Source organism: Malus sylvestris, chromosome 14 (genome assembly GCF_916048215.2).
Source record: "Malus sylvestris chromosome 14, drMalSylv7.2, whole genome shotgun sequence".
In the NCBI taxonomy this organism is placed as follows: domain Eukaryota; kingdom Viridiplantae; phylum Streptophyta; class Magnoliopsida; order Rosales; family Rosaceae; genus Malus; species Malus sylvestris.
Window position 1 is genome coordinate 28,232,788 of NC_062273.1, and position 108,490 is coordinate 28,341,277.

General features: G+C 38.7%; 11 protein-coding genes, 1 long non-coding RNA gene and 2 pseudogenes across 14 annotated transcripts; 4 read left to right on the forward strand and 10 right to left on the reverse strand.

Annotated features, from left to right (window-relative positions):
- Nucleotides 1-7,945: 7,945 nt before the first annotated feature.
- Nucleotides 7,946-9,641, reverse strand: LOC126599182 (uncharacterized). The gene is made up of 5 exons (XM_050265513.1): nt 9,548-9,641; nt 9,262-9,424; nt 9,065-9,158; nt 8,739-8,938; nt 7,946-8,052 (listed from the first exon to the last, which is right to left on the reverse strand). The coding sequence occupies exons 1-5, from the start codon at nt 9,605-9,607 to the stop codon at nt 7,946-7,948; spliced, it is 624 nt and encodes a 207-aa protein (XP_050121470.1). The 5' UTR covers nt 9,608-9,641.
- Nucleotides 9,642-10,269: 628 nt separating this feature from the next.
- Nucleotides 10,270-16,534, forward strand: LOC126600329 (uncharacterized). 2 transcript variants are annotated; one of them, XM_050266911.1, is made up of 22 exons: nt 10,270-10,411; nt 10,557-10,658; nt 10,787-10,863; nt 10,958-11,035; nt 11,159-11,290; nt 11,420-11,470; nt 11,550-11,690; nt 11,805-11,927; nt 12,082-12,159; nt 12,316-12,408; nt 12,480-12,602; nt 12,760-12,843; nt 13,188-13,286; nt 13,425-13,613; nt 14,334-14,409; nt 14,547-14,650; nt 14,732-14,991; nt 15,079-15,165; nt 15,241-15,474; nt 15,575-15,653; nt 15,759-15,822; nt 15,998-16,534. In XM_050266911.1, exons 2-22 carry the CDS (start codon nt 10,574-10,576, stop codon nt 16,114-16,116), a joined length of 2,376 nt encoding a protein of 791 aa, XP_050122868.1. In that variant the 5' UTR covers nt 10,270-10,411; nt 10,557-10,573; the 3' UTR covers nt 16,117-16,534. The 2 variants fall into 2 exon arrangements, with proteins under 2 accessions (XP_050122868.1, XP_050122869.1); XM_050266912.1 differs by lacking the exon at nt 10,270-10,411 and having other exon boundaries at nt 10,792-10,863.
- Nucleotides 16,535-17,239: 705 nt separating this feature from the next.
- LOC126600330 (uncharacterized) lies at nt 17,240-17,795 on the reverse strand. Its single transcript, XM_050266913.1, has 2 exons — nt 17,621-17,795; nt 17,240-17,442 (listed from the first exon to the last, which is right to left on the reverse strand). The coding sequence occupies exons 1-2, from the start codon at nt 17,720-17,722 to the stop codon at nt 17,359-17,361; spliced, it is 186 nt and encodes a 61-aa protein (XP_050122870.1). The 5' UTR covers nt 17,723-17,795; the 3' UTR covers nt 17,240-17,358.
- A 4,370-nt stretch (nt 17,796-22,165) lies between these two features.
- LOC126599974 (uncharacterized) lies at nt 22,166-26,421 on the reverse strand. Its single transcript, XM_050266464.1, has 9 exons — nt 26,093-26,421; nt 25,805-25,978; nt 24,847-25,258; nt 24,473-24,756; nt 24,303-24,371; nt 24,155-24,211; nt 23,825-23,877; nt 23,663-23,738; nt 22,166-23,482 (listed from the first exon to the last, which is right to left on the reverse strand). The coding sequence occupies exons 1-9, from the start codon at nt 26,134-26,136 to the stop codon at nt 22,546-22,548; spliced, it is 2,106 nt and encodes a 701-aa protein (XP_050122421.1). The 5' UTR covers nt 26,137-26,421; the 3' UTR covers nt 22,166-22,545.
- A 1,458-nt stretch (nt 26,422-27,879) lies between these two features.
- LOC126599407 (cytochrome P450 94A2-like) lies at nt 27,880-29,824 on the reverse strand. Its single transcript, XM_050265783.1, has one exon. It carries the CDS (start codon nt 29,787-29,789, stop codon nt 28,227-28,229), a length of 1,563 nt encoding a protein of 520 aa, XP_050121740.1. The 5' UTR covers nt 29,790-29,824; the 3' UTR covers nt 27,880-28,226.
- LOC126599410 (ATP-dependent Clp protease adapter protein CLPS1, chloroplastic-like) lies at nt 29,813-31,273 on the forward strand. 2 transcript variants are annotated; one of them, XM_050265786.1, is made up of 3 exons: nt 29,813-30,171; nt 30,734-30,884; nt 31,044-31,273. In XM_050265786.1, exons 1-3 carry the CDS (start codon nt 30,108-30,110, stop codon nt 31,090-31,092), a joined length of 264 nt encoding a protein of 87 aa, XP_050121743.1. In that variant the 5' UTR covers nt 29,813-30,107; the 3' UTR covers nt 31,093-31,273. The 2 variants fall into 2 exon arrangements, with proteins under 2 accessions (XP_050121743.1, XP_050121744.1); XM_050265787.1 differs by having other exon boundaries at nt 30,737-30,884.
- Nucleotides 31,274-31,445: 172 nt separating this feature from the next.
- On the reverse strand, nt 31,446-49,266 carry LOC126599408 (cytochrome P450-like; annotated as a pseudogene).
- On the reverse strand, nt 44,855-46,553 carry LOC126599411 (uncharacterized). The gene is made up of 3 exons (XR_007615107.1): nt 46,286-46,553; nt 45,355-45,415; nt 44,855-45,260 (listed from the first exon to the last, which is right to left on the reverse strand). It is a non-coding gene; the product is annotated as an uncharacterized LOC126599411 (long non-coding RNA).
- Nucleotides 49,267-54,320: 5,054 nt separating the features above from the next.
- LOC126599406 (cytochrome P450 94A2-like) lies at nt 54,321-56,192 on the reverse strand (annotated as a pseudogene).
- A 528-nt stretch (nt 56,193-56,720) lies between these two features.
- LOC126599409 (ATP-dependent Clp protease adapter protein CLPS1, chloroplastic-like) lies at nt 56,721-58,561 on the forward strand. The gene is made up of 3 exons (XM_050265785.1): nt 56,721-56,888; nt 57,378-57,525; nt 58,150-58,561. The coding sequence occupies exons 1-3, from the start codon at nt 56,825-56,827 to the stop codon at nt 58,409-58,411; spliced, it is 474 nt and encodes a 157-aa protein (XP_050121742.1). The 5' UTR covers nt 56,721-56,824; the 3' UTR covers nt 58,412-58,561.
- Nucleotides 58,562-66,753: 8,192 nt separating this feature from the next.
- LOC126599183 (putative pentatricopeptide repeat-containing protein At1g53330) lies at nt 66,754-67,807 on the reverse strand. The gene is made up of 3 exons (XM_050265515.1): nt 67,602-67,807; nt 67,313-67,381; nt 66,754-67,255 (listed from the first exon to the last, which is right to left on the reverse strand). The coding sequence occupies exons 1-3, from the start codon at nt 67,805-67,807 to the stop codon at nt 66,754-66,756; spliced, it is 777 nt and encodes a 258-aa protein (XP_050121472.1).
- Nucleotides 67,808-77,727: 9,920 nt separating this feature from the next.
- On the forward strand, nt 77,728-79,557 carry LOC126599885 (protein ASPARTIC PROTEASE IN GUARD CELL 1-like). Its single transcript, XM_050266346.1, has one exon. The coding sequence runs from the start codon at nt 77,794-77,796 to the stop codon at nt 79,255-79,257; it is 1,464 nt and encodes a 487-aa protein (XP_050122303.1). The 5' UTR covers nt 77,728-77,793; the 3' UTR covers nt 79,258-79,557.
- A 4,032-nt stretch (nt 79,558-83,589) lies between these two features.
- On the reverse strand, nt 83,590-85,920 carry LOC126598336 (peptidyl-tRNA hydrolase, mitochondrial-like). Its single transcript, XM_050264692.1, has 8 exons — nt 85,524-85,920; nt 85,282-85,366; nt 84,827-84,894; nt 84,693-84,743; nt 84,493-84,566; nt 84,312-84,370; nt 84,120-84,196; nt 83,590-84,036 (listed from the first exon to the last, which is right to left on the reverse strand). The coding sequence occupies exons 1-8, from the start codon at nt 85,788-85,790 to the stop codon at nt 83,923-83,925; spliced, it is 795 nt and encodes a 264-aa protein (XP_050120649.1). The 5' UTR covers nt 85,791-85,920; the 3' UTR covers nt 83,590-83,922.
- A 7,868-nt stretch (nt 85,921-93,788) lies between these two features.
- On the reverse strand, nt 93,789-96,037 carry LOC126598681 (uncharacterized). The gene has a single exon (XM_050265039.1). The coding sequence runs from the start codon at nt 95,888-95,890 to the stop codon at nt 93,911-93,913; it is 1,980 nt and encodes a 659-aa protein (XP_050120996.1). The 5' UTR covers nt 95,891-96,037; the 3' UTR covers nt 93,789-93,910.
- Nucleotides 96,038-108,490: the final 12,453 nt, after the last annotated feature.

The window sequence follows — 108,490 nt, forward strand, 5'->3', positions numbered from 1 at the left end:
ATGGCTTTCGTCACCCTTTGGGTGTCGGCCAGCACGTGATCATCCCGATGTCACGAGGACATCGGAATCGGGGCGTGTCAGATTGGTATCAGAGCCTAACCCTGGCCGTGGTGTGTCGACGAGGACGTCGGGCCCCTAAGGGGGGTGGATTGTAACATCCCACATCGCCCAGGGGAGTGATCCTTAAATGTATATTCTCATCCCTACCTAGCTACGAGGCCTTTCCCTACCAGTGATCCAGTGTTATATTTCTTCTGCTTCGATATCTATTGTAATATAACACATCTCTATCTTAAATTCTGTTTGTACTCTGTAATAGATGTATGCTCTGACATTATGCGTTGATCCAAATGTTATAAATTAGAAGTTGAATTTGTAGTATTATTGTGGCTAGTCTTGCTGCCTGTTTTAGATTATTTTTTAGTGTTTACTTAAATTAATGGCTTTCGTCACCCTTTGGGTGTCGGCCAGCACGTGATCATCCCGATGTCACGAGGACATCGAGATTGGGGCGTGTCAAAAGCAAATCACATCATTCTGGTGGGGTGTTTATTCCTTGTTTTTGCTTTCTCTTTTGCTTTCTGCTTTGCTTTTGCTTTTGCTTTTGTTTCCTTTTTTGCTTTTTTCTTTTCCGTTGTCCGCCGTGTGCTCCCCCATGATTCTCCCTCCCGTTCAAATGATTCTCCTCGCTGGCCTCCACATGCACGTTCATCTCCCTCACGTGCAGCTCCCCACCTTCGGTCATCTGCCCGAGGTACATCTTTTCTCTGTGTGTGATTGAAAGCATCAGAATCTGGCCTGAGAAAACTCAAATAATAATATCTCTTTATCAGACAAAATACCGATGAGGATCCGGAAATGAAAGGTGTCATGTCTCTTTCTCATGTACCTTTATCAGACGACAGCAGAGATATGCATCTTGTAACACAAGAGGAGGAGTTGAGGATGAAGATGACGAACGACGTCGCTAGAGTAAGCTCAAAGAAGCTTTCAAAATCAAGTTATTCAAGCGCATAATCAGCGCCTACCTCAACTACTCACCACCACCCGTGGTGCAACTCAACCACCGCCATGATCCTCCAAATCCCTCAAATCACATCCTTGTTCTGCTTCTTGATCTCCATGGGCAGGTCCAGCAAAGATCTGACCACTGATTTCATCTCCGACATCAGAGCCGGTGAGATTATGTGGTTCGCTGGCCTGAAGCATCCTCATGTCTCTGATGATTCCCTTAGCTTCATGTACTCTTCTGCGTCTGAATAAATTTTCAGATCAATGGCTGGTATTGTCCTGCAATCTTACATATTATAAGTGAGGAGCCAGAGAGTTGGCTAATCTCACCACGATCCCCATCTTCACCTGACCCATTTTCGGACTTGGCTGGCCGGAAAATCTCCTCGACAAATCTCCGTCGTTCATCATCGTTCTCCCGACGATAGCAGTGGTTACGGAACCTTCCATCTTATCTAGCTCTTCTTCTTGTATAAAACCCTCTGAACTTTCTATGTTTTTGCGAAGTTCTGATGCAAAGTACAACACAAGTTGGTTTTGGGAGAAAACGCAGGAGATTTGACCGGAAACGATGCAGGGGATTGCGCCCCAGTCGAGGCCACCGAGAGGGATGCCATTAGGACCCAAAACGACGTCGTTGAATCGAGCCATTTGTAGAGAGAGAAACTCAAACAGAGATTTAGAGAGAGAAAGAGAGGAATCTAGTGAGGGTAAGAGTTGAGAGGCGAGATGCTGATGGTGTTCGGATCAAAGGTGATTTCTAACATGTTTGTGGTCCTCTTCATCGGAAGCCTTGGTCTTTTCCCTAACAACATTCTTCTCTTCTCTGCTGAGATTTCTAGCAACTCCAAAAGGCTACAACTGCAATTCTCTCTAAAATCTAGAGAGAGAAAGAAGTAAGATGGATAGACAGAGAGGATGAGGGAATGTGGCTGTATTCCATCGATGCTGCTGTGACCGAGAGCTGAAGCGGAAGATCTGGGTTTTGCAGTGACTGTGCAGGTGTTTGGTTCTTGGGTTTTTGCAGATTTACAGTGGAGGTGAAAAAAAATGAAAGAGAACTGACACAACTTTTCGTATTGATTCCCATAGACAGAGCCAAATGTTGATACACAAAACCGGAGGTCTTGGAACAACGTAAATCCGACCGTGAATCTGCAAGTAATGTAAATAACACAAGATGTATCATGGTTCACCCCAATGTTCGGGCTACGTCCACACTGATATTGTATTTCTAAGGGAGAGAGAGCTTTGAGAGGATAAGAGGGCCTAAGAATTGGCCTTCCCTAATTCTGAGGGTGATGAGTCCTTTTATAGAACAAGGGCTCCTCAGTTATTACATATTTGCCCCTTCCTTTATTACATAATTACATTCAAGGAAGAAAATATCTGTAATATCGGAAATATCGATAGTTCGAAAACACGGAAATATCGATGGAAATATCGGGATAATATTGATATCGATAAAAATTACATGGAAACCACGGAAATTGTAAGAAAAATTTGGAAATTTTTATTGAAACTTTGCAGGATGTTTATTTAGTCAATTATCTATTAGTTTATCACAAAAAATTGGAAGGAAATGCATTGTATGATAGATTTAACATTATCAAGTTGATTATATAGCGATCTGACAAACATTGTGAGTGTAGAAAATATGTAGTAATTAATGAAAGAAGTCTAAACACATCATAATCATTTATATATAATGAATTCGTACAATATTTTACACTTTATACATTGCACGGTAAGATACATGAGTGACTTAGTACCACATAGAGTTCCTATGAGGTTCAAAATTTTCACTATCTTCATCATCTCTATGTGTAGAGTAAGTGTATTGTGAAGAGTAGTCAGCAACCATGGCAATGGTTTTCAAGAACCAAAACCCAAAAGTCAATAGGAAACCGAATACTTCGGTATTTTTCGGGATTACCAAACAAATGGGATTTGGAAACCAATCCCATATCGAAAATTTCGGTATTTTTCGAGATGGGATTCCCGAACTTCATGATGGTTTTGGTTTGGGATTTTTCGGTTTGGGACTTTTTCGGTTTGGTTTGGGATTTTCGGGAATTTTTTCCAACCCTACCATGTAAGTCACCAAATAAAAAATAGAAAAATTAAAAACCACATGCCATTGACTAAGTAATTAATTGACACAATTTAAAATATAATACCACAAAAAATTTGGAATATGTGCAAATTTGTTTCTTGTAAAAAGAATTCAAAACAAAACCATATATATAAATATTTTGGCATATTATTGCAACAACATAAGTGATATGGTGGTTAAGGCGTTAAAGAGTTAAATGGGAGGGGTTCGAATCCCTCTAGTTCAAAACTGAGACTTTTCAAACAATTTTAAGTTATTTTTGGATTTCATATCGCAATATTATCGATAATTTACAGATTGCGTGCCAACGATGATTGCTAGCAACGGAACTCGAACTTTGGTAGGGTGACACACAAGATAGGGACCTTACCAACTAAGACAACCCTTGTTGGCATTTACTAATAATGAATTCTTCTTGAAGTAATGATGGAAATTATATATATCTGCAAAAAAAAAAATTGTATAAAAGAGAATATGAAAGTCGTTATCCATAAGATCTTCAACATCGTTTTTCAGATCTCACACTCAAGAGCTTACGGATCGAGAAATCTAGACCGTTTGAAAGAGAGAGATTTACATTAGAGAGACATATGTATAAGGTAGGATCGCAAAATTTAAATTAAACAGTCAAGATTTCTCGATTGGTGAGATCCAGAGAGAATCTCCTTTCCAAATTGAGAGGATCTGCCAGCGTGACCAGATCCACAGAGATAAAAAAATGAACCTTGTGTCCTGATTGGAAGATGCACCGTCACCATCTTTATTGGCTCTTTTTTTTCCCCAAAACAAGGTCACATACACGAGTGCATGGTGGTGATGTGTCCAGACAATACATGCACAAGGCCCATGCTGCTCATCATCATGTGGCTGAGGTTACCATTGCTCAACATTAGTCCCACCGACTATGATGACCTAACCTGCGAATCATCGTTAGCTAGGTTGTGTGCCCGATGATAATTTATGTGGCACTTATACATTGTTACGGAATATCTTATTCTAATAAAAAGAAAACATTTGGACAAACCAAACTTACACATTTTATCTTATTGACACAAAATGCTAACATAGATGTACACTATGCCATGTAAGTCTTTATTCATGTGCCCACCTCCTTCATTCAACTTCCAATAAATTAACGTAGTTTAAAATATCGTCTCAAAAAAAAAAAAACTTTAAAGGCACTAGGTTTATTTGGCATGGATGATATTCCACAAGGATGAAAATGAAGCATTAACTCTATGGAAAATTACAATTAGCATCATATTTCAAAAGGAAGTATAACAAAGAGTTGAAATGCCTTTCTTTTTGGTCTTTGAAAGAATGAACTGTGTGGCAACTAGCTGCTTTTAGAAAAAAAAAAAAAAACCAGAGGGATTCAATAACAATTCTATTGGAAGATATGATGAAAGTACCAAAATTTTATAATATCCAAATAAGAAATGAAAGTCGGTACAGATAGTTCATATTAACATTGAAAAATGAAAGAAAAATGAAGAAATAAGTGATTTTCAGAGGCGAATAGCTCGAAAAAATACACCAAATACTCGTCCTAAATTCCTAATCATGCCAACAAAGAAGCATAACAATGCATCTTCTAAAAACGTAGAGCCTTCCTCTTCCTTCTTTAAGAAACCCGCAACCCCGCTTCGACGAAAACCTTCTTTTCGAGGCTTCAACGGTGTTGGTATCGCTACTCTTCATCTCCATCTCTCTATTTCCAGAAAACTCTTTGAATTAGTTCTATGGCTCTTTCAGTTCAGTAGCTCTTCTGGGTGAGCTATTTTTGGATACAGGAAGGAAGGTTTCTTATAGAGAGGAAGGAAGGTTTCTTATAGGGAGAAGATAGTGTGGGATCAGCCAGACCCAATTTGGGGGGTCCCAAAAAAAGGTATGAATAGATAATTAGTGGCTCTATTACTGGTCAGTAGTCAATAGTCATGCACCTTGGTCCTTTGGGGCCCTACTCTCTGGGCATGCCAATGTGCCAACCTAGAAATAGAGAGATACACTAACTAGGTCACATAGGAACTCCAATCACAAGAGTGTTAATGAATGATTCACTTTGGATCTCTGTGTTTAGAGCTCTGCATCATTCAATTTCAATCATACAATATTTATTAGTCTATTTTACTGGTTCACTACACAAAAATTCAAAAACTTAAACGGCTTGAACCTCTTTCTCTTTCTTGAACGGTCCAGATCTCTTGGTTTGCAGGCTTCAGGCACAAAGATCCAAAGTTAATCTCATTCTGTTAATGGCGAGAATGAGATACAGCTAGTAATAAGTGATATGTTCCTCTATTCCTATTTGAGTGATGAGAGAGGTAGAGAGAGCATACACAACTCATTGCTCGCATGATAGAAATTATTCTGTTTTAAAAGAAAAATATTCGGTTTCTTATATGTAACTGTAAGAAGCCGTTTCTCCTGGATCAAACTTAGTGTTAAGTACCACAATTAGCCCCAATTATAAGTTTTTAATTGACAACTTAGGCACTTTTGAACACCCTAAACTAAAACATGGATGAAATTGTGAACGAACCAAACCCTACATGGCAAATTGGCAAAGGACCCACCCAGCTTCTCTTTTCTTTTCTGCTTTCTAATCATCAGAGGACCAGTTGAGTTTTATAACTTGTGTGGCCTGGATAATTGACAATTGAGAAGACTTGAACCAACAACCACAATATCATCAGACAACAAAAGCGACATAGCTGTATGGAACGGTCGGGGGCCAGTGCGCACGTGATATTCACCAGAGTGATATGGTCACTGTCCGTGACATGGAAGACAAACTCAAAGGTTTTACTCAATGGTCACATTTTTTGTTAGGTCGAACAACTATATCTTGAGTTGAGATCATTTTCGGATCTCTGTGTTGAGGGACATTAAAATTCGAACTTTTCAGAAAAGAGAGACTTGGACTGTTCAAGAGCTTGGTTTTGAGTGAGTTAAGCTAGTAAAATAGACTAATAGAAACCGCAAAATTTAAATTACTAGATCTGAATTTTCGAGTCTGTCGTTTCCGAACGCAGGAATCCAAAAATGATCTGAATTCCTATATCTTTATCGATGGCTATCACCTATCTACGACTCTACTTTTGTATTTGATATGGGAGCTTCGGAGTAATTTCCATTTTATTCCCTATGCTTTTTCTACCTTAACAATCAGATATGGGAAATACTAGATAAAGAAATGAAAGCTGGACCCCCTACCTAAAGTTGAAAGTGAGAGAACAATAGAAAATTTTAGGGTTGGTTTTGGTTACCGTGACAATAGCGTATCGGGTAGAGTTTCATATGATTTGAGATACGTATATTGGATACACCAGTGTAGCGCGATATTGTTAATCAATAACTTATTGCTACATGAAAAATTTAAAACACGCGACATTGTTTTGCGCTATTAGTTCAGATAGGTAAGTCTTTCTCCTAATGCAGGGGTCATAAACTCATAAATTCATAATGGACATATATGAGAAAGAAAGTTGGAACTTTTAAGCATTGTTTTGAGAGATTCTCTCATGCAATCAAATTTTAATATCATTGGCTTTATCACCATGTATATAAAAAGTGCACTAGTCGTTCAATGGACAATTACCACGTGAGTTAGTGATATGAAAGAATCTCGCATTCGGAAGAAAATAAAATTTTAGTTCGACTAGCATTCTTCCACTTGACACAAGTACTGGCGGATGCATTAAGAGCAAGGGGTCAGCTGACCCCCCCCCCCCGGCCGACGAACTTCAGTAAATGTCCAGGGATAACTTGAGTGCTGATCCTTCGAACTTCGGTGAATGTCCATGGATGACTTAGGTGCTGCCCCTTTAAAGGTTGGAGTTGCCCTTCATATATGCCCTTCAACTACTTGATAAAATGCATTAGAGAGGTGTTGCCCCTTTACAGTTTAGTCTTAAAATTATTTATCTCTGGCTTGTTTGTTGGTTATGATTACAATTGTAAGCAGAAAAAAAGAACCAAGTAAAAAACTATCCAAAAATGCAAAGTAAATGAAATGGTGATCTCAGAGAATAACAAAACATCATCGTTATTGGATAAACATATTAATGGAATGCAATGATATCAAACATTGTTAGTGTGTTCAAGATAAGTGTGTTTCTTTGTTAAGTATTCATATGGGAGCAGCCTTAGAATATGTTAGTTATTCACGCAAATGATGCATTAACAAGTGTGCAGTATGCCTTTCCAAATGACTTCAGGCCTACCAAGACTCGATGAAATGACGATATATATGCTATTTCAGTTAAAAAAAATTTACACGCGCAGCGCGCTATTCTTACTGACCTCCCTAATATTATTTCCTGGATTCACCACTGGACACAAGAATCCAAGCCGACAGTATGCAAATAACAAATGCTGCATGCATGACTGCAAAAGCCTGATGCCAGAAACTATTCAGGAAGAAAAGAGATTTCAGCAGTACAAGTAAGGCCTACCAATCTAATTGGATTCGGAGGACACCTTTTTGTTTGGCTAGAAACGGAGGAGGGTACACCTTCAAGTTACTGTCCAGTCTGTCCCTTCCACGATCTTGCACCTGGTTCGAAACTGTAAATTGATGCGTGGGGTTACAAATTATAAATTCCAAGTCACTGTAAGCCGCTAAAATGGAATGAGGATAATGTAGGTATCAAAGCAAATCTTGCATATGGTCATCCATACACTTGTATATACTCTTACATGTACGGATCAAAGATCGCATCGATGCATCTGTCTTAATCTTCGATCAAAAGATCACAATGCATCGATGCATGAACATGTCATTTAGTGTATGTAAAAGGCTTACCACTGACATCATCAATCGCAGTAGTTGAAACTCGAAAGCAATGAAGTTGTCATATTATCGATATCCTTCAGCAGCTTCTCGTTCTCCTGGTTCCCCCTCCGTATCCCAACTTGTAAAGCTGCATACCGACATTATATTAGCCACTTAGAAAGACTCATTATCTTATTAGAAAGACTCATTATCTTATCACAGTGCATCCAAGGGGCAAAAGCTATACTATAACGAGCCACTTAATCAAAAGTCTACCGCTGCATTAGAACAAGCTGAATTGAGAAGTGAGAATTTTTCAGAAGCTGAAATATGCTTCATGGAATAACTGAATTCTGTCGCGGGTTATAAATTTACAAATGGTAAAACTTGGCATGGGCCTCGCACAACTAGTTGCGATTTTCACGGTATACTTGCAGTCTCAAGTAAGTATTTTATCAGCGTGACAACATCGTTAAAGAATATCGTCCAAGTTTGGATCAAAACACGTAGTATACTAGCACAAATCCTAGTATGTATATGCAATTCGAAGACGTTAGAACATCTCTTTTTAGTCAAAGAACAAGAGTACTTTCATATAAAAACCCATTGCACTTCCGTTCCTATTCTCTTACTCTTTTGACATCTTAACCGGAAGAGAAAGTGGCATGATAATGTTAGGGGCTCGTTCAGTGCATACGATTGAACTGGATAACTCACTAGATTCAACTACAAGAGTAATATATGTGTTTAATACCAACTATTGACAGGAGACTTGGTACCTAAGCCGTAAAAGAACAAATTAAAGTGTGCAAAAATAGGTAAAGGTATATGTACCGGAGTTGCAACTATTAAGATCTTCGAGAATTCCTTCAACAAATGCCAGCATTGAGTTCTTCAGACCATTGTTCTTCTCTTCCAATAAGCGAATTTCATTTTCGAGGAACTCTTTTTCCGACATAAGAGCTTGTAATTCGTTATCGTTACCATTCTCGATGTCCTTCTGGAACTCTAAGCACAATGCGATAAACCTTTCCCTGTAACAAAACAAATCATTCAGCTAGCCTTTAGTACCTAAAATGCCGATATCAATTACGCTCCTAAGTTCTTTCGAAATCCTTAAACATTCGTATGAAATCGAAACTGAAATGCTCGTTGTATACCGCTGGTCATGGATTCTGCGAAGAGTCTCATCGCGATTTGCTCTTAGACAATGCAATTCCTTCTCCAAAACCTCAACCGAGTTCCTCAAATCCTCTATTAATAAATACACAAATAAATCAAAAAATTAAGTGATTGATTAGCTAATAATACTCCAATTACGGGTAATCAAACGAGATAATCTGGGAAGGGAACTTACTGGCGACGGTGAGTAGTCCGGTGAGCTCAAAGTGCGAAAGGTAGAGCGTCTTGGTGAGGTCGGATTCTTTAGCGGACAGAGCGCTTTCGATTTCGGAGCATTTGACGATCTCCGACTCGATCTCCCGCGTTATCTGAATATTCGCTTCGATTTCTTCGTTCACCTGATTTCACAATCGCAAGAAGTTTCTTTTTCGATCGATGACGATGTGGTACTAAAAAGGGGGAGAATTGGGGGAATGGAAACGTTGAATGGCATTGGAGATGGCGGAGGAGATGGAGTGTACCTGGTCGAGCATGTCCTTGTAGGTTGAGATTTGGCAGAGGATCGCACCGGAATCCTCCATTTCTCTATCTTTTCCGGTGACTCTGCGACTCTGTGTTCAGTTCAACGGTCGTTTCTATTTCCAGGTCTCCCGCCTTTTTATATCTACAAAATATTCCAATCATTAAGCCAAAACGCAGCGTTTTCACCGGGATTGGACTGGTTTTCCTTTACGGTTTCAATACAAATCGGTTTTTCTTAATTTTGACTACGAGAACCGAGTTGAACCGGACTGGACCGGACCAGTTCTAATTTGGTTCGATTTCCCGCCGTTCTTGGTCTTCGCCCACGTGTTTCCTCAAGAGATTCTCTCCTTTTAGTCTCCCTCCTCTTCTATTTGAACGATTATGGTTTAACCACGCACAAACCACGCACAAACTCAACCAATCACCTCAACTTGTCCCTTCTCGCTCCTTGACTCAGCTCCTTCATCCTTAGCTCCTCCTTTGCCCTCTCTCTAACCAATCCTCATTCTCCGTCCTGCTCAACCTAAGATTTCGAGAGAATTAGATTAATCTCTATTAAAATCCATAAATTTATAAATTTATTAAAATATCTCAAAATCTCAATTAATACACCCACGTAACGAAGCGGAATTCCGCCAAAACTAGATACGCTATAGTTTAAAACCATGATATGGCCAAAGTGCATTAAGTTAAACGCTGCGTTTTGAGGAAGCCCTGCCCAACCCTACGTTGAAAGAAATTGAAGCCCAAAATTTCATAAACATAGTACCGCCTCTCTGCTTCACTCCCTCCCTTCTTCTCCACCATTCCCTCTCTTTTGGCGGCACGGCACTGAGTGATCGACTGCGGCGGCGAGTACGGTAAGCTTTTTCCACCCATCGCTTCCTCTGTTTCTCTGTCTGTCTGTCTGCCTCTCTCTATATATATATCTAATATATATAGAGCTCAGCGGTGCTGTTTACTCGCTATATTCCTAAACTCTATTGCACTCGCCGCCGTGTGCAGCGTTTCCCCGCGTCGTGATGGGAGGCTCGCGAGCTCAAGTGAATAAGCAGCACAAGACGCGCTTCGCCTCCAAATCTTCTCGCAATCTCCACAAAACTTTAGGTTCTCTTTTTATATGCTTCTACTCTCTCACGCTTCCTTTTGATGGAACCTCCTTTTCGTCGAGAATTTGAGAAAACTGCTATGAATTGCAATCGCTGTGTGTAAAGGGAGTGTTTTTGGTGTTTCAGAGAAGAGTAGGATCGGTAAACCGGAGCGCAATGTCACTAAGGGGGCTCGGGCTGCTCGCGTTCAGCGGAGCAAGATGGTAATTGATTTCAAAAGTTCGTCTTTCTGTCATTTCGGTTTTCGGTATGTATGTCTGATTTGTATGTCTAATTCACAATTTTGATACTGTGTAGCTTCGGGAGCAGAAGAGGGCGGCTGTTTTGAAAGAGAAGAGGGCTTCGAGTGGATCAGCAAGTCCTCCCCGTGTGATTGTGAGTTTTTGTTTTTCAGTTGGAATTGATGGAGGAAAGTGTTTCGAATGGATTAATAATTTAATACACAATTAGGATGTTTTTACTCAGCTTTCTTATCTTTCTAACTTTCAACAATGGCAGGTTTTGTTCGGACTTTCTGCTGATGCGAACCTGAATTCACTTGCTGGGGATCTTTTATCGTTGCTATCTCCACAAGGTTATGAAGCCGCATTTCCAACGGTTGCTTCTCCTGAGTACAAGCTCAGAACAACGGTACCCTGCCTCTGTTGCTGTATTCTAAATTCTAATGGAATGACTCTCATATAAATGTTTTGTCTGGGCCGAGTATTTAACATTGATGACTGATGTGAATAATTGTATCCAACTCATGTTATTTTTTAGGTATTGAAAGCACCTCATGGCGATCTTCCAACATGTATGGAAATGGCTAAGGTAAAAAAGTCTGACACTTGTGTACTCTTCCAAATTTTGCTGGTGTTTTTTCTGACATCGTAAACTCTTTGACTTGTAGGTTGCTGATCTCATTGCTTTTGTGGCATCAGCGAGCTCTTCACATGAAGGAAGCACGTCTGACTACATTGACTCTTTTGGAAGTCAATGTCTTTCTGTTTTTAGGTCCCTTGGTTTACCAAGCACTGTGGTGCTAATTCGTGTACGTTGTTCATATGCTTTATATATTCCTGGAAATACTAAGAAAATAGGAAAGGTTGTGCTCAACTTGACATAGGATTTATTCTTCTTTCTTTTTGACGTTTCGTGCATATAGGATCTACCTGCTGATGTGAAAAGAAGACATGATTCTAAGAAAATATGTACGTCTAGTCTTGCTTCTGAATTTCCTGAGGATTGTAAATATTATCCAGCTGATACAAAGGATGATTTGCACAAGGTAACTGTTGACTCTAGATTCTTTATCTTAGGCTAATGCTTTCAAAGTTAAAATTCAGAGTGGGTTACAGTTCAAATGACATTTATATTGTTTCATATTTTACATAATTTGATGCCTCTCATAGATTTCCTTTGTCATCTTACTATAATTGCAGTTCATGTGGCTCTTTAAGGAACAAAGGCTTTCAATTCCTCACTGGCGAAGTCAACGGCCTTACCTGATGGCCCAGAAGGTGTTCATTTAAGTTTTCGCTATCATTCTTTTTAGGTAGAGGTAGAAACCATAAGAAATTTTAGGGGTGAAGTTTTTGTAGCTTGTTGAGGCATATTCGCCTTGTCGAAGAACAACTAGTTTCATCAGTGTAACAACACATTTTGTATTTTGATAGGTTGATATGGTAGCAGATGATTCCAGTTCGGGAAAGTGCACCCTTCTTCTTACTGGATATATACGTGCTCGCAGTCTTTCTGTGAACCAACTGGTGATTAGTTCATCCAAAGACTTGTCCTTGGTCACATGATTTGGAAGTTGTCTTATTTTACTTTATATCAGGTTCATGTTTCTGGTGCGGGGGATTTCCAGCTGTCCAAAATGGAAATTCTCAAGGATCCATTTCCTTTGAATGCAAGAAAAGAGCAAGATGCCATGGACTCAGATGAAGTGGGTGATAGAGAGGTATTAGCCTTTTCATTTGTATATAAGCACGATGTCTCTAGAATAAATGATTTCCTTTTTAATGATAAGATTTGATGCGATTAATTTATTTTGTGAAGTGTTTCTCATTTGAAATTTTAATATTCAAGTTCCTTCTGTCCTCTTTTTCTTCTTCAAGGTCCTTCGTTCTTTGGTTCCCAATCCTATGAAGCAGGAGGTTTTACTAGTTGAGAATGTTCCTGATCCCCTTGCAGGTGAACAGGTAACAAGATTACATTTGTTCTATTAATTATGTCTTGCTTATTTCCATTAACATAAATGTGGGTTGATATTAAGAATATGGCTTGTATATTGCATTATTGCTAATCCAAGAATGAATAAAACAAAAATAGGGGGATTTCAGTGGAATTGCATGAACTATGAAAGTAGAATGTCATGCTATTAAAAATTTTCACTAGAGCATTTTCAGACTTCAGAGTTGTATACCGCTCGGCTAGTATGATATACTTCTGGATTTTCTTAAATTTACTATTAGGTTTGGTGAATTATTGGATTGGTTGTGGGACAAGTTACAACTTGACTCAAACATAAATTCTTTTTTGTCAGACATGGCCAACAGAAGCAGAAATGGCTGAGGCTGAAGAAAGTCAGAAGCAAAAAAAGAAGAAAAAGAGGGCTCTTCCTCGAGGCACTTCAGAATACCAGGTCTGCATTTTTTCTTCTCAGTTCTCGTAAGTCTGAATGTTTCTTTCTTATATGTTAGTCACATCTTTGTTTGTTTGTGTTGAGAGGTAATGGACAAACTTTAGTGATATATCAGAGGCATGATTTCGGTTCTTGCAGGCTGCTTGGATTGTGGATGATACAGATGAAGAGGAGTCAAGTACTGATGATGAAGCTGATGGTATGGTATTGGATGAGAGGGACAGTGGTTATCCTGGTCAAGATGACAATAATTATTCAGATGAGAGTGACGATCAAGCTTCAATAAGGGACGCTGATGGAGAAACTGATATTGATTCAGTGATGATGGTGAGGTTAACATGTATATTATTTGTGCATCAAGTGATCTTTATTGTGTTACCAGAATTAGTCACTCTCTCTGTTCTCATTGAAAGTGTTTCTGATCTAATATGAAGCACAATAATTAATACGGAATACTATTTTGGTGTTACTGTCATTTTCAAATGCGAAGAACCGTAAGATTTAAGAATATCAAAATACTAACCACACCCTCTAGCCATGGAATTGCAAAGGTAAACTCTGGTCAGTTGCTTTTGGTCAAATATTACTTCTTAATGGTCAGAATCCTAGTGTTTCTCTAGGGAAGCTGAGTCACTGACATACTACAGACAATAGGTTTTAAACAAGGTGTGTGAACCACTCACCGTAGTTATTTGAATTAGAATGTTGCATAGGAGGATTCACTCATGAGTTTTTCTATGTCGTTTGTTCTTTCTCTATCCAACCCCACTTAGTGGGAAAAGGCTTTGTTGTTGTTGTTGTTGGTTCTTTCTCTATCTATGAGCATTTTCATTAATATGTAAAGAATTCATCTGCGATCATTTAAGGTTTAAGTAAATTTTTCAAAAGGGAAAGGGGCACAATGCGTATTTGTCTGTAAGAATTCAATTGTCGCTGTACTTGTACTGGTCAGAATGGTAATATTTATGTGCTGCCATTAAGAAGTTTATTTTGTTTGTTCGAGTTCTGTACATTATAAGACTTACCTTTTTAGTATTTGTTTTACAGGAAGGTGAAAACCTGACTAAGGAACAGTTGGAGAATGAGATCCAAAAAATAAAGCAAGCACATGCTGATGACGAGGGTACTTGTCTTTTTAGCTTTGTTCTTTCTGTCGCTATATGATTTATATTATAAAAACTGTATCTGTAGCACCTTTAAGTCAATGTATTAGTGCTGCATTCTCTAGTTGGCTTATAATGGTTATATGTTATGTTTCAGAATTTCCGGATGAAGTCGATACACCATTAGATATTCCAGCAAGAAAACGTTTTGCTAAATATAGGGGCCTGAAGTCCTTCAGGACCTCTTCATGGGATCCCAAAGTAATATTCTTGTAATTGTGTAATACTCGTTCACCCTACTTGCATCAAATTAAACTGACATACGTCTATGATGAACTTCAGGAGTCTCTGCCTGCAGAGTATGCCAGAATATTTGCATTCGATAATTTCAACAGAACACAGAAAAATGTCCTTGCTAAAGCGTTAGAAATGGACCAAGAAAACAGTGATGAGTGTGCCACAGCTAGCTCATATGCAAGGCTGTATATTAGTGAAGTGCCAAGTAGCGTCGCTTCTAAATTATGTATGCGTGCAAAGACAATTCCTGTCATAGCATGTGGTCTTTTGCAGCATGAGTCCAAGATGTCTGTACTTCATTTCAGGTATCTTCTAGCTGAGAAAAATTTGCAGTTTTGTTGTCTTCTTAAGGGTAGGTTTTCTCATGATTCCCGGTGATCTATGTTTTGCAGCATAAAGAAGCACGACACGTACAGTGCTCCTATCAAATCCAAGGACGAATTAATATTTCATGTTGGCTTTCGCCAATTCATTGCCAGGTAGTATCTCTGATGCCACCAACTCTTCTATTTATTGAATTTTAGTGATTGACACTTTCGCTCTTCACTTTGCAGGCCAATATATTCTACTGACAACATGAACTCAGACAAGCATAAGATGGAGAGGTTTCTACATCCAGGACGTTTTTCCATGGCTTCAATTTATGCCCCAATCTCTTTTCCTCCACTTCCTTTGATAGCTTTGAAGAGTTCTGAAGGGGTGGCCGCTCCACTTACCATAGCTGCTGTTGGTGCACTGAAATGCGTTGACCCTGACCGAATTATACTAAAGAAGATTACTTTAACCGGGTATGATTCATTCTTGACTCTTGGGGGTGGCGACCTTTGTGGTACAAATGTTTTCCTTTGAAAGTTTTGACGTATTGAACCATAAGCATATTTGATGCAGTTACCCTCAACGAGTATCAAAACTGAAGGCTTCTGTAAGATACATGTTCCATAACCCAGAGGACGTTAAATGGTTCAAGGTGAGATTGCAGATAATCTTTTATTTTTTAAACTTGTGTTGTTGTATCGAGAAAATTCAATACAATCACTACGGGTATGTTTTTTAATGTCCTTGGTGGTGGCAGCCTGTTGAAGTATGGACCAAATGTGGTCGTCGTGGTCGCATCAAGGAGCCTCTTGGTACACATGGTAAGATTACATAGCAATCTGTTTCTCTTTTCGTCTCACCTCTTTTTGTTACATCGAATTTTCTTCAAGTCGCTGAAATCTCCGACAATGCCCAAATAGTTCAGTATAGATTGTGCTCTGTTGTTGCATTTAGTGAGTTATGAAGTGCGTTTTCTTCCGTACGATTTTGTTTCAGGGGCACTGAAGTGCATCTTCAACGGGGTCCTCCAGCAGAGTGACACCGTATGCATGAGTCTGTACAAGCGTGCGTATCCCAAGTGGCCGGAACACCGCTTCCCAATTCTCGATGCTTGATACGATTGTGTGCGGGCACGCGACACTCATCCTTAAGAGTGCTTCCCGATTCTTGATGCTTGATAAGATGGCGTCTTGGACGCGTGAAACTTCCTTCAGAGACGGCTTTCCAGCGCAGAAGAAAAGTCACGCGTCTTGTATATGGGAATGAAGCTCTGGTTCAGATTATTGTTTCCAGTTTTCAGTTTTGCCCTGCTCGGACACCCGAATCGGGTGTCGAGGACGTAGCTGTAAGATCACTCCTGCTTTTCTTCGTTTGGACATTTTACGAGAACGAAGATTTGTTTGTGTGTTGTATTGGTTCTCCATTCTAAATTTCTAAGTAATACCAGTGTGCCATATATGTTAGCGTCGGGGTTCAGCAAAACGATTTAGCTGAAGGTATATCAACTATGTTATAAAAATTCTCTCATATCTAGCGATTGCTCTGATTGGTCTCTAAGCGTTTACAAATCAAGAAATTGCGCTTTGACTGCTGAGGCGTCCGCCTAGTGTGCTTATTCGCCCACCTGAACCCACCTAATCATATATCTAGATTGTGGTTCTCACTTAAACAAAGAAGTGATAACTTATATTTTGCATTTTATTTTGTCAATAATGTAAGACTTATTTCAATGAAATGTAAGTAACTTTATCATTTTGCTAAGGTCATTTTTATCAACCTTGTCAGAATTTTGTCAGAACGAGTTATGTTGGAATGACTATTGCTCCAATTGGGTTAAAATTGAGGGATCATTTCTCCGGTTGGATTAAAGTTGATAGACTAATGGTAATTGATTTTTAGTTGAGGGACGATATCTGCATGTTTTGATGAGTTGAAGGACTAATGGTAATGAATTTTTAATTAAAGGATCATTGCTCCAATTGAGTTAAAGTCAAGGAACCATTACTACAATTTACTTGACTTATTAAATACTTGGATGATTATCACAATACAATTATGTATTTTAAAATAAAAAAACGTACTTATTTACCCAATAAATGATAAAGTTACTTAAAGCTGGTAGGTCCCGCCTAAGCGATGGATCCAAACCCGCCGCTCGACTAACACCGAGTATCTTTTAGAACCTTAACTATCCATCATTTTATTATTTTTAGCTTCTAAAGTAGTAATAACAGTACGTAATTCAATTGTGATATTGCCCAAAACAGAAAATTTCAAATACAAATGTTATAAGCCTTGAAAATGGTTCAAAACTATAATTTCTCAGCAAAAGCAGAAGAAAAATAAAAAGATAAAATCTACTGAGACTCTTCAAACTCATCCAATTTCTCTCTCTTCTTCATTTCAATTTCATACTTCCTCAGCCTCTCCTGCACTTTCTCCTGCAATCACAAAAACCCAACAAATAAATCAGATTAACAAATAAATTAGAAATTCGATAAATTCATGCTATTAATCCAGTGTTTGGCAGCTGAGAAAGCTGTAATTTTCTTTTGCGAGGAATTCCCGGAAACCAAACAGAGACAGAGAGCGAATTAAGAATATGAATATTCCAGTGACCTTGTAGCTTTTCTCGGCGCGGTCCATGACGTAGAAGCCGAGAATGCCACCGAGAATGGTGCCGGAGATGATCCGGACATAGGCCCAAGTATTCCCTGCCATTTTCCCTCTCGCTTTCTTTCCTTGATTTTCTCGGAAAAGTTTCAAGCTGCGCCCCCAGACGGTGGACGTGGATCTCTTGACTTGTAAATGTGTCGAGTCGGACGGGTCAGTGAACCGGTTAAAAGATCCAATAGGCCTACCATGGTTGTGGGCTTATTTATTTGAGCTTCTCTCAATTGGGTTTGGCTTGAGTTTGGGTCGAAAAAAAATGGCAATGATTTTGTAAGGGTTATCTCGACATCGGCATGTCACTCGGGGCACAAGTTATAGTTAAAGTGGGTTAGTGGTGGCACTTCAACATATATGTCATGTGATGTTACGGTTATAATCAAAACGTATGGTGACAATGCTACAAATTGGAAGTTTCACTATTCGTCCCTTGCATTCATAACACGACATTGGCAAGTTAAGCATGGCATTTGTTATAGTTTGAGTGGATATTGATATTACTTTGGCATGTATATCACGTGATGTTACGATTACTATTAAAACATTTTTGTGTCACGGCTGTAACTCGTATGTTAACTATTTGTCTTTCTTATTCATTACACGACATCAGCGTGTCACGCATGTCATGAATTATAGTTTGAGTGGATATTAATACCACTCCAGCATGTATGTCATGTGGTGTTGTGGTTACTATTAAAACATTTTTGTGTCATGGCTGTAAATCGCACGTTAACTATTTGTCTCTCTTATTTATTACATAACATTAGCATGTCACGCATGTCATGAATTATAATTTGAGTGGATACTAACACCACTTCGGCATGTATATCATGTGGTGTTGCAATTACTATTAAAACGTTTTTGTCTCACGGTTTTAAATCGTACGTTCACTATTTGTCTCTCTTATTCATTACACGACATCAGCGTGTCACACAGGTCATGAATTATAGTTTGAGTAGATATTGTCACCACTTCGGCATGTATGTCACTTGGTGTTGCGGTTACTATTAAAACGTTTTCGTGTCACATCTGTGAATCGTACGTTCATTATTCGTCTCTTGTATTCATAACACGACATCAACATGTCAGGCGAGGCACGAGTTATAGTTTGAGTGGATACTTGACACCACTTCAATATGTATGCCACATGGTCTTACAGTTACAATTTAAAATGTTTTTGTGTCAGGGCTGTAAATCGTATGTTCAGTATTCGTCTCTCGTATTCATAACATGACATCGACATGTCATGCAAAAAATAAGTTATAGTTTGAGTGGATACTGACACCACTTCGGCATGTAAACCACATGTTGTTACGATTACATAAAATGTTTCCTTGAGAGTGCTATAAATCATAAGTTCATTATTCATCTCTTGAATACGGAAATCAACAGAAAGACTGTATCTCCTTAGATTTGATTTTCAATACATTTCTATAATCTACTCATTACTTTTCCAAAGAAAGTAATTGTTAGAGCAGCTCCAGCGGGAGCTTGTGCTCGAGGGACAGGATGCGGAACATGGCCAGATAACCCGAGTGGGGAGGTCCAGCTTGTGCTGGCGATGGAGCTCGAGTGGCCCCGAAGGAGAGGCCCACCAGGAGTTGCCAGCCCGAGAGCCCGAGGTGGAGGTGATGCATGTTGACGTCAGGGTGAAGATGCAAGGATTTTCTCATGGATTTTCTGGTCCAGGAGGAGCCTGGAGTCTCAGTTTTGGTCGTCGGACATCATCTCGTCGAAGGTTTGGGACTGGGTCGGTCGAGTCAGAGACTGATTTGTCCCGGCAAGTTGCGGCGGCGACGGTTTGGGAGAAGGAGGGGAGGAGAGGGGCTTGGAGGGCGAGGAGGTTAGAGAGGGATCTTGACTGCGAGAAGGAGAGGGTTTGACTGGAGATGAAGCTCAGGTTAAAAGATATGGGTTTTTTTTTATGGGAAACAGAGGACTGAGAGCTCTGAGAGCTTGGTGGGGGAATTAAGTGAATGGGAAAGAAAACCTAGAAGTGGGATTTTGTGGGGATGCAAGGATTGAAAGAAAGTAGAATATTTTGTATTATTTTATAAATAAAAAAAATACTATTATTTTATTGCCTATTGCCAAGGCTATTCAAGTGTAGGGGTGAAGATGTAAAAAGTGATTACTGTTAATTAAAGGCGGTTATTGTTCACTGGGTGGATAGCATAGTGGATAGCCCTAGGGGGCCTCCACCACACTGGAACTGCTCTTAGCATGAAGTAAAAATTTATGGGAACAGAAAACACATAATTTCTTTCAAATACTGAGATATTTGCAAACCTTGCTCATTTCCCATCATTTTTATTTTTGTTATTTTGATTGATATAATTAAAACTCATTAACGTACAATTGGCTTCTTGTGGTTGAACTACATTTAAGTTATGTGAGTATAAAGCTGATGATAAATGCAGAGTTGAAGGAAGAAATTGAAGTATATATTCGAAGCTGCTTACTGCTAAAGGAGTGTTATGCGGTCGAGGTCGAGGTCGAGATCGATCGGAAGTTGAGAATAGCAAGAACTGCACCGTGTCATTTGTCCATTCAAAAATTAATCCGACAGAACTTGCTATACTTAACACACAATCTGCTAAATATACTCACGTTTAATTAAGTGAGTATTTGGCAGATTGTGTGTAATTAGCAAGTTTTGTCATATTTTTTGCATGGCCAGAGGTCACTTGGTGAAGTTCTTCTGCCATTCTCAACGTCCTCGATCGAAGAATCCTATTGCAGTAAACCGGTCCGAATACTTCCAATCATCCTCCAACTCTGCATGCATATATCATCACTTTATACTCACATTTCTTGTGTGACCTCTGCAATTGATTCAAAAGAGACCTCTTTAGCTTCTCCAGTTCTTACTAGGATGAGCAAAATACCCATGGCTATGAGTAACTACGGTTACCTGCTCATTTAAAATTCACGGTTATAGTTATAGGTGACCATTTAAATAAATAAACGGTTATAGGTATAACCGTTTACCCGTGAAATTTAAATGGGTGATTATGGATAATACATGCGGTTACAGGTATAACCGTTTAAATTTCTTGTTTAAGAACTTCTTACACTACCATACCCACAGCATCCACCAAAATTACAATTCTGTTCAATCCAAGTATCAGTTATAAGGTAGTACACCAGTCCATGTTCTTATGGAGAATTTTTCAGAACATGGTTACTATTTTACTCAAACTAGATATGTTTTTAATTAATATACTCTAGAAGTGGAATATTTATATATCCACTATGTCATTCATCTGTATTATAACACGTGAAATAATAGCTTATATATCAACCTATATCTCGCTACACTGAAACTTGCCAGCACTGTAATAACAAATTAAAGTGAGATGGCGAAGAGCAATCCACCCGGCACCACCTAGTGAATAGTGGCATGCACGGACGACGAGTATATTAGTGAGAGAGAGAGTGAGAGCGTAGAAACACAAGCCTCTCTCAAAGCGTTAGAAACACAAACCAAAGCCTCTCTCAAGAGATCACTGATTCAGTAGAGATAACTCAGTCAGGCTTTTCTTACATATTTCTGTGCAGGTATTTTCATGTGATCAGAAGGAAGAATCAATGGCAGCACCAGCAGCAAGGTATCTTGTCGTGGTGGTTGACGGATCAGCAGCTATGGGACCCTACTGGAACACCAAATTCTCAGATTACCTTGAAATTCAAGAAATTCAAACAATGAGACTTGGGGGGCAAGTCACACATCCAAACATGGAATACCTATGCATTCCGCGACCCTTTTCAGGTACTCAAGGACCAATAAGCCTTGGTCCTCTGCGCCCTAGAGCAAGCCAAAGAAATTTCTCAGGAGAGTGTGGAACAAAATTAATTGGTGCCTTTGTTGCAGGACAGCAGTTGCAATAGCAAGTATAATACCTCGCAGATTATATGGTGGGGTGGAGCTTGCTGCTAGTTCTAACAAGACACCCCAAGACGAAACATACGTTCCAGCATAGGAGGTAAAAATACAGTTTCATGCATAGGATAATCAGTCTAATTTAGCTTCAGTTCAACAAATCATTTTTTGAGTTTCCTGATTAAGTGTGATCAGACTTGTTGGTTAATTTACCTTTGCCTGCTTTCAGGGAACGATATCTGCTATGTATCCCGATCAACTAATTCCGGTCGGCCGAGCCAAGGTATGACTAAGTAATCATCTGCACTTGTTCATCTGCAATGAAGCGCTTGTCCATCTGCACTTGCTCAAAACCGACTATTTCGCTAAACATATGATACGAGACTTTAGTGCTTACTGTAACAGGCTTATAGGAAGGCCTCAACACCACAGCAGTATGCCCCGACCGATACAACGATTGAGAGGAGAGGACATCGAATCCCCACGAGTTTTAGGGTTTCGGGAACACAAAACCGAACGAAATGGACTCCGCAATGATTTGTAGAGTCTAGTAAGAAATAGGGCTCGGTCGAACACACGAAATTATACCAACATAATGTAAACAGTTCTCATAGTACCAATTGTTTGTGGATCTTCGCAATGTAAAAGGAAATGTTTGAGTGTTCGCTTGACAAAACATCCTATGCAGTATTAACGTTACAAGACACACAACATGATTCTTAGATCCATTACAAAATATACACAAAAGGGTTTTTGTACAAAGCTCAATCCAAGGTATTTATATAAGCCTTCGGACGGTCAACTTTCGGCGAAAAAAATAGGAGGAGAAGAAACCATGGCAGCAACTCTCACAACAGACTGCCCTGGGGTAAGACGTATCGACATGTTCAATCATCTATAACAGACTAACAGTAATCTGCGGCTGAGTATGTAGCACATGCCAAATCCTGAAGAAAAAAGGACGGATATGCATGGGCTTTCTCGAACTTAATCAACTATTGGCCGGGGTTTTCTTCTTCAACCTTACGGCCTTCTGACTGGATTGCTGCTGCGGAGTTGGCTCAACAAGCAGCAAGCGTGACATGGCATACGCCAATAGTTCTTCTCGGTGTGAAAATGTGAAGTCCAGATGGGCGTACTCAAATTCACCATATGATACATCGACACCTGATTCATCCATCAACTTATAATGCTTTCTGACCATTGATGGCCGAATTACCTTGTCCTTTCGTCCAGCAACCAGATCAACTGGAACATCAATAAGCCCATAGTACTCCCCCAAGTCGAATGGCTCTGGAGATCCATACACCTCCATATTAGCAGAACCACTCCCGTAATCGAACATTCTAAACTTTCCAGCACGCTTGATTTGTGCAAGATGGAGAGCCACTCGGAATGATACGCCCGGCATGTCGTTCATGTTATAATGTGGTATCCCTAACACACCAACCCAATTTGAGCTATCCCCACCAACAGAATAACTCATCAGGGTCTGAACCAGTCCTCCGACCGCAGGATAGTTATGAAAGTCTCGCGCCAACTTGTTCAGAAGCATGCGAAAGAACCTGGTTGGTATGTAAAAGGCAGGCACAAGAGGAGCCAGAAGAGGAGCCAATAGAAGAAAGACATTCTCCACAACCGTAAACATAAAGGTAGAATCACCATGGAAGCCAGCAGGTGACAGTAAAACCAGCCTAGAGAGTCTGTGGGGTTTCTCTTCTATTCTCTGCGTTATAACGTACATAAGTATTGCTGCTCCTCCCAAGCTATGGCAAATTGCACAGAGCTTGTATGGTTGACCATCATTTGTTTCTTCGTCAACATCAGGTTGACTAAGTTTCAATTCAGCAGTTTTAACTTGGTGAATCTTCTCTATCATTGCAGGAATATCCTGAGTCCCATGCTCATTGATGGAGTACTGCCAATACCTGCATTGTTTGCTATGTTCAGTAACTCAGCTTGTACTGAAGTACTTTATGGAAATTGCTACTTTGTGTTTAACAAATCTGAAATATTGCAACCTCATTCCTCCCCTGCTGAAAATTTAAATCAGAAGGAATCAAGGATGAATATTTCATAAACAATATAACATGCAGATGCCAACTTACTGTCGTGATGAGATATTTTTGTTCACATGTTCCCTAGAAATCAAGCCACGAAAGTTACCAAGAAAAACATCATATCCTGTAAAAATACAAAACATTAGCATATTTCTAACCAATAAAACTGTCTGTACTACAAGCATATACTTTCGAATGAAACATGCAAACCTTGATCATAGGCAGCAAATGCCGGTGAACCAACAACCCCATTAGACACCCAACTGGATAAGGGAAACAACGCATTAAAAATCATTCATAAAGCTCACTATATATCAAGCAAATTTTTTTGCAAAGGGTGCAAAATACAAGAGATAAGAACACTACTAGTAATGAGCGGATTGCCTTTTCATAAAGTAAATAAGTTATACCACTCTGAAATTGTAGCAGGAAGGACTATGTATCATTCTGATAGCCAGCGCCGCAAGCAAACCTCCACTCAACATTTATGGCATAGTTTCTAGAACACTTGGGGAAGGAAGGATAAAAGAAATAACTTACCCCATAGATGAATCCAAAATTCCATGTTGTAGATAAACAGCTTTCCGGGAATCACGTCTGCAGCATCACAATACAATATTAGACACCATATATTAAAAAAAAAGTTATTGTCTATGGAAGGAAAAAAAGCCAAAAATATTGATTATACCTCGGGAGTCTTTCCAAGAGAAGAACATAGCCATCACTAGTGATCACATGAATAGCTTCATATGGGTACCTAAGAGAGACAAAAAAATTGAGCAATTTGCAGAGCATGTGAAACATTCAAACGAAAAGTGAAAGGTTCTACGATCAACTAAGCGGTACCAAAAGCCTTACCCAAGCTCTGTTATGACATCCTGACAAGTCCGAGCATCGGTATTTAGGGACTGCTGAAATGAAGTATTCCTTTCCTTAGGAGCTGGATCATTCTCTCCAAGTGTAGCTGTCGGAACAGTAACTTCTGTATCACTACCGTGGCTATCTTGAACACCACCGCTGCTCAGTGAACACCATCCTGATAGTGTTTTAAAAGCCACAGAAGGGGAAAGAACAAAATGTGCTGCCTTGTGAACAACATCAAAAACAGCTTCTATGAATATCTCGATTGCTAGATGAAGATCCTGTTAAGCACAAGTTAAAGATGAGAAATTGGAAGAGGAAACAAATGATGCATCTTATTTTAAAAGGGCATATTTAGCCTGTGCACAGACCTCAATGACTCCACGTCTCCTATCAGTGGTTCGGTGAACAATGTGATCTTTGAGAGTCTGCACTTTATTTATACGGCGTGTTTGCGGAGCCTCATTGCTTCCTGGTGCAGAAGAGGCTTTGGATGACCTAGAATAAGACAATTGCAAAATGCGAACTGGAATCCCAAGCAGAAACCTCGCAGGAAACAGAATCCAGAAAAATATGCATCTGATCCACATCCACCACGACCAGCGCCTACCGTGCTTACTGAAACTAGAAGCCCGAGAGGCTCTTGAACTTTGAGAGGATGGTGATGTAGGAGATATGTCATCATCACTATCTTCATTGCCGTATGCGTAATCAAGGTTCGAACCATCAGAATCAGAATCCACAGAAAGCTCGTGTACAAAACGATTGAAAGAGGACACCCCACTACAAGCATGAAGCAAAATGGACATGTCATTCAGCAACAAATATTGATGCATGAAACGTTACACTTCTTACAAGAAGATACATAGATACTACATAAGAGGAACTAACTTCACATACAAAACAACTACTTCCCACCAGAAAAAACACACATTCATTTGAACGATCCCAATTCCCACAATCACAGAACAAACTGCCAAGCGATAATAAATTCCAAAATTCTAAATTCAGTCAATTTTTCATACAAAATAGCTACTGGCCACGAAAAAATTACACCTTTATCCATTCATTTATCATGAACAATCCCAATTCCACAAATCAAAAAATAAATTGCTAAGTAATAAAAAAAATTCAAATTTCTGAATTCAGTCAATTATACGTTCAAAATAATTAGAGCCCACCACAAAAATTACACTCAATACATTCATTCCCCGTAAATAATCCCAATTCCCACAAGCACAAAACAGATAACCAAAATTTTCCAAATTTTAAAAAATTATGAATTCAATGAGCTTCAAAATTCTTCCATGATCAAAACCCAAAACTTACTTCTCCATCCAGCGAGGAAATCTGGGCCCGCGAAAGGTGGGCCTGAGCTCCCACCCATGAATGCCTTCGAGAATGTTCGCCTTCCCCGGCAGAAACGTCAGCAACAGAGCCGAAATTCCATTGATCAGCCGCACGATATTGTTCAGCGATTCGTACGTTAACGTCTTCACTGACCTGCAAATTCGAAAACCCAAACTCGAAAACGATCCCAAACAACCGAATTCGACATCTTTTTACAAAAACAATTCGAACCAAATCAATTTGAAACGAAGGGATCGGGGAACTCACTCTTTGGTGACGGCGATGATGTTGTCAACGAACCGTTGAATCATCTCATAACAGTATAATTAAATTTTGATTTTTTGTATCGGATTTCAGAAAAATTAAATTAATGTACGAAAATTCGAATTTGGAAATTACAGAATCGAAAAAACGAAAAATCCGAGCGGCAATTGGGAAGAAAAATCCAGAGCAAAATTTGGGGCCTCCGATATCGAGGGGAAGGAGGCGGGAGATGTTTGCGGTGCTGGGTGGAGGGTAGTACACGTGGCGGGCCCTGATTGGGTCGGAGTCAAACGCGTGTCGCTTTCGGCTTTGGCTGGATTTTGTGTTGAGGATCGCGTTTAACACGTAATGGTACCAGCTTCCTGATATATCAAATTTTTAGCTGGTGGGACCCAGGTGAAATGAACGGACAGGATTTTAAGGTGGTTAAAGGGGATTACGGGATTAAAGACGTGTCGCGTGTGGATTTGGAGGAGTGTGGGGACCACGTGAGCTCTACGGTGCCACGCAGCCACAGAAACACGCATGAGGAGAGATGAATACATCTTGCCGACCTTATGTGAGTGGGAAAAATTAATGGAACATGATTTTTGTAATTAGATGGGTTATATGATCGAGCAGTGCTTTCTTACAAGTGAAGAGTACGTTTTCAAGTGTAAAGTAATAAATAATAGAGGCGAGTCTGATTTGGTTCGATGCTAACCTCAGTACTATTTTTGTTTGCAATTTTTCAAATTTGTTAGAGCTACCACTCTGTCATCCGATGCTAAATTTATGAGCATTGATACTCTTAAAGGCTCAACACTTTGGGCAGCTATATGTGATCAATTATGAATAGAAAGTTCCCGAGCATGAGAATGATCCAACAAAGCAACATTTATGTGGCTAATAATTCAAGAAAGTTAATCTCATAATCCTTGTTCCTTGTCGTATTATCAGTTACAACCAACTAGATATATTGAGTTAACATATGTATGTTATTTATTTAGTTTAAATTGCCTATTAAATTATTCGATATCCCAATAATGTAGCTCTCTCGGACCAACCTTAAACTGCAAGAAGCCGTTCTTTGATACATCATTTAATTTGCAAATTTGGTTTAAAATATTGATCTCCCTAACATTACCCTTTAAAAAAACAGCTTCTTCATGACACAACTTCCCGATGCATTTCAAGAAGCGTGTTTTTTATTTTTCTTTTTGAAAAGCTACGGCATTTGATTCATTTAAAGAGAGAATCCATAATATTCATCACCAAGTACAAAACGTTGGGGCAAGTTTAAACAGAGCCAATCAACATCAACAATTACATTTGTCAGAAAGCAAAATGTCACACAAAATCTGGGGGTACTTCAAACCAGAAACATTTGTAGGTGGTCGAGAGGATGTAGCAGGCACGACGGTGAGCAACCTTGAGTTGGATTGGCAACGAGCGTGGGTCGCATAAGCTCCAGTGATCTCAAGTAACATGGCCTTCGAATCCTCCACAATGTTCCCGATGAAAGATGAACATGGAGAGATGTACTCAAAACTTACCATGAGAAAAATTACCAAAACCATCCATAAACGTTTCTAATAAAAAACTCTTCGGTTATATATGAGCAAAAGGTAAACGAGCCCTAACATGCATACACATATTATTATACATTGTGTGTGTGTATATATATATACATATTATATTGTTCCGTTGTTATGCATATGTCGATATCATTATCGCGAACAATATGTCATTGATAATTTTTTGTTTGCAATGATACTCTATCGATGTGTGAGGAAACTGAACACTACATGTAGAGAATTCCTTTACTTAAATATTCAGTTTCGTACATAAAAACATGCAAGTAATATGTAATTTCTAATGGTAGAAAGAAGTTATAACATATACAAGTGGTTGAATTTGCGCTTGGATCCAATGGCGTACGACGCCCAGCGGAACAGGACTGAACTGTCTCCCCTTGACAGGGTTGCTGAGGACGTGTGACTGTGAGTGTCTTACGATTTCTGAGGGATTTGAATTGGATTTACCTATCTTCTCAAATTGTTTGACTTCAAAATTCCTGTTGCTTATGAAAACTTTGGCGCCACTGTAATTATCTTATACGCTGGTTTTATTAGGAAAATGAACTTCACACACTTAATCACCGGTCATCAGCTACAAATCTCCTTCTCCTCACACTCACGGGCAGCCCACCTTTCATCCTGAGAGTCAAGGACAACAGATGCTCAGGACACGTATCCCTATCCTGTACGTCGATCACAAACCTCTCCATCACCGATGCCGCAATCGACTTCATCTGAATATACGCCAAATCTTTCCCCAGACACATCCTTGGCCCGGCATGAAATATCGGATACCGGAAAGCACTCTCCTGCCGACACGTGCCGTCCTCGGTCAGCCACCGCTCCGGCAAATACTCGCGGCAGGTAGTCCCCCATATCTTCTCCATCCGCCCCATCGCGTAAGCATGGTACGTCACGAACCACCCCTTCCCCACGGCTGTCCCGTCCGGCAAGACATCATCGTTTAGACACGCCTTCGTGTCGACCGGTACGGGAGGGTACAGCCGCATCGCCTCTGAAATCGCCGCGTGCAAATAGTGCATGTCTCGGAGCTCGTCCAAATCATAAACATCGCCGATACGTTTCCCGTTTCGTACCCGAATCATTTCCAGCTCCTTTAAAATGGCGCACTCCACGTGCGGTCTGGACGACAGGAGCCAGAAGAACCACGTCAGAGCCGATGATGTCGTGTCTCGGCCGGCGAGAATGATGCTTATCACGATATCTCGGAGAAAATCCGGCGAGTTGTTTTCGGGAATACCAATAAACAAGGACAACAAATCGTGACGATCCTCCGACAGTTCGTTGCTAATTCTCGACTTTATTATCTTATCCGCGAAGTTATGGACTGTCGAGATTGATTCTTTTAACCTCCGCTCTGATCCAACGTTCAAAAACGTCTTTATCTTTTGAATAAACTGAAACGCGTACAAAAATCTCCCAGAGATAAGTGTGGCCGCTTCTTCAAATGCCTGCATGAACCGATCCGGATTGGGATTGGAATCGAAGTCCGTGGACTCAGATTTTCCGCCGCCGCCGCTTCCGAGACAATTCGGGTCCACATTAAAAGCCAATTTGCAAACGTTGTCGAAAGCAAAGCGCTCCAAAACATCTTGCAAGTCCAAACGGCGTCCTGTTTCGGCGGCTGTGTCCAGAGACGGAATTAACCTCGACTCAATCTCAACCCTAACGTTTTCCATAACGAAGTTCCGGAGCGATTTTGTGTTGAAGGCGTAGCTGGCGGTCTTCCTCTGAACCTTCCAGAGCTCGCCGTCGGAGTTGAAGATTCCGCCGCCGAGAAAGTCTTGGATAAGAGATATGAACCTTTCGCCTTTCGGGTAGTTCTCGAAGTTGGTTTTCAGCATGTGCTCGACGTTGGCAGGGTTGGCGGTGATGATGCCGCGGATTTTTACCGGGCGGCTGATGATGGCGGTGCTGGTGGGGCAGCTGGTGAGGATTTCGGTTGTCCAATCGAGGAACCGGTGGCGGTTTTTTAGGAATTCCGGTAGGGTTCCGAGAATCAGGTAGCTTTTGAAGCCGGTGTGTTTGTACGTCTTCGACGAAGCGAAGAAGTGGTGGTAGATGTAGAAGGAGAGGGAGAGAAGGAGGAGGAGGAAAGATTGCAGGGAGAAGAGCTCCATGGCTATCTGCAAATATTGTTAGTGCCGGAGTGAGACGATCGAGCGGATATATATGCTGTTAAAAATTAAAATATAGTGGCAGAGACTCAGTGCCACACAAAGTCCAGAACCGGATATTTTCCACAGAATGTTTCTCATACGACGTGTCGTTAATTAACACCATCAGAAAATCGAAGGCAGTGCCGCAATGGTCACGGACCACACAACATGTATATGCCACACATCTCAACTTCCAGTCTTTTGTGGCACAAACACTCTGACTTTTAGAGAGAGAGAGAGTGTGTGTGTGTGTGTGAGAGAGAGAGGAGAGAGAGGCTCATGGTTGCCATCTGCGGTCGAGTCCATCTTTCGCCAAACCATGGATTCAATCTCAACAAATCAGGTACTTTTTGTTTCTGAGCTCTTCCAAATTTGAGCAAAATTTCAGTTTAGGCACTAATTCTGTAATTTCCGTCAAGTTTGCATCCATTTGTGGAGATGGTTAAAACTATTTTATGCATTTTCTCTGGCACAAATTTTGTATTTTTTGTACTCTAATTTTTCAACTCTTAAAATTGAGAAACTTTTCATGCGCCGGTGACAAAATCTCAAGTAATCATGCATAATACGTAGCATAATAAAATTTGATTCCTAAAAATCTTTTATGCATTTTCTTAGGAACAATATGTAGGTTTTGTGCAAGTTGAGTTGTCCTCTAAATTTTGAACTCTTTAACATTAAGAAAACTTCCATGCACATGGTGTTGCGGAGGTGATATCTCAAGTCAATCATATATTGTCATATGTGAAAGTTAAAATATGTGACAGTGCATGACTGACTTGAAGTATCAACAATCGATGTGGTATCACTGCCATAGATAAGTTTTTCTCTTTTACATTCCTATGTTTCTGAGTAAACATGCTTGGGTTGTTGGTTAACTCAAGGTTTTATTATTGATCATGTAGCAGGTGATAAACATTATTTTCATAGACAAGGTCCAAATCGGAGCATCTTGATGACAGCATCGAGCACCAGGCTTGGCACAGGTGGTGGGGTGTTAGACAAGCCAACCATAGAGAAAACAACTCCTAGTCGTGACTCTGAGTTTGACGTGAGGTAAATAAAGTAGAAATTTATGCTGCGTTTAGACGAGAGATTTTAAAGTTATACAGAACTTATATTAAACTTCTTCAAAATGCACTACAAAAGTTAGAAGATTTGAAATGACTAGATGCAATATATTATAGGCTGGACTGAACTGTCTCCCCTTGACAGGGTTCTACCACGGACTACTAGTGTCGGAACGAGTAGACGACGATGGTGATGAGGACGTGTGACTGTGAGTGTCTTACGATTTCTGAGGGATTTGAATTGGATTTGCCTAAATATCTTCTCAAATTGTTGACTTTTTTACTTCCAAATTCCTGTTGCTTATGAAAACTTTGGCGCCACTGTAATTATCTTATAGGCTGGTTTTATTGGGAAAATGAACTTCACACACTTAATTTCTGTTTATTTTTTAACCTTGATTTTACTCTTCATTCTTAATAATTCTGGATTGCAATGAATCTTGTGAACAGGATTTAGTTCTTTAATTAGAGCACCAATAGGAGAGTGCTAGCAATGTGTTGTGACCTATTTTTTCTGAGGGGTGTGGCAAAGAGAGAAAGAGAGGTATTAACGGCTTAAGGAATTCTGTGTGTATTATTTTTCATGCTTTGTGCCATTAATTATAGTAAACAGAAAAGGGTCTCTTGCCTTCCAATTAATAAAATCATAATCGAATAGAATCTTCTAATATCCTAAGTACAATCTACTAGTAATTTACATAACATCACATAATCACCGGTCATCAGCTAAAAATCTCCTCCTCACACTTACGGGTAATCCACCTTTCATCATGAGAGTCAAGGACATCAGATGCTCAGGACACGTATCCCTATCCTGTACGTTGATCACAAACCTCTCCATCACCGATGCCGCAATCTACTTAATCTGAATATACGCCAAATCCTTCCCCAGACACATCCTTGGCCCGACATGAAATATCGGATACCGGAAAACACTCTCCTGCCGACACGTGCCGTCCTCTGTCAGCCACCGCTTCAGCAAATACTCGCGGCAGTTAGTCCCTCATATCCTCTCCATCCGCCATATCGCGTAAGCATGGTATGTCACGAACCACCCCTTCCCCACGGCTGTCCCGTCTGGCAAGACATCGTTGTTTAGACACGCCTTCGTGTCGACCGGTACGGGAAGTTACAGCCGCATTGCCTCTGAAATTACCACTTGCAAGTAGTGCATTTCTCAGAGCTCGTCCAAATCATAAACATCGTCGATACGTTTCCCGTTTCATACCCGAATCATTTCTAGCTCCTTTAAAATGGCACGCTCCACGTGCGGCCTGGACGACAGGAGCCAGAAGAACCACGTCAGAGCCGATGATGTCGAGTCTCGGCTGGCGAGAATGATGCTTATCACGATGTCTCTGAGAAAATTCGGCGAGTTGGTGTTTTTGGGAATACCAATAAACAAGGACAACAAATCATAACGATTATTTGACCGTTCGTCGCTAATTCTTGACTTTATAATCTTACCCGCGAAGCTATGGACGGTCGAGATTGATTTTTTTAACCTTCGCTCTGATCCAACATTGAAAAACGTCTTAATCTTTAGCATAAACTGAAACGCATACAAAAATCTCCCAGAGATAAGTGTGGCTGCTTCTTCAAATGCCTGCATGAACTGATCCAGATTGGGATTGGAATCGAAATCGGTGGACTCAGATTTTCCACCAGCTCCACTTCCGAGACAATTTTGGTCTACATTAAAAGCCAACTTACAAACGTTGTCGAAAGCAAAGCGCTCCAAAACATCTTGCAAGTCTAAACAACATCATGTTTCGGGGGTTGTGTCCAAAGACGAAATTAACCTCAACTCAATCTCAACCCTAACACTTTCCATAACGAAGTTCCTAAGCGATTTCATGTTGAAGGTGTAGCTGGCGGTCTTCCTCTAGACCTTCAAGAGCTCGCTGTCGGAGTTGAAAATTCTGCCGTCGAGAAAGTCTTCGAGGAGGGATATGAACCTTTCGCCTTTTGGGTAGTTCTCGAAGTTGGTTTTCAACATGTGCTCGACGTTGGCAAGGTTGACGGTTATTACACCGCGGATTTTTACTGAGCGGTTGAAGATTACGGTTGTTGATGCACAAAATCAGTGAGGACTTTGGTACAACAAAAAGTGTTAAGTTTATGACATTCGCTAAATTGCTCCGGTCACTAGTATGGATAAATATGCAAATGGATAGAGACAGGGAAGCAAACACAAGATGTGCGTGGTTCACCCAGATTGGCTACATCCACGGAGTACAGGAGTTTTCATTAATTGTGAAAGGTTTACACAAGTACATAGGTTCAAGCTCTCCTTTAGTGAGTACTAGTACAAATGCCATTAGGAAATATTGTGGGAGAATGATCTCCTTTTATAGAAGAGAGTTTCTAGCTTTGTTCTGACATTGACATATGTCGTGTTATGATTGGCTTCCGATGTTGACACGTGTCGCGCTATGATTGGCTTCTGATGTCGACACATGTTGCGCTGTGATTGGCCTCCTGGTTGGAGAGAAACTCTTCTGGGTCCTTGACGGTATAACGTTGACCGGTGCTCGGTAGTTTCGGGATTGGTCAAGTATGGTACAAATAGTGCTTCCCTAAGTTCCCTAGTGAGGGAAGCTCCTCAGTTGGGGACTTGTAAGATCCAAGCCGCTGAGTAATCATGAAACTTCTAAATACCGAAGTGTGGTATCGTCTTCACTTGTCTTATCTGTCTCATAGGTAGATGTGGCATCTTCTCGGAAAGTACTTTTCCTCCATCCAGGGGTGGTATATTTAACCGGTAGAGATGCACAAGGTAATGTATCAATTTGACTTGAAGCTTACTTGTAGTTTCAGGCTTGGTCAAGCACAATACAAACCATGTAGTATGAGTCCCCCAAGTCGCCGAGCTAGGAGATTTGCCGAAAAATGTGACAGACAAGGTAAACAGTCAGAGTTCCAAGCAATCAGTCCCAGATCAGAAGTTTGATTTTGAGTTCCGGCTGATTGTTCCCATTCTCCCTATCTTACAGGCAGCTAGAAGGATAAAGAGAAGAAAAAAAAGGAGAAGATATGATATGAGATACTTTTACTTTTGAAAAAGTAACTTTCCATATGCTTATTCTTGAACTGGGCTGTAGGGTTTTTTGGTTTCTTCCAAAGTATAAGACCGACTCAAGAATTTGAGGGTCAAAACAAGTCCATCAAATCTAGAGTACGTTCGACCCTGATGATATGGGATACTTTTGCTGTTGACAAAGTAGTGGATGAATTAGCACGTGTTCTGTTGTGCTTGTCTCCACATGCTTCCTTGTATCCATCTCACTTACCCTATCTGTTCCTCAGGCAGATGTGGTATCTTTTCTGGAAGCATAAGATGTTGAAGATGAGTACTCAAGAGCAATGTCAGGTAAGTAATCAGGCAATGAGTTCCAGGTAGTCAATTCCTGACTGGAAGCTTGATTCCAAGTGCTGACTGATTGCTCTCTTTCTCCTTGTCTTGCAGGTAAGAACAAGGCCAAAGGAAAAAATAGGGAAAAAACATGATATGAGATACTCTTGCTTTTAACCCTGATGATATGAGATATTCTTGCTCTGGTGTGGCTTGTTTGCAGATGTATTATCGGGGGGAAAATAAGCTGAGTATTTCGAGATATTCTGCTGAGAGTGCCCTCTCAGATGTGAAGAAAAGTTGAGCATTTTTTTTATTTGCAGGTTTGCCTAGTTGTGGAGGATGAAGGTTGACATATATAGGAATTGTCCCAACAGCAAGTAGTAACGTTGTTCCTTTACCTTTCTCGGTCATAACAATGTAGTGAGAGCTGCAAGATTCAACTGTTTTAACTTTGTCAGAGCACTTTGAAAAAGTGGTTTGTGGTATTTGGAAAGCTGATGTTGCGTGTGAAGATTGCAGATAAGTTTTATCCAAGGAAATTTTGGTCTCGAAGTTCAGAGAGCGGTGCCTCTTCGATTTTCAAACAAGCAATCATGTCGAGGACCTGGCTCTCGAGATTCGGATAACGGTGCCTCTTTGATTTTTGAGAAAACAATCTTGTTGGGAGTCTGACTTTCGAGATTCGGAGAGCGGTGCCTCTTCGATTTTTGAGAAAATAATCATGTTAGGAGTCTAGCTCTCGAGATTCGGAGAGCGGTACCTCTTCGATTTTTGAGAAAACAATCCTGTTGTGAGTTTGGCTCTTGAGATTCGGGGAGCGGTGCCTCTTCGATTTTTGAGCAAGTAATCCTGTTAGGAGTGTTTTCTCGATGTGAGTAAAGGTTGGGCATTTTTGCTAGTTTGCCTTGCCACGGAGCACGGAGGTTGACACATGTAGGGACTTTCCAGTTATCAAGCAGTGATGCTGTTTCTTTACCCTTGTGGGTAATAGTAGGGTAGCTGGACCTTCAAAATTTATGTGTCTAAACTTTGTCAGAGATCTTTGGCAAAGTTATATGTGGTACCCGATGAGCTGATGTTGCGTGTGGGGATTGTCAACATATTTTACTCAGGAAAATATGCTTCTCGAAATTCAGAGAGTGATGCCTCTTTGATTTTTGAACCAACGACCTTATTGCCTTTTCTTTTATAGGGGCACCAATTGTGTGCAAGAAGTACATTCAGAGAATTATTGCTTGCAGAAATTTTCCCCTTATTTTTGTACTTCAGAGATTTATTGCACCTCATTTCTCCTTCATCATTTCTGAGAAAGTTTGGCCCATCCGACCGTCGTTTTGACTTGAACTTTGGTGAAGAGGCAGCCATGCTTTCTCAAGACAATATATGGCGTCCATCATTCTTATCCCCTACTGGTCATCTTACCGTTGGGGACTCTGTGATGAAGAATGATATGACCGCTGCGGTGGTGGCCAGAAACCTTCTCACTCCCAAAGATAATAGACTACTTTCCAAACAATCTGATGAGTTGGCTGTTAAGGATTCTCTGGCTCTCAGTGTTCAATGTGCAGGTTTTGTGTCTAATATTGCCCAACGCCTATTTGCTCGAACCCGCCAAGTTGAATCATTGGTGGCTAAAGTGATAAGTCTCAAACAAGAGATCAGAGGGCTCAAGAATCAGAATAAACAGTTGCACAGACTTGCACATGACTATGCTACAAACATGAAAAGGAAGCTCGACCAGTTGTAGGAATCTGATGGTCAGATTTTACTTGATCATCAGAGGTTTGTGGGTTTGTTCCAAAGACATTTATTGCCTTCGTCTTCTAGGGCTGTACCGCGTAATGAAGCTCCAAATGATCAACCTTCGGTGCCTCATCTTTCTCGGGTTCTGCCTAGTACTGAGGCTCCGAATGATCACCCTCTGGTGCCTCCTCTTTCTGGGGCTCTGCCGACTGCTGGGACTTCTCCTGAGCAACCTTTGTGAAGACTCATTCTTGTTTGTTTATTATGATTTATGTATATGTACATATTTGTAACTTATCGGAGATATTAATAAACAAGCTTTGCTTCATTTCAACGTATTGTGTTAAATACACCAAGGCCTTCTTCACTAAGTTCTTTGAATTTTTTCTTTGGTTGAAGCTTGTATGTTGAAGCTTTGTGAGTGAAGCATGTATATTGAGGTAGTGCTCCCTTACTTTCCCAAGTGAGGAAAACTTCTCGGTTGAAGACTTGAAAAATCCAAGTCACTGAATGGTCGTGAGACTTCCGAATATCAAGGTGCAATAGCATATGGTAGGAGTGCCCCTAGTCTCCGGTTGAGGAAGTTGACGAATGAGGTATTTTCTTTCTAAGTGGTAGCCCTCCTTCATATATATTTATTATGAAAGTTGTTAGGCCCAAAAAAGAGGAGGCCTAGGCAATTTTTTTTTTCTTCGATTTTTTTTTTCGAATTTTCGAATATATATATATATATATATATATATATTTTAAGTTTTGTTGGTGAAGCTTTGGTGGTGAAGATTTGAGGTTGAAGCTTTGTTGGGTACCATGAATTAATTTTGCTTCACACTATCTTGATCAAGATAGTGTGAAGCTTTTGTAGGTGAAGCTTTTGTGTTAAAGCTTTGTAGGTGAAACTTTTGTGGTGGGTGAAGCTTTTGTTGGTGAAGTTTTTATGAGTGAAGCTTTTGTGCGTGAAGCTTTTGTGTTGGGTGAAACTTTTGTGAGTGAAGCTTTTGTGGTTGGTGAAGCTTTTGTGGGTGAAGCTTTTGTTGGTGAAGCTTTTATAGGTGAAGCTTTTGTAGGTGAAGCTTTTGTGTTGAAGCTTTGTAGGTGAAGCTTTGGAGTTAAAGCTTTGTAGGTGAAGCTTTTATGTTGAAGCTTTTGTAGGTCAAGTTTTTGTGGGTAAAGCTTTTATGGGTGAAGTTTTTGTAGGTGAAGCTTTAGAGTTGAAGCTTTGTAGGTGAAGCTTTGGAGTTGAAGCTTTTGTTGGGTACCATAAATTGAATTTGCTTCACACTATCTTGATCAAGATAGTGTGAAGCTTTTGAGAATTTGTAGTTGTCCTCCATTGATGAAGCTTTTGTGTTGAAGCTTTGTAGGTGAAGCTTTGGAGTTGAAGCTTTGTAGGTGAAGCTTTTGTGGGTGAAGCTTTTGTGTTGAAGCTTTGTAGGGTACCATGAATTGATTTTGCTTCATACTATCTTGATTAAGATAGTGTGAAGCTTTTGAGAATTTGTAGTTGTCCTCCATTGATGAAGCTTTGTTGAATTTCCCAATTTCCTTTTTTTTTTGGGAAAATTAGAAATTTGAAAATGTGGGAGAGACAACGTATACAAATTTTGCTTCCACACTGTTGAGCAAGAGATTGTGATGCAAGCCACACTTTGTAGTGGTCGAAGGTTTGGATGAACCATATAAATTGAATTTGCTTCGAACAGTCTTGATCAAGAGTATGTGAAGCTTTCTTAGAGTTGTAGTTGCCCTTCATTGACGAAGCTTTTGTTGGCAACATAAATTGGTTTTGCTTCACACTGTCTTGATCAAGAGTGTGTGATGCTTTTGAGAATTGTGGTTAAACTCCTTTGATAAAGCTCTTGTTGGCACCATAAATTGGTTTTGTTTCACACTGTCTTGATCAAGAGTGTGTGAAGCTTTTGAGAATTGTAGTTGCCCTCCATTGATGAAGCTCTTGTTGGCACCATAAATTGGTTTTGCTTCACACTGTTTTGATCAATGGTGTGTGAAGCTTTTGAGAATTGTGGTTAAACTCCTTTGATGAAGCTCTTGTTGGCACCATAAATTGGTTTTGCTTCACACTGTCTTGATCAAGAGTGTGTGAAGTTTTTGAGAATTATGGTTGCCCTCCATTGATGAAGCTCTTGTTGGCACCATAGATTGGTTTTGCTTCACATTGTCTTGATCAAGAGTATGTGAAGCTTTTGAGAATTGTGGTTGAACTCCTTTGATGAAGCTCTTGTTGGCACCATAAATTGATGAAGCTAATGTGTTCACCTTCTCCTTTTTTTTTTGGAGGGGGAGAGGGGGTGCTGCAAGTTTGAAATTTGAAAACTCCCTAGCTTGTGAGGAAGTTTGAAGACTTTCCATGTGGGGTTTTCTTATGGTTTGAATTTTGAATTTTGAATTTCTTTGGCCATGTTGAACCCTATAAGAATGAGAAGTTCCACTCTTTTCATTGTCTTCATTTGCTCATTTTGTAGTGATTTTTGGAGATAGAGTGCTCCTATAGTTGAGAGGGATTTCAACATTGCTTTACACCATCTTCAGGTTGGTAGTCTTCTCCACTAGATCACATACTTTCATTCTTGTTGAATTGTTTGAGTGTTCATGTATTTGGTTGAGAACATAATGAACTGATTGAGCTTTTCTCCACGCCCTAAGAACTTTCTTATGTTTCGATCTTTCATGTGGTGATAGAGTTTATTTCTATTTGTTGTAGATGTCAGAGTTTGGAAGTCCTAGTGATGGAGGCTCCTTTAACTCTAACTCTAGGTTTGAGCTTGCAATGTTGGAGTCTTCAAGGCCTTTGTTGGAGTCTTGTACAAAAAATTCAAGATTGGGTGATCTTCGCAATTGCCAAGCCTTAGCCAATATTGGTTCTTCCTCCTTCATGTCAGTGGGTGAGGGGGTTGTTTGTGACGTTTGTGCCGTCTTTTGGTAAGGGATTAATGAAGATTGTAGTGCAGGTGATCAGCAGATTGCATCACTATCTTCATGTTGAATTGAATGGTCACCGCTCATTATCTTACTACAATTCATAACCATCATATCTTACTCTGGTAGACCTTTTTGATGATGTGATGTGTTCGTCTCAACGCAGCTTTCCACTACCTCTCACCAACACGTGGGCGAGAGGTTCGAGCGGTCTTTTAGTAAAAGTTGGTTGAAGGTTTTAGTGTAGAAGGTCAGCATATTGTATCACCATCTTACTATAATTCATAGGTATCACATCGGTATCTCAAGGTACGGTTATCAAGTGAGTTCCTTGTTGACAAAATGTTGGAGTTGCTGGTCACATTTGGAGGAACTAAGGAGGATATGATGCTTGGTGCTGGATAGAGTTTTGCGACAACAGTCTCTGTTTTGTTCAGTATGGGGTATGGAACTTTTGCGACATGGTATGAAAGTTGTTATATGCAACATTGGTTGTTAGAGGAGTTGTGCGAGCTTGTATTCGAATGATCGAATTTATGACGTGTGAAATTATTCATCTTCAGGAAATTACTGCTTGCTTATCGAGACAACAAATGTGTGATCGATATCACGGGCGGCCGACCGGTATATCGATAGCTTATTTGTTGGGTTCGTTAAGCAAATGGGCGATAAGATTCGTCTACAGCAGCTGATGCAGATTCAGAATTGTTATTCTTAGGACTCGACCCAAAGACACATCTGTTCTCGAAGTGCGAGACGTTTCGAATTCTTGGACAAGACCCACTCTCATTCTTCAGTTTTGGTTTTCAGTATAAGTATTTTAACTTCATTTACTTTAGTTATTTGTATTTTCGAAGTTACAAATGTTTTGGGGAAGTATTTCCGTTTTCAGTTTTAAGTTTAGTTGATTCGAGTTTTTGATCTATATGTTAGTATATATCTATTTTGACTTTATCTGGCCTTAAATTATTTTGTGTTTTCAACTTTATATCTTATTAAAGTATGTTTCTACTATTACACTGATGAGGAAAGAAAGTATGAGTAAGGAGGCACGAAAGATAGAATCATTGCAACCGATCGCAACGGTGTGGCATTTTCCCTTTTGTGCAACCGCTCTTACCTAATCTTTTCATTACATATATGTATATTATTCTTCTTCTTCCTATTTTCGAGTAATTTCAGTGTAGCATGTTATTTGAAATTTCGGGGACAAAATTATTTTAAGGGGGGTAGATTGTTACAACCACCCCCAAATAATTACACTATTTGTTATTTCCACCCCCCAATTGCCACGTGGTAGTCATCTAACCCTCTTACTTTTTTCCTCTTTCTGTCCCTCACTCCCGTGACCTCTCTCTTCTTCATCTCTTTCCTGTAGCTTTCTCCCTCTTAGCTCTCCCGTGTATCTCTCTCTCTCTCAACCTCTCGCATCTCTCTCCCCCTGGACTCACTAGAACCTTAGCACCTTCAGGAGAGGCTCGTATCAAGCCCAGGACCCCCCTATCGGCGAGTTCGACGGCATGGAGCAAAGCTCCGGTGAACTCTCTCTTTCCTTTTTCGTTAGGTAAGTTGAATCTTTCCTTCTCGTGGTTAGCTTGATGCTTGGATGTGTTTTATGAACTAGATCCTTCCATTTTTACGTAGGTTGTGCTTCAGAAACGTTTTGGGTTGAGCACACCCGTTTTCCAGCTAACCCGTGGACTTTGGAGGCTTTTTCCGGTCACCTCCGACCGAGTTTCGGTGTTTGGAAGGTAGAAATCTCTTCCTCTCTCCTTGTTCTTCATGGTTGTACTTAGATCGAAGCTTGAAGCTTTAGTTTTCAGGTGACCGGAGCTATAGCAGCTCCGGCCTTCTTCTTCCTCGACACCAGGCTATCCGACCTTTCCCTTCCCCTTGGGCTTTAAGCCCGTTAAACCTCAGCCCCCTTTAGTTTTTAAAATTTGTTCTTTTTATTTTTAAAACCCCTAAAGGCTTCGGGCCTTATTTAAAATGGCCTTGGGCCGATTATTTTAAAGGGCTTAAAAGTCCTGTTTGTTTTTAGTAAGACCTTAGGGCCTTTGTGGTGTGTGTGTGTGTTTAGGTGTGTGCAGTGGCGGATCCAGGAAATAATATTAGGGGGTCAGTAAGAATAGTGCGCGCAGCGCGCAAATTTGTTTTTAATAGAAATAGCATGCATATCGTCATTTCATCGAGTCTTGGTAGGCCTAAAATCATTTGGAAAGGCATACTGCACACCTGTTAATGCCTCATTTGCGTGGGTAACTAACACATTCCAAGGCTGCTCCCATATGAATGCTTAACAAAGAAACACACTTATCTTGAACATACTAAAAATGTTTGATATCATTGCATCCCATTAATATGTTTGTCCAAGAATGATGATGCTTGGTTATTCTTTGAGATGACCATTTAATTTACTTTGCATTTTTGGATAGTTTTTTACTTGGTTCTTTTTTTTTTCTGCCAACAATTGTAATCACAACCAATAAACAAGCCACATGTAAATAATATTAGAACTAGACTGTAAATGGGCAACACCTCTCTAAAATGCAAGCAGTTGAAGGGCATATATGAAGGCAACTCTAACCTTTAAAGGGGCAGCACCCAAGTCATCTATGGACATTCACCAAAGTTCGGAGGGTCAACACCTAAGGTGTCCATAGAAGTTCACTGAAGTTTGGAGGGTCAGCTGACCCCCCTTGCCCCTTAATGCATCCGCCAGTAGGTGTGTGTGTGTGTGTCTGTGTGTGTGTGTTTATGCATGCACATGCATGCCGTGCATGTGTGTGTGTGTGTGTTTGGGCTAAAGCCCAAACCCCAATTTTCCACCCTAAAATCATTTTAACCCAAAACCTTAGAAATCCTAAAACCTAATAGGGCATAAACCCATCCAATCCCAAATCCCCTATTTTATTTAATTCAAACCCAATAGATCCTAATCCTATTTAACCTAAACCCTAATCCGGATTTCAAGCCTAAAACCCTTTAGACCTAATTTGACCGTTTACCCTCGATCAACGTTGACTTTAGGATTGACTTTTCGGGTTTTCGTCTAGGACCATTCTTAGGGTAATTCGACGTTCTGAATCCGTTTTCAATGTCCGTTTTCCCAAATTCAATTGCTATTATATAGTTTTATTTATTGGACTCTTTATGTGCTTAGGGGCAATTATTGTGACGTTTCCGTCTTCGCTAGTGGCGTAGCTTTTGGCAACTAAGTACTGTGAGTAAACCCCTTCTAAAATTACAGGGTTTTATAGTTTAATTTCATAAATGATTAGCATGCCTACGAATTTTGTGAATTGATTTATATCAAGCCTGTTTATTGAATTTATTGAATTTATTGATTTTGTCTCGTGTTTTGGTGAGGAAATAAATTGTTAGCCTATTTTGAGCTATATTTTAATATATCGTATTTTCTATAAAAACCATGATCTGGTAGACTATCTGATGGATGACGATAGGATGCTAGAACATGTTTTAGAAACCCCTCTTTATAGTATAAACGGTGGATGACTTTATACTATGAAGTGATTATTTATAAGAGGCGTAACTATTTGTGCGTACCTAGAGGACACTATGCCGCATGGGGCGAGGATCTGGTGTTGGCATTTAGGTTGGGAGAAATAATCCCTAGCTACGGGCTGAGGGACATGGAGCAGGTATTGGGCCAGGAGTTGGGAATCTCTGGCTACCGGCGTAGAGACCACGGAGCAGGCATTGGGCCGGGAGTTATATTTATTCGATGATCTTTCTAGCAACACACTGTGCTTACAAGACGATTTATGATACGTTTACTGTTTTGATTTCCGCGATGTGACTTTTGAGATATTTTGGCATGCTAGGATTTTGATTTAAATCCATCACTTATTATGCTAGTAGTTTTCATTATATATAAACTGTGGGGATTAGTATCTTGATAACTGTTGTATTATTATTTTATATATAAACTTGGTCCACTCACCTTTGTTTTGAGTCCCCATTCAGGACTTAGGATTAAGGCACCTAATCCTGATGTCAAAACACTTTCGCAGCAGCATGGACTCACTTCTTTATTCATTCAAATTTTATCTTAGTTCTTGTTAGTGATTAGGTTTAGTTGTATACTCTGAGCACGTTCCTAAATTATTATTTCATTGTATTTTAAATTTCTAACTCTTATTTACTTCTTATCCTTAGCTTTTGTATCAATTAATGGCTTTCGTCACCCTCGTGTGTCGGCCAACACGTGTCTATCCTGGTATTCAGGGAATATCAAGGTCGGGACGTGTCAAAACTACCTCAACTATGGGTCGCATCACAATCTCATACCTCATCTTTTAAACATTGCAATGTCAAACCTTGTCTTATGAATTCATTGCAATATCAGACCTCCGTTAACTTTTATGTTATTTTTTTGGATAAATTACACAAACTTACCTCAACTATGGGTTGAACCACAATCTCATACCTTATGTTTTAAACATTGCAATATCATATATCAACTTATGAATTCGTTGCAATGTCAGATCTCCGTTAAATTTTATGTTAATTTGACTATTAAATGATGATGTGGCAAAAGCAAGGCCCACTTTTCCATCCAACTACATAAAAAAATTAATTAAATATTAATTAATTAATATTTTTAACCCTTAAAACTAATTAAACAAAAAAACTCTCCCTTTCTTCTCTGTACCCGATTCTTTTCTCCCCAGACTGAAGAGTGGTTCTATACTCTATAGTGATCTGCTTTCCAGAGGTGGCTGCTAAGATAATCACCACAACTCACCCTTCTTCCCTCTGAAGACCCACGTTACACAATCTCAGTTGATCAAAATCCCTTGTTCCGTTTCAAAATTTTAAACCTTTAACCCCAGTATCCCTAAATCTCTGAAACTTTAAACCAAATCAATGGCTCTCTAAACCCACCTTTCTTACCCACCCCAAAACCTAAGCAAACCCCAATCCGTTACCTTTTAATGGGATCCTCCATCTCCCTCCCCCTCCTCTCCTAGCCACCCCCGAAGAAGCCTCTCTGAATGAGGTCAGCGCAAGAACTTTTTAGCAAACTCATTTGAGTGAGGGCAAATAACACTTTAAGGAAACAATTCAAGTCGTAGCTTAAAGTCATCTTTCAGTTTATTCTCTATGTTTCTACATTTACTCAACACTCGTCTATCAACATAAGTGGACTGCTAACTTCTTGTTTGGTACCTAAGACTTGAGCATGATGACAATCTCTCTGCTTAGATAACTCTCTTCTGTCAAATAACATGATCTTCAGCTATAAAAAAAACCAGACAGATTTCAAAAAGCAGGTTGGATGTATCGCGTTCTGTTGGAAGTTCAAATAAAAACGTTATTTCAAGTTTGTGTGCTGCTAGCTTTTTTTTTTTTTTTGACTCATGCTGCCTACACTTACCAAAATTAAATGCTTATTTTGAGCTAGTTAAAAATGTGGTTGCAACCACTGGAGTAATGCAGTGTGTGTGTGTGTGTGCAAATGTCTAAAGCTACTACATGTGTTTTAAGGAGGAAGATTCTCTCCTCTCCTAATCTCTCTCTCTTTCCCTCTCCTCCTATTTGAACAGTTACGGTTTGGCCACGTCAACATTTTATATTGATTTTTTTATAGAGACAATAAGACAAAAACAATATGTGAAAGGAGATGAAGGAAATGGATGAGAATAAGAGGGAGAGAGTCCTACTCCGTGTTTTAAAGGGGGTAAAGACTTTTGAACTTCTTCATTTATTTTGCATGTTATGTCGTTGTTTTGTACTGTTTATTAAAAACCGCTTGTGTGGTTCTTTCTTTTCTGCACATACAAGTCAGTCTTCCCCGTAAGGCTTTAGGGGTCTAATCCCATTCTATCTACAAGGAATCAATTTGTAAACTCCTTTAATATATCAAAGTATTGTCATCATAGAAGCTTGCTGCTTCCTTTCTCTTTTATCTTTTTTGTCCAATTTCATTGAGAATGAAAGTGAGATGTGTAATAGAGTTTGTAAACTTATCACCCATATATTTATTGAGTTAGTTAACTTTCAACACCAACAAGTCCATCAGTATCCGCGTGACCAAAAATTATTATCCAAGCGGACAACATCAGCAAGTCACGTCAGATTTGACAAGAACTTTTTGCACTCTTTCGATAAGTAGGGAAGTAACTCAACTTAATTTGTCACTGTTAAAGTACGTAGAGTAAATAATGACAATGTTACATGGATGAACTCTGGGGCTTAAGAATATCAAACCTGAGGAATGCTGTTGAAATCGCCGCAAAGGACAACAGGGGCATTACCCCATCTCTCTGAGAGGATTTTCGCCCTCGATATGAGAAGATGTATCTGGAAACAAAATGATATATAGACCTTGTTCATTAGTGTCAGGGAACAGATCTTCAGCTGTAAATGTAGAAATATAGAGAATAAACGATATTACCCCATCACTTCCAACAAAACGATATTACCCCATCTCTTCCGTCATATAATATGATCTTCAGCTGTAAAAAAAAACCAGACAGATTTCAAAAAGCATGTTGGATGTATCGCGTCCTGTTGGAAGTTCAAATAAAAACGTTATTTCAATTTTGTGTGCTGCTAGCTTTTTTTTTACTCATGCTTCCTACACTTACCAAAATTAAATGCTTCTTTTGAGCTAGCCGAAAATGTGGTTGCAACCACTGAAATAATGTAGAGTGTGCGTGTGCAAAAGTCTAAAGCTACTGCATGTGTTTTAAGGAGGAAGATTCTCTCCTCTCTCAATCTCTCTTCTCTTTTCTCCCCTCCTATTTGAACGGTTATGGTTTAGTCACGTCAACATTTTATATTGATTTTTTATAAAGACAATAAGACAAAAAACAATATGTAAGAGGAATGGAGGGAAATGGATAAGAATATGAGGGGAGAGAATCATACTCCATGTTTTAAAGGGTGTAAAGACTATTAAACATCTTCATTTATTTTGCATGTTATGTCGTTGTTTTGTATTGATTATTAAAAACTGCTTGTGTGGTTCTTTCTTTTCTGCACATACAAGTCAGTCTTCCCCGTAAGGCTTTAGGGGTCTAATACCATTCCATCTACAAGGAATCAGTTTGTAAACTCCTTTAATATATCAAAGTATTGTTATCATAGAAGCTTTGATGCTTCCTTTCTCTTTTATTGAGAGTGAAAGACTGAAAATGACACGTGTGATAGGGTTCGTAAACTTATCATCCACATATTTATTGAGTTAATTAACTTTCAACACCAACACGTCCATCAGTATCCGCGTGACCAAAAATTATTATTCAAGCGGGCAACATCAGCAAGTCACGTCAGATTTGACAAGAACTTTTTGTACTCTTTCATTAAGTAGGGAAGTAACTCACCTTAATGTGTCGCTGTTGAAAGTACGTAGAGTAAATGATGACAATGTTATATGGTTGAACTCTGGGGCTTAAGAAAATCAAATCGGAGGAGTGCTGTTGAAATCGCCGCAAAGGACAACAGGGGCATTACCCCATCTCTCCGTGAGGATTTTCGCCCTCGATATGAGAAGATGTATCTGGAAACAAAACGATATATAGACCTTGTTAATCAGTGTCAGGGAACAGACATTTTGCTTTATGCACCAGGAAACGAACATGAATGTAAAAGAAGGTACCTGGCCTAATTTTACTTCCCCTCGGGTTGGGTTATAAAGCACGTGGATGTTACCGATCACCAACTTTCTTGATTCAGCTTTTTGCATCTCAACTGTCTCCCCTTGACGGGGTTGTACCACGGACGAAGTGTCGAACGAGTAGACGACGATGATGATGAGGAGGACGAGTCTTTGGGAGCGGTGGTGCAGCAAGAGCCTGTGGCCTTGCAGATAAAGGAGGAGGAGCGGCTGGCGGTGGCGGTAGTTGGTAAGGTTGTTGCGACGGACACATGGCCCCCACAGAGCCAAGAGGAAGCATCGCAACGCATCGTAGAGGATGAGGTGGTGTTGTGGGGACGTGTGAGTGTCTTACGATTTAAAGGGGTATTTGAATTGGATTTGCCTATCTTCTTAACTTCTTGACTTTTGACTTCCAAATCCCTATTGCTTATGAAAACTGTGCGCCACTGTAATTATCTTATGGGCTGGTTTGATAGGAAAATGAATTTCACATACTTAATTGGTTATTTTTAACCTTGTCTTTATTCTTCATTCTTAATAATTCTGAATTTACAAACTTTCTTTTCTCTGAGGGGTACAATAAAGAGAGGAAGAGAGATGAACGGCTATTTCTCATGTCTTGTCTTAAGGTTTTTATCGAGACCCATTGTATGCACTTTATCCTCAATAATTGTACGTATTCTATTACTTATCGATGAATATCATATTGTTTAAAAAAAAATTGTAATAACCAACCTAAGATTCCTTAATACTATCAAAACATAGAAAATCATAAAGTATTCTAATACAATCTATTAGTGATTCACATAATCTCATATGTCTTATAAATAAAGGAAAACTAATGAAAAAGGCTTAAAAACTGCAAGTTTTAACGATAAGGACAAAATAAATGGTAAAGTGAATAGTATCAGGTTTGACTTTTTAGTGTAAAAATGTGATTTTTCATTAAAGTGAACAGTACCGTGAACTTTTCGTTAAAACTCCCAGATAATATATATCACAACAGTTTTGCATATTTAGGAATGGTATATGAAATTTAGAAGAATTAAGATCTTATTAATTTTGTGCAGTCAAACGACATCACATAATCACCGATTCACCGGTCATTAGCTACAAATCTCCTTCTCCTCACACTCACGGGGAGACCACCTTTCATCCTGAGAGTCAACGACAACAGATGCTCCGAACACGTGTCCCTATCATGTACGACGATCACAAACCTCTCCATCACCGATGCCGCAATCGACTTCATCTGAATATACGCCAAATCCTTCCCCAGACACATCCTTGGCCCAGCATGAAATATCAGGTTCCGGAAAACACTTTCCTGCTAACACGTGCCGTCCTCTGTCAGCCATTGCTCCGGCAAATACTCGCGGCAGTTATTCCCCCATATCCTCTCCATCAGCCCCATCGCGTAAGCATGGTATGTAACCAACCACCCCTTCCCCGCGACCGTACCGTCCGACCAGACGTCGTTTAGACATGCCTTCGAGTCGACCGGTACGGGAAGGTATAGCTACATCGCCTTCGAAATCGCCGTGTGCAAATATTGCATGTCTCGGAGCTCGTCCAAATCATAAATATCAACTACACGTTTCCCGTTTCGGACCCGAATCATTTCGAGCTCATTTAAAATGGCATGCTCGACATAAAGTTTGGACGATAGGAGCCAGGAGAACCATTTCAGAGCCGATGATGTCGTGTCCCGGCCGGCGATAATGATGCTTATCACGATATCTCGGAGAAAATCCGACGAGTGGTTGTTTTCAGGAATACCAATAAACAAGGACAACAAATTGTGGCGATCCTCCGACCGTTCGTCGATTATTCTCGACTTAATAATCCCATCTGCGAAGATATGGACTGTCGAGATTGATTCTTTTAACCTCCGCTCTGATCTAACGTTAAAAAACTTCTTACCCTTTGGCATAAACTTACATAAATCTCGCAGAAAAGTTGTGGCATTTGATTCATTTAAAGAGGGAATCCATAACAAATTCATCACCATGTACAAAACATTATGGGCAAGTTTTAACAGAGCCAATCAACATCAACAATTACATTTTTCAGAAAGCAAAACACCACACACAAAATCTAGAGGTTCTTCAAACCAGGAACATTTGCAGGTTGTCGAGAAGACATAGCGGGCATGACGGTGAGCAATTTTGTTAGATTGGCGAAGAGCGTGGGTAGCATAAACTCCAGCGATCTCAAGTAACATGGCCTTCAAATCCTCCACAATGTTCTGATGAAAGATGAACATGGAGAGACCGAATGCAATGTTGATGAAATATGGAGTGAATCACTCTCAAGAATAACATTTTGTAAACCCCTTTCCTTTGCCAATAACAGCCCATCACGAGCCACAAGAGCTTTGATGTGAAGATGAGATGAGATGTGTTAGGAATGTCGGTACTACAAGATAGATAATGCACAAGGTAAAGTAGAAAATGGACACCAAGAATTTATGTGGGTCGGCAATTTATGCCTACGTCCACGAAACAAGGATCAATCTTCACTATATGAAAAAGATGAGTACAACAAGAGTAGTCTTACCAAGCCAAAGACAAGGTTTGATGGATACAAGAAAGTATGACACACACTTTCTATCACTCTAAACTTCACTCACAATGTGTAGTGGAACACTCTCACTCTCACTCTTGGAGTGGAACTCTAGTTTTGGACTTGATCCTTTGCTACTCACACTTGGTTCTTAATTGGTTACTTTACTACAACATCACACCCATATTTATAGATGAGGGTTTAGTATTCTACTAGTTTCTAATGTATTCTTCAAACCTCTAGCATAGATAATTCTAGACTAGCCACAAAATTGTAGCTTCTAGATCTTTCCATTTGCAACAAAGGAAGCTAGTACTCTCTAGCTTTTTCCATCAACTTAATAACATGCTAGAATTGTCTAGCATGCTCCAGCCACCTCACTTGCTTACTAGAATAATCTAGAATATTCATCATGGGCTGGACCATATACCAACAATCTCCCCGTCCAATCCATGAGGGAGGAATTCCAATCATGACTCCAAGTTACCTGGAGTCCATCCCAGCAGCCTTAATGCAGAATTCCAACTTTAATTTTGTGACTACCTTTGTCAACATATCTGAAGAATTATTATCGGTATGAATCTTTTTCAGCTGTAGCAACTTGTTCTCGATAACATCTCTAATCCAGTGATAACGAATATCAATGTGCTTAGTGCGTGAATGATATGTAGTGTTCTTGCTCAAATCCAGAGCACTCTGACTATCACAATAAACGCCATAATCACTTTGCTTCAAACCCAACTCTTGGAGAAACCGCTTCAGCCATAACAACTTCTTGCATGCTTCTATAGCAGCTATCTATTCAGCCTCGGTTGTGGACAAAGCAACACACTTTTGCAACTTGGATTGCCAAGACACGGCTCCCCCTGCAAAAGTAAACAAGTACCCAGACGTAGATTTTCTACCATCCAAGTCACCTCCCATGTCAGCATCTGTAAATCCTTCCAAGATTGGTTTGGAACTGCCAAAGCACAAGCACATCTTAGAAGTTCCGTTCAAATATCTGAGAATCCACTTAACAGCTTCCCAGTGGTTCTTCCCTGGATTAGAGAGAAACATGCTCACCACACCTACTGCATAAGCAATATCTGGTTGTGTGCACACCATTGCATACATGATACTTCCTACTGCTGAAGAGTAGGGAACACCTGCCATCTTCTCCTTTTCTTCATATGTTTTTTGACACAACTCTTTGCTCAACTTGATATGATTGGCTAAAGGTGAGCTTACCGATTTGGCTACTTTCATGTTGAACCTTTCAAGCACCCGTTCAACATACTTTTCTTGTGACAGCCATAACTTCTTGGATTTTCTGTCACGAATTATCTCCATGCCCAAAATCTGCTTGGCTGGCCCTAAGTCCTTCATGTCGAATGACTTAGATAACTCTTCTTTGAGCTTTTTAATCATAGAAGCATCTTGACTGACAATCAACATGTCATCAACATAAAGCAATAAAATGATGAATTTACCTCCAGAAAATTGTTTGATATAAACACACGAGTCAGCATGAATTCTCTTGTACCCATTACTCACCATGAATGAGTTGAACTTCTTATTCCACTATCTCGGGGCCTGCTTAAGACCATATAAGCTTTTCTTGAGCTTGCACACCAAAGTTTCTTTACCTTTGACTTCAAAGCCTTTAGGTTGCTTCATATATATCTCCTCTTCTAAGTTGCCGTGGAGAAATGCAGTTTTAACGTCTAACTGCTCGAGCTCAAAATCCATACTTGCTGCCATACCAAGGATAACTCGAATGGAAGTCATATTCACCACCGGTGAGAAAATCTCATCAAAGTCAACTCCTTTCTTTTGACCAAAACCTTTGACAACCAAATGAGCCTTGTACCTTGTCATGTTGTCGTCCCTTTTCATTTTGTACACCCACTTGTTTTTCAATGCTTTTCTGCCCTTTGGAAGCTCCACCAGCTCATAGGTATCATTCTTTGATAAGGAATCCATCTCTGACTCCACTGCCTTCATCCACTTGTCACTGTCGTTATGAGCTATGACCTTCTCATAAGTTTCAGGCTCTCTATAATTAGTCAACTTGATATACTCTGATGAAGAATACTTGGTAAACGGTCTTCAACTTCTGCTGGATCTTCTGACCTGGTCTTCATTCTCTTGCGGGGCTGGATGCTCCCCCTGATTGGGTTCTCCTTGAATCTGCTCTTCTTGACTAGGCTCCCCTTGATCAGCAATCTCATGGTCTGGCACATCTTGATGAGGCTCCCCCTGATCAGCATTATCTGGTTCTGCAGGCACTTCATTTGCAGCTGCTTCAGGGATGTCATTGTGACTTTCTTCATCTGAAGCTAATGGATCAACTCTTTTGACTGCGCCATCTGGTTGTGCCTCTTTATCCGAATCCCCAATTGTTTGATCTTCATAAAAGACCACATCTCTACTTCTGATAAACTTCTTCTGGTATGGGTCCCATAATCTGTAACCAAAATCTTCACCGCCATAACCAAGAAAGATACACGGTGTAGCTTTGCAGTCTAACTTTGATCTCTGCTCTTTGGGTACATGCACAAAAGCTTTGCAGCCAAACACCTTCAGATGAGAGTAAAACACATCATTACTAGTCCATACTCTCTCTGGAACATCAAGACCTAATGGTACTGATGGAGATCGGTTGATCAAATAACAGACTGTCCTTATAGCTTCACCCCCACACTGCTTAGATAACTTTGCAGTCCTCAGCATACACTTGACTTTCTCCATGATGGTTCGGTTCATTCTTTCAGCAACACCATTATGTTATGGAGTTCCAGGAACTGTCTTCTCATGACGTATGCCATGTTTCACACAATACTCTCTAAACTAGCGAGATGTGTACTCGCCGCCGCTGTCGCTACGAAGGCACTTGAGAGGTTTCCCAATTTCCCTCTCCACTATGGCATGGAACTCCTGGAATGTCTGAAACACCTGGTCTTTGGATTTCAACAAATACACCCAGACCCTTCGTGAAGCATCATCAATATAAGTAACAAAATATTTATTTCTTCCAAGTGACTCAACTTCCATGGGACCACACACATCTGAAAAACAAGATCTAACAAATTTCCTTTCTTTGTAGATGGAACAGAAAAACTAATTCTTCTTTGTTCTCGGAATAAACAATGCTCACAAGAGTTTAACGACGTACATTTGGCAAAGGGAATGTGAGACTTCTTTGCCAAAACTTGTAGGCCTTTTTCGCTCATGTGGCCTAGCCTCTTATGCCACAAGTCTAGAGATGAGTCATCTACAGCATTCAACTCACCTTTCAAAACCTTGGCATTTGACCGGTACAACATACAACAAAGTTGTGCTCTTGCTACCACCATTAAGCCTTTAGTAAGCTTCAATTTTCCTTCACCAATATGGTGATAATAACCTTGTCGATCAAGGGTACCGATGGATATCAGATTGAGACGTATATCAGGAATATGTCTCACATCTTTCAACATCAACTGGCAGCCAAGATTAGTTCTTAGGCAAATATCACAAATTCCAAGAATTTTGGAATAGCTTTCATTCCCCATCTTCACTATGTCAAAGTCACATTCTTTGTATGTACTAAAGAACTCTCATTTGGACGTAGCATGGAAGGAAGCTTCATTGTCAAAGATCCATTCAATGTCTCTGTCAGAGTTGCCCATATGCAGACATTCACCAACAGACAATATTTCTGGTACATCACCACATATGACAGTGGTGGTATTGCCACTATCATCTTTCTTCTGATTGTTTCCTTCCCTTTGCTCTCTCTTCCATACTCGACAGTTTTTCTTCATATGGCCTTCTTTGCCACAATGATGGCATGTACCCCTGAACCTTGACTTGGATCGGCTAGGACTCCTGCCATGACCTCTAGGCCCTCTGCTCTTGCTTCTTCCGCGGTTCTTTGTGACAAATACTTGGCTGCTATCTGTGCCTGAAGTCTTTCTCCTTGTTTCTTCATTGAGCACGCTATTTTTAACATTATCAAGAGTAAGAACACTATTAGGAGCAGAGTTACTTACACTCACCACAAAGGTCTCCCAACTGTCTGGCAATGATTCAAGTAGCAATAACGCTTGCAGCTCGTCCTCAATCGTCATTTTCATAGTAGCCAACTAGTTGATGATATTCTGAAAATTGTTCAAGTGTTCTGCTACACTTAAACCATCCTTGTACTTCACATTGATGAGCTCTTTGATCAAGAAGGCTTTCTTGGCTGGGGTCTTCTTCTCGAACAAGGACTCAAGCTTCGTCCAAAACTCGCGGGCATTGGTTTCATTAGACATATAGTGAAAAACACTATCGTCCACCCATTGTCTAATTGTGCCAATAGCCTTGCGATTCATCTTCTTCCACTCGGCATCGGACATGCTCTCAGGCTTAGCGGCATCTCCTTCAATTGGCTCATGCAAATCCTTGCAATAGAGAATGTCCTCCATCATTGGCTTTTATGTTACCCAATTGGAGTTGGTGAGTTTAATCATAGTGCCACTTTCTTCCATCTCGTAGTACGAGCCAACCGGGCTCTGATACCACTTGTTAGGAATGTCGGTACTACAAGATAGAGAATGCACAAGGTAAAGTAGAAAATGGACACTAAGAATTTATGTGGTTCGGCAATTTATGCCTACGTCCACGAAACAAGGATCAATCTTCACTATATGAAAAAGATGAGTACAACAAGAGTAGTCTTACCAAGCCAAAGACAAGGCTTGATGGATATAAGAAAGTATGACACACACTTTCTATCACTCTAAACTTCACTCACAATGTGTAGTGGAACACTCTCACTCTCACTCTTGGAGTGGAACTCTAGCTTTGGACTTGATTCTTTGCTACTCACACTTGGTTCTTAATTGGTTACTTTACTACAACATCACAACCATATTTATAGGTGAGGGTTTGGCATTCTACTAGTTTCTAGTGTATTCTTCAAACCTTTAGCATAGATAACTCTAGACTAGCCATAAAATTATAGCTTCTAGATCTTTCCATTTGCAACCAAGGAAGCTAGTACTCTCTAGCTTCTTCCATCAACTTAATAACATGCTAGAATTGTCTAGCATGCTCCAGCTACCTCACTTGCTTACTAGAATAATCTAGAACATTCATCATGGGCTGGACCATATACCAACAAGATGTACTCAAAACACTTACCATGAGAAAATTTACCAAAACCATCCATAAACATTTCTAACATGTTTCTAATAAAAAACACTTCGGTTATATATAAGCACGAGTCCTAACATGCATACACATATTATTATACATTGTGTATATACGAAATTTAGAATCTTCTAATATCCTAAGTACAATCTACTAGTAATTTACATAATCATATGTGTTGTAATCAATGTCACAACAATTTTGCATATTTAAGAATGATATATGAAATTTAGAATAATTAGGATCTTATTAAGATTGTCCAATCAAACAACATCACATAATCACTGGTCATCAGCTACAAATCTCCTCCTCCTCACACTCACGGGCAATCCACCTTTCATCCTGAGAGTCAAAGACAACAGATACTCAGGACAAGTATCCCTATCCTATATGTCGATCACAAACCTCTCCATCACCGATGCTACAATCGACTTCATCTGAATATAGGCCAAATCCTTCCCCAGACATATCCTTGGCCCAGCATGAAATATTGGATACCGGAAAACACTCTCATGTCGACACGTGCCGTCCTCGGTCAGCCACCGTTCCGGCAAATACTCACGACAATTAGTCCCCCATATCCTCTCCATCCGCCCCATCGCGTAAGCATGGTACGTCACTAACCACCCCTTCGCCACGGCTGTCCCGTCCGGCAAGACATCATCGTTTAGACACTCCCTCGTGTCGATCGGTACGGGAGGGTACAGCCGCATCGCCTCTGAAATTGCCGCATGTAAATAGTGCATGTCTCGGAGCTCGTCCAAATCATAAATATCACCGATACTTTTCCCGTTTCGGACCCTAATCATTTCGAGCTCATTTAAAATGGCACGCTCGACATGAGGTCTGGACGACAGAAGCCAGAAGAACCACGTCAGAGCTGATGATGTTGTGTCTCGGCCGGCGAGAATGATGCTTATCACGATGTCTCTAAGAAAATTTGACGAGTTGGTGTTTTCGGGAATACCAATAAACAAGGACAACAAATCCTGATGATCCTCCAACTGTTCGTCGCTAATTCTCGACTTTATAATCTTACATGCGAAGCTATGGACGGTCGAGATTGATTGTTTTAACCTCCACTCTGATCCAAAGTTGAAAAACTTCTTAATCTTTAGCATAAATTGAAATGCATAGAAAAATCTCCCAGAGATAAGTGTGGTTGCTTCTTCAAATGCATGCATGAACTGATCCGGATTGAGATTGGAATCGAAATCTGTGGACTCAGATTTTCCACCACCACCGCTTCCGAGACAATTCGGGTCTACATTAAAGGCTAACTTGCAAACATTGTCGAAAGAAAAGCGTTCCAAAACATCTTGTAAGTCTAAACGGCGTCCTGTTTCGGCGGCTATGTCCAGGGACGGAATTAACCTCGACTCAATCTCAACCCTAACGTTTTCCATAATGAAGTTCCGGAGCGATTTCGTGTTGAAGGCATAGCTGGCAGTCTTCCTTTGGACCTTCCAGAGCTCGCCGTCGGAGTTGAAAATTCCATCACCGAGAAAGTCTTCGATAAGGGATATGAACCTTTTGCCTTTCGGGTAGTTCTCGAAGTTGGTTTTCAGCATGTGCTCGATGTTGGCAGGGTTGGCGGTTATGACACCGCGGATTTGTATCGGGCGGTTGACGATTCCGGTGCTGGTGGGGCAGCTGGTAAGGATTTCAGTTGTCCAGTCAAGGAACCGGTGTCGATTTTTTAGGAATCCCGGTAGGGCTCCGAGAATTGGGTAGCTTTTGAAGCCAGTGTGTTTGTGCTTGTTCGAAGAATCGAAAAAGTGGAGGTAGAGGTAGAGGGAGAGGGAGATAAGGAGAATGAGGAGGAGGAAAGATTGCAGAGGGAAGAGCTCCATGGCAAACTGGAAATATTGTTAGTGCGGAGTGTGAGGAGTGGCTATGCTGTTAAAATATAGTGGCTGACATAATATTTCTCACGACAATAAAGGCAGCAGCTCCCAACTACATCCAACTACAAGTAATAAAAGCTAGGCTATACAACGAGTGCCTATACAGTAGACTCTTGACTATGTAATCACAAAGTATGATTTTGCTTGATCTTGTTTTTATTGTGACCGGAATACGAGAGGTACATTACGTGTTTTCATATAAGTGGTGCGAAATTTTATTTTTTAAGTTATTAATTTTTTAACACACATATCCACCATTTGTATAATGACACGTAGTGTACCATCTCGTGTACCGATTACACTAAAAAATTTCTCCAGCATTCTTTATCTTCATCATTCCATAGATTAAGGAGCATTAATACTTTATTTCATTAACATTTTGGTGAAGGTTAAACGTCGTTTTCCATGTTCATCACACTGTCTCTCCTCCCAGAGACTCAGTGCCACACAAAGTCCAAGAGCCGGATATTTTCCACAGAATGATTCTCATACGACGTGTCGTTAACTAACACCATCAGAAGCCACGGACCACACAACCTGTATATGCCATTGCCACACATTCTCCTTTCCAGTCTCTTGTGGCACAAACACTCGGAGTTTGAGAGAGAGTGTGAGAGAGGAGGGAGAGGCTCATGGCTGCCATCTGCGGTCGAGTCCCTCTTTCGCCAAACCATGGATTCAATCTCAACAAATCAGGTACTTTGTGTTTCTGGGCTCTTTCAAATTTGAGCAAAAATTTCAGTTCACGCACTATTTCTGTAATTTTTGTCAAGTTTGCATCCATTTGTGGAGATGGTTAAAACTATTTTATACATTTTCGTAGGCACAGATTCTGTATTTTGTACTCTAATTTTTCAACTCTTAAAATTAAGAAACTTTATCATGCGCCTGATGTCACGGTGATAATATCCCAAATAATTATGCACAATACGCAGTGTGATAAGATTTGATTTTTAAAACTCTTTTATGCATTTTCTGAGGAACAATATGTGGTGTTATATATGGAGGTGATATCTTAAGTCAATCACGCACTACATGTGATAATGCGTGATTGACTTGAAGTACCAAGATCGATGCGGTAATACCGCTATAGATGAGTTTCTCTCTTTTACAGTCCTATGTTGCTTGGTAAACATGCTTGGGTTTGTTGGTTAACTCAAGGTTTTATTATTGACCATGCAACAGGTGATAAACATTATTTCCACAGACAAAGTCCAAATCGGAGCATCTTGATGACAGCATCGAGCACCAGGCTTGGCACAGGTGGTGGGGTGTTGGACAAGCCAACCATAGAGAAAACAACTCCTGGTCGTGACTCTGAATTTGACGTAAGGTAAATAAAGTAGAATTTATGGTGCGTTTAGATGAGACTTCAAAGTTTTATAGAACTTATACTAAACTTATTCAGAATGTACTACATAAGTTAGAAGATTAGAAATGATGAGATGCAATATATTTGAGAAAACTTTCTAATAACACCTTAAAGTCCTTTGCTTAGTGTGGTGCTTTGTAGCGTTTGAGCCGTTCATTGGTAGTGTTCTAGTAGTGCATTTTTAATAATATAATCTAAAGGTTCTCGGTACCTTGAAGTCCCTCAAGGTAAAATTTGTTTGTGGGATGAAAATTCTTGAAACCCCAACATCATATCTAGCATCTTGAAGGGTGTTAAACGTAGGCCGACTTAGCTCAGTACAATTAAGCAAACGATTAAAGCTTTCAAAGAAAGTAAGAAACATAGCAAGTGCCAATACAAGAATCGCGAACTCAAGAACTCGAGTATAAGGGTGAAAGCTCCTAACGAGCTACAAGCCTGTTATTAGTAAATAAATATTTGAGGGTTAGAAACTATTTTAAGTTTTAACAGCCCTTTGCCCTTTGCTCCGTTGCATGTATAAATCATTTGATTAACATTAGAAAGTATAATTTACTAGGCTTTTCCTTGATCAATTTTGTTCAGGAAATCAAGGAAAATGTCTCCGCCATACCGAGTGATGCTGCACAATGACAACTATAACAAGAGGGAGTACGTTGTCCAAGTTCTGATGAAAGTCATCCCAGGAATGACAGTCGACATTGCGGTGAACGTGATGCAGGAGGCGCATCACAACGGCCTGGCTGTCGTAATTGTGTGTGCTCAGGTGGATGCAGAAGATCACTGCATGCAGCTCAGAGGCAACGGGCTTTTAAGCTCCGTTGAGCCCGCCAGTGATGGATGTTGAGAGTACTGCTAGAGTCTATTAGTGTCATCTTCGTAATCCATAAACCAAATAATTACACAAAGAATTGCAGTATAAGTTAATTTGGCATTAAATTTGTGCTGCTTTTACGTACATAAAACTTGCTCACATTAAAGGAACTGTTTCATGGTATACTACTAGCAGTTCAGGGCGTATTTTCTAATTCTTTAAGAAAAGACATGGAGCACTTGGAGCTAACCAAAGACTTGGCGCAAAACCAAGCGCACTGACATTTTAAGATTCATATAGCCGAATCTATTTAATCGGATAAGACTTTGTTGTTGTTGTAGTTCTTTTGTTTAATTAAAGAAAAAAAAGATGAGAGTGATGAAGGAGAAGAGAGATGTGAACATTAAAGGCGAAAGAAACATCCTGTTCTATAATATATAGATCTACAGTTCATAAATTTTCAGTTTATCTCCTCATTCTTTTAGAGCTCACAGTTTTCATCTAGTTAAGAACGACAAAACAATTATGACACCAATCATTTATCAGTGAATAATTTTTATACAAACGATATTTTAGACTAGACTTTCAAACTGTTAGAGAAAGATTCAAACTTGAGTGCATAGATAGGAGCATATTGTTCTATTAACTTGGCCCCGTAAATTAATTGACCAATATGTTGATATAGCTTATATATATAGGGAATTAGGGATAAAGATACTACGTATAGGGTAAGGGTTTGAACTTTAAACTCCGGGGGCTTTGCTCCCGAAACTCTCCCTTCCTCGTCCCCACCCCTAACTCGTCTTTTGAAAGACAAGATTCGAATAGAGGAGTATTTGTTGTTAAAATGTGAGCATTCAACTAAACATCAATTGACAATAAAACGGAAATGTCCAGTATTGTTTAAAGCTAAAGCAAAACTTCATTTTTTTATCAACGTGGGAACTCTCTATCAGTTTAATAGTGGTGGGTTTTGTTTGTGAATTATCAAAGACAAAATCTGGTTCCAGAAACAGCAAGGATCTTTGTCTTGCACGACTGTTTTAAATACGATATTTGAATTATGTTTTTGGAAAACGTTTTTCGGATGATTAATATGCAGGGTTTCTGCAAAGTGAATTCGAAAAACAGATTTCAGAAATCGCCCCATGAGATGTGCAGAGAGTACCGTGACAATAAAATGTCAACAAAAATGCAGAAAAGGAGTGGAGACGTTGGGAATCGAACCCCGTGCCTCTCGCATGCGAAGCGAGCGCTCTACCATATGAGCTACGTCCCCATCGCGACGTTGGCATTTAATTTTATTTATCAAATGATTATTCGGCGCTGAAATATATTTTAATTTTTAGGTTAAACTTAAAACAAATAATGTCATTCTCATTCACTGGGGGGCTAAAGCATCCAAGTCACAGTATTATTCCAAATGATAACGGGATATCGTATAGTTAAAAGAACTTATATATGTATAATTTTTTAGTTATATTGTTTGATCAGTTGGCTAATCCGACCATTCAATATCGATAATCATATCAACAACAATGGATATGTCATTTATATTAGTGATATTATCAATGCTTCAAGTATGTGATCACTAACATATTTGTCAATGAAAGTCTACGGGAAAAATAAATTACGGTGTGACGTTATATAAGAATGTCTTCACTTTATCAAAACCCAATTTTATCTTATTGGCATGGCCAAAAAATAAATGCTACATTTGCATTACTAAACTACATCAACAAGTTTAAATACATTTGCAAGCTTGTCCTTCTTGCAAACCATATCAGTCAGCATTCCCCACATATCTGTAAGAATATGATCATGATTATAATTCCTAAGGCCTGCTATTTGTTTCAGATCCGTATAGAAAAGTCCCAATGTAAAAAGGTATACTTAATCCTTATTTGTGAAGGATTGAATGAAAGTATGAAAACTGGTTTTAACACTTTGTATACAATAAGGTAAACTTATTCAGTATTGAATAAGGATTCTAATAGGAGAATTACATGGATTGATTGTGTATAAAAAGTAGCCTCTGCTCTCACAAAACATACGCTCATTATTGAACTAAGGCCTATTGTTAGTTTGAGTATTATTGGTTTTGACAGAGAGGAGAAGGTCTACTACTTGTTTGATCATGGCTTCATCTATGACTGCTGCAGGTTGGTTTATATTTCATACTTGTAGTATATTAATTGTTTTGGTTATTCGTGGTTTGTTTAACTGGACTAAGATTTCTAGGAGGCTTTATTGGTTCTTACATGTGGTATCAGAGCCTAAGTTTTAGTTAAAAAACTCGAATTATAAAATAAAAGGGGCTCCTAAAGGTTTCGAACCCCGGAGCTGTCTTTATAAAACAAAGTTAATGTTTATTTGGTAAAATAAAGTTACCGTCGTTTCGAATTTGGGGTTCAGAAAAAACTGGGTTTTCTGATCGAATTGGGGTTCATAAAGAGCAGTCAATCTAGATTACAAATAATTCATTACTTCCGCTGCACTACTTCATTTTCAATCTGGATACTTACTGGTATGTGTTTCGTTTTCATTTTCGTCTAATTCAATCTTTGCTGATTCATAAGAAAGTGAAAAATTTTCGTTTACTGCATTTCTCTATGATTTTGAATCTGAGTGCCTTATTCTAATGATACTATATGAGATTCAGAAGCAATACAAACTCAACAGACTTGTATGAATTGGATTTAAAATGCATATATGTTAATTATGATCCCCATGTTATCGTGTGATTCCTTAATTTTGCCAGAAGTTGAGATCTTAATTATCTATTTTAATTAAGATGACTAAAATCATTGCATCCAGACATCTCCAATAATTGATTGGTTTTGCTTGATGGGTCGAAGAAGAAAAAAAAAAAAACAGTTTTTGAATTGTTTGATCTATGTGTATCCTTTATCATTGAGACTACATATATGGTCAAATTGGTTCAAATTTTGTTCTGTAAAGTTTAACTAGTAGTAGGGAAATCAGGAACCTATTGGTTCATGTTTACTGATTTCATTCTGATCTACTGCAGTTTCACTGAAAACCTTGAATCTGGCAAGTGTTCCGATTCTCACTGGTGGAAGTAATTTCAAGAAGTGGAGACGCGAGATCAAGTTGCTACTGACACTCAATGAATTTGACATTGCAATTGACAATCCACAACCCCCATTATTGACTGACAAAAGTTCCAAGGCTGAGAAAGCAGAGCACGAGAGGTGGTGGAGATCAAATAAATTGACACTGTCCATTTTGGAGGCTGGCATGACTAATCATGTTAGAGGAGGTATCAAACAACATGATCTTGCTGTTGATTACTTCAAGGCTATTGAAGAGAAGTTCCAAGAACCTCAGAAGGCTGAAATTGGACACTACATGTCACTCTTGACAACTTACAAGTGTGAGGGCAATGGCTCAATTAGGGATCATATTCTGAAACTCTCAGATGCTGCCGAGAAACTCAACTCAATGGATGTACATATTTCAGAGACTCAACTGGTTTTTATGGTGCTTCAAGCACTCCCTGCTAAATATTGTCGACTGAAAGTCTCATATAACACTCAAGGGAATCTTTGGACACTTGATGAGCTCATTGCTCAATGTGTCCAAGAAGAGAAAAGACTGAAGCAAGACAAGGGCAAGGAAATTGAAGCAGTAAACCTTGTACATGCATCCAAAGGAAAGAGCAAGAAGGGTGGCGGATTTAATCCAAGTAAGAACTCTAAATCTTACGATAATGTCTCTAAATCTGGTATGCCTGCTAAATATGCTCAATCCTCTATGAAATCTGGCAATCTTAAAGTTAAAATTAAAGATATAACTAAGCTTAAATGTTTCTTTTGCAAAACCAAAGGTCATATTAGAAAAGATTGTGAAGCATTTAAGGATTGGCTGAGGAGTAAGGGTAATACTGATGTCTATGTATGTGAGGAGTCTAACTTGGTTGAAATTCCTGCTAAATCTTGGTGGTTTGATACTGGAGCATCAGTTCATGTCACAAATACATTGCATGGTTTTGAAAAACAAAAACAAACAAATAAAATGAATTATAGTGTTTTTGTTGGGGAAGGGACTAAGGTTGCTGTAGAAGCTATAGGGAAAGTGAAACTAAAATTATCTTTTGGTTTTATACTTAAACTAAATGATGTACTTTTTGTGCCTACAATGAGAAAGAACCTAGTTTCTGCATCAAAACTAACTAAACAGAATTTGGTTTTTCTTGGGGATGATGAGGGCATAAAGTTTTTTCAAAAGAATAATTTGGACTCAGTTTTGGGAAAAGCTTATTTACGTGACAACCTTTGGCAATTGGATTGTTCTCTTGAAAAGGATTATGTACATGTTTTAAATGTAAACACCAAAAGGATGCATGATTTTGAAAATTCTTACATTTTGTGGCACAAAAGGTTGGGACACATTTCGAAAGAGAGAATCTTACAATTATCTAAATCCAATTTGATTCCCTCATTTGATTTTCAAACCAAAAGTGAATGTGTTGATTGTTTGAAAGGGAAATTGACTAATACTAGAAAATTAGAAGCTAGGAGGAGTCAAAATCTACTTGAAATCATACACACTGATGTATGTGGTCCTTTTCCAGTTAAAACTATATGTGGAAACAACTATTTTGTGAATTTTATTGATAACTTCTCAAGATTCAGTTTTGCTTATCTCATTAGTGAAAAATCAGCCGTCCTTAGTTGCTTCATAATTTTTAAAACTGAGGTTGAGAGACAATTAAATAGAACTATTAAAATTGTTAGATCGGATAAGGGAGGAGAGTATTTTGGCAGGTATACTGAGGCAGGTCAACAGAAAGGACCTTTTGCTCTTTATCTGGAGAAACATGGCATTGTGGCACAATATACGACACCTGGAACGCCACAACAGAATGGAGTATCAGAAAGGAGGAACAGAACTTTGATTGGGATGGTGAGAAGCATGGTGTCTAGAGCTAAACTTCCAGCATTCTTATGGGGAGAAGCACTTAAAACAGCAACTTATATACTCAACAGGGTGCCAACTAAAGCTGTTTCACAAATCCCTTTTGAAATTTGGACTGGAAGAAAACCAAATTTTGATTACTTTCATGTTTGGGGCTGCAAGGCTGAAGCAAGGTTCTATAATCCACATGAGAAGAAATTAGATGCAAGAACTCAGTCTTGCTATTTTGTTGGCTACTACGAAAAGTCCAAAGGGTTCAAGTTTTATGATCCACAAGCTCATTCAAGAATTCAAGAGTCACACAATGCTATTTTTCTAGAAGACCAAGATGTGGCAGATCTGAATCAAGAAGAATTTAATTTTGAGGAACAAATCTCAGATGAATATGTCTCTCCTGCAGAAAATTACAAGATTCTTCCCATATTCCCGCAACAGATTATTCCAAATGAAGAAGAAGATCATCAAATGGTAGATTGTGGACTTGAAACAGAAACTACATTTGAACAGACTCAGCTGGAAGATCATGTTGTGCAAACACAACAGCAAGTTGACAGTTCAGAAGCACCTCGAGCTGAACCAGAATTAAGAAAATCGACAAGAACAAAGAAGTCAGCCATATCAAATGATTATGTCTATTTGCAAGAATCTGAGTATGACATAGGTGATATTGATGATCCCATCACCTACAATCAAGCTATAGAGAGCTCCCAATCAATCTTATGGATCAATGCAATGCAGGAGGAATTGGAATCGATGAACAAAAACAAAGTCTGGACATTGGTCGAATATGATTCCAAAATCAAGCCCATAGGTTGTAAGTGGGTTTATAAAACCAAAAGAGACTCTCAAGGTAGAATTGAAAGATACAAAGCTCGATTAGTTGCAAAAGGGTTCACTCAAAGAGAAGGTATTGACTACAACGATACTTTTTCACCTGTTTCATCAAAAGATTCCATGAGGGTCATAATGGCTTTGACTGCACATTTCGATTTGGAGCTGCATCAGATGGATGTCAAGACGGTTTTCCTTAATGGAGAGCTACAAGAAGATATTTATATGAGGCAGCCGATTGGATTTGTTGAAAGGGGGAAGGAAGATATGGTTTGTAAATTAAATAAGTCAATTTATGGTCTCAAACAAGCTTCAAGGCAATGGTATCTCAAATTTGATCAAGTAGTTACAGCTCATGGTTTCACTGAAAATAAGTTAGACGATTGCATCTATATCAAGTTCAGTGGATCAAATTTCATTATAATGATGCTATATGTCGATGACATACTACTGGCTAGTTCTAGTTCTCAATTACTGCAGAACACTAAGTCCATGCTTAGTGTTAATTTTGAAATGAAGGACCTTGGTGAAGCACACTATGTTCTTGGAATAGAGATTGTGAGAGACAGAAGGCGAAGACTCTTGGGTTTATCTCAAAAGGGCTATATTGATAGAGTGCTAACTCGGTTCAACATGGAGCATTGCAAAGGAGGTCACGTTCCTGTCAATAAAGGTGACATATTCACCAGAGCACAATGTCCCAAGAGTAAAATTGAAGAGGAAAAGATGAGAGACAAACCTTATGCCTCTTTGGTGGGTAGTTTGATGTATGCAAATGTTTGTACGAGACCTGATATTGCCTTCATTGTTGGCATCTTGGGTAGGTTTCAATCAAATCCAGGTGAAGCTCATTGGACTGCGGCAAAGAAGGTATTGAGATATCTGCAACGGACCAAGTTGTTCATGCTCGTATATGGCAGAAATCCACATCTAGAAGTCACTGGATATACTGATTCAGATCTAGCTGGAGACTTAGATGAAAGAAAATCCAATGGAGGTTATGTCTTTATGCTTGGAAGTGGAGCTATTTCATGGAAAAGTTCTAAGCAGTCTATCATAACAACATCCACCATGGAAGCAAAATTTGTAGCCTGTTTTGAAGGCAGCAAGCAAGCTAATTGGCTTAAGAATTTCATAAGTGAGTTGAAGTTAATCGATTCAATTCAAAAGCCGATAAAGATGTTTTGTGACAACACTTCAGCTGTGTTTTTCTCTAAAAACAATAGGAGGACTTCTGCTAGTAGACTGATGGATGTAAAATTCCTGAAAGTTCGGGAGATGGTAAAGAAAGGAACTATAGAAGTGCAACATCTGAGTACAAATCTCATGGTTGCAGATCCTTTGACTAAAGCTTTACCAATTGGAGTCTTCAAAGCTCATGTTACTCGAATGGGAGTGCTGGAATCTTTTGATCAGTGGGAGTAGTTGCTGGTACAGAAGTATTGAAGGTGATGACATCTTTGTAGGTTTATTAGTTAGTTTTGTTTCAATTATTTTGTTTCAACTAGTTTTATGTTTTAGCTAGTTTTGAATAATCGAATGTTTTCATTTGGGTTCAATTTTTCCAGATTATCTGTGATTAATTGTTCTAGAAGACAAAATTTTGTTTTATGGTTCTTACAATGCTTTAAAGTCAGTTTTTGATTTGATAAAGCAGTTGGCTGAATTATAAAGTGTTGTTCATAGTATTACTTATGATCTTTCGAGATTTTGGTTTAAGTAATTACTTGGATTATGAATCATGTTATTCAAGTGGTTTGAATATTGAGATGATTACGATTTGATATCATGTGTTGATATTAAATGTTTTGGCTTCAAAAGTGGGAGCAAACTTGTTTTGAGTTTGTCTTTAATCAGTTGGTTCACAATGTTACAAAGGTGCAGATTGAGTATCTGTGATTTTGAAATTAGCTCTGTATTGTATCAAGAGTGAATTTCTGGATTCAGTACTTTGAAATGCATTGATAGATTGTTTGTGATGAAGTAATTTTTCATTGAGATTTAGTGATCACTTCTATAATGATCTGAATTGTTGTGCGATGGTTTTAGGTCATGATCAAGTGGAAGAATGTAAGAATATGATCATGATTATAATTCCTAAGGCCTGCTATTTGTTTCAGATCCGTATAGAAAAGTCCCAATGTAAAAAGGTATACTTAATCCTTATTTGTGAAGGATTGAATGAAAGTATGAAAACTGGTTTTAACACTTTGTATACAATAAGGTAAACTTATTCAGTATTGAATAAGGATTCTAATAGGAGAATTACATGGATTGATTGTGTATAAAAAGTAGCCTCTGCTCTCACAAAACATACGCTCATTATTGAACTAAGGCCTATTGTTAGTTTGAGTATTATTGGTTTTGACAGAGAGGAGAAGGTCTACTACTTGTTTGATCATGGCTTCATCTATGACTGCTGCAGGTTGGTTTATATTTCATACTTGTAGTATATTAATTGTTTTGGTTATTCGTGGTTTGTTTAACTGGACTAAGATTTCTAGGAGGCTTTATTGGTTCTTACAATATCTACATGAAGAAATTTGCCCTTTCCCTTTCCCAGACTAGTTAAAACTGTCCCTAACAACTCTGCACTACCTTCCTCACACAACACCTCTACAAGTTTCTGTGTACTTGCAAGCCGGGGCGCGAAGCCCTTGAAGACCGTCTCGTCCAAAACAAGGGCTGCTTCTTTGAACTGTCTCCAATCGCAAAGTCCATCGAACATACATTGTTCGATATGAAACAAAGTCGGGAGTACACCTGCGTCTTGGTAAATCTTCGAGCAAATCATTAGCTTCCCTCCATTTCCCTTCCTTGCATAGTCCACCGATAATTGTATTGTAACTAATAACATCTGGCTCACACCCTTTCTCCGCCATCTCATCCAAAACTCTGTATGCTGCTTCAAAATTCTTCTCTTTACACAGCCCGTGAATCAATGCATTAAAAGTCACAGTATCTGGTTTGCACCCGTACAATCTCATTTCGTCCAAAAGCCCGGAAACCTCTTCTTTCCGGCCAGCATTGTAAAGCCCGCTGATTAAAGTTGAATTAACAGCTGAATCGGGTTTGATTTTCTTCGTTGCCATCTCCTCTTTCAGCCTAAAAGCCAAATTCATTTCACCAATCTTACAAAGCCCCTTGATCTAAGAGGCATACACGTATAGATTAGGCACAACGCCATGAATCACCACCATATCATATTTCAACTTAAATGCTTCTTTCAACCTGAAATTCGAACAAAGCCGATAAATTAACGTCCCAAACATCACCGTAGACGGACGTACACCCCTCCTAAACATTTCATCGAACACCTTCCGCGCAGCATCGAAGCACGCATTCGCACAACAAGCTTTGATCAATATATTATAAGTACACTCATCTGGGACGGGCCGCGTAATTCTCAAAACCCACAAAAAATCTCCCCATTTTCGCAAACTCCCCGCACTTGAAAAGCGCATCCAGCAGTGAATTCAACGATTTCGCGGTCCTTTGGCAACGGAAAGCAGGAATTTCATCGAACACTTGGAGAGCGCGGTCGGGAAGGCGAGCCCGACCGTAGAACGAAATGACATTGCAGAAGATTATCTCCGGCGGGTAGAAACGGGTTTCTTGATTCATTTGGTGGAGGACTTGCTCCATCCGGTCGAACATTTTCGCGCGGCCGAGCTTGGTGATGATGAGGTCGTAGGAAAGGAGAGAGTAGCGAAAGGGCTGTCCAGGCGGTGTTTCCGTATCGGGGTTGAAATTTTGAGAGTTGGAGAGCGAGATTCGGGTTCTTCTCGCGACGGAGGAGGGAGCAGAGCCTGAAGGGAGAGATTGATCTTGAAGATTTCATATTGGTTCACTGAGATTGTTGTAAATTGCCGCCCTAATAGACTGACTAAGCGCGCCAACGGTAACGGCTACATGGGAAGAGCATACTTCGGTGAATCTTCTCTGGTGCACATTTAAATTACGGATGTGAACAAGTCATTAGATTTTGTTACGTTAAATAATTTAATGGGTCTTATCAGATGTGCAACTTAAATGTGCGCTTTTGATATGTACTAGAGAAAACATTGATACTTAGGTGCAAGGTTGTACTCATGGTCCGAAATGCCGATAATATCGGCGATATATCGCCGATATTATCGGTTTTTAGGGGAACCGAAATTTTTTTCACTATCCAAATGGTTTTCGGGATAATATTGCGATATTATCGATAATATCGCGATATTATCGAAATTATCGATAATATCGGAATGGGAATACTCGGAGAAGAACGCCGGAGCTGTAGAAGCTCCGGCAGAGTGTAAAACAGGACCCTAGACTCCGATCTAGGTATGAAAATGAAATAGAAGACAAGATGAACGTTTTTATATATGAAGTTTGCCGTGAAACGGTCGGAGGTGTTCGGAAAGTGAGTCGACACCCACGGCCTCGCCGGAGTTCGCCGAGTTGCAGAGACGAGAAGGAGAGGGAGAAAGACGAGGTTGTTGATGATGATGGGTGTGCGTGTGTGTATGTGGGTCTCGGACCCTCGGTGCAGAGAGAAAGGAGAGAGACGGCGGCGACGAGGGAGAAGTAGAAGCCGATCTGCCGATGTGGGTCTCTGTGCGTGTGTGTGGGAGTGGGAGAAGGATCGAGAGACCTTGGGTCTCTGTGCGTGTGTGTATGTGTGTGTGGGAGAAGGATCGAGAGACGTGGGAGATCTGTGCTTGTTGTCGGCGGAGGTCGAGAAATGAGAGTGAGAAGAAGATGAGGAGGAGGGTTTGGGTTTAAAGGAAGAGAAAGACATCGGTGGAGGGGACACGTGGAGGGAGTCAGGGACACCTGTTGGATGCGTGGAGAGTGAGAGTCTGCATGGTGAGAGAGGAGCTGGAGTGTTCAGTGATATGTCATCGACCTTTTGTTGGTTTGTGTGTTTTAATTTGTTTTCTTCGAATGATGGATAATGTGGTTTGGTGCAAATGGCAGTGTGAGTTTTGGGGGAGTAGTTTTTTTTTAATTAAATAAGATTAGAGGGTGATCAAAATATATAGGATGAATTTTATATTTTTGTGAGGTGTGTTTTATGATTTAGGTAGTTGATTTTATCCAAGTTTTATCTACGTAGTTATGTTAATTTGCTACATTAGGTATTTACATTTGAATGCTCATTATCTTGTTGATAAAACAATTTAAGTCTTCTAAATAATTTGGAACGTGTGAAGGCTCCAATATGGCTGGTGTAAAATTGATATTTGAGTTTGTTACATAGAGTAAGTTTTGGAACTTATATGCTTTTGTGCTTGGTGTGAAATTGAAAAGGATATCATAATATGGTTTGATAACCGATGCTTGTTTAATCTCTTAAAAAAAAATCCAATGATCTTCATCGTTTGGTTTTACTTAATTTCAACAATGGTATGCCTAACATAGTATACTCATATGTTAATATATTATGATTTATGATGTAGTCATGCCTTGATGGTTGGTGATGATTTATGTGTGCTACATTAGTTATTTATGATAGAGAAACATTTAGGTATGGACATAGAGATGATGAAGATAGTGAAAATTTTGAACCTCATAGGAACTCTATGTGGTACTAAGTCACTCATGTATCTTACCATGCAATGTATAAAGTGTAAAATATTGTACTAATTTATTATATATAAATGATTATGGTGTGTTTAGACTTCTTTCATTAATTACTACATATTTTCTACACTCACAATGTTTGTCGGCTCGCTATATAATCAACTTGATAATGTTAAATCCATCATGCAATGCATTTCCTTCCAATTTTTTGTGATAAATTAATAGATAATTGACTAAATAAACATCCTGCAAAGTTTCAATAAAAATTTCCAAGTTTTTCTTACAATTTCCGTGGTTTCCATGTAATTTTTATCGATATCGATATTATCCCGATATTTCCATCGATATTTCCGTGTTTTCAGACTACCGATATCTCCGATATTACCGATATTTAATACCTTGGTTGTACTTCATAAAGACAGAGATTGTGAGTAGTGTCCAAAAAAGGGGTGCCCTTTGGCATGTTTTATTCTAGTGATGTTTTAAAATTATATCGATTTCTGCCTTTTGGTTATTTGACCTTATAATTTTGGAAACTTTAACGAAAAGCTCCTGGTATTGTTTACTTTAACGAAAAACCATATTTTTACATTAAAAAATCAATCCTGGTACTATTAATTTTACTCTTTATTTTGTCCTTATCGTTAAAACTCAAAGTTTTCAAGCCATTTTCATTAGTTTTCTTTATAATTTTTCGTTAACTTGAGGACATGCATGACAACCATGCGACCAATTTCTAGATTGACATGAAAACCACATTTACAACATCATGAAGTTACGATTTGTGTGTTTGTTGTGGCAGCAACAGAGCGGTGAGGGTTTTTTTCCCTTTTGTGTGTTGGCTTTGATGTCTATCATCAAGGGCGAAGCTACATAGGGACAAGGAGGGGCGATCGCCCCTCCCCTCGTCGGAAATCAAGCCCTGGAGCGGTGGTTCCGCCCCTCTGGTCCCATCGAAAGTGATGAAATTCGATCTGTGTTGTTTTGGATTTCCGGCTGCGGCGCAACTCTACGCGCAAGAGTTCTAAATTTTTTTCAAAAAAGCCAGGCCAAAACGACATCGTTTTTTGGTCCTGGTTAAAAAAAAAAAAGTAATTCCCTTTAATGGGACAACGTCGTTCCGCCTTATGAGAAAAATAACCATAACAGACGGAAGATGAATTAGTCACAACTCACCAGGTTGGGGGATAGGAGGGACGGGCTAAGATGAATCCTTGAGGATGAATCTGATGAACAACTAAGTTGGAGATAGTGATAGAGAGAGGGAGGGATTGATGAGACTCTGATAGAGTTGGGTTTCCTTGTCTTCCTCCAAATTTACATGCTCAAGTTTCAGATGTTATTCCTCCTACTTCTTTCTTAAGTTGTTCTTCTTCTTGCTCTAATTAAATCGAGTTCTTGGGATTGAAATTCTGGAACTAAAGTTTCAAAATGAGTTTGCTTCATTGCTTGGCCCGTCCTGATTCATAATTACCACGTACACATGGCAGCTTGGCCTTCACCCATGTATATGATACGTGGCCTTTATCCGCATTACTATTAACTGCGTTGAAGTATGTATTTGCACTTTCTTGAATGACATGTTTTTTGCTCCAAGTAAATAAGAGAATTAATTGCTTTTTATTTTGGGAATACTTGCAAATAACGAATTTTTATCGTGAAAATTTTATAATCAAAACCGTTCAAACGTCTTATTCTTCATTTGAAGATCATTTCTACAAAAAAAATCTTTTGAATCGAAAATTATTTAGTTATTCATATTGTATTAAATAAATTAACGGTGTTTTTGTTTTTACTGATAATGACACCTATTATGCGACATATTCAAAATATGAAACTTGTCCGGCAACAGTTGTAACTTATTTGTATTGGTAAACTATGGACGATATTAATGTCATTTACTATCTAAAAGTATTTAGTTGTCGGCATGTGTTTTAACCTTGCACTCTTTTACATTCGCCCCTCCCCCTAAAAATTCCTGGCTTCACCACTGTCTATCGTAGTCTTTTTTTTTTTTTTTTGTAATTAGGTCTTTATTTGTATATGTATGTTTTGTTAGTAGTGAGAGGTTTTAGGTTCGATTCTCATAAAAAGCGAATTTGAACTAAATTATTGCTAGCTCATTGTGAGGTTATGCTCACTCCCTCCTTTTTAGTATAGATAATATCGTTTGTTAAAAAAAAAGCTGATAGAGAAACTATTTAACCACCTTAAATCAATGTAATATGAAAACAGATTATCTTAAATAAATGTAAAGCTAGAAGCATTTAAATTTTAAAGTCTAATAAACAATAAGGAATTGTAACTAGTTCTTGGTACAGTTCTCTCCTTTTGTGAGAGCTTTTCTCTCCACCCCACCCCATGAGAGCCTTTTCAACATGTGTTATGAGCCTTCTTCAAACTTCCATCTCCTCCGTCACCAGCCCTTGCCATGGCCTGGGTCGGTGGTTCTCGGGTTTAGTTTTAGTTTTCCCTGCAAGCTATCTACTAATCGTCACCAATATGTGCTTTAATTTTCTAATTCCTATGCCATCAATTCCAATTTCTTTTCACCATCGTTTCCATCCACCTCCTTGGCCCTTCGCAAACCCATTTGATTTTGGATTTGTAGCTACTTTGTGATAATTTTCTCAGGATTTGTTGTTGCGATTTTCTCGGGATGTGCGTAGAGCTCCGGTGCAGGCTTCAGCTCGGGTGTTTACACCACCACCTCCCATGGATTTGTCTTCAATGGCTTTTTTGCCTTCGGAGACGTTGTTGTTGATGAGTTCTCTAATCAGTTTCCTGTGTTTTGTTACAAATCTATCATCTATGGTGCTTTGGGATGGTTGTTGGAGTAGTATATTCATCATTTTTGTGGAATTACTTGGCTGGATTTGGGCGTCTGTTGGGTGGAGGTTTGCAGCGACGCATCAACAGCGGTTGTAAGGAAGTTAGGGTTTTTTGTTTCTAGGCTTAAACTTGTGGCTTGGGCTTTGTTTTGGGGTCCATATTTTCTTTTGGTCTTTTTTGTATTTGGACCTCAACAGCTATAAATGTTGTAAATTTGTGTGGTTGGTAATGTATCTTATCTGGTGCCCTCTTTGTAGGGTAACCTATGACCAAAAAAAAAAAAAAAAACAATAAGGAAGTGGAGATTTTGAGCATTTGCCTCTTTCAACAAAAACTTTCAAGTTTGATACCATCAATTTGGTTGTTTTTGGTTTTTGACTTTTGTTTACATGCAGGAGTTGAAAATAAGTTGGAAACAACTGAAGCTTGTGTTTAGCTCGTCAAAACTCGGCTTGTGAAAAAACAAGCAAAATCTATGTCCGGCTACGAAAATCTAAAATCTTCTAATCTTCCTACTCCGATCATCCAAATGAATGGTGCAAACTTGATTTGGTAATCGTTGGTCATGCTTCATTCACTTGAAAATATATATCCATATATGATATGGAATGATAGCTACCTCCCATTTACTGTAATGTTTTCACGTTCAAAAATTGACATATCCTTTGATGTGATTCACAAATGAGAATCTTGAGTTATTAATTTTGGTGCCAATGTCCATCTGCTCTTTCGAAATAGTTGCAACAATAGGATACCATTACTACAAGAATATTTTTGTTCACTACTCTAAAGTGACAGTGATGTTGACCATCTTATTTATTGCTTTCGAAGAATTTAAATTTTGAGATCTGTGTAGTTGATAGTTACATATATCAAAATTTATACTCATCCAATAATAACAAGTAGTCAACATTACCATCAATTAAAGACGATGAGCAGAAATACACTCCCAGTACTGCGATGCAGAAATTACCATTACTCTTTCTGCACCGTTGATTCATTTTTCATATGAGACTGTAGGCATTCGAGAAACTTGGACTAATGCGGTAGGTTGGTAAAGCACAAAAAAATGCTTATTGCTTAATTAAACAGATTAATCTTTGCTATCAATCACTTTATCCTCTTCGAATTCTATTATTCAACAAGTTAAATTTAATCTAAGAATTATTATATTCGAAAAATTACTAAACAATGTCTTAGTACATGCGTATAGGTATATGCGTGTTTATATATGTACATGCATAATATTGTTGTAAGAATTATTACAACAAAATACTACTCTATGAGGTATGAGGAGGAGGAGGATATCCTATTGGGAGGATGAATTAGGCGAATAATATGGGTCAGTTACTAGTTAAGTATCGAACTGAACATAAAAAATAATACATCATCGTTATCTATGTGAGTCGAATCGAATTTTAAACATCTCACTTATTGATATAAATAAACACTATTAAACTGTAATACTAATTTTTCTTAAAATGTGTGTAATCTTAAATTTTGTAATCATCGATAACTAACCAATAATGTTAAGTCTCGTCACCCTAAACTTTGGTGTATACTCACCATAAGCCTAATCATATACCGCGTGTCCCTTCACTTATTCTTGATTAATTTTTTCAAAATTGAAAAAGTAACATTTAATTTGAAAGTTAATTAGAATTTAGGTAAAATAACACATGACAAATTATTAGGTGAATGGTGAGCATACATTATAGTTAAAATTGACTCATCAAGTCTTGTCTTTGGCTTGGTAAGATTATTCTTGTTGTACCCCTTATTTTTATATACAGTATAACTGATGGCTACCTCGTGGACGAAGGCACAAATTGCCGAACCACGTAAATTTTCAGCGTCTATCTTTCCACTTTATTTTGTGTTTTTCTCTATCATATAGTGCGGTCGATTCTAACAATTTATACATGCAATTAAAAAATTACGTGAAAAAAGATATAAGACGAGAAATATTGTTTTTGGTGGTAACGCATAAGTGTTTCTTCAGCTGTACGGACGTCGAAAGAGAGCCATAGATCTTGACTTCAATTATTAATATCACCTTTAGTCTCATCATCGGTTGAAATCAATCACCAAACTTTTTTACCTTTGCCCCCGAAATGAAGGAGAAAAAGAAATGCAAAAAACGCAACACAAATAAACAAACCACTCCCGACATTTCTGCCATTAAAAAGCACACAAGCATAAATTTCAAAAGAATATTGTTCATTTTCCATTTCTGCAATATAAATTAAGTTTAAAAAACAAAGAAACAAGTATTTATAAGTGCCTTTCGATTATGGCACATAATGAAATGATGTCACGTTAGAACTTAGAAGTTACAATAAATTTTGGTTTATTAATAAAAATAGCACTGTTTTAAAAATTTATGCCTAGCCCTGCCTAGGTTCTGCGTATGCACTAGATGGCTGGTCATCGTCCTGATTAATCTCTAGGTGTTTGAAAATTACTTGGCTGGATTTGAGCGTCTGTTGGGCGGAGGTTTTGTAGCGACGCATCAATAGCGGTTGTAAGGAAGTTAGGGTTTTTTGTTTCTAGGCTTAAACTTGTGGCTTAGGCTTTGTTTTGGGGTCCATATTTTCTTTTGGTCTTTTTTGTATTTGGACCTCAACAGCTGTAAATGTTGTAAATTTGTGTGGTTGGTAATATATCTTATCTGGTGCCCTCTTTGTAGGGTAACCTGTGACAAAAAAAAAAAAAAACAATAAGGAAGTGGAGATTTTGAGCATTTGCCTCTTTCAACAAAAACTTTCAAGTTTGATTCCATCAATTTGGTTGTATTTGGTTTTTACTTTTGTTTACATGCAGGAGTTGAAAGTAAGTTGGAAACAACTGAAGCTTGTGTTTAGCTCGTCAAAACTCGGCCTGTGAAAAAACAAGCAAAATCTATGTCCGGCTATGAAAATCTAAAATCTTCTAAGCTTCCTACTCCGATCATCCAAATCAATGGTGCAAACTTGATTTGGTAATCGTTGGTCATGCATGCTTCATTCACTTGAAAATATATATCCATATATGATATGGAATGATAACTACCTCCCATTTACTGTAATGTTTTCATATTCAAAAATTGACATATCCTTTGATATGATTCACAAATGAGAATCTTGAGTTATTAATTTTGGTGCCAATGTCCATCCGCTCTTTCGAAATAGCTGCAACAATTGGATACCATTACTACAAGAATATTTTTGTTCACTACTTTAAAGTGATAGTGATGTTGACCATCTTATTTATTGCTTTCAAAGAATTTAAATTTTGAGATCTGTGTAGATGATAGTTACATATATCAAAATTTATACTCATAAATATCAAAATTTATACTCATCCAATAATAACAAGTAGTCAACATTACCATCAATTAAAGACGATGAGCAGAAATACACTCCCAGTACTGCGATGCAGAAATTACCAATACTCTTTCTGCACCGTTGATTCATTTTTCATATGAGACTGTAGGCATTCGAGAAACTTGGACTAATGCGGTAGGTTGGTAAAGCACAAAAAAATGCTTATTGCTTAATTAAACAGATTAATCTTTGCTATCAATCACTTTATCCTCTTCGAATTCTATTATTCAACAAGTTAAATTTAATCTAAGAATTATTATATTCGAAAAATTACTAAATAATGTCTTAGTACATGCGTATAGGTATATGCGTGTTTATATATGTACATGCATAATATTGTTGTAAGAATTATTACAACAAAATACTACCCTATGAGGTATGAGGAGGAGGAGGATATCCTATTGGGAGGCTGAATTAGGCGAATAATATGTGTCAGTTACTAGTTAAGTATCGAACTGAACATAAAAAATAATACATCATCGTTATCTATGTGAGTCGAATCGAATTTTAGAAATCTCACTTATTGATATAGATAAATACTACTAAACCGTAATAATATTTTTTTCTTAAAATGTGTGCAATCTTGAATTTTGTAATCATCGATAACTAACCGATAATGTTCAGTAAAAAGACAGAGCATTGTTGCTCACCACCCTAAACTTTGATGTATGACCACCATAAACCTAATCATGTAGTGCGGTCGATTCTAACAATTTATACATGCAATTAAAATATTACGTGAAAAAATATGTAAGACGAGAAATATTGTTTCTGGTGGTAACGCATAAGTGTTTCTTCAGCTGTACGGATGTCGAAAGAGAGCCATAGATCTTGACTTCAATTATTAATATCACCTTTAATCTCATCATCGGTTGAAATCAATCACCTAACTTTTACCTTTGCGCCCGAAATGAAGGAGAAAAAGAAATGCAAAAACGCAACACAAATAAACAAACCACTCCCGACATTTCTGCCATCAAAAAGCACACAAGCATAAATTTCAAAAGAATTTTGTTCATTTTCCATTTCTGCAATATAAATTAAGTTTAAAAAACAAAGAAACACGTATTTATAACTGCCTTTCGATTATAGACATGCTTAAGCGTTGCCTAGCCAACCCAAACTTGCCTAGGTTGCAACCATCACTTAGATAGAAAATAGATAACTTTCATTTTGCATTTTATTTTCATAAAAAATTGTAGAAGACTTATGAACACACACTGTATGCTTGTTCCCCATATTTTCATTATATTCTAATACGTTATAATATATATGTCATTATATTTTACAATTTAGGCATCACAATGCAATTATTTATTTTTAAGCATAAGTACGCACTTATTTATACAATATATAATAAATTTACTTAAATCTGCTTAGTCTGCTTAGGTTCCGTCTAGTTGCGTAGGCTCTACGGGCCTACTACCCGACTAGTGCCTAATGTTTTTAAAAGTTTTGTAAAATAATCATTAAACCTGATCCCCAACAATAAAATCGATAAAAATATTTTATTAATTTATCTACAGTATATTATTTTGATTTTTATATAAAAAATCTATCAATATTCTCAAAGTAACGACAATCAATAATCGAACAAAGCTAAGTGATTAAACAGTGTGAATATAAATCCATTTTCAATTTTTCACACAGAAAGTTGGTAAAATTAGAGATGGCCGCCAGCTTTTCAAAATCCAAATTAAGTTGGGCCCCAGTCCCAAACCACTTCCCAATGCTCTTCAATCTTTACGTCACCAACCCTCTCTCTTTCTCTCTTTCTCTCTTTCTCTCTCTAGATATGTTGCTAAATAAAGTCCATCTCCCTCCCACTTTCACTTCCCACTCATCTCTGAGCAGCTCAGCCCTCTGCTTTCTGCAAAAATGGCTCAGAAGACGTTTTTCTACCTGGCCATTTTCTCAGCATTCTTCACGCTCACTTCACTCTCCCGCACCCTACCCGAATCCGAAACCGCCACCTTCCTCGACGTCCCCTCCTCCCTCCGCCAAGCCCACGCTGTCCTCTCCTTCGATCCGGAGTCCCTCCAACCGCTGGAATACCAATCCCAGGAATCCCAACCCCTCAACTCCTCCGCCTTCTCCCTCCAGCTCCACCCCCGCGACGCCCTCTTCAATTCCCAGCACAAGGACTACAAATCCCTCACCCTCACCAGACTCGGCCGCGACTCGGCCCGAGTGAACTCGCTCCACACCAAGCTCCAGCTGGCGCTCCAGGGGATAAAAAGAGGGGATCTCGAGCCCATGCACGCCGAGATCCAACCCCAGGACCTCTCCACCCCCGTCGTCTCCGGCGTCAGCCAGGGCAGCGGCGAGTACTTCTCCCGGATCGGCGTCGGGACTCCGGCGAAGTCGTTCTACATGGTGCTCGACACCGGCAGCGACGTCAACTGGCTCCAGTGCGGCCCCTGCTCCGATTGCTACCAGCAATCTGACCCGGTTTTCAACCCGGCCGGATCTTCCACCTACAGCCAGCTCACGTGCGATGCGCCGCAATGCCAGGCCCTCCAGGTGTCCGCCTGCCGCGCCAATAAGTGCCTCTATCAGGTGTCGTACGGCGACGGATCCTACACCGTCGGCGATTACGTCACTGAAACGCTGTCGTTTGGGAGCTCGGGTTCGATTAACAAAATCGCGTTGGGATGCGGACACGATAATGAGGGATTATTTGTCGGGGCCGCCGGGTTGTTGGGCCTGGGTGGCGGGCCCTTGTCACTGACCTCCCAGTTTAAAGCGACGACGTTTTCATACTGCTTGGTTAACCGCGACTCGTCCGCGTCGTCGACTCTCGAGTTCAACTCCGCCCCACCAGCTGATTCCGTCACGGCGCCGCTAGTCAAGAGCGGAAAAGTCGGCACATTTTACTACGTGGGGCTCACAGGATTCAGCGTCGGCGGCCAACCGGTCTCAGTCCCGCCGTCGCTCTTCGCGGTGGACAATTCCGGAAACGGAGGGATCATCGTCGACTCGGGGACAGCCATAACTCGGCTGCAGACTCAGGCGTACAACGCCCTCCGTGACGCATTCAAGAGGCTTACTCGGGACCTGCCGACTGCGAGCAGCTTCGCGCTGTTCGACACGTGTTACAACCTGTCGTCGCGGACCAAGGTGCAGGTCCCAACGGTGTCGTTTCAGTTTTCCGGCGGGAAGTCGTTGAGCCTTCCCGCGAAGAACTACTTGATTCCAGTGGACTCGGCGGGGACGTTTTGCTTCGCCTTCGCGCCGACGTCGTCGCCGCTGTCTATCATCGGGAACGTGCAGCAGCAGGGGACACGCGTCAGCTACGATTTTGCTAACAAGCGCGTGGGATTCTCGCCAAATAAGTGTTGAGAAAAGTTTAAAACAGTAGGGTCGGACTCGGGTTTTTTAGGTAATAGGATCGGATCGTGACATGAAATTAATGTACGACAACCAGCTATTTTATCCCCTCATAAATTTTATTAATCATAAAGAAAGTAACCGTATATTTGGTATGGTATTGTGGAGTACTGAAATACGAACGCGGTATAACTATTTCAGATGTAGGAGAGTTGCATCTACTTCGATATCAAATATTTGTATCCTTACTAGTTCGTTGATATTTACGTGTAATTAGTTTACGTATCATAATCTGAGCGACAAATTAGTTGACATATGGTATAACTAGTTTATTTATTAACAAGAGTAAGTCACGTGACTGTAATACTAACAAGTAACAGACCCATAAATTTTATTAATTATAGAGAAAGTAACTGTATATTTGGTATGGTATTGTGGGGTACTGAAATACGAACGCGGTATAACTATTTCAGATGTAGGAGAGTTGCATCTACTTCGATATCAAATATTTGTATCCTTACTAGTTCGTTGATATTTACGTGTAATTAGTTTACGTATCATAATCTGAGCGACAAATTAGTTGACATATGGTATAACTAGTTTATTTATTAACAAGAGTAAGTCACGTGACTGTAATACTAACAAGTAACAGACCCATAAATTTTATTAATTATAGAGAAAGTAACTGTATATTTGGTATGGTATTGTGGCGTACTGAAATACGAATGCGGTATAACTATTTCAGATGTAGGAGAGTTGCATCTACTTCGATATCAAATATATGTATCCTTACTAGTTCGCTGATATTTGCGTGTAATTAGTTTACGTATATAACTATTTCAGATGTAGGAGAGTTGCATCTACTTCCATATCAAATATTTGTAACCTTCGTAGTTCGTTGATATTTACGTGTAATTAGTTTACGCATCATAATATGAGCGACAAATTAGTTGACATATAGTATAACTAGTTTGTTTATTAACAAGTAAAAGACGTTAAATTAAAATTGTGTTTTAGTACTATACAATAAAAGTAGGATACTAATTTGTCTCAAAATATGCATTACACATCCATCTACTAAATAAATTTTGAGTAGTGTGCCTCTTTTTTAGGGATTTTAGCCCAGAAATATAATTGAATCGCTGGCGTGGCCCGGGTCGGCCTGATTTTCTGCCGGATTCGGATCTGAAACACATGCTTTCAACTTCAAACTAAAAAGTTTCAAAAATGCATATCAATTTTAATTTTGAATCGGAATTGCAATGGCATACGAAATTTAGTACTTTTGGAATCGGATTAATTCGGAATTTCAAAGTTATGGAATTTAATTGCCCTCAAATTCTCATTTTTTTTATGTAATATATTAATGGAAGTGTAATTGAAAAAATAGTTACATATTTGAGTACATTATATTACAAATCCAAAGCTAATGAGTATATAATTAAGTTATGCAAGTTTCGCAAACTTATATCGGACTCGGAATATTAAATACCTTCCAATTTTTGTCCAAATTTTTTTGAAATTTTTCGGATATCATAATATCGGTTTCAATAAATCGAAAGAAATATCAAAATAAGTTGAAATCGGATATTTTTATCCAAGTTGCACACTGTGGGTCTTCAATGTGTTCACAGACATGGATTTGGATCCTCTTCGAGTCAATTGGTCAGGATCCTTCTAATTGGTGCTTGTGGATCGTTGAATTTTTATTCAACGGTTACAATTATTATAACTTTTAGACAGTCTTCTTATTTGTAACCGTTGGATAAAAATTCAACGGTCCATAAACACCGGTCAAAGGATCTGACCAGTTGTCTCTAAGAGGATCCAAATCCCGACATAACTCTAGTCCAATGCCGTACAATAGTACCAAAGTCTGGAATACGTTGCAACAGCCCTGCATGTCTGCCACGTGGAATTGTATTTGTTTGTTTATTTAAATTTCATATTTTAATGGTGCCGTGTTCCCATCTCTGACTGTTTGTTTCTGCATGTGATTTTTGGAGCGTTTACGTCTGTGACTCTGGTGGGGTTACGGATCACATGGATCGTAGGGTCCACTTTCGGAAGTGGACGACAACGTCGGTAATAAGCTCTAGTGGAAGACAACGTCACTGTTTGACCGTGATGATGATTACTATTGTGCTACTAATTCACGTGTTATAATGTATAGTTTGTAAACAAAAACCTGATCTGTGATGCTTCGTGCTTGTTTAGCACATCTTGGAGACTTGGGGTCGTGATATCGGCGGAGAAAAATTTGTACGATATTATGTTATGGAGCAAGAATGTCATTAGAACTGTGTATTCGTTTTAGAATATTATTTGGCTACTAAAAAATGAGTATGAATCCTTACTCAAAACTATAGTATTTGAATCATAAAGCTTTGTACTTATGATCATCTCTATAAAAACTGAATTAAAACTAAGGTCGTTTAGTCAATCAATTATAACAAATACATAGATGGCTTGTAATGCTTTTAAGAATTCCGTTCATTTGTTTTTATACAGTTTTATGACTAAACGACATTAATTTTAATTGATTTTTTGCAAAGACGATCTTTATAAGATGATTGATAATATAAACAGTTCTAATTATAAACACGAAATTTTATAATTAGACACCGATTAATTTTAAGTAGAAACTCCTACATATTCTTTAAATAGCCAAGTATTGTACTTCATTTTACGTAAGTCGTTCCCGTGATTGTCGGCAGCTGCTCTTTCTGGTTGGGGCCTGTGGCTTTTGTTCAGACGAATGGAAATGCATCTAGTTGAAAAACAAAAATCCACTATGCGGAGAACAAAATTTCAACTTAATTAGATTATTTTTATTATCTTTTTTGGGTCAATCATCTTTAGATTATGGTAATCACAACTGATTACCAATGAATTGATTTTTCTTTTCAGAAGTCAGAAGATGGAAAATTATATACTTTTTGCAAGAAAATAACTATTTCTTAATATTATTTTGATGATTAATTAGTGAAATGGAAGATTAAGGAACTAGTTAAAGTGCCCAGATATTTGAAGATATTCGGGCTTAAGACCCACCTGCCTTATGATCATAGTCATCTACAGTTATTGGAGGGTCCCCAGACCTCTGCAGAGAAAAACCCCTAGAAGTTTTATTTGAGTAATATTCTGATTTAATCACAACTAGCTTTCATGCAAGTGCGTTTTGAATCATGGCGTGTTATGCGTGATTTATACGTTTTAAATGTATTTATATGCGTAAATTGACAAAAGAAAAGTCAAATATTTGAAGTAAATGAATAATCTTAAATCAACTATCATTTGTTAAAAAAAAAAAACAATCATTTGACAACTAATTTAATCACATTATTATTCGCATGGGAAATATCTTTTTTATAACCAGCGAATCACATTATTATCTGCATGGAAAATATTTTTTTATAACCGGCATTACATGTCTCTTAAGTTGTTTCGAACATATTTAAAAATAGAGAAAATAATATTTCATGAACATTATTATCTGATTGAATCACATTATTATTGGCATATTGTAAGATATTAATTAAAAAAAAATTGTAATATTTTATCACCGACGCTACGCTCATCTTAAGATGTTTTGAACATAACATTTATGATTTTCTTTATTTTTTATTTTATTTTTCTTTCCCCTTCACATGGGCACCATCAACTTTCACTCATCATTCTATTTTTTTTATTCTTTTCTCCCTCCCTACTTATTATTTATATTATAATATTATATTTTATGATAACCAAATTACCCTTGCATTATTTGATGTATTGCTATAATATTATATTTTATGATGACCGAATTACCAAATTACTCTTGCATTATTTGATATATTGTATAGGGCTGCTTTTGAATTTTTTTGGTTGAGGGATTATTTGGTCCAATTATTTTTGTCAAAGCCGGTGACATCAAAACAGCCTTCCGGCTTTATATATAGATTATGAGATTATAATTCAAAATTTAATTGCTAAAGAGAAGCATAGTGTTATAATCAACTTTGTTACTTCTTACACACTTTTATTAATTTTTGTCCATTGATTTTTTTTCAATTCATTCGATTCGACTACCAAAGATGTCAGAATTAAAAATAAGTACCTATCTTTACCCTATTGAAAGCATAGATCAAACCACGAAGACTTACAAAAGGTGGGTGAGTGTTCCAAAAACTAATGAACTTACTTGGGCCTCTTCCCATAGAGAAGAATTGGTTCACCATCAATGTGATGTTTCAGTCTAATTATCACAAACGTCACATGACGATAAACCTGTTTCATGCAAGATTTTCCCCACCTTCACATGTCATGCCTTTGGTTGAGATGAAAACCCAGAATGTTGGAATGTTTTGAATTTGAAAAGCTTAATTGTATTTGATGAGAAAAATTCAGACTAAATAAATTGCATAGATCCAAATATGTAAAACAAAAAATGGGAAAAATATAAGTTGCTAATTCTCAAGTATGATGTTCTAATCAAATGTATAGCCGCAGCTGCACTTTCAGCGAGAGGATATCGGAACCACTCTGGACTGCATAATCCTATGGGGGCTCTGTATAATTCTTCAGGTAGCGTTTGTGAGTCGGCATCACCACCAGATAACAATGCAAGTAATGATTGTTCCGCCGGAATGAGAAACCTTGGAGTAATATGATTCTCAAGATAACAAATGAAGCAATTTAACCGCATTGTTCCAAGGGTTTGGCAGTATTAACGAATGTTGCGCTTTTGTTGAACCCCTCGAGCAAAAGAATACGCACCGCTTCTACACCATCTTGAAACGTAAAATTCAACTGAAAAGCATTTATAGTAGTTAGAATCACGGATTAATCTATACATAAGCCTCTCTAGAGATTGCATTAGAAACTTTACAAACCTCGTGTTGTTCTTGTTTAGTAAATGGACGAAGAACAAAGTTGACAGGATCCATTTTCCCAGGAGGACGTCCAATGCCTACAGAAATTTCACCAATTGAATGAAATTTTTTTACACATTTAGTTCGTTTTCCCTAATGCGTAATATAGAAAGAAGTATTAGGGAAACACTTTTGGTGGTCTAGGGAAAGTACCGATTCTTAAGCGAGGAAAATCTCGACTCCCTTTAAAGTGATCAATGATACTCCTCATCCTGCAAGAGAAAGCAGATGACAGGAACCAGTCAAGAGTCATTATGCCATTTTAAATATATTTTCCTTTACATACTGAGTTAAATCTAACAGGCAGCCTACTACGATGGCACTGTATATTTACCCATTGTGTCCTCCATGTCCACCTTTTGGCAACATCCGCAGCTTTCCAAAGGGAAGATCTAGATCATCAAATATCTGAAAACGGGAACCAAAAACTTAAAGGCACGGCAAAGAAACAGAACACTCTGACTCGGAGAAGGAAAATGAGGTAAAAAAAGAGAGATAGAATGGTAGTGATTAAGTAAAGGAGAGAAACTGCACCACAAGTACTTGCTTCAATGGAATCTTGTAATACGAAACAATCGATCCAACCTTCAACAAAGGGTCCAATTATCAACCAATTATCACCGAAACATATACAAGTCTCAAGACAAATCCTGAGATAGCTTACTTACAGACTCACCGCTTTTATTCATGTAAGTTTGTGGCTTGGCAAATATAACCGGAACATCGCCAATAAGGCCTGGAAAATATGAAAACAAAGCTCTATGAAGATTATAACTTTCCCTAACAATTGGGGATCTTGGAAACAAAGTAGAGAACTATTCATCCATAAGCGCTGTAAAGCAGCCACAAATTCATAAACAAAATGAGATCGTAAATGGTAGAGACTTAAGAAAAGATACATTCAGAAAAATTATGCAAAAGTGAATACGATCAAACAATTTAGCGAATTTAGTTGCGGCCCCTTGCGGGTTTGGTTAAGTAACTACATGTACAATCAATCAAACGATATTTCACCAGATGCAGATAATCACACAAGTAGAGAAAATTGAATCAACACAACAAAACTTTTCCAAATACAATCTTGTAAATTTGAAATAGATAACCAAATTTAGAGCAAACAAACCTTTTCCAACAAGGGCTTTGAAAGAAACACTGCTCAAAGGTATCCCTTCAGCTTCAGCTATGGCATCTACCATCTCAAAACCCACCTGCAAAACAGCACCACCACCATAAATTGCAAGCTTTTGAATTTCAAAATTTACGAGAAAATTAGCAATTGGGTAATCAAATAATCAAGATTTAACACAAGTATGAGGATCATAGTATTGAACTTTGTGTGTCAATTCCAAAGAGGGCCGTACGGACATTGTGGCGGGTGCTGTTGTACTTCTTCCCGGGGTTTCCGAGTCCGACGATGAGCCACGGCTGCTTGGGCGGCTTCTTGGCTTCGACAGGCGCCGTGTCCGAGCTCACTGGCGCCGCGGATACGGCGGAGGGAGATGGTGATGACGAGATTCGGGACATTATCTGAAGCGACGGAGATCGAAGTAGGGGTTTTGAGAAGCGGAAGCAGCGGTGGCAATTGGGGAAGCGGACGGTGGCGATGGATGATAGGGAAGCAGCAACGTTCATATTTTGTTCTGTTTAATTTGTTATATAAACCTATAATTAGCTGAGGGTTTTGAGAAACAGAGGTATAAACCCTACGGCTAAATTGCGAGGAAGAAGATGATGCGGGGGAGCCTCTCAGCCGCGGCTTTAGATTTTAGAAGTACCTTTTTTTTATCTTTTTTTTAATTATTTTTATTTTTATTAAAAACACCATAAAAATAGTACAATGGATACATTGGATTAAAAAAAAAGAAAAAAAAAAGAAATGGTAACCGGCTCTGTCAAAAGTGTAACTCTTTGTACCTCACGTTTTTTAATTTTTGTGTCAATATTATAAAATATTGTACAAAAAATATGAAGTTATGGAAAGTTCCACTTTAAGATAGTCTCATTCTCTCACAAAAAATAAAAATTTATATACACACCTCGTATTTTATTGACTACACCACATATCTACTTATTATATTAAATTTATCTTAATATACTCTACATACTTTTCAAAACTTATATTCCAATACTACTCTCACACCTACAATCTTTATCAATTAAATTTTTTAGGACTTTGTAGTATTTTTCTATTCAATTTTCAGCACATCTAGTATTTTATCCATTTGAGGGTTTATTTTTCTATCAATTTCGGGGTTTCTATTTACTGATCTTGATTCATGACGTATCTAATCTTCACTGTCGAAGATGTTTGAGTTTTCAAGGGATGGATGGAATTGTATGATTATTCTAAGCTTTTTTCATTTTGCTGTTATAACATAGGGAAGTGTAACATGATTATGGAAATTTTGATGCTTAAGTAAGTTGAAGCACAAGTAAACCAGAATTAGTCTAGCTTGATCCACCTTCAATCGATTTTTATGTCTAAAGAATTATTGTGAAAATATTACTTTTTGTAAAGCTTTTAGCTATTAAAAGTTATTCACTCAACTAATTTGGTTGATCTTTAACAATTGTTACTATCTAATACTGATGCTGCTGCTAGATTGCCCCATGATAAGATAAGTTTCCCTATATAAGTTTTTTTTTACTAAAGGAGTGGGAGAGTGCGGTAAACCTCACAATGGGCTTGTCAGAAAAATATGGTTTAACTTCACCTTTGACAATGATAAAATTTAAGACCTCTCACTTGAGGAATACCCCTAGACTGTAGTACTAAGTGACATATAAGTTTTCTTAATGTTTGGAGTTTTTCTGTTTTAAAATTTTAAGGGGTTTAAAGAGTCATTTTATATAAGGTACATAAGTCATTTAATAATATTTCCACGGTTTTAGTTTGAGTAATGTTAGGTAGACCAATTTTTTAGACCAAATTTACATACCATGTGATGTGTTACCAATAAGAATTAAGCACGCTAATCGATATTTAAGTAATAATTTAATCATCAACAAGACGTCATATAGTTTACAAAATATAATTAAAATAGATGGTCACCCTAGCATTGCTCTTTTAGTTTTATTTTGTGAGTCATCTTTAAATATGGATTAGTTGGGGGATATTTGGAAAAATAACCACAATTTTGACCTCATATAGAATTATAATCAACATTGTAAGTTTATGATAATTATAACCAAAATTTGATATAAAAGTGCTAATATACCCTTACTAGCAGTGCTGCAGCATGCATCGTCAAGCTTTCCTTTCCACAATTCTTGCATCACCAGTGCTGCATAATTCATGTACTATTTGAATTTCTATTCCTGACATACTTGCCAATAATATCGAACACTAATGCATGAATAATCAGAAAATACACTTCTCCATTTCTTCACTGAAATTTGGATCTGCTTTCCCAAATTTTATTATTATTGGGCTATTAATATATTAATTTTACCCTCTTGCTCTTAATAAAATTGTAATCTTTCTGCAATTTCTTACCCGAATAATAATAAAATGTTTGTTTCCCAGGATCTCCATCAAAACATGTGGACGAGGAAGCCTTCATACACAAACCCGAGACCCTGCTACCACTTATTAGCTTACAAGCATGGTTGCAACGGCCAAAAATCCCTCAAAGTCCACCCCGGACAAAAGAATAAGCTTTCGGATTCACAAAACAAAGATACCCAGATGTAGTTTCTGTAATGGGTTCGAGGGTAAACTGCCAATTTAGTCCCTAAATTATCATCTTAGTGAAAATTAGGTCATTAAATTATTTTTTCAAAAAAATTAGTCACTGAATTATAAAAATTTGCCAATTAGATCCCTAATGTTATATTCGAAGCTACTATATTCAATTTTCCGTCAATTTAAGTCACGTTACTTGTATGTAATACACATTGGAGGGTAGATTGATAGTTTTTCATAAAGAAATAGTGTATGGAGTTAACTTTTGAGGAGAAATTGGTAGTTTTTCATAAATAGTATAAGTTAACTTTTGAGGGTAAATTAGACATTAAATTCGTAACCTATATGAAATGTTAAGCACTTATAGACGAGAAAATGATGGTTTTATACTCTAAAGTGTGTCAAGTGACTTAAATTGACGAAAAATTGGATAAAATAGCTTTGAATATAATAGTAGGGATGAAATTAGCAATTTCTAATGAATTTAGGGACTTATTTTACTGAAAAAATAATTCAGGGACTTAATTTTCATTGAGGTGATAGTTCAGGGACTAAATCGGCACTTCACCCTACTTTATATTTGCTTGATTTGCTCTTGGGTTTGGTGTTCGAATCACGTAGTTTTGTATACCTACATACCTCTGTAATGTGCTTAGGAAAATTTAATTTTAAGGATATATTAGTACTTTTACATCATTTTTTGGTTATACTCAAAACGGTGGCTATAATTATATATGGAATCCAAATTTTGGTTACTTTTCCAAATTTCCCATTAGTTGTTTTGCTGAGAAGTTTTATTCTGTGAGCCATCTTAAATATCGGTTAGTTGGAGCCTAATTATTTTATTTTGTTTAGAAGTTTGTATGATTGAACTCAGATGCTAGGGTTTTGCTTCAACATTGGTTTTGTTCACGATTTTTCAATTTAAAATTCGGTGTTTTGGGAGTTTTGTTATTTCATTCTGAATTAGGGGTTTCAAAATAAAACTAGGGTTTAGAAGGTCTTTGAAACCCAATTTCAATCACCCTTGTCTACATCATACTAGGGTTTTCAAAATCAAATTGAATTTGGTGGTTTTGGGGTATCGTTTTCTGGAAGCATCAGTTGGAAATTTTTATTGTATTAGACTGCCATCATGGGGGCAATTTCGTGTTTGGATCCTGTAAAAGCATTGTTTGGTCGATTTTTAGGTTTTTGTAGGAATGAACAGTCATCATCGTTAGAGCTTCCATACGTTCCCTTTGATATAATCAATGAGATTTTGAGCTGGTTGCCGGTGGAGTCTTTACTAAGATTCAAGTGCGTGTGCAAGCGTTTGTTTTTGTTGATTGATCAAGATAACGAGTTTATTGCACAACAAACAGTTCGGGGCAGTTATCCTATGCTGCGGGTTTGGTATTACTGTGCTTTGAAAAAAAATTACTTCTACTATGCTGTGAGAATAAGCTCATTTTTGCTGTTTCACGTTTTTAGTGTTTTTTCACCCAAAATTGTGAAAATAAGTTGTTTTTAAGTGTTTACCAAATACCTTTATGAGCTCAGCTTTTTTTTATACCCATTTTTTATAAAACCACCTCAATACCAAATCAGGAGGAAACTACCTGTCTAGCAGCAGCTCTTTCCGATGAAAATTTCACTTTTGAAGCCATTTGTTATGGCTTGTGTCTAGAGACCAGAGTTGGTCATCCTCAAGTTGCGCGTATCAGAAATCCAGCAACCCGCCAAGTACTTTGCTTGCCTGATGCACATAAGGATACCTACGATTTGTCATTTGACTTGAATTCATCATCTGGTGAGTGTAAAGATGTATGTACTTACATTATCGAAAAACAGAATTACTTTGGCACTGGTGTTGGTTTTGAAGTTCTAACTGTTGGGAAGGATGAACAATGGAGACTTCTGAAAAACTCTAAACAAAATTTACCGGAACAGGGTGATGAGGGGCTGATGCTGGAATTGAGGTTTGTACATCAGTCTGACGAAGCGATTCACGTTGCCGCCGAAATTATACTGGATGAACTTGATTCCTACCTAGAAATTTATTCTCTTGACATGATCATCTAGCAGTTGCCGAGGTAAAGGACAACGTCCTTAGTGTCTTGGTGTTAGAAGACTACAAGCAGCAAATTTGGAGTGAAAACAAGATCATCATTCCCCTGAAATTTTTAAAGGACGATTCGCATTTGGAGGATAAAATTATTCTTTCATGCATTTGGTTTAATAAGATCAGATTTTATAACAGTGAAGGGAAACAATGTTTTTGGTATGATATGGATACGGAGAATACGGATGTTGTTGAATTGTCATGGGATGTTAAATCTTTAGCTTCATGGAAGCCAAACTTAGTGAATATTATAAGGGAATGAAACCAGAAAGAGAAGGGGGTGCACAGTAACTTCAGGCAAGACTGATCAATAGACTAGCTAAATGACTAGATTTTATGTTTAATCTGTGGCGAAGCTCTTCGTACGTAAGACTTTTGCCTCCCTTTTAATGTTTTTTTATATTTATTTTATGCTTTGTATTTGCCAAGACTTTAGATTTATGCATAAGACATATCTAAATTTGGAATGGAAACAGTGAACTAACTTGAGTTGCAACACAAACATCTAACTTCTTACTGTTTTTGATTCGTGAAGATACTAGAAATGATTCAATGTGAGTTAAGCCAATTAGCCAAATATTTTGCATGCCAGTCAGTCTCCTTGCCTTCGAGTTGTTCTCTCCACGTATGTCACGGACCTTAAGATTATATACTGGACTTGTGTAAAAATTTGTATTCCTCTTCCTTTTAGCTAAGAAGATTAATGTACATGTATTAATTGATGCATTTCATGTACCGACGGGAAACATATGTGGTGGAGTTAAGGGCGGGAACTTTCCCGCTTCACTATTTTTGTTCCGATAATAATGAGCTAATGTCGGTTATATCCGACCGTTCTTGTTTATGTCTAATATAAGCGATAACAGTGCCTTGTTATCCGGCACTATTTAAATGTTGTCGGAAATATTTTATCCGACAATAATTGTATAAGACCTCCACCACTCTCCGACACATTAAATTAATTTTGTAGTTGTGGGTGTATTGTATATTAATTTTGATGAACTTTTATAAACTCTGTATTCAATATATTATGGTCTTATCTTATGTGTTAATTTGTAATGGCATCTGAGCATTACTTTAGATTATTCTTACCCCATATATTCCTGGGTAGGGCTGCTGCATATCTATAGCACTCTTTGGATCAATTTACCCTTTACAGAAACAACAGTGCAAAATGGCATAATTTTCTATTGTTAGTGTGGAAGTTCAAAACTGGAACAGGCATTCCAAGGGTGATGTTCATCAGTTCATCTCTTATCAGAAAAAAGATCATTACAGTTAATATACGACAATTATACACACCAAGATAATGTCATCACATTCAAATTTCAAGAGCACTCCGATTTCCCCTTCCAACATAAAAAAAGCCATGAATCCCTTCATTGTTCACCGACAAACATTAATCTTTTTCTTTTGTTGAAATTTTTTTGGGTATACGGGGAAGGCTTTTATTCCTAAATTAATTGAGAAACAAGGGGAGGAAGGAGCTTATAATACCTGGCCCCGAGTACTTTTATCTTCTAAAAGCACATTGTGAATAATATCAGACGACTCTTCGAACCATTCAAAACACAAATAATTAAAGAAAAGATTGAGGGAAAACGACTGTAAATTTCTGATTGAATAACAGTACTTTTCTCTTCGTTTTGGGACATACTAAGGCAGATAACAAATCCAACTCCTCACTAAGTGGTAACTAGGACGATGAATATACCAATTTAAAAGCACTCTTTAGTCCTCAAATCTCAGTGAAAGTAGTAAACATGGACTCTGATAGATCTAAGCAAGGAATTAAATATCGATATTATCGGCGAAATATCGCCGATAATATCGTTTTTTTGACCCGGAGATATTTTTTTTAGTAAAAATAAAATATCTTTAAAATATCGCGATAATATCGCTAATATCGCGATATTAGCGATATTATCGCGATATTCGTCGTCGTCGCCGCCGCCGGGAGGTGAGAAAGGGATCCAGAAACCAGATCGAAGAAGATGGATCCAGAAACCAGATCGAAGAAGAAGGATCCAGAAACCAGATCGAAGAAGAAGGATCCAGATCGAGGGAGAGATGAAGACGGAGAGACCGAGGGAGAGACGGAGACGGAGAGACCGAGGCAGAGATGGAGACGGAGAGACCGAGGGACAGACGGAGACGGAGAGACCGAGGCAGAGACGGAGACGGAGAGACCGAGGCAGAGACAGAGACGTAGAGACGGAGATGGCGATGAGGTGGTGTCACCGTTGATGTGGTGTGGAAGTGAGGGTGTGGGTTGTTCACGGGGAGAAGGAGAGAGTGCAGAGATGCAGAGAGTGCAGAGAGTGCAGAGAGGGCGAAGAGGGAGAATGAGGGTTGTTCACGGGGAGAAGGAGAGAGTGTAGAGAGTGCAGAGAGCGATGAGGAGGTGTCGCCGTTGAAGTGGTGTGGAAGTGAGGGTGTGGCGTGTGGGTTGGTTCACGGGGAGAAGGAGAGAGTGCAGAGAGTGCAGAGAGAGAGCACGGTAGAGATGAGAGAGTGAGGGAAAAGAGAGATCTGAGAGAAAAGAGAGACGGGGACACAAAAGCAAGGTGGGCCCCCTGGGCACACCTATTAAGATCTAAAAATAATTTTAAAAGCAAGATAAACTCAAACTTAGTGAAAATACAATTTAAATTGGGGTGGGTGTAACAATCTACCCCTCTTAAAAGAATTTCGTCTCCGAAATTTAAAATCACTTACTAAACTGAAATACTAGAAAATAGGAAGAAGAATATATGTATAAAGAGAAATCAAGTCCAAATAATTACATCATATTAAAATTTGATTAATTTTTTTTCAGTTACATATATTCTATATGATAAATTTCTATTTTAAATCAAGTCCAAATAATTACATCATATTAAAATTTGATTATTTTTTTTTCAGTTACATATATTCTATATGATAAATTTCTATTTTAAATCAAGTCCAAATAATTACATCATATTAAAATTTGATTATTTTTTTTTCAGTTACATATATTATATATGATAAATTTCTATTTTAAATCAAGTCCAAATAATTACATCATACTAAAATTTGATTAATTTCTTTTCAAGTTTCTACTTTTGAACTACTCACCACGTTCACTCTATGTGATACTAAGTCACTCATGTATCTTACCATACAATGTATAAAGTGTAAAATATTGTACTAATTCATTATATATAAATGATTATGGTGTGTTTAAACTTATTTCATTAATTACTACATATTTTCTACACTTACAATGTTTGCCAGCTCGCTATATAATCAACTTAAATCAGTTAAATCCATCATGCAATGCATTTCCTTCCAATTTTTTGTGATAAACTAATAGATAATTGACTAAATAAACATCCTGCAAAGTTTCAATAAAAATTTCCAAGTTTTTCTTACAATTTCCGTGGTTTCCATGTAATTTTTATCGATATCGATATTATCCCGATATTTCCATCGATATTTCCGTGTTTTCGGACTACCGATATTTCCGATATTACCGATATTTTCTTCCTTGGATCTAAGGCAATTTTTAATTTCTCAGTTGTATTAAATCTATCATTTACACAACATGAACAAAGATTTCACTTTTAATCCGCCTCCCATTTTCTTTTTTTTGCTAATATGTGCTCTCCATTGAAGGTCTCATAACCTTTTTATAATTGTTTTCTCCTGAGTATTTGACATTCATGAAAAATGGAACCTGCCCCAAACACGAACCACTTAAAATATAAACGTGGTTAACACAGCACGCAGATGACAGGGAAACCAAATTTTGTAAACACAGACATGAACAAGACTCATTTTATTCTACGTAATGAAAACAAGACATTTAATTTCCAGGCCAAACAAAAATATGGCAATTTATTTCTTGTTCATTCACAATTTTTTTTAACAGGAAAGAGGAAATAATGATCAAAACAATTGAAGGAAGGATTTCGGACATCATGATGATGATCATCAAATTCAATCTACGACAACCAGCTTCTGGTACAATTCCCCGGAGATGGCCTCTTCCATAATACGTTCCGGGCTGATGTCAATTTCACCGTCTTCATCCAAGAACAATTTCATCAAATTCTTGGAGAAACCACTCAAGAGAGCCACTCCTTTTTGTGATCCAGACACTGGCGTAGAACGCGAGTGTCTCAGATTCCAAAACACAATCTGGGGCACCACATCCCCGTACCCTTTCTCCTCAAACTTCCTTTGTATTACCTCATAATCAGTCTCCCACTTCCCGCTCTCCTCCCTACCACTACCAGTATCCCAACCCCATCCCCCAGGATACCTGCAACTCGAAGCTGAAGCCTCATCGAACTCCATGTCGCTAAACACAAAGATCCTCTTGATCATATGCTCTGGTTTCAAATTCCCATTCACGGCCACTTCCAAAAGTAAATCAAACACTTTCTGGAAATCAGTGTTCGTACCCCATTCCATCCTCCTTATAAACTCGCACTTCGAACTTAGATCATCGCCTTGTATCAAATGTAGCTGAGGGTCATGACTGAAAGTGATGACCTTTCCCTTCCACGGCTCTCCACTCAGTTCGGACAACAACAGTCCTAAAGCAACACACACCTCCATCGGAGTCCCGCACATGCTTCCCGAGACATCACACACAGCCAAACAATTTTTCATCTTGCCTTGTTTCAACATGTCCTCCACCATTCTTTTCCAATGCAGCTCACCCACTTCCCCGCCATCACCATCTTTCAGCGAGGCTATGATCTCATGAGGAAGCAGAGCACCCGCCGCAATCTTAGACTTTCCAGCCTTCACGTCCTCCAAATACTTCTTAAACCTCTCTTCATCGTGCTTCATGAACTTTTCTTTGTAAAGTTTCATGGCCACGGAGGCCACACGATTGTACGGAATAGCTCCCCATTGATTAGCACCCATATACACCTCGGGCAACTGCAACACCTTCCTCAACGGCACCAGCACCTCCTTCCTCAGCCGGTCTCTCACTCTGTACGCGTAATGCGCCTCCTCTACACCTTCATATTCCAGGTAGGATTCTCGCGGAAACACCTTCCTTGCAATCGCTTCACAGAGAAGAGTGGAGCGATCGAAGGAGGAGTCGAGGGAAGGGCACCACTTCGCCGCCAGGGTGATCTTCTTGTACTCATTGGACTTGAAATTTTCGAGATCCGACTTCAAGCACTCCGCAAAGAGATCCGAAACCTGATGGTGCAAGAACCGGTAATCCGGGTCACGCTGGTACCTCGCAACAGCCTTCTTCGCCATGGCGATCTTCTTCTCTTTCCTCGCAGCACTCACCTTTTCTTTTTCCAATTTTACCCTCTCCAATGCCTTCATCATCTTAACCGCTTTAGGCTCACTCTGTCTCCTGCCGTTGATTGCTCCAGAGATTTTAGTACTAGTACGTCGGGTTCTTTTCCGTAACAGTCGCCGGATTGTCGGTCTCCTACGGCCGAGAAATCTTCCTTTTGCAATGGACCACTCCTCCCTTTGCTTCTTCCTGACGTCATGGCCTTCTAGAAGGCGGTATAGAATCTCCGGCATGTCTTTAAAATACCCGAATTCGGCAAAGGAAGCGAGGTTGCAGGCTAGGGTTTTGGGGTGGTTCTTGTGGAGCCAAAATGCCGCCGTGTAGAACCCTTCCTTATCGGACTTTCCGGTGCCGCGGACTCCACGGAGGTTGCATATGAGCTTGAGGGTGGTTAGGGCGTCGTGGGCCCAGGCCAGAGGAAGTTGTTGGTTGATATAGGAGGCGGGGGTGGATGGTACGATTTGGAAGAAGAGATCGAGGCAGGCGTTGCCGGAGGAGAGGAAGGTGCCCGAACCGTTCTCGGTGAAGCCCATGGGCGTTCGGGACCCGCTGGGAGCGGGATTGGGTTGTGCTACTGGGGCGAAGGTGTTGATCTGTGGAGGACCAACAATAGGAATAGCACGTGGAGGAGCCAAAGGAGGAGCCATTGGAGTGAGCTTGTTGTGAAGAGATGTGAAAGGCCCAAATGAAATTAGGGTTTCGTTTGCAGTCTTCTGCTGGATATATTACTTTTTTATAGGCGATTGTTTACTTGTGGGGCACGGATTTTTTTCCCTTTCCCAAAATAATCACTATTGGATAATATTATATAGGTACTAAGGAAAATTATATATACCCTTTTTTTTTTTTTGACCAAATTAAAAGATGATACGTGTTTTTTTATAAGTTAAAAAATAAAAAATAATATAAGGACTATTTTAAAACAATAAAATTGTATTAAAATATCATTAATTGGACCATATCTACAAGTGAGTATGAGAAATTTTTCACTGTGCTTTGGAACATGGGCAGTACACTACAAGTCATTAATACTATCGGAGATAACTTTTTGTTTTCAAGTGTTCTTCCAATTATATAATAACATGTGACATATTGTTTCGTGCTCCAAGCATATTGAAAAATCTCTCAATAAGTACCTAAGTATTATCCATAACCAGTTGATAGAAAACTAAATTCAAATCGAATTGAAACTGAAAAGTTGTAGCACTACAAGGAATACCCACACTACACACTGACAGCAATCCGTTCTTATTGTATGTTTTAGCAACTCACTTCAGTCCTTAATGTGGTTTGGGACAGTGCAGCTACAGATACCCCTCCGTACCTTCTATATCCGTCCCAACCAGTTTTCCATTTTAAACTAAATTAATCAGCATTTTCTTCCATCGGTCTCCTATATGAAATCCCACTTTTATTCAATTATTTTATTACTTTATTTTTGGTTAACATGAAATTTGAGTGAGATATTTATTATGTCCAGTAAATGACTTTCTCGCTCCCCTCCTCGATTAGGGAACGGGCCAGTTTGAATAACGTGGTGGTCTATCCAGTGCTCTTCCTTGGCTTGCTACTTCTGCTGAATGTGCAACCTGAGAATTGAGTCAATAAATAAAAGGCCAAACGTACGAAATGGGCAAATGAACAAATCAATCTGAAAAGAAATCACATACCATATTCAGATTTGGTAAAATCCCCATGCCCTTAACCTTTCAACAAACCATCTCCAAATTAGTGTTGGGGCTTAAAAAGACTTCACTACTTTGGAGACGTTTATCTCACAAAGAAGAATGTCGTGCAGCGGAATTGATAGACAAAAGAAAGAAAGAACACTCAATGTATTACACAAGATTTTTATTCACTCACAAACTTAGTACAAGAGGAAACACGCAAACACTCTCACACTTCTTGCTCTCTTACTTGCTCTCACTTCTTCTTGTTGCATAGCAACACACACACACACCTAAATTTATAGGCAAGCAATAACCGACTCACCAAGTCGGTGCAATTGGACTAAGTTCCTCCTAGCCACAAGTTTTAATTATTCTAGAGTTTTCTATAACAATGCATCAAACATCCTTGCCGACTTAATAAGCTCAAATGCTAGAATTGTCTAGCATATTAATATGCATGCATGATGCACTGACTTTGGTGCTAGAATTCTCTAGCATTTCCTGTGTATTCACCGACATGCTTCTTGCTAGAATTATCTAGCATTTGTATGAATCTTGTATTGCCTTTTCAACATGGGCTGGACTCGGCCCAAGACTAGATTAGAATTCAACATCCCCCCTTAATCTTGTCTTGTGACGTCGATTGAGTTTCTTAATCTGACAAAGTCTTCTTGTTTGAGTGGCTTGGTGAATATGTCGGCGACTTGGTCTTGAGACTTCACGTATTCCACTTGCACATCCTTTCTTGCAATACACTCTCTTATGTAATGATAATGGGTATCTATGTGTTTGCTCCTGTCATGGAATACTGGATTCTTTGCTAGAGCTATTGCAGACTTGTTGTCGACATAGATCTCTATTGGCTCTTCTTGTGGCATGCTTAATTCTTTCAGCAAGTTTCTCAGCCAGATTGCATGATAGACACATGAGGTAGCAGCTACGTATTCAGCTTCGCAGGTAGAGAGAGTGACAATCGGTTGCTTCTTCGACATCTGTGTGAATGCAGTGTCTCCCATGAAGAACACAAATCCAGTAGTGCTTTTTCTGTCGTCGGAATTTCCTGCCCAATCACTGTCGCTATATCCAACAAATTTGTAGTTACTAGAACTTGAATAGAACAAGCCAAAGTTAACAGTACTTTAAGGTATCGAAGAATTCTTTTGGCTGTCTTCAAATGTGTAGTTGTAGGATTCTCCATATAGCGACTGACTAATTTGACGGCATAGAGAATGTCTGGTCTTGTGCAAGTCAAGTAGCGCAAGCTTCCAACTAAACTTTTGAAAAATATTGGATCTACGTTTTCTCCTTTGTCATGCTTGGTTAGTTTGACTCAGCACTCAACTGGCGTGCTTATGGGCTTGTAGTCGTCCATTTTAAACTTTTTCAGTATCTCCTTTGTGTAGCTTTCATGGGAGATGAAAATGCCTTCTTCGTTCTGCTGTACTTCCATGCCTAGGTAGTATGCCATTAGCCCGATGTCGGTCATCTCGAATTCTTTGGTCATCACTCTCTTGAACTCTTCATACATGCTTGGATTACTTACGGTGAAGATTAGATCATCCACATATAAGCACATAATCAGAATATCTTCATCCTTGACTTTGACGTAGAGAGCATGTTCATGAGGGCACTTGATGAAGTTGTTTTCTTGGAAGTACTTGTCGATGTGACTATTCCATGCTCTTGGCGCTTGTTTTAACCCATAGAGGGCTTTCTTCAGCTTCATAACTTTGTCTTCATGCCCTTTGATTTCATAGCCTGATGGTTGCTGAATGTAGACTTCTTCTTCAAGAACTCCATTTAGGAAAGCGGACTTCACATCCATTTGTTGAATCTTCCATTTATTTTAAGCTGCCAAAGAAATTAGTAATCGTATAGTTTCCAACCGAGCAACAGGTGCAAATACCTCATCATAGTCGATTCCGGCTCTTTAACTATAGCCCTTCGCCACTAGTCTCACCTTGTATCTTTCAACCTCTCCGGTGGCATTCTTCTTTATCTTATACACCCACTTGACTCCGATGGCTTTGAGTCCTTTCGGAAGAATAGCGAGTTCCCATGTATCGTTCTTATGGATTGCTTCAATTTCTTCATCCATTGCTTTCCTCCACTTACTATCTTGCACTGCTTCTTGGAAGTCAACTGGTTCACAATCAGCAAAGAGACAGAAAAATGTAGGATTATCGAGTCTTTCAGCTACCTCATAGAGATCTCGTAGACTTCTTGTGCGTGGTACTTCTCTTTCATTTAGACTCCCACTTGACGATGCTGATGCTGGTGAATTACCATGATTGGTTGATGTTGGTGAAGCAGGTGGAGTAGTGGATTCTTGTTGAACCTCTCTTGCTTGCTCCATCATCCCTTGTTCATTCTCTTCTTCAAACTGAGAAAATAAGTGAAGATCACCTGCATGAGAGCCAAAATCCCATTCTCCTTCTTTATCGAACATCACGTCTCGACTGATCCCCGTCTTCCCATTGTTTGGATTATACAGTTTATAACCTTTTGAATTTGAGTCATAGCCGATGAAGATGAACTTCTCACTTTTGTCGTCGAGTTTCGTCGTCCTCTCGTCTAATACATGTACATGGGCTATGCTTCCAAAAACTCTTAGATGAGAGATACCTGGTTTTCTTCCACTCCATGCTTCTTGCGGAGTCTTTCCTCACACACTTCTTGTTGAAGACTGATTTGATAGGTAGACAGCACATGCTACAGCTTCTGCCCATAACTCCTTAGGCAATCTCTTGCTTTTGAGCATGCTTCGAGCCATGTCGAGGATGGTTCGATTTTTTCTTTCCACCACACCATTTTGTTGAGGGGATCTTGGAATTGTCAAAGGTCGACGAATTCCATTGGCTCCACAGAATTCTTGAAATTCATTTGAAGTGAATTCTCCTCCTCGATCAGATCTCATGGCTTTGATCTTGCAGCCACTTTCTTTCTCTACAGCAGCTTTGAACTTCTTGAATGCTCCAAATACCTCTGATTTCTGCTTTAAGAAATACACCCAGGTTTTCCTTGAAAAATCATCAATGAAGAGAAGGAAATAATTATTTTTACCCAAAGAGCTTGGTTTTATTGGACCGCACACATCGGTATGAATGAGCTCGAGTGGCTTCTGGGCTCTTATGGTTGACTCCTTTGGAAAGCTTTTCCTGAATTGTTTCCCAAGTAAACATCCTTCGCAAACTTGATTAGGGCGACTGATGCACGGTAAGCCTCTCACCATCTCCTTATTGGATAATAACTCTATTCCCCCAAAGTTAAGATGCCCAAAACGAAGATGCCAAAGCCATGATGTGTCTTTGTAACATGTTTTGAGGCACTTTGCAACATCATTTTGAATATTCATAGGAAACATCCTATTCTTTGACATTTTCACCTTGGCAATTAATCTTCCTTTGTCATCTCTAAGAAAAAGGCTATAATTTTTCATGTGAATATCATAACCTTTTTTCTAAGAGTTGACCCAAGCTCAAAATGTTGATTTTCATATTGGGCACGTAGTAGACATTTGAAATTAATTGGTGACTGCCATTTTTTAGGGGAATTAGGATGTTACCTTTTCCTTTGACGGGTATTTTGGATTCGTCTCCAAAAGAAACGTTTCCACTCATCGATTCATTGAGCTCTACGAACATGCTTCTTCTTCCGCACATGTGGTTGCTGGCGCCAGTATCAAGATACCATGTATAGTCTTGGTCTCCATCATTGTTCTTGCATGCTAGTAACACAATCCCATTATCTTCGTTCTCTTTTTTCACATAATTGACCTTCTCATCAGGCCTGTTGCTTGGAGCTCTACATTCCTAAGCATAATGCCCAAACTTTTGACAATTGTAGCATTGAACTTGAGATTTTTCATACCTTAAGTTTGAGCGCCCTCTTCCACGACTTTTTGTTGAGCTTCCTCCTCTTTCACAGTTGTTATGATTGTTAAAGTTCCAACCACGTCCACATCCATGTCCACGTCCGCGACCTCGACCGCGACTTCTATCGTACTGGCTTCTCTCGTTGTTTAAGCTTTCTTTTTTCTTTTTTGGCTGGACATGCGTCTTGAGGAGCTGCTCATCATTCCTTTGCCTCTTCTTATGTTTCTCTTCATATGTTTGTAGCGAACCCATTAATTGCTCTATACTAATTTCTTCTAAGTTTTTAGTTTCTTCAATTATCACGACAATGTGCTCGAACTTGGGGTCCAACGAGCGTAGTATCTTCTCCATAATTCTAACATCTTCTAACTTTTCTCCATTTCTTTTTAATTGATTGGAAACGGCTAAGACTCTTGAAAAATAATCAGAGATTGATTCAGACCCTTTCATTTGTAGAGATTCAAACTCACCTCTTAGTACTTGTAGACGAACCTTTTTCACTTGTTCGGCTCATTTGTAAGAGGTTTGAAGCTTCTCCCATGCTTGCTTGGCAGAGGTTGCACTCGAGACCTTCTCAAAGCCATTGTCATATAATGCTTGGTAGATGAGGTAGAGAGCCTTGTTGTCTCTCTTTCTTGAATCTTTCAAACTCTCATTCTGGGGTTGGGACAGAGTAGCTTCATCTTCTGGCTCAGTGTAGCATTTCTCCACGACGTCCCATACATCGTGTGCTCCCAAAAGGGCCTTCATTTTGATACTCCAAGTATCGAAGTTGTTGTTGTCGAGCACTGGAACTTAGAAGGCTGCCATAGCGTTGCTAGCCATAGCTTTGGTACCACTTTGTTGGGGCTTAAAAAGACTTCACTACTTTGGAGACATTTATCTCACAAAGAAGAATGTAGTGCAGCGGAATTGATAGGCAAGAGAAAGAAAGAACACTCAATGTATTACACAAGATTTTTATTCACTCACAAACTTAGTACAAGAGGAAACACGCAAACACTCTCACACTTTTTGCTCTCTTACTTGCTCTCACTTCTTCTTGTTGCATAGCAACACACACACACACACACCTAAATTTATAGGCAAGCAATAACCGACTCACCAAGTCGGTGCAATTGGACTAAGTTCCTTCTAGCCACAAGTTTTAATTATTCTAGAGTTTTCTATAACAATTCATCAAACATCCTTGCCGACTTAATAAGCTCAAATGCTAGAATTGTCTAGCATATTAATATGCATGCATGATGCACCGACTTTGGTGCTAGAATTCTCTAGCATTTCCTGTGTATTCACCAACATGCTTCTTGCTAGAATTATCTAGCATGCATGCATGATGCACCGACTTTGGTGCTAGAATTCTCTAGCATTTCCTGTGTATTCACCGACATGCTTCTTGCTAGAATTATCTAGCATTTGTATGAATCTTGTATTGCCTTTTCAACATGGGCTGGACTCGGCCCAAGACTAGATTAGAATTCAACAATCAGGTCCTGTTAAATAAACATCCAATTATTCTCAATAAGCTCAAAAAAGAAAAAGAAAATCAAATCAGTCCCAAATCTGTATTCCTTGTACTGTAGGAGCAGAAACAGTACAGTTATACTCAAGTTAAGTGGCTTCTATTTTTCTCAATTGCAGTCCCTTCAGGACTTCAGAAATGAAGCACCATTTACTTGTGCATCAAGCAAATGTGAAAAGTTTGAACTTAACAAACATTTTGCACACAATATGTTTATGTGCAACCAAACATCATAATCCAAAACAATTTGGGTTTGAAGATTTAAACTTCTCACTTCGTCAGGATGAGACTGAAGAGAAGCACCATTATTCACTGAAGGGAAGCACCACTTGAAAGGACAATAGAACAAATTGAAACTGAAGGGAATCACCATTATTTACTGCAACAAGAAAAAGTGAGAAACTGAGCAAATAATGACTGAAGCAGCATGGACCTGGGGTTGCTTTGCTACCCTAGCTTCATCTGAAAATCAGTACACAAAACATGAGATGTGCTCCGGCAAAGATTGATTATCTTCGCAACCAGATAGACGAGCCATAGAAGATGAAATCAGAGGGGCTTGCGATATAACAAATCATCGATAAATATTGTTATGTAGACGAAAGCAGGACATTTGACACTCACCTGGATGAGCAAAAGTTCCAACAATTGGCTTTGCGTAAGTTCTTACAGTTGCTGCATACTGAAAACACACTCTTCGCTTCTTGTAATTGAATGGGAACTGGACTTGGCTGCTGCTTAATTCTTCAGCAGCGAAGTTAAATCCATTGAATGGGGCATGATTACGGATCTCCAGAAGGTGTTTGATTTGATTCTTCAAGTGTCCGTAAATGGGAGACTGAAGCCAGAGCATATGATCAAAGGGATCTTCGTGTTCAGCGACATGGAGTTCGATCAGGCTTCGAGTAATAGCTGGGAAACTGATTACGAGGCCATACAAAGAAAGTTTAAGGAGAAAGGGTACGGGGATGCAGTGCCACAGATTGTGTTTTGGAATCTGAGGCACTTGAATTCTACACCAGGTCTAGGACACAAAGGGGATGTAGTGCCAAGAAATAGAATTAAATATTTTGAAGGGGTGTGATATCCACACACCATTTTTTACTTCTCACACACCCTTCTAATTTTCGGCCGTCGGATCGGATGAATGGAAGAAGATCAACGAATAGAAATTAACAAAGGGTGTGTGAAAAGTAAAATAAGGCGTGTGGATAGCACATCCTTTTTATTATTTTATAAATTTTTTATGAAGTTGTTCTTGGATTATGAGGGGTGAGTTCACCCCGAAATTATCATGGAACTAGCCATCTCCGTCGAAGAGTATCAGAGTCTGCCTGCGGTGGATTGATGGCATGGCGGTGTTCGGTCATCATTTGTTTGAAAATTGTTTTCGCTTTGAAAACAAAAATGTATATGAAGATAAAGAATTAAGAAAAGTCCTAGCTAGTTTCATGTTATTTGGTCTCGTCTTTTATTTCTCTGAACTTTTAGATCATCAAGTGCCAACAAACCATAAGTACCGCAAACGCTCCTAATCAGTTGAGTTACACACAAACACCCCTTAAATTGTACTTGTTGATCAAGTTATACTTCTCTTGTTATGTGCATTAAGAGTGATTGTCGAAATTCTATTTCCAAGGCTTCGATCGGTCTCAAACAGATATCAAATTCAAGTAAATTATTATATGAAGTGTGTTGATGCACAAAATCAGCGAGGACTTTGGTACAACAGAAAGTGTCAGGTTTGTGACCTTCGCTTGGTTGCTTCGATCACTAGTGAAGATAAGTACGTAAATGAATAGGGACAGGGAAGCAAACACAAGATGTACGTGGTTCACCCAGATCGGCTACGTTCACGGAGTAGAGGAGTTCTCATTAATTGTGAAGGGTTTACACAAATACATAGGTTCAAGCTCTCATTTTGTGAGTTCTAGTGAATAGTTTAGTACAAAATGACATTAGAGATTATTGTGGGAGAATGATCCCTATTTATAGAAGAGAGTTTCTAGTTTTGTTCTAACATTGACACGTGTCGTGTTGTGATTGACTTCTGATGTTGACACGTGTCGAGCTGTGATTGGCTTCTGATGTCGACACGTGTCGCATTGTGATTGGCCTCCTGGTTGAAGGGAAGCTCTTCTGGGTCCTTGACGGTATAATGTTGACCGGTGCTCAGTAGTTTCGGGATTGGTCAAGTATGGTACAAACAAAGCGAACAACTTCACCAATGGAATTCCACTTGCAGGTCATTCATATTATGCCCGGCGTGACGTACGGAGGCACAGAATTTCCACCTTGGTTTATTTTCTGAGCATTGGCGATATAACCTGTGTAATATTCGTCACACAATGGTTTAATCAAAGCTACCAAGTATAATTAAGACAGTGGATTCTATACCTAGGGCAGGGTCTAGTCCACGGTTTTTGACGTCATGGATACTTCAGTGTCATATTATCTTAACCATATATATATTGGAAGGTATCTCTCTATACAAAAAACCTAAGAAGGAAATTGACCAGTTAAACAAAATTCTCTCTTTTCCTGTTTTTAGAAGATGAAACTTAAAAAGTGTTTTACTGAAGCGCAAAGTAAGATAAATGAACGCAAATATCCAAAACAACAATCCTATGAAAACATAAGAGGATATATAAGCTGTTAGACGAAGTCAACCTGAGGATAAACCCACCGTGCTTTGAGGAACTCCAGCGCCCTTCCAGGAGTTCCTTTTTGTTTACACTTCTACCTGATTAGGTTTCCTTGTTAATAGGATGTATTTTTTGAATATTTGTAATCTGTTGTTTTCTGTTTTGGTATCTTTTGAATTTCAAACCTCCTTGTAAATAGGGTTTTCAAACCCTCAGATGTAATCGTGATGAAGTTATAAATACAAGCATCCCACAGTTGAATGGGTATGCAAACAAGTGGAAAATCTATGTTCTTAAGTTTTATATAAGCAATACTAGCTTTTTAGCCAAAATGGTCTATGAGATTTGCATAACACATCACTTTGGTTCATGAGATTGAAAATCAATAGAAATGGTCCCTGAGATTGTCCACCATCCATTAACACATCACTTTGGTTCCTAAGATTGAAAATCAATAGAAATGGTCCCTGAGATTGTCCACCATCCATTATTTTGGTCATTCCGTTAAAAACTCTTTTAAGTGTCCCGGAGCTCTTGGCTGAAAGTTTGGGCAATTTTCAAAGTTTCGTAACTCAATCGTTTCTTAAACAAATTTGACTCATAGTACATCAAAATGAAGATAGGAAAGTGTAGAACAAGATTATACCTATTTGAAAGCCCAATGGTTGCCGGAGATGGCCAGAAAATAGCCCGAAAGATGACTGGTCTATGGGAAAACTGGAAAACTCACCGGAAACTGGGTAAATTTTAAACGTTCATAACTTCTTTAATACTCAACGAAATTGAGTGATTTAACAACGAAAATTATACTTCTCGACGAGATGAAGAGAACGGTACCCTTGTTGATGGCTAAATCACTGTGGTTTGGCCGTAAAATTGATCGAAAGTGTCTATCTTGGTCTCGAGTTAGCCACTTTCGAACAGTTTTTCCAGCCAAACCACAGCAAATTAGCAGTCAAGAAAGGTACCATTATATTCGTCTCATTGCGAAGTATGATTTTTGTTTTCGAATCACTCGATTTCGTTGAGTATTGAAGAAGTTATGAACATTTAAAGTTTACCCAGTTTCAGGCGAGTTTTCCAGTTTTCCCACTGACCAGTCACATTTCAGGCTATTTTACGGCCATCTCCAGCAACCATTGAGCTTCCAAATAGGTATAATGTTATTCTACACTTTCCTATCTTCATTTTGATATATTATGGGTCGAATTTGGTTAAGAAACGATTGAGTTACGAAGCTTTGAAAGTTACCTAAACTTCCGGCCAAGAGCTCCGGGATACTTAACGAAGTTTTTAACGGAATGACCAAAATAATGGATGGTGGACAATCTAAGGGACCATCTCTATTGATTTTCAATCTTAGGGACCAAAGTGGTGTGTTATACAAATTTCAGGAACCATTTTGACTAAAAAGCCAAGCAATACTTGAACTTGAAAATGTGAAGTAGCTTAATCAAAGAAAAATGATTACCATGAAGAAACTGAAATTTCTTCATTATTACCAACAAAACAAGCATATTATGATGAGATGATATTTGAGAAATGATCTACAAGATGAACAGTTGGATCTACGATGTGGAGTAAGCCCCACAAAGAATCTTTTATTTGAAGGATCCTTCAATGAGAGGGGACTGATATGTGTGTGTGTGTGTATGTATATGTATATATGCCGTCCATATTGTTGATATCATGGAGCCGATACTCGATGTCATTCATATTGTTGATATCATATTGTGTTGATAAAACGTAGTGATATGGACACATATATGGTGGCGATAGTCTGAAAATATACATGTGAAGGTCTTTTAAGGACCCTCCGAATATTTGGTACCTACACATCTCTTTTATGCCCATCAAGTGTTTGATGTAACATTTGTCAGACATATTTCGACAGGTTGCGTCGACTGCACTCGACAAATTCTCTCATATCATTCATCAAATTCCTTCGGCATGTATATGTCGATATATGTTGACATGTTCATAACATGGTTTGGCTGACGACAACAAGTCAACTAGGCATTTGAAAATTTGCCTCAATGAGTAAAAAAAACAATCTAGCGCTTCATGCGCTTTTCTATCTAAAAAACTTGGACATTTACTAGTAGGACTCCCCAAGGTTTAAATCTTGAATCCACCATTAGAGGTAGTTGAAGTTTATTATAGGTGTTGTCAATATGTCTTAGTTTGTTGTCAATATCTTACATATCGATATGTAGTCGAGTATCGTGCTCTACAAAACAGTGAAGCAAGATCCCTCTTAACAAAAGACGCATATATATATATAAGTAACATATTGGTTAAAACAAAGTGATGCCACTGATTTGTCCCATATATATATTATATACGTATTAGTTGAAACATTCAACTTAATTGGATAGTTAATAAGGCTCTCTTGAAGCAATATGATTTTCCCATCGACTTTAATTAGGATGTTTCGTGCTATATCGACTTTAATTAGGATGTTTCGTGCTATTGAAGAGGCCATGTGCTCAACAATTATATAAACCACTAATAAGGTCAACCTAATTATGAACTTAACCAGAGATTATAGTTTGCTGGGTCAAGCTCTCAATTCCAAAGCTAAACAAGGCAGCTCCTCCGCTAGCAATAATCAAAATATATCTATTACAATTTGCAGACACATTCCGCTAGCTGCCAGCGTTTTTCTGCATTGCAAATAATTAATGACATTCTGGTCAAAGTAAACTCTTCTGCAGTTCCATATTATCGACACTAGACAGTGATCGCCACGACTTTCCCACGATAAGTATTGAAGTTAGGGATGGGCAAACACCCATCAATTATGGGTAACCGTGGTTATCCGCCTATTTAAATTTTACGGTTACGGTTATGGGTAACCGTTTAGATAAATAAACGGTTATGGGTATAACCGTTTACCCGCGAAATTTAAATGGGCAATTATGGGTATTAACCGCGGTTATAAATAGGTAACCGTTTATCTATTTATTTTATATATGTAAAATTAACACAAACCATGTTCCTTATCGAACAAAACTTTGATCAATGCTATTGACTATAGTGCATGATTTATGTAGCTAATATAATATAGTTTTCCTTAACCACTTTAAATTTCATGGTCCATTATATATATTATGTTAATACTTAACATTCTGAGTTAAATAACTCAAGAATACTGTCTTTTAACAGTTTTCGTAACCCAAGAATACTTAGCAAATTTTATATTACCTTCATTGTTAACAGTTAAAAATATCGTCCGTAAATTATTATTTCAATTATTTGAATGATATAAGGACTTAAAAAATTAAAATGCGGAAATGTAAGATGAATGTACCTATAACGGTGTTTAATTGTCAGAAAAAGAAAATTATGACAAATTTTTCTTTTTCAATTTTCAAGTTGTTAAAAAAACACGTAGATAGAAGAAAAATGAGTAAATGGTAAAAAAGAAAGGATAAATGGGTTAAAAAAATGATAAATGGGTAAACGGGTATTAAACGGTTACGGTTAAATGAGTACACGGTTATGGGTATGGTTAACCATTTATAAACGGTTA

What these genes read in the sequence shown, in the direction of transcription:
- LOC126599182 (XM_050265513.1), bottom strand. Translation starts at nt 9,607, where the DNA reads ATGGAGGATTCCGGTGCGATCCTCTGCCAAATCTCAACCTACAAGGAC. An exon ending in CGGACTACTCACCGTCGCCA is followed by an intron (nt 9,159 to 9,261) that starts GTAAGTTCCCTT and finishes ATTTATTAATAG; the next exon opens with AGGATTTGAGGAACTCGGTT. An exon ending in CGCAGAATCCATGACCAGCG is followed by an intron (nt 8,939 to 9,064) that starts GTATACAACGAG and finishes GTTTTGTTACAG; the next exon opens with GGAAAGGTTTATCGCATTGT.
- LOC126600329 (XM_050266911.1), top strand. Translation starts at nt 10,574, where the DNA reads ATGGGAGGCTCGCGAGCTCAAGTGAATAAGCAGCACAAGACGCGCTTC. An exon ending in CATGTATGGAAATGGCTAAG is followed by an intron (nt 11,471 to 11,549) that starts GTAAAAAAGTCT and finishes TTTGACTTGTAG; the next exon opens with GTTGCTGATCTCATTGCTTT. An exon ending in GCACTGTGGTGCTAATTCGT is followed by an intron (nt 11,691 to 11,804) that starts GTACGTTGTTCA and finishes TCGTGCATATAG; the next exon opens with GATCTACCTGCTGATGTGAA.
- LOC126600330 (XM_050266913.1), bottom strand. Translation starts at nt 17,722, where the DNA reads ATGGCAGGGAATACTTGGGCCTATGTCCGGATCATCTCCGGCACCATT. An exon ending in GCGCCGAGAAAAGCTACAAG is followed by an intron (nt 17,443 to 17,620) that starts GTCACTGGAATA and finishes TTGTGATTGCAG; the next exon opens with GAGAAAGTGCAGGAGAGGCT.
- LOC126599974 (XM_050266464.1), bottom strand. Translation starts at nt 26,136, where the DNA reads ATGATTCAACGGTTCGTTGACAACATCATCGCCGTCACCAAAGA. An exon ending in ATTTGCTGCCTATGATCAAG is followed by an intron (nt 23,739 to 23,824) that starts GTTTGCATGTTT and finishes GTATTTTTACAG; the next exon opens with GATATGATGTTTTTCTTGGT. An exon ending in AAAAATATCTCATCACGACA is followed by an intron (nt 23,483 to 23,662) that starts GTAAGTTGGCAT and finishes CAAACAATGCAG; the next exon opens with GTATTGGCAGTACTCCATCA.
- LOC126599407 (XM_050265783.1), bottom strand. Translation starts at nt 29,789, where the DNA reads ATGGAGCTCTTCTCCCTGCAATCTTTCCTCCTCCTCCTTCTCTCCCTC.
- LOC126599410 (XM_050265786.1), top strand. Translation starts at nt 30,108, where the DNA reads ATGGTTGCCATCTGCGGTCGAGTCCATCTTTCGCCAAACCATGGATTC. An exon ending in ATTCAATCTCAACAAATCAG is followed by an intron (nt 30,172 to 30,733) that starts GTACTTTTTGTT and finishes TTGATCATGTAG; the next exon opens with CAGGTGATAAACATTATTTT. An exon ending in GACTCTGAGTTTGACGTGAG is followed by an intron (nt 30,885 to 31,043) that starts GTAAATAAAGTA and finishes TCCCCTTGACAG; the next exon opens with GGTTCTACCACGGACTACTA.
- LOC126599409 (XM_050265785.1), top strand. Translation starts at nt 56,825, where the DNA reads ATGGCTGCCATCTGCGGTCGAGTCCCTCTTTCGCCAAACCATGGATTC. An exon ending in ATTCAATCTCAACAAATCAG is followed by an intron (nt 56,889 to 57,377) that starts GTACTTTGTGTT and finishes ACCATGCAACAG; the next exon opens with GTGATAAACATTATTTCCAC. An exon ending in GACTCTGAATTTGACGTAAG is followed by an intron (nt 57,526 to 58,149) that starts GTAAATAAAGTA and finishes AATTTTGTTCAG; the next exon opens with GAAATCAAGGAAAATGTCTC.
- LOC126599183 (XM_050265515.1), bottom strand. Translation starts at nt 67,807, where the DNA reads ATGTTCGACCGGATGGAGCAAGTCCTCCACCAAATGAATCAAGAAACC. An exon ending in CTGCTGGATGCGCTTTTCAA is followed by an intron (nt 67,382 to 67,601) that starts GTGCGGGGAGTT and finishes TTCGAATTTCAG; the next exon opens with GTTGAAAGAAGCATTTAAGT. An exon ending in GTTGTGCCTAATCTATACGT is followed by an intron (nt 67,256 to 67,312) that starts GTATGCCTCTTA and finishes TTTGGCTTTTAG; the next exon opens with GCTGAAAGAGGAGATGGCAA.
- LOC126599885 (XM_050266346.1), top strand. Translation starts at nt 77,794, where the DNA reads ATGGCTCAGAAGACGTTTTTCTACCTGGCCATTTTCTCAGCATTCTTC.
- LOC126598336 (XM_050264692.1), bottom strand. Translation starts at nt 85,790, where the DNA reads ATGAACGTTGCTGCTTCCCTATCATCCATCGCCACCGTCCGCTTCCCC. An exon ending in TGAATAAAAGCGGTGAGTCT is followed by an intron (nt 84,744 to 84,826) that starts GTAAGTAAGCTA and finishes CCTTTGTTGAAG; the next exon opens with GTTGGATCGATTGTTTCGTA. An exon ending in CTAAACAAGAACAACACGAG is followed by an intron (nt 84,037 to 84,119) that starts GTTTGTAAAGTT and finishes AATGCTTTTCAG; the next exon opens with TTGAATTTTACGTTTCAAGA.
- LOC126598681 (XM_050265039.1), bottom strand. Translation starts at nt 95,890, where the DNA reads ATGGCTCCTCCTTTGGCTCCTCCACGTGCTATTCCTATTGTTGGTCCT.